Raw genomic sequence first — 144,179 nt, forward strand, 5'->3', positions numbered from 1 at the left:
ACCTTTAGATATTTAAGTTCCTCTTAAAACTGCAAAGTATAAATGTACTTGGAATCACGGAGATGTTTGTTTATGTTACTAAAAAGAAAACTGTAAATTTGCAATTCAGTTCTGCTGATTAAATTACTATTTAATTAGAACTTCTTGCAGTCAGTATACAGGCATATGGATGCGGTATAAACATTGGTATTTATTTTTCAAGGCTGGAAAAAGAGTGGAGGTGTTAGATTTCAGTTGTCATTTTATAGTGCAGATGTGATATATTCTGCTTTTTTGTCAAATGATCCCACTGCATGTAAATACAAATGCATATTGATTCCCAAGGTGCTGCTTATAGCTGGCAGATATCCCAAATGCAGATTGTCAACTATGAATCAGGAAGAGAGGGTGCACCATAATGCAAAACTGTATAGCAGGTATGTGGTAAAAGGATTTTATGCTTCGTTCATTTGTTCTAGGTGATTGAATAGGATAGTGTTAAAATTAAACTCCCACTCATAGGGCTTCTTCACACTATGAGCTTTTTCGGAGGTTTTTTTTAAGTGCTGACGATTTTAGAAATCGCTCCAAAATCTTTTGTGCAATGATTCCCTATGACAGTGTTCACATGAGAGTGTTTCGATTTTATTAAAATCGCAAATGCGCTACATGTACCATTTTCGGAGCGTTTTGGCTCAATGGAAGGAACAGGGAAATCACAAAGTGCTTGAAAAAGCTCTTTGTATTGCGATTTCCTGAGCGCTTTGATGAATAAATACATTGGGCTTGATTCACTAAGACAAATAGCATGCCTTATCCGAGTTAACACGCCTTATCAGAGATAACACGCCTTATCCAAGTTAACATGCCTTATCAGAGATAACACACCTTATCAAATTTAACACACCTTATCAGAGTAGCATAGCGAGCACTACGAACTTATGTCTGCTAATTGGCAATGACGAGAGCTCCACTCATCCTTCCCCGAGCCTCTGTGGGTTGGTAGCGCTCGCTATGCTACTCTGATAAGGCATGTTAACTTTGATAAGGCATGCTAACTTGGATAAGGCGTGTTATCTCTGATAAGGTGTGTAAACTCGGATAAGGCATGCTATTTTTCTTAGTGAATCAAGCCCATTGTATTTATTCATTTCCAGGTTGAAGAGTTCACTTCCTGACTGATGTCAGGAAGTGAAAAAACAATTGCTTCGCAAAAGCGCTTAGAAAAGCGCTTGTAAAAGCACTTTTGTAATCTGAAATCGCTCACCACATAAATTGCCAGCTTTTGCGATAGCGCTGGCGATTTATAATGTGAACAAGGCCTTAGGGCTATTCACACTACAAGAGCTTTTCTAAGTTGATTGTGATTTTAAAAGCTCTTGCTAATGTTATCCTATGTGTGTGTGCACACTGGAGCGATGTGATTTTGTAAAAATCCGCCATAGCATTACATTAGCAATTGCTTTTCAAAAGCACTAGGACTTAAAGGATACCTGAAGTGACATGTGACATGATGAGATAGACATGTGTATGTACAGTGCCTAGCACATAAATAACTATGCTGTGTTCCTTTTTTTCATTCTCTGCCTGAAAGAGTTAAATATTAGGTATGTAGGTGGCTGACTCAGTCCTGACTCAGACAGGAAGTGACTACAGTGTGACCCTCTCTGATAAGGGATGGGATTATATGATGCCCTGACATCTCATGTAATTTGCATGGGATTAAAATGTAGTGAAGGCCCATGATGACAGCATCATCTGTACACCTATTAGGCCAATAGGTAAACTGATGGGGGTCCAACAGTATATCTCTTGTTGGGTTTGAGATATGGAGGTATGACCCTGGGAAAGTCTTCTTGATCTCTGATGTCAAAGATACTGGTCTGTAGTACTTGGCTTTCCAGGAACAGGCAGAAGGTGGCACTTTTAAGCCATGGAGACTGTAAAAAATTGGTTAAAAATTCTTGTAAACACCAGTGTTAGTTGGTTTGATTAGCATTTCAAGAAGAGAGTAGAAACAGAACCTGCTCCCTTGACAATTTATGTTGTGCATTTTGAAGGGAGAGCAGAGCATTAGACAATACCTTAGTATAAAAGAATAGCATAGACAAGGCCTCTTGAAAGGAGTTTGGGAAAGTGCATTCAAGACCTTAAAGGGACTCCGAGCAGTGCAGAAACTATGGAAAGATGCACATCATTTTAAAGCTCTCATTCTACTCTTTCCAATGATATATAAACCGCCACCCTACGCCTTTTAGTTTTCGCTATTTTCGCGATTGAAATTGCCGCGGCCGCGATTTCGATCGCGAAAATAGAGAAAACTAAAAGGCGTAGGGCAACGATTTAGGTGTCGTCAGAAAGAGGAGAAAGAGAGCTTTCAAATGATATCCATCAAGCCATAGTTATATTGTATTACACAGGGCGACTTTTTGTCAAAGTCAGCAGCTGCATTCAGCAGAATGGAGCTGCTGACACTGGGGAAAGTGTCGTCCTGTGTAATACAATATAACTATGGCTTGATGGATATCATTTTAAAGCTCTCTTTCTCCTCTTTCTGACGACACCTAAATCGTTGCCCTACACCTTTTAGTTTTCTCTATTTTCGCGATCGAAATCGCGGCCGCGGCAATTTCAATCGCGAAAATAGCGAAAACTAAAAGACGTAGGGTGGTGCTTTATATATCATTGGAAAGAGGAGAAAGAGAGCTTTAAAATGATATGCATCTTTCCATAGTCTCTGCACTGCTCGGAGTCCCTTTAATGAGTTCAATTATCTCTGCTAGAGTAGAAATTATCCTTTAGAAATATAACCATGCTTACTTCCCACTCTTTACTCTGAACTCTTTTTTCATTTACACCAGGGAGAAATCTAGTAAATGGAAATCCAGTGTGCCACCTACTGAAATAACGTGTGAGTTAACGTCATTGCAATAACCCTTCTCCTTTCTAAAATAACATATGTCTACAGGGAAAGGTAAAAAAACTAAAAACCCAGGTTATTTGAATTTATGACAAACACGTTAGAAAGATTGTACTATACCAGCAATTGTTATACTAAAATAAAAGGAAACACCATTTAAAACATATACAGTATAGTGTATATATAGTGCAATGCTGATTGGAGGGGAGGGTGGGAGTTGGTGTGAAGAACCATATGTATGTATTATGTTAAATTGTATGTTGCCTAACCAAGATGTTGTACTGCATATCTTTCCTTTGTTCTATAACTTTACAACACACTAAATTCTAATTTAGAGAGTACATATACAGTGGGTTGCAAAAGTATTCGGCCCCCTTGAAGTTTTCCACATTTTGTCACATTACTGCCACAAACATGCATCAATTTTATTGGAATTTCACGTGAAAGGCCAATACAAAGTAGTGTACATCTGAGAAGTGGATCGAAAATCATACATCATTCCAAATATTTTTTACAAATAAATAACTGCAAAGTGGGGTGTGCGTAATTATTCGGCCCCCTGAGTCAATACTTTGTAGAATCACCTTTTGCTGCAATTACAGCTGCCAGTCTTTTAGGGTATGTCTCTACCAGCTTTGCACATCTAGATACTGAAATCCTTGCCCATTCTTCTTTGCAAAACAGCTCCTGCTCAGTCAGATTAGATGGACAGCGTTTGTGAACAGCAGTTTTCAGATCTTGCCACAGATTCTTGATTGGATTTAGATCTGGACTTTGACTGGGCCATTCTAACACATAGATATGTTTTGTTTTAAACCATTCCATTGTTGCCCTGGCTTTATGTTTAGGGTCGTTGTCCTGCTGGAAGGTGAACCTCTGCCCCAGTCTCAAGTCTTTTGCAGTCTCCAAGAGGTTTTCTTCCAAGATTGCCCTGTATTTGGCTCCATCCATCTTCCCATCAACTTTGACCAGCTTCCCTGTCCCTGCTGAAAAGAAGCACCCCCGAACATGATGCTGCCACCACCATATTTGACAGTAGGGTTGGTGTGTTCAGAGTGATGTGCAGTGTTAGTTTTCCGCCACACATAGTGTTTTGCATTTTGGCCAAAAAGTTCCATTTTGGTCTCATCTGACCAGAGCACCTTCTTCCACATGGTTGCTGTGTCCCCCACATGGCTTGTGGCAAACTGCAAATGGGATTTCTTATGCTTTCTGTTAACAATTCCTTTCTTCTTGCCACTCTTTCATAAAGGCCAACTTTGTACAGTGCATGACTAATAGTTGTCCTATGGACAGAGTCTCCCACCTGAGCTGTAGATCTCTGCAGCTCGTCCAGAGTCACCATGGGCCTCTTGACTGCATTTCTGATCAGCGCTCTCCTTGTTCTGCCTGTGAGTTTAGGTGGATAGCCTTGTCTTGGTAGGTTTACAGTTGTGCCATACTCCTTCCATTTCTGAATGATCGCTTGAACACTGAACAGTGCTCCGTGGGATGTTCAAGGCTTTGGAAATCTTTTTGTAGCCTAAGCCTGCTTTAAATTTCTCAATAACTTGATCCCTGACCTGTCTTGTGTGTTCTTTGGACTTCACGGTGTTGTTGCTCCCAATATTCTCTTAGACAACCTCTGAGGCCCTCACACAGCAGCTGTATTTGTACTGACATTAGATTACACACAGGTGCACTCTATTTAGTCATTAGCACTCATCAAGCAATGTCTATAGGCAACAGACTGCACTCAGATCAAAGGGGGCCGAATAATTATGCACACACCACTTTGCAGTTATTTATTTGTAAAAAAATGTTTGGAATTATGTATGATTTTCGTTCCACTTCTCATGTGTACACCACTTTGTATTGGTCTTTCATGTGGAATTCCAATAAAATTGATTCATGTTTGTGGCAGTGATGTGACAAAATGTGGAAAACTTCAAGGGGGCCGAATACGTTTGCAACCCACTGTATATATACACACATATATATATATATATATATATATATATATACAGAGAGAGAGAGAGAGAGAGAGAGAGAGAGAGAGAGAGAGAGAGAGAGAGAGAGAGACTATACCACCTAAAACCACAGGTGAGAGTCTGGGTAAAGATATTCAACAGCATTATCACCACAATCCTGCTCTATAGCAGTGAGGTATGGGGCCCGGTCACCTATCCTGACCAATCAAAATGGGACTCTGTCCCAACAGAAATCTTCCATCTAGAGATCTGCAAGTATCTTCTCCAAGTCCATCGCAGTATTTCGAACTCAGCTTGCCGGGCAGAGCTAGGCAGATTCCAACTATGGCTGACTATCCAGCAGAGGGTGCTCTCATACTGGGCGCATATACAGAGAAGCAGCCCCAGCACTTACCACCATAATGGGGGGGTGAGGCCATACCATGCACTTTGAAACAAAGCGTCAGCAGCCAGCCCAGCCAAGACCACCAACACAGGCTGACAAAAGCCCAAACAAAGGGGACGATAGAAAGCTGCAAGGACCGATACCTAGAGGAATGGAGAAGTGACATAAAGAAATCCCAGAAACTCACCATCTACCAATCACTGCAGAGACAGTACAGAATGGCCCCGTATCTGGAGAGGCTACATCACCACAAAGACAGACAGACCTTGAGCCTGTACCGTCTGAGCGCCCACAACCTCGAGATACAGACAGGGTGACACAGACAGACATGGAAGCCCCGGGAGGAAAGACTGTGCAGGCAATGTGACCAGCGGGTCCTGGAAGATGAGGCCCACTTCCTGCTACACTGCAGCAAATATACACCGTTGAGGATCGCACACTTCTAGAGACTCTCCGCCCACATTCCAGATTTCACCTTCACAGATGAGGAAACTCTACATCCTACTGGGGGAAGAGGAAAAAACTGTGCAAATAGCAGCCCGATATATCACTGCCTGCCACCAACTGAGAGGAACATGATACCACGTGGACTGTATAACCCCATACTCCCCTCCCCTATGGACCGTACATCTATACCCCCCCCCCCCCCATGAACTATATATCTCATCCCCCCATACTATCCCTTACATCCTCCACACTCCTATGGACTGTATACATATATCCTTCCCTTACTCCCTAAGTCCTGGGGCTCTGCGCGCGCATCTCCTGCTTGGGGGGCGGAGCTCCGCCCCGCCTTCAGTCTCTGCGCGGCTATTGCCGCTCGGGAGACTGTTAGACGGCGTGATCGCCGTCTATTAACATGGTGCAGCCCTGCGATCAGCAGCAGCGCTGCACTGGGGACAGCCGTGTGACACGGTTGTCCCCCTGGTGGACAAGAGAGAGATCGGCTCTCATAGGCAGAAGCCTATGACAGCCGATCGCCATAATTAGCTGGCTGTGGGGAGGGAGGGAGGGAGGGAGGGAGTTAGGGTATTTAAAGAAACAGGGTTTAAAAAAAAAGCCAACAATAATATTTATGAAAAAAAAAATAAACATGGGGAAAGCGATCAGAACCCACAAACAGAGAGCTCTGTTGGTGGGGAGAAAAGGGGGGGAAATCACTTGTGTGCTGTGTTGTGCGGCCCTGCAGCTTGGCCTTAAAGCTGCAGTGGCCAATTTTACTAAAAATGGCCTGGTCACTAGGGGGGTTTAGCACTGCAGTCCTCAAGAGGTTAAGGTGCACAAGTTTAAATAGCGCAAGTAACAGGAGTTTACTCACGCTATTTTTCTTAGTGCACCAACAAGTTCTTTGCACAGCCCAGTGCATTGACCATATGATATGAGACACTAGATCAGTGGTCCTCAAACTAAGGCCCGCGGGCTGAATGTGGTTCCCCTGATGGTTTTTTACTGGCCCTCCACACACAAAATGTATTACTTATAGATGTGGCAGCAGTGCTGGCACCACATTTCCACATGGAAGCCAGCAAGAAGTCATTTGCTGGCTTCCAATCCAATTCCACATTAGGTCGCACTGCTGTCCAATTGTATGTCAGGTTGTCACCTGGCTATGCTTCACTGTCTGGTGCGCAAAAACATTGTGGTAGTGGTGGTGGGTGGTTAGAGGTAATGTAAAAGCAGTATGTGCCCGCGCGTGTGTAGGGGTGGATAATTTGCAGTCCTTGCACTTAGTTGGGGAAAGAGGGTTGTTTTGGGGGACTTTTGAAAATATGTATTTTGAACACTGATTGCTTTGCGTGTAGGGGAGGGTGTTTCAGGTGCTGTTTACACTACCTAGGTTCAATGTAATGTTTTTCTACACCATTTTATGTACACTCCGGCCCCCCAGCAGTCTGAAGTAAGTTGACCTGGCCCTTGACTAAAATAGTTTGGGGACCCCTGCACTAGATTCTAATTGTATTTGAGAATATGAAGCTGTTGTGGTAATTGTAGACTTAATGCAGTGAAAAGATCTCTGCTTATTATAGCAGAACCTTTCTTTACAATGTAGAATTGATTGAAATGTAACAATCACTGGCAGACAACCAAGCACAGCAATAGGGTCTGTTAGATAACTCACCAGCTTCAAAGTAAGCAAAGTAAGCATTGAATTTGCAAGGTACCAGTAGTAGATTTCTCTAGGTAGTAAAGAAACAGCAGAACCTGTATCAAGCAACAGGGCAGTAGAATACTGATTAGTAGTGGCAACAGAAACAGTCCTTTGCTCCAGGGTGAAGTGCGCATGGGCGACCCGGCCGTTCGCTCTCCCCTGTCCTGCTCCTGTCACCGGGAGTGAGACAGGGGAGCGCACTCGGCTGGACTGCGCCTGTGCCGACTGGCCCTGACTGGATGACTTACTGGAACCAATTGCGAGAGGATGGCGTGGGAGCGATAAGCCTAGAGGGGGTTTGAGGAAGCCCCAGGTATGTATATTTTGTATATAGGTCCTCATCTCAGGTACACTTTAAAGGACAACTTATCTGAGGTGGATATGAAGGCTGCCATATTTAATTCCTTTTAAACAATGCTAATTGCCTGGTTGTCCTGCTGATCCTCTGCCTCTAATACTTCTAGTCATAGACTCTGAAGAAGCACTTAAGTTTGACTGTATTTGTCACATGCTTGTTTCAGCTGTTATGCAGACTCTACTGATGCATGAAAGATCAGCAGGCTGCCAGGCAACTGGTATTGGTTCAAAGGAAATTAATATGGCAGCCTTCATATCAGGTCTGTTGTCCTTTGACAGAGACACATCCTGGGAGGCAAGGGCACTGGAGTGCACAGTAAAGTGACCCTTACTTCTAATAGCGCTCTAGGCACAGGCCTGGACTGGCTGTGCCTGGAAACAGTACTGCTGCTTTTTTATGATCAATGACCTAATTTACATTTTTTTTTCTAATTAGGGAGTCAGGTTTACTGAACATGTGTTAAACTACGTGTGTTTTCAAATAATGGAAACATTGACAAAGATTTAACTTGACAAATATATCACTGTTTGAAAATTTCTAAAATTACAATTATACAACAGAATATTCTCTCTGTGTCGTTAAAGAGTATCCAAAATATCAAGTAGAAAGGCTTTATATGTTATCACTTGGTAGAGGTAATTAAATTGTGAACTTTGACAGGAACAAAAGAGCCAATTAATTTCCTAATAGTTCATGATTGCTGAAGACTTTAGAGTTCAAAAATGATTTCATAAAAGGCAGCTAGCTCATATGATTCATATAAAAATAGGATGACACTTAAAAAGTCATCCTCTTTCATTCAGGAATGTACAAGGCTATGAGACATTTTGCTATAACATTTTTTTAACTCACCAATGTACAGTATATGTACACTTTAGTTCTGGTTCTCAAGAGGTTCTTATAATTAAATACTATAATCAATAAACAGTACCGTATATACACTCGCATATAAGCCGGCCCGCATATAAGCCGACCCCCCCACTTTTACCTAAAAAACCGGGAAAAAATGATTGACCCCCATATAAGCCGGGGGTAGGAAATGCTGGCCGCCTTATTCCCCTAGTGTGTCCCAATATAGCTAGTAAAGTGCCCAGTATGAGTAGTTAGTGCCCCAGTATAGCTAGTATAGTGCCCAGTATAGGTAGTATAGTGCCCAGTATAGCTAGTATAGTGCCCAGTATAGGTGGTAAAGTGCCCAGTATTGGTAGGTAGTGCCCCAGTATAGCTAGTATAGTGCCCAGTATAGCTAGTATAGTGCCCAGTATAGGTAGGTAGTGCCCCAGTATAGCTAGTATAGTGCCCAGTATAGCTAGTAAAGTGCCCAGTATAGCTAGTATAGTGCCCAGTATAGGTAGGTAGTGCCCCAGTATACCTAGTATAGTGCCCAGTATAGCTAGTGAAGTGCCCCAGTATAGCTAGTATAGTGCCTAGTATAGCTAGTAAAGTGCCCCAGAATAGTTAGTATAGTGCCCAGTATAGCTAGTATAGTGCCCAGTATAGGTAAGTAGTGCCCCAGTATAGCTAGTATAGTGCCCAGTACAGCTAGTGAAGTGCCCCAATATAGCTAGTATAGTGCCCAGTATAGCTAGTAAAGTGCCCCAATATAGCTAGTATAGTGCCCAGTATAGCTAGTATAGTGCCCAGTATAGGTAGGTAGTGCCCCAGTATAGCTAGTATAGTGCCCAGTATAGCTAGTGAAGTGCCCCAGTATAGCTAGTATAGTGCCCAGTATAGCTAGTATAGTGTCCAGTATAGGTAGGTAGTGCCCCAGTATAGCTAGTATAGTGCCCAGTATAGCTAGTGAAGTGCCCCAGTATAGCTAGTATAGTGCCCAGTATAGCTAGTATAGTGCCTAGTATAGCTAGTGAAGTGCCCCAGTATAGCTAGTATAGTGCCCAGTATAGCTAGTATAGTGCCCAGTATAGCTAGTATAGTGCCCAGTATAGCTAGTAAAGTGCCCCAGTATAGCTAGTAAAGTGCCCAGTATAGGTAGGTAGTGCCCAGTATCATAACCCTCCGCGGCCGCCGCTTTTACCTTAGCCGGCGCCGCTTCTTCTATTCCCCTCTCCTGCTCGCTTCATAATTCACAGCAGCGCTCTTCACGGCTGCTGTCTGTGATGAATCAGGAAGCAGAGAGCGCGGCTTCCTGTAGTGGCGATGTGTATCGCTGTTGCTATGGGAACCGCTCTCCACCTCATCAATAGCAGCGGCGGCCGCGGGGGAGGGGGGGACGCTGGGGTATGGGGAACCACATGGCTCGCATACAAGCCGACCCCCCAACTTTTGACTCACTTTTGGGGGTTAAAATCTCGGCTTGTGTGCGAGTATTACGTACGGTAATTCTGTACACATGGGCTTCATACCCATTACATTATAGCATAGGAAGGACTCCATTTACTGGTACTTGTAAAATTTTGTTGGGGCAAAGAAATGGCTGAATAAAACAGACAATAAAGAAAAAATTGAAATATATTAAAGTGCGATTGGTTCAGGAAAAATAAATCATTTTTCTTATACATGTGTACATGCTGTACATTTTGTTTGCTTGAAATTCTAACTTTATCTTAGCAATTTCAGTAAAGTTTTCTTTAGTGCCTAAGAAAGCGTGCAAATTATGGAGGAATATTGGTATATTAATGTTAATATGAACATATCTCACTGCTATCCAGTCTTGATATTTATTATATGTTTTCTGGTTAGACATATTTAATCTCTTTATATAATTTACCTGTGTCCCTGCGTCCTGCTTTGTCCCTGTGTCAATGCTTTTTTGCACTGTGCATGGGGGGACGCAGAGACACTGAAGTCTTGCAGGGGAGGAGGAGCCAGAAGGGGCAGGGGTGTGCATGTGCGCAGCGGGCATATGTGGGCGCAACGGGCGTGTGCGGGCACGCGCGTGGTGGGCGCACACATGCTTGCGGCAGGCACTTGCGCGCTAATATGAGCAGTGACAGACCTAGCCCGTTTTTAAATGAGCTAAGATCACTAGTACTGTTATAAGTTCCTTTGTAATTTATTTACTGTTTGCATTTTTGTTTTGTTAAAGCACTATCAGTTATGTTTATTTATTATTTCAAACTTAACCTCCTCTCGACCACTTAACGACAATGGGTGGTGGGAGGGTGGAGCCGCCAGGACCGCCTAATGCCAATTGCCGTCAAGTCCTGGAGGGGGAATTAACAGGGAATGCACACGTGTGCTCCCTGCCGAGTTACACATCCCTGATCAGCCTGCCAGCCGCAATCGGAGCTGGCAGGCTGTTAGCAAAAAAACCCCTAACATTTGTACATCGCTGCGATTTAGCGCAGCGTTGTACAGGAGACAGCCTTGTCACTTAACTGTCCCCTGGAGTAGCTCACAATGTAATTCATCTCATAGGCTGATGCCTATGAGAGGGTAGTATAGTGTAAGGATCGCAATCAGGGCCAATTTAGAGTGGAGGGAGGGAGAGGGGGAAAAAATATATATATATAATATAGATATAATTTAAAAAAAATTATTTAAAAGGAAAATAGCAGCAGCAATCAGAGACCACCCAAAAAATCCTCCATTAGTGGCAAGAAAATGAGGTCAAATTAATTTGGGTGTTAAGTTGTATGGCTGTGCAATAAACCATTAAAGTGGCGAGGTGCTGAATTGTAAAAAAATCGCCTGGTCACTAGGGGGGTGGGGGTATAAACCTGTGGTCCTCAAGCGGTTAAATGCCGATTCCGCTTTACTTTGGTTCTGGTATGGATTTGAATGATGCTTTAAAGTGGACCTGAACTCTTGCACAGGACAGAAGGAAAAATAGAGAAATGCACCCTGAATGTATTTAGGGAGTTTAGCCTGTTTAATTTCCCCTCATTGGTGCCTAATCACAAGTTGTAATTTGATCTCTCCCCTGTGTCACCTGAGTGCCACGGTAGGTAAGGAAGATAAGTTAATTTGAAAGCACAGGATATTAACAGTATGCCTGCTTCCATGAAAGCAAGCAGTAGAAACAGCGTAGATTTATTGCAGGATTTGTATCAGCTGTAACAAAGAAATGTTTTTCTTTAAAGGTTATTATGCTGTTGTGAATCTGTTCGAGCAGAGAGGAAGTTCTGAATTCAAGTCCACTTTAATCAACATGGCAGACTTGTGGCATGCTGTCTATCTGGGAATTATATATTCTATCTGGGATTTATATATTCTTAATATGATATATTAAGAATATTGTTTTTATTAGCAGCCTTATAGTAGCACAAGTTTACATAAAATCTGCTATAATATTATTAGTAGCAACACTAAAAGTATGTTGTTGAGTCATGATGGTTTTACTGTAGCAAAACAGATGGTTGTTGTGACCAACTAGTACTTGCAGTGCTGTTAGCTCTCAACCCATACAACATTCTGTCATGCATCTCATATTTTTGTATTTGGTTCTTGTGTGTTTGCGATATATCAAGATCTAACTTACCAGTATAGTAGTTCTGTAGTTTGTAATTTGTTACTCCTGTCAGATATGACATTGGCCTTAAAATAGCCAATGAATGCATTTACATGCAATGCTGACCACCTTAAGCTGCCCATACACCTAACGATTTTGCTGCCGATATACAGCAGATTCGATCACTGTGATCGAATCTGCTGTGAAATCGATGCGCAAACGCTGACAGAACGATCGATTTCCATCCAAAATCAATCGTTCCCACTGATTCCCGTCGATCTGTCCGTGCAGAACTTTTCCCTCAGTCGCCGGCGGGAGTGCGCCGATAGCGGCGTTCGATTGCCTGATGACCTACGCTAGCGGCAATACATTACCTGCTCCGGCCGGCGCGAGTCCCCCTCTGTCCCTGCAGCTTCTTTTCCACCTTGGGTTCCGGACCGGCTCCTGCTTTATTGAACTTCCTGTCCCGGCAGGAAGTTTAAACAGTAGAGCGCCCTCTACTGTTTAAATTTCCCTCGGACAGGAAGTTCAGTGAAGACAAGCCAGCCGAACCGGAGACCAGCGCGGAGAAAAAGCTACAGGGACAGAGGGGGACTCGCGCCGGCCGGAGCAGGTAATGTATGCAGGCGGGCGGGGGCAGCGGCAGCACCACCACCACCACAGATTGTGAACGGTTTCAGGCTGAAATCACAATCTGTTTGCAGTAAAGGTAGCCATACGATCTATCTGTTGCTCGAATCTGATGGCAAATCGACCAGTGTATGGCTACCTTAACAGTGTCAATGAAATTAAGCAACATGTCCAGATTTTTGGAAGACTTTCAGGACAAACAGGCATGAGGTAATGTCTGCAACAAGAGAACAAATATTTATCTACTAAACAGATTGGATGCAAATTGAAAGTTAGCCAAACATGGGTGAAGGTTCTGCTTATTTTACTTAGAAGTAAAAAATTGATTTATGGCTATTACCAGCACATGTACATTCATTAATGTATACATGGTCCTTTTGCAATCATTTTCCATTTAAAGACATCAGAAGATGCAGCAGACATTGTAAAATTTGAAAAAAGTTAAAAGACTGAGGCTAGGAACACACAAGTCAGAAACGCTATCTTTGCCGAAACCGCTAGCGTTTTTGCCGCTTATAAATGTCTATGGGCTGCATGTAAAAATGTATGTACATGCGTATTATAGTGTGCATTTTTGAAAATGCATAACTTGCTGCATAATTTTCAAGGATTGTAACGTAATTGCCACCGCACCAATGGTAGGTAGATGTGCAGAAATCTCCTTTGGAGTCACAAGTCACTGTAGATCAATCCATACGATTTTGCACCATCTAAAAGGTTCTTTATTAGGCATCCATTAAAATTTACAACATCTTAAAATTTCCACATGTGGGCATGTGAGCAATGATGACACACAGGCGTTTCGGGCCGTATTAGGTCCTTCTTCAAATCATGACAGGCCCACACTGAAGTCTCAGGTCTAAAAACACTCTATAAGAAGCCCATAAGTGGACCACATAGGGAACTACTCATTATCATATATACATATTCATGAATGAGCTTTCCACCAATCAGGGTTTATGCCATGATGAAATTACATAAACATCAACTGCAGTTAATATCAAGATGTGTAGACGGCGTATATATAAATGTATATAAATATGGGACACTCACAAACTTATTTCCCATGTAAAACACGAGAAAATAGAAATGAAAATCGGCTCGTCGTGTCCCCTCTGGCATTAACCAATCACCTGTATCCCTACAACGTCCGCCTCAGGACTGCAAATTCCATCTGCCAATCGCTAGGGAGCCCTTAGGCTGCAACTCCCTGTCACAGGAAGCCCTAGTGGTCAGACCGCAAATGGCCTTCCAAATGGTGCCAGCGCACGGATCGTGCGAACTCTGGTCGCAGTCAATGCGCAGGAACCGTTGGGAATTTGCCGCAGACAAACCAGGAGGGAGCCTGTGAGGTACGGTAATTACAACTTACACACGATTCCAGGGTATAACTGCCACCACCACTGATATGGGCCAGTGGACCCGACTGCCTGACTGATCCTGCGAAAAAAACGGTTAAAACACGCTGTATTCTGTCTAGCCAACAACGAACAATAGTAGCGTCTCTTCAGAGACTTGGGATCAGTTCTGTGTGTGCTGAATAATAGGGTAGCTAGAACAACAACTGACAATAGCGTCGGTTTATTGAAAGCAATATAAATAATTAATATATATACAGACAATTATTAAAATCAACAATTATTAAAACTGTAATAGCCAGTATGAAATAAAAGGGAGAAAATACTTGGATTTGTGGAAATATGTCCGTTCTGGGAAAACTTGTAGAGTTCCTTTTGTTCAGTTCCAGCAAAGTTTAAAATCCAAGCAATATGGAAGATGTCCTTTGTTCAGTTTCAGCAAAGATTGCCGATCAAGATGGCCACTAGCCATGTGTCCTTCGTTTCAGCTTAGACAAGATGGCCGCCAACCATGTGTCCTCTGGCTGGCAATGTGCTTTCATTAAGGTGGAATTTGGAGGACTGAATAGCCCGGGCAGCTCATGTACTTTTAAAGGAGCTGCTTTCAGAGGCTGGCTTCCAGAGTCGGCCCCCAGGCCGGACTATGGTAATCACATCTGGGCAGGGGCTTCCACAATCCCCATAATCCTGACATTTCTCTAGACCGACCTACGCGGCCAGCACACAAATAATAATTACATATTCTCGATCCCCAGAACCTACCGATTAATATGATACCTTGGATGCGGGTGTTAGGGCGTATGGTTACCGAGGGGTCCATAACTCCTTAACCGAACGGGCCATCACAATGAATTTCATATCAGCACGATGGCCAGATTTTTTCCGAATAAGACTTTATGAATTTTATAGCTGTGCGATATACGGTCTCCATTTAATAGGTAAGAAACCCTATCCCCCAGGTTTTCCTATCTGTCTGGTCGGTGCCGTTCTGGCTGCTTTGTCATGGCCCCCTGGAGAGCCAGTTTCCTTTCTCTTTTCATGGGGCCATCTGGCTGTGGGGGAAAAGGAGCTGGTCCCTGCAGGGAATCCAGCCACGTGCGACATTCCTGAGGGGAATGCTTTGCTTACAGGGGAACAGGTCTCTGGATTAAAAACCACAAAAGTGTCGTTTTCTGATCGCTTGCACGACTGCACAGATCCGACAGGGAGCGGTCAGGAAAGCGACTGTGGATTCTCTAGATTCACCTGCGTTTCTCACGGCTATTCCGTGACACCCCCCTATCTAGCCAATCATGGATAACGCCAGTCATATTGCAATGCTATATGTAAAACCGCCTCATGAGACGTGTAAGCGTCTCTATCCAATAGAAAAGGCACTGGCAGAGTCCGCATAGCCCTAAAGGCAAAGGCAACCGCCCCTTGGAGATGACCAAGCGTCTACTAGCCAATCAGCTTAGCGCCGACAACGTCCGCGCTAGAGCAGGCATCCAGGACACACGTGACCGGAGTTCCCCGTGTCACGTGTATCCCTGCACTAATAGGCAGCTTGCCTACAACGTCCGATGCAGGGCCGTACAACTTAGCACACAAGTGATTCCCCACTCCCCCTTCCTGCTCACCAATAGAGCTTTCTGTTGGTGGGCTATGATTGCTCCCCCAATGTTTGTTTATTTTTATACAAATATTATTTTGTTTATTTTTTAAATAAATTGTTCTATTTCTTTTATAATTTATTTTACCAACCTCCCTCCCTCCATCCCTCCCCTAGCCAGCCTATGACAGCGATCGGCTGTCATAGGCTTCTGCCAATGAGAGCTGATTGCTCTCCTGTGTCCCAGGGGGACAGCCATGTCACGCGGCTGTCCCCAGTACATCGCTGCCGTAGATCGCAGCGCTGTACAGACTAAATAGATGCCGATTTCACTATTTAATAGTCTCTTAGCAACGATCGCCGCTGGGAGACTGATGACGGAGCTCCAAGCAGAGATGTGCGCACATCGGTGTGCGCAATCTCTTGCAAATCCCTGCCCCAAGACTTTACACCGGTCGGTGTTAGGCAGTCCTGGGGCTGCCGCCACGGTAACGCCCATCGGCGTAACGTGGTCAGATAGTAGTTAAATGACACAAATTTAATCTATATAAAACACCTCAAATGTATCACCTAACTGAGATTTTGGCTGTTTCACCTTTGTCAGGGGCATATATTTTCACTGTTCCACTTATATATGTTTATATGACCCATCCAACTCCACCTCCTCCTTTGTCAAATAAAATTAAAATCTCCTTTTATGCATATAACCAATAAAATATAAGACAACACACATACTGTATCTAAGCATAAAAATGTTAATGTCTGTTGATGTCTAAACAAAACCCCACAAAAAAACCCCACAAAACTTCTCAATGAACCTACAGGCAAGGTTTGCCTGAGAGGCAAAATGCAGACACACCTTTTAAAAAGTCAGCTGGGAAATGCTTCCCTCCGATAAAGAACAATAAAGTAGTTAACAGAAATGACTTTAAGGTAAACTGAAATTATCCGTTCTCCCGTAGTCAGCTGCATGTGTGGCCCTGGCCGTGCGCAATCTTAGTTCTTCCCCTTTTACCAGGAGTGTTCTGCGCATGCATAGTTACAGTCCTCATGAACTGCACATGTGCAGAATGCTCCCAGCCACAGCTTTGCGAAGGAGGTTGCGAGTGGCCAGCGCATGTGAAATGGCGCATGACTGGGCTAGTTGGGGAATTTACTGGCACATACTGCGTGGGAATGGAGGAGGAGGAGGGTGAGGAAGCCCATGGCCTACAAGGGACTGGAAGCCCCAGGCAAGTTGAATGCTTGCACCTGTTTCATCTCAGGTGCACTTTAAAGGAAACATCCTGGCTGTACAAAAAAACAAACTCCACTTACCGGGGGCTTCCTCCAGCTCCTGGCAGTCGTTCTGTGCCCTCGCCGCAGCTCCTCTTACTCCCGGTGTCCTGCGCTGAAAAAGGCCGACCTCGTCCGGGTCAGCTTCATGTGCGCTCCACGGCACGGGTCACATGGTGTACGTGATGTCATTGGGTCTCGTCATGTACACCATGTGACCCACGCCGTGGAGCGCACATGAAGCCGACCCGGCTTCTTCAGCGCAAGACACCGGGAGTAAGAGGAGCTGCGGCGAGGGCACAGAACAACTGCCAGGGGCTAGAGGAAGCCCCCGGTAAGTGGAGGTTTTTTTTTGTACAGCTTGGATGTTTCCTTTAAAGGTTACCAAGAGTAAGGAGTTCAAATAATCAATAATTTTTTTTTTTGTAAAATGTCATAAGATTGTACATTTGGCTGTAGATTAGAATAGATTACCTGGCATTGTTGATAACCGTGCTTAAATATGGTTAAAAATCATTAATTAAAAATAATTAATTTCCTTATTAGTAACAAATAATATTGAGATTGTTTACTTGTACTGTATATCAGAAAATTGAAAACATGCAAGCATATTTACATACTATATATACACACACACACACACACACACACACACGCACACACACACACACACACACACACACACACACACACACACACACACACACACACACACACACACACACACACACACACACACACACACACACACACACACACACACATACACACACCTCCTCCTTGTGAGGAATTGCCACCTACCCCACAGCACAACTTCTATAATGAACACCATAAAAAATGGAAAAGTCCTGTATGAAAGTCTATGAGAGTATATAACATGATACATGTGGCTTTGGCTTTTGACAACATTAGTTCCCGCCTTCTAACAGTTTTTCCCAATGTAACCGCTCACAACATAAAACTATTCCGCCTCTATATCATCAAAGTTTTACCCTACCTCCTGTGGTGATATATTGAGGTGTTGATGATATTAGGGAGTACAGGAATATATCTCTGTCATTTTTCTGTCTGCTATATCTCACATGTGTATTCTGCTTTGAAGCGATGGTCATCTGGCTGTACTACATTTGCATCTAAAGAGGACTTCAGTGAATAGAGCTTGGGTAATCAGACAATGGCAGAAGTGAAATGTTGAAGTCATTGACACTTGAAATGTTTACACTCCTGTTGAGGAAGGCTGCTAAAGCATTGTCAAGAACTCTAGCCAGGAAGAGCCTCCTGTGTGTTAAACACTATTTCGTTATGAGGAAATTAAATTATTGGTGGAGGTGCAAACTATATCCTAATCTTTGATCAGCTAGGAAATACGGTCAACAATGGGGTTGTCACCTGTAACTTGGACTAGGGAAATCTTTTTATGTATGTGGGCTATAGTACATTTTTCACATGTGGATGTTAGATCTCTGGAAATCCCATTATGACTGAGGATGTAATTAAATCTAGTCCCCCCATCCACACAGGCTTACAGCCTCGAGGTGAATATTTTATTATAAAAACCAGGGGACGGATACCTCAAATCAGTCCCCTCCTGACGGTAGCTGCGGCTGGTCACCTGGCCCAAGCTAGTGGACTCCTGGTCTAACCAGAATTGTGTCCGTCCACAAAAGTTCAAGGTTCTTCTATCTGGATCCCTGTATTTTGGTAAGCAAATTGCTTGGTGTGTATTTTTGTAACTTTTACTTTTGTAACTTTTTATTTTGGGTTTTTTGTTATCTTTTGTATATATTCTGTTCTGCATTGTTCCACTTTTTTCCCTGGAATATTAAATTATTATTTAATAAGCCTGACTTCTTCTGTACTAAACTAACACTCATAGCCTAGAAGAGACTGAAGTGTAACCGTGTATAAGTTTCATGCCTAATTGTACGCTTGAGCAACACTACCGTATAAGATTGTAATTGCATTGTGTGTATGAGGCATTTCTGCGCTCGACAGCCGAGTGGGAAGTCTAACAGTATCGTTCGGAACGACTGTTAGTGGTTTTGCTGCACGACAGTGTAACTTGCATTACAAATCAGTGCCTGATTGTGCTGTGTTACTGCACAACTGTACTGTGTGTGTGGGTGCGTACCGTTCCCGTATTCGGCCTAAGCGCAAAGCTGACCCGAATACGAAGACGCAGAGTGCGCATTGAGCCCTCGACAGCTGAGTGGACGTGTCTAGCAACGGCTAGTGGTGGCAGTGGGAAGTGTTTGAGGGGTCCCAGCCTGGTTTGTAGCTTAAATAAGGCTGTTCCCCGCTTAATCTGGTCAAACCCGCAGTCGGGAACCGTATACGCAGGCGTGCCGCGGGCCATTTCCTGACATAATTGGCTGGCAGTGGTGGGATCGTTTAGTACATTAGTACGCAGTTTAGCTCGCTATTCTGATTACTAAAGGCTGGAAGCTTGCTAGAAGCATCTAGCCTACAGAAGTCTACTCAGTGCAGAATCTATATACGTTTTTTTTGTTCAAAGATACACACTTGGTATTTTGCTTTCCCTCCCCCCCCCCTTTTTTCTTTTTCTTTTTTGCAACACGATGGCTCAGAAAGCATCCAGCTATGCAAGGCAAAACAAAGAGATACTACTCAACCTGTGTGAGCACAAAGGCATCGAGATGGTGAGCGGCCAGACTAAGGAGCAGTTAGTTCGTGCGCTCGAGGAGTATGATGAGGCAGAGCGAGCCCGTGCTTCAACGTCAGCGGATGCAGCTCACGACACGCCAGAGGAGGAATCGCTCCCGCCACAGAATACGAGTAGAGACGATGTCCTGGATGATCCACCGAACACGGAGATGACATCTCTGGAAGCCGACCTACAGATACTAGGTTCGGCTGAGCCCGAACTGCGCCTAAAGCTGATTCTGGAACATCGGCAAGCAGAGAGGGAAATACAACAAGCCCAGAGGGAACAAGCTGCCCAGCGACTCCAGGCCGAGAGGGAAAGAGTTGCACAGCGACACCAGCTGGAGCTGGCTAAACTTCAGCAGCAGAACCGGTCTGCTGGAACCGCAGAGCGCGAAGGTGAGCAAGTCCACAGAATCCCCCTGGATAAGTTCCCCGCTATGGACAAGGACTCTGACATAGACACTTTCCTACAGGGGTTTGAAAGGACTTGTCGGCAGTATGGGGTGCCCCGTGAGCAGTGGGCAAGATACCTCACACCAGGGCTGAGAGGCAAGGCCCTGGAGGCATTTGTGAGTCTCCCCCAGGAGGAGGAAACAGACTTTGAGGCAATTAAGAAAGCCATCATTGCGCGATACCACCTCACGCCAGAGGTGTATCGGAAACATTTCAGGACAGTGCAGCGAGGTCCTAATGACAGCTACCTGGATCACGCTTGCAACCTGCGCACTGCCTTCCAGCAGTGGTTAAAAGGACTGTCAGTCAAAACCTTGGATGCCCTGCAGGAGCTGATGATAAAAGACCAGTTCCTACACACCTGTCCTGTTGAGGTCCGGCTGTTTGTGCTGGATCGAGAACCAAAGACAGTGGATGAGGCTGCGGAAATGGCCGATTCCTACACCGCCCATAGAGCACCTGAGTCCCAGAGGACTACTACGCCCAGCTGGAGGGGAGAACAGAGTGCTAAACCTGTGTCACCCAGCACCCAGAGGAGGCAAGCACCGCTGTCTCCTGGATTCAGGCAACCAACCACTGACACTCAGAAATGCTTTGTATGTGACAGGGTGGGTCATATCAGCACGACTTGCCCAGAGAGGAAGAGGGTGGCCCCAAAATCCAGTGAGGCCTCAAACCCCAGTGAAGTCCCAACGGCTTTGTGTGCTACCAGGAATGCCACTGGCTATGCAGAGAATCTGCAGCTTGTCACGGTTGGGGGTACAGTTGCCACTGGGCTGAGAGACACTGGAGCAGAAGTAACTCTCATACATCCCCAGCTTGTGAACCCGGAGCAGTACATACCTGGGAAAATGATTGCTGTCCGAGGAATTGGGGGTGTCACCCCAGCCATACCCACTGCCTTGGTTCACCTGGATTGGGGGGCCGGCAGCGGATTGAAAGAAGTTGGGGTAACTGACAAAATCCCCACCAACGTTTTGCTGGGTACTGACCTGGGACGGTTAGTGGCCCGGTATGAGCCTACTCCAAACCCCAGGGAGCCTGCATCCCCAGCAGAAGTTCAGGACTCTTTCAAGGTACTGTTTGATAACGCAGTGCAAGTGGGGAGTGCTGGTGAGGCCCCAGGGGCTACGGACTGTATACTAGGAGCCAGCCCTAGTGATTCTCCAGTGCCTAGGCCTGGAGTGGGACATGTTGATCCGGAGAATGCAGAAACTGATGATGTCCTTTATGACGCACGGACTATCGAGGCGATCGATGCAAGAACTGTTGATGCTACTTGTGAAGTGCTGGGTAGCACTGGGTATAATGCAGCAGATAATGTTGATGTGGAATGTAATGTTCTAAATGTCAATATGTGTAAGATGGATAATGCTGATGTCCAATGTGTTGTGCTACATAATGCTGTGTGTCAGGTGGACACTCCGTCGGCTGCAGGAGTAACCAGCCGGGCTCGCTGGGCTGCAGCAGATGGATTGCCCACTGAAGGGGCAGACGGCACCAGGTCAGGTCTTTCCCCTTCAGATGTTTTTAAGACCAAAGGTGATGTGGTTTATGATATGTGTAATGTGGGCACTCCCTCAGATGCCGTGGTAACCCGCAGCGCTAGCGGGTCTACAGCACAGGGACTGTCCACCGAAGTGGCAAATGTTGCTGGGTCAGCCACATCCAATTCGGAACCTGGCCCTGAGGGCCCAGGAGCCTCTCCGTCTGCAGCCTTCCTGGAATGCGTGACAGGCAGCACTGAGCTCTCTGGGGCTGTTCGATTTGACAGCAGCCTGGAACAGCTCAGGGGTCTGGCCAGCAGGTCACCGGCTGGGAGGGGCGGGCTGAGAGGGTCCCGGGAAGTTATTCCCTCTGAGCTGTCCGAAGTGGAGGAGGCAGACCGGCAGATAATCGTTCCCCAAAGGGACAGAGAGATAGCTCCTGCCACTATAGAGAAAGTGCGTGTAGCGACGGTTGGAACCATTCCCCAGCTGCAGCACTGTCTCTATGGTCGCGAATTCACGGTTGTCACCGACTCGCATTCCCCTGGTTGGTTACGTCAGGTTGCCAAGGGCAACAACACATTGCAGCAACCTGACCTAGCTTTCCATTCGTATAGCTTGGAGCTAACTGACAGGTGGGGAACCCTCCTGAGGATACTAAAGGGTTACCCCACCCGGCCAGGCCGTCAATGTAGGCTTTGGCAGGATGATTCGTTAGAATCACCTACCAGCGCCATCTGGAAGGGGATCAATCATCGGAATGCTGATGGGCTGTCCTGTCAAGCAGAACCAACAATGTAGGTGCTGGCAGGATAATCTGGGAAGACCATCTGCCTTGCTCCATTCTAAAGAGGGGAGGTGTGGTGATATATTGAGGTGCTGATGATATTAGGGAGTACAGGAACATATCTCTGTCATTTTTCTGTCTGCTATATCTCACATGTGTATTCTGCTTTGAAGCGATGGTCATCTGGCTGTACTACATTTGCATCTAAAGAGGACTTCAGTGAATAGAGCTTGGGTAATCAGACAATGGCAGTAGTGAAGTGTTGAAGTCATTGACACTTGAAACGTTTACACTCCTGTTGAGGAAGGCTGCTAAAGCATTGTCAAGAACTCTAGCCAGGAAGAGCCTCCTGTGTATTAAACACTATTTCGTTATGAGGAAATTAAATTATTGGTGGAGGTGCAAACTATATCCTTATCTTTGATCAGCTAGGAAATACGGTCAACAATGGGGTTGTCACCTGTAACTTGGGCTAGGGAAATCTTTTCATGTATGTGGGCTATAGTACATTTTTCACATGTGGATGTTAGATCTCTGGAAATCCCATTATGACTGAAGATGTAATTAAATCTAGCCCCCCCCCCCCCCCCCCGTCCACACAGGCTTACAGCCTCGAGGCGAATATTTCATTATAAAAACCAGGGGACGGATACCTCAAATCAGTCCCCTCCTGACGGTAGCTGCGGTTGGTCTCCTGGCCCAAGCTAGTGGACTCCTAGTCTAACCAGAATTGTGTCCGTCCACAAAAGTCCAAGGTTCTTCTATCTGGATCCCTGTATTTTGGTAAGCAAATTGCTTGGTGTGTATTTTTGTAACTTTTACTTTTGTAACTTTTTATTTTGTTTTTTTGTAATCTTTTGTATATATTCTGTTCTGCATTGTTCCACTTTTTTCCCTGGAATATTAAATTATTATTTAATAAGCCTGACTTCTGCTGTACTAAACTAACACTCATAGCCTAGAAGAGACTGAAGTGTAACCGTGTATAAGTTTCATGCCTAATTGTAGGTCAGTCCACAGTGGAGTCGGCACCATCAGATGTATTAAAGCTCTTTATTTAAAGCAGCATGATGAGCAATCTGTAACAGCGACAGCCCTGCTGTTTCGATCTATGCGACCTTTCTCAAGCCGTTCAGCATCACATCTACTGACATCTAAAATCATTCCTCCTTATATACTCCAACCACCTTAAAAACACCAATCAATTCAAAAGATCCTTCAGCCAATCAGGATTCACAAAGGTGTCCCACGGACCTGATGGAGAACTACAGCACCTAACATGCTAATCTAGTACCTCCCACAGCGCTGTCACATAAGCCCTTCTATCTAACAGACCTCCCCCCTTCTGCACATAAAATGCCCGGGACCTTCCTCATTACTTAAACATACATCTGTATAGTGGGCTTCCTTACCCAATCACCATGTCGCAAGGAGCAGTCGTGTGGTCTCCGCCCCCAGCCGCCTCTCCTTCCGTCTGTCTCGCCGCGGTGTAAGCATGTATCTATAGTCATGTGACTAACCAGTCACATGACTTCCGACATCATCGTCAAGTGAGCGTGTAATAAACACACCCCCATCTCCATAGCGACGTTTGTATGCGTAGCTCCGGCATCTATGCCAACAAAACCACGCATCATACTCACTAAGCTTCGCTATCATGCTTGCTCATATATAGATAGGCGGCTATGAGGGAAAGACTCACCAACTGCCCCCCGCTGCACGGTAGTGGTACTACACCTTCGCTTGGGATATTAACTTCTTTATGGGACAACCAATGTGAACCTCCGGCTTCTGGATCTCCCGATAATGTGCAACTGCAAAATATAAATACAATATTATTTACAATCCCATGTATTCACAAGTAAATCAACAGCAAGACTTTTTTTCATCAAACCCCTTATATACACGGTATCAGGTCATATTCCTTATTTAATCCCCCCCTCCCCAAAGTACCCAATCTGCGTATCCATCCCGCTTCCTTAATCAGTAACGTTTTATTTCTATCACCTCTTCTCATATTAAAGGGGACATGATCTATAACTTGTACTCTCAATTGTGCCACTGAGTGACCAAATTGTTTAAAATGTAAGGAGACCGCTTGATCCTCATCCCCTCCCCGTATTGCTGTTTTATGCGACGAGATCCTATCTTTTAGTGGTTGGGTCGTTTTTCCCACATAACCCAACCCACATGGGCACTTAATTAAATATACCACATATGTTGATTCGCAGTTGTAATTGCCCTCTATATAGAATTTACGTCCACTAGAGGGGTGAGTAAAGCAATCTCCCTTTGAAACCTGACTGCACATGTGGCAATTAAGACAGGGGTATGTACCCTTCCTATAGTTTCTTATTTTTGGCTGTTCATAAGTTTGTACTACGTTATCCTTTATTGATGGTGGACGTTTAAAGGACATTAGTGGTGGTTGTCTGAACTCCTCAATATGAGGGAAAGCATTTTGCAATATTTTCCAATGTTTTTTAATTGCTATCCCTATTTGTGGGCTTAGACTATTAAAGGTTGTAACAAATGGAATTCTTGGACCTCTAGGCCCCCCATTTCTCCGCCTCCTTTTTCCTAAGTAAATCTCCCTTGGATAGCCTCTCTTCCGAAATCTTTCCTGCATCTGTTCTATCCTCGTTGTACGCTTCTCAGGGTCCACCACCAACCTCTCCACTCTCATAATCTGGCTACTAGGAATACTATCCTTAACATGTTTAGGGTGAAAACTATCATATTCCAAAATTGAATTTCGATCTGTAGGTTTGGTGTACAGGTCCGTGAGCAACCTATCACCAGACCTGTACACCAAAGTATCCAAAAAGGATATTTCGTCCAATGCCACATGCGCAGTCAGTCCAATACATGGACATTTTGTTTTCAACTCAGCTATAAAATCATCTAGGGTCGAACGCGGCCCCGCCCACACGCAAAATATGTCATCAATAAATCTAAGCCAACATTTCGCATACTTTTTAAATATGGCACTGTTATATACAAATGCCTCTTCATATTGGCCCAAAAACAAATTTGCGTAGGACGGAGCCACGTTCGACCCCATCGCCGTCCCACGGCGTTGTACATAGAATTGTCCCTCAAAAAGGAAGTAGTTATCCCGCAGGATGATCTGCAAGAGTGAGACCACAAATTTCCTTTGGGGATCAGAGAGATCTGTGTAAACCATAAGGTACCACTCCACAGCCTCCACACCTCCATCATGTGGGATGGAGGTGTAGAGGCTTTCTACATCTAATGTCACCAACAATGAGTCCGTTGTCAATGCAGATAAATCATTTAATCTCTCTATGAACATATTCGTATCTCTCAGATAGGAATCAATGGACCGAACCAATGGCTGTAAGAGTCTGTCCACAAATTGCGCAAGGGGTACAAAAACAGAATCCACCCCGGAGACTATAGGTCTACCGGGGGGAGCCTCTAAGCTTTTGTGAATCTTCGGTAAGGTGTACAGTATTGGAGTCCTGGGGCATGATTTAATCAGGAAACGAGAACACTCTTGATCGATAATTCCCCCTTCCAAAGCACCGTCCACTAGATTCTTGATCTTCTTTTGAATCGCAAAGAGTGGATCCACATTGACCTTTATATATATGTCCTCCTGGGATAGCTGTTGTAATATCTCCTGTCTATAGTAACTTGTGTCTAGGACCACCACTGCTCCACCTTTGTCAGCAGCCCGTATTGTAATCTGTTTGTTCTCTTGCAATGCTTTAAGTGCTTTTCTTTCCCCACTTGTTAAATTAGGTGTTTGAAAGAAATTTTTCTTTCCATATTCACTCTCCAATTTCTGTAATTCCATATTGACGTTACTAATGAACAACTCAATAGTTGGATGAGTGGGTGGGTTAAAGGAACTTTTATTCCTTAGGCCCAATGGTCTCAGGGTTAATTCCTGCTCCTCTCTAATTTCTCTAGATACAGGCCATGGTGGAATTGATGCGAAATATTGTTTTAACTTAATGTTCCTGAAGAAACGACACAAGTCCAGGTCCAACTTGAAAAAGTCCGGACCAACTGTAGGGCAGAATCCCAAGCCATGGTTCAATACACGAAACTCATCTTCAGATAGCACATGTTTTGACAAGTTGACTACTAATTGTGGTTCTTCTGTATTCGCTGGCGCAGGTTCATCTTGCCTGCTCCTACTCCATCTTTCTTGCCTTTGCTTTTTTTGTTGGTACCTCCTGCCTCCCCTCCTTCTGTGTCCCCTCCCGACATCGGGGAGGTATCCCTGGAGGATGGTAAAAAATCGGATGAAGATTCCCCACCAGCTGGTTGTCGGGGTCCTTTACCCCGCTTAGGATTAGGGTTACGTCCTCTCCTTTTATTACTGAAGCCTTCCTTTTGCCAGATATATACATATCCACTTGTGTAGTCCGATACATCACGTTGGTATTTAGATCTTTTAGTATCTTCAACACTTTTCCGGTAAACCTCCATTTTTTCTTTCAATCCATCACTATAATCCATTGCTGTGGCAGGTGATAACAGAGCTCTTAGTTCCTTATCTAGATCATGAATTTTTTCTTGAATTTTTGGGATTTCTTGCTGTATTCGATCTATCATATGCAGCATCGCGTCAAATGATGCAAGATTCCAAATGCGTTCCCACACATTGCAGAAATCTTTTTCCCTTGTAAACATCATAGGAGCAACTCTAGCTCGGATGGACCTTGGAATCTTTTTTTGTTGATAATACTCCACCAACGTGGCCACATGTAATTCATAATTGATTAGTGTCTTACTCCAAGACTCCAGATTCCTTTTAATCAGTTTTTCATCCGGTTTCTGTAGGAACGAATTCCCTTTGGTGGCTCGTCCCAAAATTCTTGCTGCATCATCACCAGTGAATCCAAAGGTTTCACTTGTATTATCTTTCTCCATCTCCATAGTGCTTTCCGCTCCTTGTGTACTCCAAGAACTTTTTCGGTATGAAGCTAGCACCCCGGAGAGAATTGGTTGATGTGCCCTAGACTCCCAATATCTCCACACTCCGATATTCCAGTTATCAGTCCACAGTGGAGTCGGCACCATCAGATGTATTAAAGCTCTTTATTTAAAGCAGCATGATGAGCAATCTGTAACAGCGACAGCCCTGCTGTTTCGGTCTATGCGACCTTTCTCAAGCCGTTCAGCATCACATCTACTGACATCTAAAATCATTCCTCCTTATATACTCCAACCACCTTAAAAACACCAATCAATTCAAAAGATCCTTCAGCCAATCAGGATTCACAAAGGTGTCCCACGGACCTGATGGAGAACTACAGCACCTAACATGCTAATCTAGTACCTCCCACAGCGCTGTCACATAAGCCCTTCTATCTAACAGACCTCCCCCCTTCTGCACATAAAGGAGGCGGAGAAATGGGGGGCCTAGAGGTCCAAGAATTCCATTTGTTACAACCTTTAATAGTCTAAGCCCACAAATAGGGATAGCAATTAAAAAACATTGGAAAATATTGCAAAATGCTTTCCCTCATATTGAGGAGTTCAGACAACCACCACTAATGTCCTTTAACCACTTGAGGACCCACCCTTTACCCCCCCTTAAGGACCAGCGCTGGTTTGATTGATCTGTGCTGGGTGGGCTCTGCAGCCCCCAGCACAGATCAGGGTGCAGACAGGGAGATCAGATTGCCCCCCTTTTTTCCCCCCTATGGGGATGATGTGCTGGGGGGGTCTGATCTCTCCTGCCTGCTGTGGGTGGCGGGGGGGGGCACCTCAAAGCCCCCCTCCGCGGCGAAATTCCCCCCTCCCTCTCCTACCTGCTCCCCCCCCTGAGATCCGGGCTGCACAGGACGCTATCCGTCCTGTGCAGCCAGTGACAGGACGTCCCCTGTCACATGGCGGCGATCCCCGGCCGCTGATTGGCCGGGGATCGCCGATCTGCCTTACGGCGCTGCTGCGCAGCAGCGCCGTACAAATGTAAACAAAGCGGATTATTTCCGCTTGTGTTTACATCTAGCCTGCGAGCCGCCATCGGCGGCCCGCAGGCTATTCACGGAGCCCCCCGCCGTGATTTGACAGGAAGCAGCCGCTCGTACGAGCGGCTGCTTCCTGATTAATTAGGCTGCAGCTGGCGACGCAGTACTGCGTCGCTGGTCCTGCAGCTGCCACTTTGCCGACGCACGTTATGAGTGTGCGGTCGGCAAGTGGTTAAACGTCCACCATCAATAAAGGATAAAGTAGTACAAACTTATGAACAGCCAAAAATAAGAAACTATAGGAAGGGTACATACCCCTGTCTTAATTGCCACATGTGCAGTCAGGTTTCAAAGGGAGATTGCTTTACTCACCCCTCTAGTGGACGTAAATTCTATATAGAGGGCAATTACAACTGCGAATCAACATATGTGGTATATTTAATTAAGTGCCCATGTGGGTTGGGTTATGTGGGAAAAACGACCCAACCACTAAAAGATAGGATCTCGTCGCATAAAACAGCAATACGGGGAGGGGATGAGGATCAAGCGGTCTCCTTACATTTTAAACAATTTGGTCACTCAGTGGCACAATTGAGAGTACAAGTTATAGATCATGTCCCCTTTAATATGAGAAGAGGTGATAGAAATAAAACGTTACTGATTAAGGAAGCGGGATGGATACGCAGATTGGGTACTTTGGGGAGGGGGGGATTAAATAAGGAATATGACCTGATACCGTGTATATAAGGGGTTTGATGAAAAAAAGTCTTGCTGTTGATTTACTTGTGAATACATGGGATTGTAAATAATATTGTATTTATATTTTGCAGTTGCACATTATCGGGAGATCCAGAAGCCGGAGGTTCACATTGGTTGTCCCATAAAGAAGTTAATATCCCAAGCGAAGGTGTAGTACCACTACCGTGCAGCGGGGGGCAGTTGGTGAGTCTTTCCCTCATAGCCGCCTATCTATATATGAGCAAGCATGATAGCGAAGCTTAGTGAGTATGATGCGTGGTTTTGTTGGCATAGATGCCGGAGCTACGCATACAAACGTCGCTATGGAGATGGGGGCGTGTTTATTACACGCTCACTTGACGATGATGTCGGAAGTCATGTGACTGGTTAGTCACATGACTATAGATACATGCTTACACCGCGGCGAGACGGACGGAAGGAGAGGCGGCTGGGGGCGGAGACCACACGACTGCTCCTTGCGACATGGTGATTGGGTAAGGAAGCCCACTATACAGATGTATGTTTAAGTAATGAGGAAGGTCCCGGGCATTTTATGTGCAGAAGGGGGGAGGTCTGTTAGATAGAAGGGCTTATGTGACAGCGCTGTGGGAGGTACTAGATTAGCATGTTAGGTGCTGTAGTTCTCCATCAGGTCCGTGGGACACCTTTGTGAATCCTGATTGGCTGAAGGATCTTTTGAATTGATTGGTGTTTTTAAGGTGGTTGGAGTATATAAGGAGGAATGATTTTAGATGTCAGTAGATGTGATGCTGAACGGCTTGAGAAAGGTCGCATAGACCGAAACAGCAGGGCTGTCGCTGTTACAGATTGCTCATCATGCTGCTTTAAATAAAGAGCTTTAATACATCTGATGGTGCCGACTCCACTGTGGACTGATAACTGGAATATCGGAGTGTGGAGATATTGGGAGTCTAGGGCACATCAACCAATTCTCTCCGGGGTGCTAGCTTCATACCGAAAAAGTTCATGCCTAATTGTACGCTTGAGCAACACTACCGTATGAGATTGTAATTGCATTGGGTGTATGAGGCACTTCTGCGCTCGACAGCCGAGTGGGAAGTCTAACAGTATCGTTCGGAACGACTGTTAGTGGTTTTGCTGCATGACAGTGTAACTTGCATTACAAATCAGTGCCGGATTGTGCTGTGTTACTGTACAACTGTACTGTGTGTGTGGGTGCGTGGCGTTCCCGTATTCGGCCTAAGCGCAAAGCTGACCCGAATACGAAAACGCAGAGAGCGCGTTGAGCCCTCGACAGGTGAGTGGACGTGTCTAGCAATGGCTAGTGGTGGCAGTGGGAAGTGTTTGAGGGGTCCCAGCCTAGTTTGTAGCTTAAATAAGGCTGTTCCCCGCTTAATCTGGTCAAACCCGCAGTCGGGAACCGTATACGCAGGCGTGCCGCGGGCCGGTTCCTGACACCTCCCACCTCCAACATCCCAAAATCCACTGTTCCACATCGTCCTAAAAAACAGCAAAATGATCTGTAACGATTGTGGAATTCTCTTCGTGGTCAGAGCACAGGACGCGCGCTGATACTGCGGAAATCCTCCACAAGCGTATAATTTGAGAGAACCCAGCAAAAGGTGCAACGCACCTGTAGAGGGAAATTCCTGTTGGCAGATGGAGCTGTGGAGTGCAGAGGAACAGATCCTCTGCCCTGCCACAGACGCCAGACAGGAATTGTACGAAGGGAAGAAACGCAGGGCAAGATAGCCCTTAAAGAGAGAGAGTAAAGCGACAGAGTGTATGTGTGTCCACCAATCTAGTCGCCACCCAGCGACGATGAACACACAACCATGAAGATCAGGTGAGAAGGCAATCGCAAGATATGGCGATTGCTAACAGCGACACAAGACCAAATAAGCACAGAGGAGGAATGTATGTATGTCCACCAATCTAGTCGCCAACCTGCGACGGTGGACACACAACAGAGGAAACCAAGTGAGAATGCAATCGCAAGAGAAGCGATTGCGAATGAGAATGAGCACAGGGACAGAATGTATGTGTGTGCACCAATCTAGCCGCCAACCCGCGACGGTGCACACACAACAGCAGAAACAAAGTAGGAACGCAATTGCGAGAGAGGCGATTGCCAGAGATGACACAAGGCTAAAGCAAGACAGGGTACGAGAGTAGCAAAGGCACAGCAAATCATACAATGAGAAGATAAGGAAAATAACAAACGCTAACTAAACGCGAACACCGCACTTATTCGCAACAGCGAACGCATTTACAGCGCGATCTCCGCACGTTAAGCACAACAGAGACAAGCACGCCTAACTAACCCCGCCACCCAAACATGAAACAGAGAACACAAGCGCTTGCTTAATGGTTACCTCACCGAGCTTACAGCAAGCGTTCGTATCAGACAAGACAGACAAACGGACGGGAAACAGGATAGGAAAGATCCACTGCTCTTTCCGCCAGAGCGAGTGCGATCCAAGTAAAGCAACAGAGCTTAGCAGGATCCACTGCTCTTTCCGCCAGAGCGAGTGCGATCCAAGTTCAGGGACAGGATAGGAAAGATCCAATGCTCTTTCCGCGAGAGCAAGTGAGATCCGGGTTCAGGGACAAGATCACAGATCAGAAGGATCCACAGCTTGGCTAGTGCGATCCAAGCAAGACAGGCGGATGAGATAGCAGGTGGCAACCGCTGCTCCAGCTATAATCCAAGAAAGCAGATCAGAAGGATCCACAGCCGCTACCGCTAGAGGCTGGTGCGATCCAAGTCAGACAGATGAAAAAGAAGGGGCTACCAGTAGCAACCGCTGCACTGGTTAGCATCCACAGACAGACAGGACGATTTCCTATCGACCACCGTTGGCGACAGGACAATCTCAGCAGAGAGGCAACATAGACAAAACAGATAAGCAGGCTAACTGCACAAGAGGAGCTGCCTAGTGCAGTCCCCAGAATTACTCTAAGATACCTATAACAATCCAACAGGGAAGGCTGACACTCCAGGAGTGTATTTAACAAACCGTTATGACCAGCAAAGCCTTCTGGTAGCAGAAGGCTTTTATACTGCCAGCCCTCAATGGAGACAACTGGGCAATTTGCATGTATGCAAATCCCTCAGCAAAGCAACTCTGAAAGTTGCAAGATGAAGCCAGGTCTCTTTTCCAGAGACCTGCATCTCTCAGACATAAGGAATGGTCAAACAGCTGTCTGCCTGTGCAGCCAGCTGAGCGGATCATTACATGATCTATGGAAGAAGACCAGCAACAAAATCTTCAACACTAAGAATCCTTGAAGTCAGTGGCAAAACCACTTATTGCTGTAAACATTATGTGACTTTTGAATATAAAATTATAAAACTAACTTGGGTTCTCTACATTGGTCTATAGAATGCAAAATCACTGCAATACAGAAACAACTCTAAACACACGATAAAGACAAAAGAAATACCGAGAGCCCAATATAGTGTAGTATGCAAAACAAGGGGTTGGAAATGAAAAGTGTAACGATCGGTGTCAGCACGCAGAGAGAATCTGATTATTGGTGATCTGCAGTATCACCAAGAATACAGATATAAACCTGATTATTGATGATCTGCAGAATCACCGATAATACAGATATATTGCTAACCTCTGGACACCTGGATAGTGGGAGTGTTTGGTGTAACGGTAGTACTTTGAGTATAGCACAGGAAATTAGAGACAGTATGGGCAATACTGCTCTAGAGATAAGGAAACCTTCCAGTAGCCTGAGACTCCCCAAGGGGCGGAGTCAGGCTGGAAGAAGGAAGGTTCAGAGAGTGAGTGACAATAAAGACCAATGTCACTGAGTGATCTGGAGACTATCTTTTAATAGTAGAGATAGCTCTCGAGGTCGGGCAAGCCAGGTCGGCAACACACGTTCAGATAAGGTACATAGACAGAAGGCTGATTTGGTATCCAAGGCAAGCAGGGTTTGGCAACAGAGTATCAGATGTGTGAGGTACCGAATCAGAGATCAGAGGAGTAGTCAGGAAAGCAATAAGTCATAACAGATATCAAACAATGCCTAGTCTGGGTGTGAGGTCCTTGGTCTCTACACCCTGGAACTGGTCTAAGCATAAACAGATTGATAACACAGGTTCCCTAGTCTGGGTGTGAGGTCCGTGGTCTCTACACCCTGGAACTGGTCTAAGCATAAACAGATTGATAACACAGGTTCCCTAGTCTGGGTGTGAGGTCCGTGGTCTCTACACCCTGGAACTGGTCTAAGCATAAACAGATTGATAACACAGGTTCCCTAGTCTGGGTGTGAGGTCCGTGGTCTCTACACCCTGGAACTGGTCTAAGCATAAACAGATTGATAACACAGGTTCCCTAGTCTGGGTGTGAGGTCCGTGGTCTCTACACCCTGGAACTGGTCTAAGCATAAACAGATTGATAACACAGGTTCCCTAGTCTGGGTGTGAGGTCCGTGGTCTCTACACCCTGGAACTGGTCTAAGCATAAACAGAATACAATACAAGTAATCTGGCTCAGTGTGAATTCCCAGGTCCACCTGGTTCAAACACACTGCAGGATCTGACTAAGGTCTGAGTGCTTCCACGTAGTGTTCGCAACGGCAGACAACTTGCGACTGGCCAGCAGCAACTATGTATAGTGTAGCGCTCTCTGGCGCCACCCCTAAGTGATGGACCAATAGAAACTTGCTTTGGCGTCAGCTGACCAGCCCGGTCAGCTGGTCCCCTCTTGGCCGTCACATGTTCAGATAAGGTACATAGACAGAAGGCTGATTTGGTATCCAAGGCAAGCAGGGTTTGGCAACAGAGTATCAGATGTGTGAGGTACCGAATCAGAGATCAGAGGAGTAGTCAGGAAAGCAATAAGTCATAACAGATATCAAACAATGCCTAGTCTGGGTGTGAGGTCCTTGGTCTCTACACCCTGGAACTGGTCTAAGCATAAACAGATTGATAACACAGGTTCCCTAGTCTGGGTGTGAGGTCCGTGGTCTCTACACCCTGGAACTGGTCTAAGCATAAACAGATTGATAACACAGGTTCCCTAGTCTGGGTGTGAGGTCCGTGGTCTCTACACCCTGGAACTGGTCTAAGCATAAACAGATTGATAACACAGGTTCCCTAGTCTGGGTGTGAGGTCCGTGGTCTCTACACCCTGGAACTGGTCTAAGCATAAACAGATTGATAACACAGGTTCCCTAGTCTGGGTGTGAGGTCCGTGGTCTCTACACCCTGGAACTGGTCTAAGCATAAACAGAATACAATACAAGTAATCTGGCTCAGTGTGAATTCCCAGGTCCACCTGGTTCAAACACACTGCAGGATCTGACTAAGGTCTGAGTGCTTCCACGTAGTGTTCGCAACGGCAGACAACTTGCGACTGGCCAGCAGCAACTATGTATAGTGTAGCGCTCTCTGGCGCCACCCCTAAGTGATGGACCAATAGAAACTTGCTTTGGCGTCAGCTGACCAGCCCGGTCAGCTGGTCCCCTCTTGGCCGTCATAAAAGTTCTGCCTCTCAGCGCCCGCGCGCATATTCCTAAACCTGTGTGAACTAACAGACTCAGCCACACCAGACGCACGCTGCTGCCTGCAAACCGCCGCGCTGGAAGCGGAACCAGCCGCCTTGCTGTCAGTACATGCGGCGGCTTTTCCGCGTTCTGCCAGGTTACCAGACGCAAGCCTCCGAGTGCAAACCGCCGCGTAGGACACGGAATCAGCCGCCTTGCTGTCAGAACGTGCGGCGGCTTTTCCGCGTTTTCTCACAGTACCCCCCCTGAGGAGTGGACTCCGGACAACTCCTACCCGGCTTTCCAGGATGTAAGTTATGGAACTCCCTTTTCAAGTCCTTTGCGTGCATACGACAGTCTGGCACCCAAGTTCTTTCCTCTATGCCATACCCCTTCCAGTGGACTAAATACTGCACTGAGTTCTGCACAAGCCGTGAGTCTAAGATCTTCTCAACTTCCTACTCGGGTTGATCATCTACCAACACAGGGGGGGGGGAGTGGAATCCACGTGCACTGGCGGCTTGAGTAAGGACACATGGAATGATCTCACACCTCGCATGCTGGTGGGGAGATCAATGGCATAAGTGACATTATTGATTTTCCTGGTCACTGGAAAAGGACCCACAAATCTGGGACCTAACTTGGGCGACAGTTGCTTCAGAGCCAAATGTCGTGTGGACACCCAGACCAAGTCTCCTGGACGGAATTCCCACTCTACGGAACGTCTCTTGTTTTTTCTGACTCTGAAAAGCCTTCCCCAGGTTCTTCCTGACTATTCCCCAAATTTGTTTCAATGACTTTTGCCAATCCTCCAGGGCTGGAAACGGAGTAGAAGCCACTGGTAATGGGGTGAACTTAGGTAACCTTCCTGTCACCACCTGAAATGGAGAAAATCCTGAGGAAGAGCTTTTCAGATTGTTGTGTGCAAATTCTGCAAACGGCAAGAATTTGACCCAGTTGGTTTGCGCATCTGCAACATAACACCTCAGAAACTGTTCTAGAGACTGATTGGTTCTCTCGATCTGGCCATTGGTCTGTGGGTGGTAGCCTGATGAAAAAGAAAGCTCCATGTCTAACTGATGGCAGAATGCCCTCCAACTTGGAAACAAATTGGACTCCCCGATCTGACACTATATTTTACGGAATACCATGCAGCCGGAAAATATGCAGGATGAAGAGATCGACCAATTCCTGGGCCGAGGGGAGTCCTTTCAAGGGGACAAAATGGGCCATCTTACTGAATCTATCGAGTACCACCCAGATGACCGTCATGCCCTCAGACCTGGGGAGCTCACCCACAAAATCCATGGACAGATGGGTCCATGGTTCACTCAGGACTGGCAAGGGCTGTAATGTCCCCACAGGTGCCTAAAGGGAGGGTTTGCTCCTTGCACACACTGCACATTCTCTCACATACTCCTTGCAGTCAGTTGCCAATGATGGCCACCAAGCACACCTATCAACAAGATCCTGCGTTCTGGTGGCCCCAGGAGGCCCAGCATTCTTGTGGGAATGGAACAGCTGCAATATCTGTAGACGAAAAGGCAGTGGTACAAACATGACCTCTTCAGGCTTCCCCTCTGGTACATCCTGTTGGAATGGACCCAATGTCTCTGCCCAGTCCCTCCAGGTCTCAGTAGCTGCCAGGACCACTTTCTGCGGGAGAATGGTTTCTGGGTCTGAGGGCTGTGCTGTCTCTGGCTCGAAACATCTGGATAAGGCATCTGCCTTGATGTTTTTACTACCAGGGGTATACGTGATTACAAATCTGAATCTCGAGAAAAACAATGACCACCGGGCCTGTCAGGGGCTAAGTCTCTTAGCACCCTCAATGTATTCCAGATTCTTGTGGTCAGTGTAAACGGTAATAGTATGTTCTGCCCCTTCTAGCCAATGGCACCATTCCTCAAAGGCCAACTTGATGGCTAGAAGTTCCCTATTGCCTATATCGTAGTTTTTCTTTGCGGGTGAAAATCTACGGGAAAAATAGGCACAAGGGTGCAATTTTCCCTGCAACCCAGAACACTGAGACAGCACAGCCCGTACCCCTACCTCTGAGGCATCTACCTCCACGATAAATGGAAAGGTGATGTCAACGTGTCTCAATATGGGTGCAGAACAGAACAATTTCTTCAGAGTGGAGAAAGCAGCATGGGCCTCAGGGGACCAGTGGTGAGTATCTGCCCCTTTTTTGGTGAGACTGGTGAGAGGTGAGATCACCGTAGAGTATACCTTTATGAACCTCCTATAGTAGTTGGCGAACCCCAAGAACCTCTGGAGAGCCTTCAGTCCTAAAGGTTGGGGCCACTCCAAGACAGCTGAGACTTTAGCAGGGTCCATAGAGAGACCAGAGGTTGAAATTATGTACCCCAGAAAGGCGACGGAGGTCACCTCGAAAATGCACTTCTCCAACTTAGCATACAGCATGTTTTGTCTTAACTTCCGTAATACAAATTTAACCTGATCCCTGTGTTCTGAGAGGTTAGACGAGAAAATTAGTATGTCATCTAAATATACCAAGACAAATTTGCCTAAAATCTCTCTGAAAACCTCATTGATCAGTTCCTGAAAGATGGCCGGGGCATTACACAACCCGAAGGGCATCACCAGGTACTCGTAATGCCCATCAGGTGTGTTAAAGGCCGTCTTCCATTCATCAGCGTCCCTGATCCGCACAAGGTTGTATGCACCCCTTAAATCCAACTTCGAGAAAATTTTAGCATCGGTGACCTGAGTGAATAAATCGTCTATCAAGGGCAAAGGATAACGATTTTTTTACTGTAATTTTATTTAAGCCCCGATAATCAATGCATGGACGGAGGCCTCCATCCTTCTTTTTCACAAAAAAAAAACCTGCCCCTGCTGGTGACCGAGAGGGACGAATAAAACCTTTAGCTACGTTTTCTCGGATGTATTCTCGCATGGCTAATTTCTCTGGCCCAGATAAATTATAGAGATGACCTCTAGGGGGCATACAACCAGACCTGAGATCAATGGGGCAATCGAAAGGACGGTGTGGAGGAAGTTTATCTGCTGACTTAGGACAAAACACATCCGCAAATTCTGAATACTGATCTGGCAAACCCTCCATGTGAATCTTGGTTTTCCCTAAGGTTACCTTCGCTAGACAATGATGATAACAATGGGTAGACCAGCTCATTAGCTGACCTGTAGCCCAATTGATCTGAGGCGAGTGAAGTTGTAACCATGGCATGCCAAGAATGATCGTGGAGGTTGTCATTCGTAACACCAGGAATTTTAAACTTTCTTTATGTAACACCCCTATTGTGACCCTTAACACTGGGGTCTGAGACAAAGGGTGGTTACTCTGCAGAGGGGAATCATCCACTGCAGTGACCCGAATCTGTTGTTTTAATGGGGAGATCGGGATCCCCAATTTCTTAGCCAATTCATAATCCATGAAATTGGCTGCTGAGCCAGAATCAATGAAGGCTTCAGTGATCTCTGTCTTATCCTTCCAAAATATAGTACAAGGGAGGAGCAAACGTTTATCGTCTGGAGGCAAAGACTGCTTGGGACAACTCTGCACTATATGACCCACCTCTGCACAGTATAAACAGAGCTGCTCTGTTTTCCTGCGCTTCTGCTCTACCCAGGACAATTTCGAGCGCCCAATCTGCATTGGTTCTGGTGGAGGTGAAGCGGGTGGAGATGAACCAGGTTGAGGCGCGGCGTAGGAAACTAATCTCATATCGTTCCTACTCCGAGTCTGTCTTTGATAACGTAAGCGACGGTCAATCCTGATGGCCGATGAAATGGCCTCATCAACAGACTTCGGCTCAGGATGACCCAGCATAAGATCAGAAACTGCGTCTGACAAGCCTGACAAAAAGCAGTCTAGCAGAGCGAATGAGTCCCATCTAGCTGACACAGCCCATTTCCTGAACTCTGCAGCATAGTTCTCTACCGCAGGGCTTTTCAATCTTTTCACTTATTGTACCACTTTTATCACCTGAAAATTTAGAAGTACCACCTGTGCGCCTGCGCAGTAGAGCGGACCTGATCAGGCTCAGCTGTTTCCACCAGAATCAAAGCGGAGAGCTGCTACTGCATATGCGGGTATGCTGACAAGGAGATCTTTGGGCGTCCTTTCACTGGATCCCCTCTACTGTGGAGGAAGGGGGAAGCCTCTTTGGCCTCCGAGGTCCTCGCTGTGCTACCCTGCAGAATAGTTCAGACCTCAGATCAGCAGTAACCCGACTGTCACTGTCACTGAGCACCGATTGCCTGGCTGTCTCTTCGCCACTGATCTGAGGTCTGAAGTATGCTGTAGGGCAGCACAGCGAGTAGCGAGCGAGGGGGAGCTGCACTTTGTGGAAGCAAGATGGGAACATGACAAGTGGCAGACAAACCTGGTGTGTACCACCTGGCCAACAGCAAAGTACCACTTGTGGTACGCGTACCACAGGTTGAAAAGTCCTGCTCTACCGGACCCTTGCCCTGCCGCAGTGTCTTGAGCTTCCACTCAGCGGTAGAGGCAATGTCCGGATCATCATAAATTATAGCCATAGCTTTAAAGAATTCTTCCACCGAAGTTAGGGCGGATGCCCTGTCTGGAGATTATATGCCCAAGTCTGGGAATCCCCTGACAACAAGGTCCTAATAAAGGTTACTCTCTGGGCCATGGTTCTAGATGAATTAGGCCTTAACTCAAAGTATGATAACACTCTATTTCTAAAATTCTGAAAGTCAGATCTATGGCCAGAAAACTTTTCAGGTGCAGGCATACGTATGTCTGTGCTAGGAGGAGATCGCAGTGAGTTTATAGCTGATTGAAGTTCCTGAATAGCCCCAAATAGCTGGTTGATCTGGCTCTGTTGGTTCAAAACTGCCCCGGAAAGATTGTTTACCACGGCGGTCAGAACTTCAACATGACTATACAGTGCGTCCATTTGGGTTTGGTCTGCCGTTCTGTAACGATCGGTGTCAGCACGCAGAGAGAATCTGATTATTGGTGATCTGCAGTATCACCAAGAATACAGATATATACCTCATTATTGATGATCTGCAGAATCACCAATAATACAGATATATTGCTAACCTCTGGACACCTGGATAGTGGGAGTGTTTGGTGTAACGGTAGTACTTTGAGTATAGCACAGGAAATTAGAGACAGTATGGGCAATACTGCTCTAGAGATAAGGAAAACTTCCAGTAGCCTGAGACTCCCCAAGGGGCGGAGTCAGGCTGAAAGAAGGAAGGTTCAGAGAGTGAGTGACAATAAAGACCAATGTCACTGAGTGATCTGGAGACTATCTCTTAATAGTAGAGATAGCTCTCGAGGTCGGGCAAGCCAGGTCGGCAACACACGGTCAGATAAGGTACATAGACAGAAGGCTGATTTGGTATCCAAGGCAAGCAGGGTTTGGCAACAGAGTATCAGATGTGTGAGGTACCGAATCAGAGATCAGAGGAGTAGTCAGGAAAGCAATAAGTCATAACAGATATCAAACAATGCCTAGTCTGGGTGTGAGGTCCTTGGTCTCTACACCCTGGAACTAGTCTGATGTATAACAAAATGGTAACACAAGTTCCCTAGTCTGGGTGTGAGGTCCGTGGTCTCTACACCCTGGAACTAGTCTGATGTATAACAGATTGATAACACAGGTTCCTTAGTCTGGGTGTGAGGTCCGTGGTCTCTACACCCTGGAACTGGGCTAAGCATAAACAGATTGATAACACAGGTTCCCTAGTATGGGTGTGAGGTCCGTGGTCTCTACACCCTGGAACTGGTCTAAGCATAAACAGAATACAATACAAGTAATCTGGCTCAGTGTGAATTCCCAGGTCCACCTGGTTAAAACACACTGCAGGATCTGACTAAGGTCTGAGTGCTTCCACGTAGTGTTCGCAACGGCAGACAACTTGCGACTGGTCAGCAGCAACTATGTATAGTGTAGCGCTCTCTGGCGCCACCCCTAAGTGATGGACCAATAGAAACTTGCTCTGGCGTCAGCTGACCAGCCCGGTCAGCTGGTCCCCTCTTGGCGGTCATAAAAGTTCTGCCTCTCAGCGCACGCGCGCGTATTCCTAGACCTGTGTGAACTAACAGACTCAGCCACACCAGACGCACGCTGCTGCGTGCAAACCGCCGCGCTGGACGTGGAACCAGCCGCCTTGCTGTCAGTACATGTGGCGGCTTTTCCGCGTTCTGCCAGGTTACCAGACGCACGCCTCCACGTGCAAACCGCCGCGTAGGACGCGGAATCAGCCGCCTTGCTGTCAGAACGTGCAGCGGCTTTTCCGCGTTTTCTCACAAAAAGTATATAATGTATATACTCACAAACATGGGTTACCGCCTAGGTAACCACTGTATAGGCAGGTGAGGAGATTAGACCTGCCCTCACTCAGGATTAAAAGTCGCTCTCTGTAGATAAGGAAAAATGGGGATCAACCCCTCCACCAGGGGTGGATATTGATAATGTAAGAGTGAACAGTGAACAGAGGCACCAGCAGGATAAAAGGTTCTAAAAGGCTTAAAATCCCTCAGATGGTGGTGGTGGACTCGCCTCCCCGAAGCAGACAAGGTACCGTCAGTTTTATGACAACAGGTTTATTAATATACTCCAAAACAAACAGTGCAACGCGTTTCACAGGTATGTTCCCGCTTCCTCAGGCAATAAGCAGATAGGAGTACAAAGTATAGTCTCAAGGTCACGAATAGCGCCTCTGAAACACAATGACTAAAAAAAGGCATGCGTGCACTTACACAAACTCACATGTATTACAAACATACAAAAGTGTATGCACAACAGCCATACACAAACAAAAAATATACCTAAACACACAAATGTTCACATCACAGACACATACACATGAAGACACAGATGTGCATAATAAAACACGTACACAACAGACAGACTAGCATACATGTGAAGAGGCACAAACACACAACTAGAAACACACACAAACAGCTAAATAGAGTATAGGTCATATAAAGAGGCATTATAGCTGCCCCGTTATGTACAAAAAGATTCGTACCACACACATTTTTATAACAGTTTTTAATGTCTCCTTTCCATCACTACACTATCTCAGTGTGGTATGGAATATTTCATCAGAGACTTTGTACTGGTGAGAAATGTGGATAAATAATCTAGCAGAACTGTATTGCTAATGTGTAGTAGTAAATATAGAATTAATAGGAAAGGGGAGGTTATATATTTATCGATTATTTATGGGTTCTGTGATTTGTCGACAGATGTAAATGACTACTTTTCAACTGATTTTTTTTCTGGCCACAAAAGGAAAAAAATCAGATGCGCATTTAAAATGTTTCATACAAATGGACAGAACAATCAATACTGCTTCCCACAGGTCCAAAATGGTAAATAAATTGTATACAATGTGGTGTGTACCTTTTTCTGCTGCACTTCCTGCCCAAATAGTTTCATTACCTAGCAACATAGTGAATTATGTTTTTTTTTTACAATAAAGGAACATACCTTGGGTGAGGAGTTAGCACATTGGTGATGATAATGAATGTTCATAGAACTCTCCATACTCCCTGGCTGTGAGCTCGATAAAAAGAATGAAAGCTATCAAGGAGTCAAAAGAAGCCGCTCTAGGAGTCATTGTAATGGGGAGAGATTAAAGAAGACACATAAGATACATTTCATCTGCTTGCAAACTCTATCTATGAACTGAAAATGTCTCTTTCAATAGCACATGCTATCAGCTTTATTTTGTTGGGAATTATGTTGTGCCTTCATCCTGTGAAACAGAATTCAGATTTGCACCTGTGTCCAGTTTGTACCTGTTATGATCAAGATAATCAAACAAGTGACAGCGCTCCAGGCTGTAACTGAAATGAAAACCAACAGAGGCATGCAGAGCCCCACAGGGGCTAAATACATTCCTTGAATGCAAATCAGATGCAAATTATGTACTAATTCCTAAGGTAAAAATTTGAATGCAGATTAAAGCACATGAATGCAGCTAGCCAAAAAGAATACTTACGTTAATTTTGTACAGCAGGAGATATTGGCAGCGCTTCCAGACAGAGGCTGTACCCGAATTAGCTACCTGCAAAGATGTGCAGAGCTCCAGAATATGGACAAAATTACACAACTTGTATTCAAAACAGGTACAGCAAAGGAGTGTGTAAGCTTTAGTATAAATAATATGTGCACATATGATTCCCTACTAGACTTCCCCACAGAGATGATGGGCCCTCACGGGAAAGACCTACCACTAGTCTACCAATAAAAACATAATTTTAAAAAAGCTAGCCAATTCGGGTAAAGCCTTCAAAGATGTCTCTTTGAAGAAATGTGTACACCATTTATGACTAGCAGCACTAGTAAAAAAAGATTTATTGTTAGACTAGCACTAGGTCTTCCCTGTGAGGGCCAGTCATCGCCGTGGCTAATTCGAGTACAGCCTCTGTCTGGAAGCGCTGCCAATGTCTACTGCTGTACATGATCAAGATAATGCCTTGTGTAAATCCTAAATTTGACTCATCTATCACATAGCCTTCAGATTACTCTAGAGGAAAAAGCCTCCCTTGCCCCATTAGGATGTTAAGCCATACAGGTAAAGCAGATTGGTCAATCCCATTTACCTCTCTGTAGCCGTAGAAAGGTGAACCCACAGGTAAGACATTGTACTATCTTATCTTTGGGTCTTTCACTCCGCAATGTGGTGTGTACCTTTTTCTGCCGCACTTTCAGCCCAAATAGATTTATTACCTAGCAACAAAGTGAATTATGTTTATTTTTTTTTTTTTTTTTATTATATTCATGTTGTTTACTTTCTTTTAGTAAATATATTATTGGCAATTTCTTATGTTTTCAAACATTAAATATAAAATAATTAAGTGGCTTTTTACTGAACTGAGCAAAACCCTATTCTCCTAATTACTTCTCTTTACCCAGATGCTAACCTGTCAATTACTACAGTGAACTGTTAGAATTTTTGTCAGGTTGAAAAATGCAAATCAAGAGGGGAATCTGTCCTAGTAGCCCTGCTGAAAGATGAGAGGTTGTTGAGTGTTGAAAGGTGGCATTTCTGAAATTTTTGTAAGTACTTTAACCTGCTGGGGACCGGCTGCCTAACCTCCCTTAAAGAGACTCCGTAACAAAAATTTTAGCAGTATTTCTCATATTCTACAAGTTCCTAATGCTGTTACATTGTGCTCTGGCTTACTGCAGCACTTTCTACTTGCACGGTCTTTGTAATAAATCAACTTATCTTTCCCATGTCGGACTTGTCGGCTGTGTCTGGAAGGCTGCCAACTCTTCAGTAATGTGAACAAGTTAACTCCTTCCAAGCCCCTCCAGTGCTCCTGTGATTACTCCTCACAGACAATGTCCCTGCTCTCACTGTCAGCTTGTCTATCTGTGAGGCTGATAAACACAGACTGATAAACTGAACAAAGAATAGCTGGCTGATGAGGAAGCTGCCTGTCAGGCTGACACGAGTGCAGACCTGAGACTACAGGCTCTAAAGACACAGCTTGTCATGCTTCATTGACACAGAGCTCTTTCAAAACTTGCACATAACCTCTGGAGACTGAATTCAATGTGTAACCCACTGAATTCTCTGTGTACTCAATGTGTATTAACTGAGTTCACTGCTCTGCTGATGTACTTCCTGTTTTGGTGGCCATCTTTTCTGTTTACAAAACAGTTTATAAAACAGTTTTTTTACCCTCTTTAATGCAGCGGAGAGCAGCAAAAATAATACAGAGGGGGCTAGGAGATGACCCCAAACAGGCAGGGATGTTTGTTTATACTTAATTTTGTGAATACAGATTCTCTTTAAAGGGACTCCGAGCTCATCTAAAAAATAAAAGTTGTACTTACCCGGGGCTTTTTCCAGCCCAGTGCTGGTTGGGAGGTCCCACGACGGCGTCCTGGCTCCTCTCCTACTCCCCGCTCCGGAATGGCTGACCGGCCGCAGCCCGGACGACACTCGCCCGAGTGTCGGGCTGCTCCTTCCGCGTATGACGCGGCTGACGTCACACGCCGGCCGCCTCGCGTCATCACGGCGGCCGGCGTGGCAGTACCGCGCATGCGCGATTAAAGCGTGCATGCGCGGTACTGCCACGCCGGCCGCCGTGATGACGCGAGGCGGCCGGTGTGTGACGTCAGCCGCGTCATACGAGGAAGGAGCAGCCCGACACTCGGGCGAGTGTCGCCCGGGCTGCGGCCGGTCAGCCATTCCGGAGCGGGGAGTAGGAGAGGAGCCAGGACGCCGTCGTGGGACCTCCTGACCAGCACTGGGCTGGAAAAAGCCCCGGGTGAGTACAACTTTTATTTTTTAGATGAGCTCGGAGTCCCTTTAAGGACCAGAGCATTTTACCTGTGGGGGGTCTCATTTGGGGGGTCAGGCAGCTGGATTCCCAGTATAGATAGCTAGGCATTATGTCCTCAGTATAGCCTGGTGTCCCCCGTATTGCAAGCAGCCTTTACTCACATCCCTGGGTCCTGCAATGAGCAGCTCTAGCCCCCTCCGTTCTGGCTGGCATGCTCGCTCGCACTGATTCTCCTTTCCCTCCTACCCCAGCTGCTCACTAGTGATCACTACGATGTGTCCTTCTTAATTTTACTACCCCAGCAATTACACCCTTCTCATGGACTAACTCGTACTTGTTTTGCCGGGTCTCTGTAAACAGCATTTTATACCCTGATTGTATGTATAACCTTGTGCTATGTTGTATAACCGTTTGCTAGCTCTCTGTCTGTCATCCCTTGTTGCAATGTATGTATCCCTATTTATTGTCCAGCGCTGCGTAATATGTACGTAATATGTATACGTACGTCTGCACTTAATCTGATAAAGGGTACCCTACGTGGCCCTGAAACAATTGTCATGTTGTGCATACAATAAAACTGCTTGGAACTTTGAACTGGTGTGCCAGCCGACCTTGAATTGCTTACATACAAGAATAGAGAGCAGTGGTAATAACTATACATGGAAACCGAGCATTCATTACAAGCTATAAATATCACTCTTCTGCTACTTACTCAATACCAGTAGGAGTACAGCAGAATGTCCAATCTTTTGCATATATATGCTTTACTTCTAGATGAGCAGCAGACCCAGTAAATTATAAATATATCAGAGTTGAAATCAGTTTTGGAGTGTAGATTTACCACTTTGGACCAACCTTTTCTGTAGTAGTACTGTAGTAGATAAAAGTAGATCGAAACAGCTACCAATGTTAGTTTTGTTCCAAATGATGCAGCACAAAGCTATGTAGATATTAAATCCCTGCTGCTCTTGTTTGCATTTCCTGATTCGTTTTAATGAAAATTTTGGACAGAACTGATTGACTTAGGCCCTAGTTTTTGACTGATTTTTGTTTCATTTGATTGGTTTATCAAACTGACCATCTAGTCAATTTGAAATCATTGCACAGTGAAAGGCTGTGTGATAAAGATGGCTTTATGTTATTCTGTACCTATACTGATGAGAAAAAGGCTACAGTATGTGCTGATATATATAGGAAAAATGTGGTTCTAAAATGTTCAAAATGTTTATTATGTGTTTCCTTTCTTCTCACATGTTCCCCTACATTTGTTAATACTGTGCAAATCTTATCAGCACTTTAGCAAACACGGAGGGGCTGGGCTCACATAATTAATGTGTTAATTTAAATAATGGCAATGCCATGTCAGTATGCTGTAACAGAGCTAAAATCAGTTAATGCAAATATGATTTATTAGTGATCAAAAGCTTACACTAATAATTTTAATTATACATTAAGCAAACCTAAACTGAAAACAAATATATGATATAATTCATTGTATGTGTAGTGTACCTCTCTCTCTGCCTGAAGTAACTATAAATGTTAATAACACTCCCATAACTTCAGTTCCCAAAGCACGGTGCTTGGGGGTAATATTCGACTCTTCTGTCTCTTTTATTCCTCATCTTAACTCCATAACCAGCTCCTGCCATCTCCAACTCAAAAATATATCTCGCATCCGTCCCTTTTTCACTCAAGACCCAACCAAAATGTTAATACATGCTCTTATAATTTCTCGTCTGGACTACTGCAACGTACTACTTTGTGGACTACCTTCTAACAAACTGGCCACGCTCAAGTCGGTACTGAACTCAGCTGCTCGTCTCATTCATCTTTCTTCTCGATCTTCCTCTGCTGACCCTCTCTGTCAAGCTCTTCACTGGCTGCCAATTAACCAGAGGATCCAGTTCAAACTCCTAACCCTAATCTACAAAGCTCTCCACAATCTCTCTCCCCGGTACATATCCTCACTAATTTCCAGATACAAACCCAATCGCAATCTCAGATCTGCATACAATCTTCTGTTGTCCTCCTCTAGAATCACCTCCTCACATTCACGCTTACAAGATTTTGCCACGCTTCACCCCTTCTCTGGAATCCCCTCCCACAACACATCCGTCACTCGCCAACCTTTGTTACTTTTAAACGCTCTCTAAAAACTCATTTGTTCCGACAAGCATATGCGCTACCCTAGGCCACTTCCTTTTGTCCTAAGATCAAATTGCACTCCTACTAGGTATCCTAAAACACACTGCCTTTATATATTTTATCTTATACTACCCCTCCTCTTGTTTCCCCCATTCCCTTTAGATTGTAAGCTTGCAAGGGCAGGGCTCTCTCCCCCTTTTGTGTCTTGGAAATCATAATACATTTCATTCATCATGTTACTTTTATCACTGTCATTACCACTTCTGTATTTTGTATTCTGTATGCTGTATCATTTTTTGTATGTAGTCACTAATTATGTATCTTGTATATTAGTGTACACCATTGTCTGTATTATGTACCCCATGTTTGTTTCTTACTTTGTACAGCGCCACAGAATATGTTGGCGCTTTATAAATCAATAATAATAATAATAATAGTGTATACCGGTAGTACTTATGTAAACAGAACTTTCCTAGTGTCTTCTTCAATTTCTCTATTTTACTCTAAGCAAGTGACAGTTTCTTTCATCATTTGTTTATTATGATGCTTTTACGTCATCTGTGTAAGAGGACATTATGGTTCTTAAAAGTCAATTCAGCTATTTTGTATTGTGTTTATTGTGCAATAAACTTTTTGGGGAGGTAAACTAAAATATACTCATGCAGTTACAAAACAAAGGAATGTTTTCTCTTTGTGAACTTTTCAGCAATCCCTTGATATCAGCAGTATTTCCTCAGCCAAACAGAAATGATTTGGATTCTTTTTGCTTTTCATGATGGACTATGGCTGCATTCAACTCGCTCATTTGCATAGATAAATGCACTGTCCTTATTAGCCCTTGCAATAAAAAAAGGGATTCAGACAAGTCTTTAGCAGTACTGATACTATATACTGTATGTACCCATGTTTATCTCATCGTGCCAGTGCCACATATCAGTTCAATTACACTTTAAGTATAGTATACTAATACTTTGCTATAAACCTGAATAAAGTGTTGGTGTTGATTTACTATGGTAAGAGAACAGTAGAGGATACTGAAGAAAAGTGATCCATCTAATCCCTGACTTATTATATTTGCACCCGGAAGTTCAAAATTTGGCACATATGTGTACTTTGAATGGATCAATCGTTTGTTATCGTTCGGTACAAATGACTAACAGCAGTTATCGTCCGAACTCATCCGCCAGGATGAATTGGTCTGCATGGATGATAACCGCTGTCTCTTTCGAATCCTGGCTAGGGTCAGTACCTATTCAGTAAGGAGTTCAAGGCAAGACTCCCTAACACTGCGGGGTGGCCTCTTGAGCGTGCCCTTGTGGCTGCAGCTCTTGAGTGCTTTGAGTCCGCCAGGAGAAAAGCGCTATATAAATGTTCGGATTATTATTATTCTGATTATTATTTACCTTGTTGGGGCAGTTTTTTTGAACGATTTTTATCAGCCAGCCTGTCACTCATCCTTTGTTTCTGATGACCACAGTCTAGCATGTGTACAGAGCTTGAAGCCAGTTGCGTGTGGTCCGGTATTAGTTGTGGAGAGAATCCGAAGACATAACAACAAAATTTGTTTAGGTGATACCTTTAATGACTAACTGTACAAGATTCCTTTGCAAGATTTCGAAACTTTAATTTTCGTCTTCAGGCATGTTCTGAACTGGATTAGAACCATACCATACTGGTTCCGATCCAGTTCTGAAACATGCCTGAAGAATGTAAAGTTTCAAAAGCTTGCAAAGGAATCTTGTACAGTTACTCATTAAAGGTATTATCTAAACAACTTTTGTTGCTATGTCTTCGGATACAGGGCTTGCGAGATCTGTCAGTAAGGTTCTCCATCACTAAGGGGTCTTACACTAACAGGTCTGTCACTGAGAGGTCTGTCACTAAGAAGTCTCACACTGAGGGGTGCATGTCCTGAAGTCCATGCACTATGTCACACAGCGAGAGAGCTCCCGCCCATATACTGCTAACTCTATCTATCTATATATATATATATATATATACACAGCCAGCAATTGATGTGACATGTTTCAGACTCACAAATATTGTAATTTATTTCGATTTTTTATTGTGTATTGTACAAGTTCTTCGTTTTTGAATTTGCTCCTCCCAGCTGCTCCTTTTACTGCCTGATGAAGCGGGTTGTAGCCCATGAAACAATTTTTGGAGTAACTTTAGTAAAGAAATTATTTTCACAGGATTTTTGACTGTTGATTAAAAACAAAACTGCAAATACCTTGATATTTATCATGACTTGGAGGTGTCTTAACCTCCTTGGCGGTAAATCCGAGTTAAGGTCAGGGCGGAAAACCGCAGCTCAGAGCGGTAATCCCGACCTCTGCTTGGGGCAGCCACCAGAGGCTTTATGCAGAGCAATGCACGCAGTGGGAACGTTTCTAAATACCTCCCAGGAATCCCGACGTCAGACGCCATTCTTCTTCCTCACCTCCGGGGCTCTGCTTCCTCCTGGTGAGATCGCCGGCTGTCGTCATGACAACAGCCGGCAATTACACTTTAGAGTTGCAGCGCCACCCGGAGGATGGAGACATGACTGTAGCGCTGGAGTCAGGGAGGTGAGTGATTGCTGGGGCTGTGCAGATCTCCCTGGCAGCATGATTTTTTTCCAGGTTTTAGGGTCTGAAAGGGTGCAAAAAATTGTACTACTTTTAGACCCTAAAATCTGGAAAGAATCATACCACCAAGGGAGTTAATCAGCCAGGTTCCCAAATAGTGAAAAAGGCAGCCTGGCAGTTTAAATTACAGGACGAGACCACCTTGCCATCAGATGATCTCAAGCTCAACATCAAAAATAAAGGTATGTGGAAGTGTCTAGTACTGAACGATCTGTGCACAGGCTGTTTTTGAAGCCAACATCCTCTTTTGCTGCATCTGTTTTGAATGCAAAATGTGTAAGTTGCCCATCTTTGGGCTTTGCACATCTATGCAGCTGGTCAATTTGGGTGCAGCTTATATTTGAAAGTGCTGCCATTTTCTCCTGTTGTACAAAAATGTAAGTCTACTTGTGGCTAGCTGCATTCATGTGTATCCGTTTGCATTCAATTTAGTTACATTAGGGACTAGTGCATAGTTTGCATCTGATTTGCATTCAAGGTGTGTATAAGTATCTAGAGATGGCCCGAATGGTTCAACGGAGAACTTGTTCGCGCGAGCTGGTTTGAGTTTGCGGTGAACTGCGAACACTTTGCGAGTTCGACCCACCCCCTATACTACTTCATTGGACTAAACTTTGACCCTCTACATCACAGTCAGCAGACACATGGCAGCCAATCGGGCTGCACTCCCTCCTGAAGCCCCCCCCCCCTTATAAAAGGCAGCAGCGTCAGCCATGTTCTCACTCTGTGTGATGCTGTATTATTTAGAGAAGGGAGAGACATTGGAGAAATAGGGAAAGCGATAGTTAGGAGGTCTGCTAGCCGGCTCCTTGCTGATATTTGTTGCTGAAAACACTTAGCGAGTTCGACCCGCCCCCTATACTACATCATTGGACTAAACTTTGACCCTCTACATCACAGTCAGCAGACACATGGCAGCCAATCGGGCTGCACTCCCTCCTGAAGCCCCCCCCCCCCCTTATAAAAGGCAGCAGCGTCAGCCATGTTCTCACTCTGTGTGATGCTGTATTATTTAGAGAAGGGAGAGACATTGGAGAAATAGGGAAAGCGATAGTTAGAAGGTCTGCTAGCCTGCTCCTTGCTGATATTTGTTGCTGAAAAGCACCCCAAAACAGCTCTTTTGAGAGCTAATGTTCTTCTGATGTGTTTTTTGTGTTTGTGTGTGCCACTGACACTGCATATACAGCCCTGTCTGTCGCAGCTGGCCCTTGCTAATTGCTGTACTGTGCCAGGCCCAGCACATTCAGTGCATACCTTTCACTCCCTCTGTGTGACTGCACTCTGTATTATAAAATACCACCACCAGTCAGTACATACCTTTTCCCTGCACCTGTGTGACTGTACAATTGTATTATAGCAGCAGTCACTGCATACCTTTTCCCTGCACCTGTGTGACTGCACAATTGTAGTATAGCAGCAGTCAGTGCATACCTTTTGCATACCTTTTCAGTGCACCTGTGTAACTGCACATTGTATTATACCACCAGCAGTCACTGCATACCTTTTCACTGCACCTGTGTGACTGCACATTGTATACCAGCAGTCACTGCATACCTTTTCACTGCACCTGTGTGACTGCACAATTGTATTATAGCGGCAGTCAGTGCATACCTTTTTACTGCACCTGTGTAACTGTATTATACCACCAGCAGTCAGGTCAGAAAAGTGTTCAGTACCTCACCTTTATCAATATGAATGAGGCATGGATCCCGGAGGGCTACTGCCTGCCCGAACACTAAGTCAGTCCCCACACACAGCATCTCTGCCTGTACGCCGTGTGACTGCCTGCCCCAAGACTAAGTCAGTCCCCACACAGCATCTCTGCCTGCAGGCCGCTTGACTGCCTTCTCCACCGTAACCAACAGGGTCCAGGACTCCAGGTGGATTCCTGAATTTTTATGGCCGCTGCTGCTAGCAGTGGCTGCTACCAAACATAATAATAATTTTTCTGGTGGGTGTACATGCCTATTTTTTCTGGCTGCACTGTGGCTGCAACAACAAAACCCATGTACATGCGTCAATTCCCCTTCGTCATCGTTACCTTGCCGCGGTGAAGGGGCTTGCGTATCACAATGAAGCAATGACCTATATGAGTGTTTTTTTGGGGGGGTACACCTAAGGTAATAAGGTCGTTGCTTCATTGTAGACAGACCAAATTCGATCTGCTGGACAGTCACTGTTGTTCTGTCATTCAGCTACCTCAGCCCGACCATATGGGCTTGAAAACCGCCATCGCCTGCACTCTCGCCACCAGTCCAGCATGGCCATCACTACACAAACAGGTGTTTGTGGTATGTTACACAGTGAGTTTGGTCTGTCAGTGTGAAGCAGTACACTACTTACACTAACTGCTGATCCATGTATACACATGCAAGATGTTTTCAAGCACTTTAGGCTTCCAATTTAGCAATGCAATATGATTTCTGCTTTTTAGGGATTATAACCCTGCTGTGCGTCAAATTCGTAATTTTCCCTGAGACTTTTGGCATGTATCCCACTCCGCCATGCCCCCCTCCAGGTGTTAGACCCCTTGAAACATCTTTTCCATCATTTTTGTGGCCAGAAACAGCGTCTGTAGTTTTTAAAGTTCGCCTGCCCATTGAAGTCTATTGCGGTTCGAAAAGTTTGCAGGTTCGCAAACTTTTTCGGAAGTTCGAGTTCGAGGTTCGTGAACCGAAAATTGGAGGTTTGAGCCATCTCTATAAGTATCTAGTGGAGCGCTGCACACTTCTGTCGGCTTCATTTTATTTGCAGCTTAGGAGCGCTGCCTATTTCTTGCTGTTCTTTGGAAAAAAAATAAGGTATCTAGGCAATTGTTTAAAAAATCACTCATTTATGAGATGTTCAAGAAGTAGGGGTAATACAAATCATTTGTGAAATTTAACTTAGTAAATGGTGACTTTTCCCCTTTAAACACACTCCTGCAGTTCTCGTAAGAAAACTGTATTGTTTTAAATGTTAATAACTCATTTGAAACTATTTTGCACACAAGTGTTTATATAAGCAATCTGGCAAGCTCCCTTCTGGATTTAAATCAGGACATCTCCGCCCAAACCATCCCACTCCCATATTCACTATGACTCACAGTTGATTACTTTAATATATACTTTAATTAGGCCTACTTGCATAGCAACTGGAGACCAATGTAGAAATGCTGAAAGGAAAAAATAAAAGCTCTCTAAACACAAGTAATTAACTACAGTTAAAATGGACATGTCTGAGAAATGATAAGAAGTATTTCATGCTCCTTGCAGTTGAATTTCATTTGCTCTCATAGGTCATATATAAAATGTATGTAAATCTTCTCTACAGGTAAGATCCAGACGTATTCATAAACGTATACAGAAAAGGTCTAGAAATTAATTAAATTAGAACTGTAATCATAGAAAGCAACCACAGCCATCAAGTCACTGTAATAAAATGTTTAAAGTGTCTGACATACTTCCCTGCACCATCGGAGGTGAGGGGCAGTAGATAAACACAAATCAGCTAACCTACATGTGGCTTAGCCACATTAACTTGATCACCTCAACAGCTCAGGACTTCATGTAGAGGTGATTACGGTAAGCACTGTACTATTTCTGCAATCACTAAGTTTTTAAAACTTGAAAGGGCTATGAGGTGGATTCACAAAGCTTTTCTGATGAATTTTCTCACCTTACTTATTAACTCACAATTTATCTCTTCTTAAATGACTTAACTCATGATTAATCTCTTCTTATCTAACTGAACTCATGATTTATCTCTCCTTAAATGACTTAAGGCTTGTACAAACATCCAACAAAGCACACGGCTAAGCTAATGACATGACCAACTGCACAACAACCCATTGACATGACCTGTATTACCACAAGGCCAAACCAACTAAAAGACCAACTCATTTACATACTGAGCATGCAAGCGGAAAGGTGGACTGCACAATATGGCCACATTGGACGAAAGTTGGGCATAATAGTTACACATGTATACGAGCCTTTAACTCATGGTTTATCTCTCCTTATTTGACTTAACTCATGGTTTATCTCTCCTTACCTCATACACAATTCACTTTTTCTCCTGAGTTTTCTCCCAGGAGATAATTTTCCATCTTCTCTTTTCAGCACTTTTCAGTTGAAAAAGTACCGGGTAAAAAAAGTATTATCAAAATTATGTTAAGGATTTTCTTGCTTGCTGGTGGTTCGAAAGGCATTTCATTCACTAGTGGCCCATATGCAATTCACCTTTTCTCCTGAGTTTTCTTCTAGGCGATACTTTCAAACTTGTCATTAAAATGCCCTTTAAACCACCAGAAAAAAAAAAGTACACAAAATAATTTTGATAGTACATTGTCACCTACCTTTTTTGCACTTTTTCTATTGAAAAATTATTTTAAACCAAAGATGAAACATTATTTCCTAGGAGAAAACTCAGGAGAAAAAGTTAATTACATAGGGTCATCGCTTTATCTCATGAATTACAGTATCTCCTTATTATTATCCTTAGAACAGTGGGCAGCATGGGGAAGATGTAAACACTTGGTTTGACCATACCTCCCAACTTTTTGAGATAAAAAAGATGGACACCTTTAGAACATTCCTCTTTTACACTGCCAGTAGCATCCACAACACGTTTATAGTCTTACAGAAGTCTTTGAAACAAATTACCCAAGAGAAATTTGACAAATGGGTCTAGTCAAGTTGACATTCTAAAATATGTAGAAGTGATCCCCTTACGTGTCCCCTTTTAAGATGCAAGTCTTATTTATGGTTAAACAGGGACCTTAAAGGGGATGAACTATAGACAAAACCTTGTCATCAACCTCAATAGGTAAATATTTACCCAAATCATTCAATAACCAATTAAAACATCAGTTTATTATACATCTTTTTAAAAAAATATTCACATAAATACAAATACACAGTATTCACATAGCCATTACAGCAAAGTCATGTTTAAACAGTTTACAAACATTATGCATAGTTCCCAATTAGGGTACCATGAAACGGGAAATTGCCCCTTATATCATGTCCACCACTATATAAGTATCATGGAAATCCTCTTTGGGACAAATCTATCCATATATTTAACAGTTTATGTACAGCCGAGGTAAACAATCAATTTTCTCGTTTCGTGAAACATTGGACTATATAATATTCACTTCTTCAGGAGTAATGAATTTCCCGGCTAAATTATATTGCGTAATTGGCTTAAAGAGACTCCGTAACAAAAATTGCATCTTGTTTTTTATTATCCTACAAGTTCCAAAAGCTATTCTAATGTGTTCTGGCTTACTGCAGCACTTTGTACTATCACAGTCTCTGTAATAAATCAACTTATCTCTTTCTTGTCAGACTTGTCAGGCCTGTGTCTGGAAGGCTGCCAAGTTCTTCAGTGTTGTGGTTCTGCTATGAACTCCCCCTTCCAGGCCCCTGTATGCACACTGCCTGTGTGTTATTTAGATTAGAGCAGCTTCTCTCTTCTCTCTTATATTTTACAAGCTGGATAAATCGTCCTCTGAGCTGGCTGGGCTTTCACATAGTGAGGAATTACAGACAAGGGCAAAGCTGTTTGCAGGAAGAAACGAGCAGCCTGAAACTTCAGTGCATGAGAACAGGGGGAAAGAAACACACAAATGATCTCTTGAGATTCAAAAGGAAGGCTGTATACAGCCTGATTGTGTATGGATGTATTTTCTATGTGTGGACATACTGTACATCAACCTACTTCCTGTTTTGGTGGCCATTTTGTTTGTTTATAAACAAACTTTTTAAAACTGTTTTTAACCACTTTTAATGCGGCGGGGAGCGGCGAAATTGTGACAGAGGGTAATAGGAGATGTCCCCTAATGCACTGGTATGTTTACTTTTGAGTGATTTTAACAATACAGATTCTCTTTAAAGAGACACTGAAGCGAAAAAAAAATTATGATATTATGATTTGTATGTGTAGTACAGCTAAGAAATAAAAAATTAAGATCAGATACATCAGTCTAATTGTTTCCAGTACAGGAAGAGTTAAGAAACTCCAGTTGTTATCTCTATGCAAAAAAGCCATTAATCTCTACGACTAAGTTAGTCGTGGAGAGGGCTGTTATCTGACTTTTATTATCTCAACTGTAAGTGAACTGTTTTCTTTTTATCTGCTAGAGGAGAAGTCATTACTTCACAGACTGCTCTGAAAGAATCATTTTGAATGCTGAGTGTTGTGTAATCTGCACATAGTAGAGAATGATGCAATGTTAGAAAAAACACTATATACCTGAAAATAAAAGTATGAGAATATTTTCTTTGCTGCTAATCTTCTAGTAATTATTCATAGTACACAACCAATTCATTATATCATATTTTTTTTTTCGCTTCAGTGTCTCTTTAAATCAATCAAAATCTCAGGGAAAAGGTATGCTTCATAGCAAGATTCAACTAACTGCAGTTATGTCAAATTAGAAGTACATGAAGAACCCACAGTACGTAACTTCTTTATGATGATTCAAGTAGGCCAATGTTTGCTGTCAGCTGTCAGCATGACAGCATGGAGTCTGAGGATATGGCTCAGTGTGCGTTCCCACAGAAGTCAAGAGCAAAACTTTTTTTTTTAAACACATCGGTCGTTTCTATCATGCCTACTTTTCCTTTATATTAGCATAAGTTTTACATCCGTTTAGAGGATTAGAATAACGTGTAGAGTCACTTAAAGACATTTTAGCAAAGGAATACATATATTTCTATAGACTTGTACTTCAGTCCTGAAAGAGGGGCATATGGTGAGGTAAGCAGTATTTGGTTCCCAAAAAAGGTCTGTCTCTTAAAAAATGTTTGTGCATGCATGTGCAAGATCTTCTCACTTGCTTTCTATTTTATGCAATATACTGTACGTATGGATGGTAAGTTTTGACTGGTAAGACTGTACATGCATTGATGCACAGTACACTCAAATAATAAATCCATGCACTACAGCATATTGCTGCTTTTTGAATCTGCACTTTGGTTAGATAAGTAAAATATACTTGAACTCATTTACTTGAACAACAAACAAACAAGATGGCGCCGGACTCGGACGCCTCGGCCACAGGGCTCCGGCCTTTTTTGCTATTTTAAGGGCCTTTTTCTCTCTCCACTCACCTCGGTGCTTCACCTCTTGCTGAGGTAGGAGGTGGAGGATATGGGCACTGCCAGTCTGGCTCTGCATCAGCCACGGATCGCAGGTCGGCGAGAGGATCAGCTGTTCGGGGGCCCACGTGCAGTGCGCAGGCATGGAGAGGCAGCACAGAGCTCTGCTGATCTGCTGCCGCTGCCCCCGGGCCATCAGCGCAACCACCTGCGCTGACCCCATCACAGCATTGAAGCCTGGAAACCAGGAATCTAGGATGGCTCCCAGCGTAAGGCCCCCGTCCCCCTCACGTTCCAGCCACGGAGGACGATGCCGTCACTGGCCACCCTGCTGGTCGAGAGAGCTCAGCTTCACACGCTGGTTGCAGGCCGACAGCTGAACAGCTCGTGCTCTGGCTCTGTCATCGCTGCCCGACTGCTGCCCTGAGCCAGCCCCCTCCAGCCACCGCCATGACTAGGGAAGGCACCCCATCGACCAGCTACCTCCGGAGCTGCATCAGCTGAGGCCACCACCCACGTGGTTCAGACCTCCCCATCAGGACAACACCACCGCCGCTACCAGGGTAGTCAGGGAGCCAGCCACCTCAAGCACACGCAGGGACACTAACCAGCCAGGTGACACTGCAATCCCAAGGGGTCTCCCAAGGAACCTCCTGCCCTCCACCACCGGATCCCCCCCCCCCCCGCTCAAAATGCCACCAGGCCGCAGCTGGGGGATGGATTTGTGCAGCCATGGGATCCTCCAGCCACACCATCAACCAGCTGGACAGCAGGTCTCTCTGAACTCTGTCTCTCTCTAGCGTAACAATCCTTCTTCTCCTCATTCTCTCTCTCTCTCTTTATTCCTTTCTCTCTCCCTTTCTTCCTTCTTTTCTCTCCTTCTCTATGTACTGTCGGACATTACGGGGGCATCCGAGTTGCTACGGAGTTGTTAAGCGCCGCCAAGGAGGCAGGCAGCTCCGCTCACACAGCACTAGGACCCCTCCAGTTTTTGTTGCTTTGTATATGCTTGTATATGCCTTGTTGCCTTGTATATGCCTACTCTTGTATACTACGCTGCATGTGTTATGCCTCTCAAGTGGATATCTACTGCATGTCTGACACTGTACCGTACCATCACCGACCCTGTATGTGCCAAAAATAATTTGGCGAAATAAATGATTCTGATTCTGAAAGGGGGTAATTATTTGCTCTCTTTCTCTCTCTCATCCCCTTCACCTAACAGGGCAGGCAAAAATCTCAAATATTACTGCTACCCCCCCCCCCTTGGGATGTGAGGTAGTGTAGAGTCTGATGTCAGTCAGCACTGGGCACTGGTGCTTTGCATAGGTTGGAAGATACAGGCTGTTTAGCTGCATCATTTATTAATGCGCATTGTTGCTTCACATTTCAAACATTCTTCATGTGATTGATGAAAAATAGCTATTGTAAGACGCTTTTATCGTTAACCAGATCATTAAGGCACTCCAGTTCAATTAGTGCTCAAATAAAAACCTTTACCAGTAATACTGGCCGAGTTCTTCAGGAGAGATAAGACCAACACTGCCTCTCCTTTTTAAGCTATTTTTAAGAATTTTAGACATACCGGACACCTCCATAACAGTGTTTTTGTCAGTTGTACACCTTAGTTGGGGGGTCATAGTTTTTTAGCAGATGCTAAAGAACTTCAAGAAGCACAGCCAACCTATTCCTGCACAGGAGATCCAGAAAAAACAAGCATAGTTGGTTATTTTCCCATAGGCTTTGACGGTGGTTGCACATATTGCTCTTGTGTTTCTTTAGACAATCCTGGTGTTTCTGCAGACACCAGAATCAAGATCTCTCGCACTGCAAAATAAGTCTTGTGCTTTCTAAAGAAAAATAAAAAAATGCTATAACCAGAGTCATCCATTATGATTTACATAAAACAATTTGAGCATCACAGGTTTGAGCAATGTTAAAAAAGTTCCCTTTTACTAAATCTTGGATCCATGCTGGACCCAATCACTTGAAATCTTGGATAATTGTGCCATTTATTTCTCCAACATCTCTGCTGTAATCATGTTATTGCTAGTTATTTGGTTCTAATAAAAAATATTTTTGAAATAAAAAAAAGTTCCCTTTTAACTCTTTAGAGAACAGTTTAGGAGAAGCCAAGGCCACCTGGTAAATCCAAACTGTAATTTAATTTTCTCTTGGTTTACAGGTACAGATACTTTTGATGGGTATAGGTACATTCACACATTTTGGAAAGGGAAAAGAGATGTTAATTTTATATATGTTTATGTAACGAATGTGGAATCGTCTCCGTGGTCAGCACATCAGACGTGCGCTGACGCGGCGGATTTCCTCCACAAGCGTATAATTGAGGACACCCAGGCTAGGTGCTATGCACCCGCAGAGGGCAATTTCCACCGGCAGATGGCGCTGTGGAGTGCAGGCGAACACAGCCGCTGCACAGCCACAGATGCCAAATGGGAATTGTACAGATCCAGGACAAGGTACAATCAGGCAGGGCTGGATAGCCCACAGGGAACAGAGCAAAAGGACAGAACCAATGTGTGCCCACCAAACTAGTCGCCACCCAGCAACGGCGAACACACAATGACGGAAACGAAGTAGGAAACGCAATCGCAAGAATGGCGATTGCCAATAGCGACACAAGACTGAGCAGGACAGAGCACCAGGGTAGCAAAGGCACAGCAAATCATACAAAGAGAAAGATAAGGAAAATAACAAACGCTAGCTGAACGCGAACACCACACTCATTCGCAACAGTGCACGCGTTCGTGCGCGGTCTCCGCGTGTTACGCACAACAGAGACAAGCACGCCTAACTAACCAAAGACAGACAAACACGAAACAGAGAACGCGAGCGCTTGCTTAACGGTTACCTCACCGAGCCTACAGCAAGCGTTCGTATCAGACAAGACAGACAAACGTGAAACAGGAACTGGGCAGAAAGGATCCACCGCTCTTCCGTCAGAGCAAGTGTGATCCAAGCAGAAACACAGATCAGAAAGATCCACAGCCGCTACCGCTAGCGGTTAGTGCGATCCAGGAAGACAGATCAGAAGGATCCACAGCACCAGCTCCAGAGACTAGAGCGATCCAGGAAGACAGAACAGAAGAATTCACAGCACTAGCTCAAGGCGAGTGCGATCCAGGTTGACTGAACAGAAGGATCCACAGCACTAGCGCAAGGCGAGTGCGATCCAGGGAAGACAGATCAGAAGGATCCACAGCACTAGCGCAAGGCGAGTGCGATCCAGGGAAGACAGATCAGAAGGGGCTACCAGTAACAACCGCTGTTCCGGTTAGCACCCAGACACACAGAACGACTTCCTATCGACCACCGCTGGGACAGGACAGTCGCAACAGACAAACAAACAGATAAGCAATCCTAACGGCACTAAAGAAACTGCCTAGTGCAGTCCCCAGAATTACTCTAAGATAACTTCAACAAGAAGTAGCATGGCTGACACTCTCTAGGAGTGTTTACTACTAACCCTGAAGGAATGACCAGCAAAGGACTGTGGGTAATCCCAACCTTTATACTACCAGTCATCACAGGAGGCAGGTAGGGGATTTGCATAACGAATGTATGCAAATTCCTCAGCAGCAAGCTGCAATACTGACAAAAAGTCTCTCTTAAAGAGACCTGCAGAATGCAGACCTGAACAGTGGTCAAAAAGCTGCCTGTCTGCACAGGCAGCTGAGCAGATTCTCACAGTTTACCAAAGGTTAACATTCATTTTCTTTAACCACTTCAGCCTACAGGGTTGAAATTTTTTTTTGCATCTGAGCAACTTTCACCTCCCATTCACTTGCCAATAACTTTATCACTACTCGGCACAATGAATGGATCTATATCTTGTTTTTTCCGCCACCAATTAGGCTTTCTGTGGGTGATACATTTTGCTGAAAATTAATTTATTCTAAATCAATTTTAACAGGAATATTAAGAAAGAAATGGAAAAAATTATTATTTCTCAGCTTTTGGTCATTATAGTTTGATATTCATACATGCTACCATAATTAAAACCCATGTACTTTATTTGCCAATTTCTCCTGCTTATTACATCATTTAAATTATGTCCCTATCACAATGTATGGCGCCGATATTTTATTTGGAAGTAAAGGTGCATTTTTCAATTTGCGTCCATCACTATTTACAAGCCCATCATTTTTAAAAAATATATTAATACACTCCTTTCACATGCATATTTATAAAGTTCAGACCTTTAGGTAACTATTTATGTTTTTTTTGTTTTTTTTTTATTGTAAAACATTTTTTTTTTACTTAAAAATTGTATGTGGGTAATGTTTGGTGTGGGAGGTAAACAGTTTTTTTTTTATGTAAAAAAGTGTATTTGTTTAACCACATGAGGACCCACCCTTTACCCCCCCCTTAAGGACCAGCGTTACTTTTTGTGATCTGTGCTGGGTGGGCTCTGCAGCCCCCAGCACAGATCAGGGTGCAGGCAGAGCGACCAGATCGCCCCCCTTTTTTCCCCATTAGGGGGATGATGTGCTGGGGGGGTCTGATCCCTCCTGCCTGCTGGGTGTTGCGGGGGGGGCACCTCAAAGTCCCCCTCCGCGGCTAAATTCCTCCCCTCCCTCTCCTACCTGCTCCCCCCCCGGAGATCCGCGCTGCACAGGACGCTATCCGTCCTGTGCAGCCAGTGACAGGACGTCCCCTGTCACATGGCGGCGATCCCCGGCCGCTGATTGGCCCGGGATCGCCGATCTGCCTTACGGCGCTGCTGCGCAGCAGCGCCGTACAATGTAAACAAAGCGGATTATTTCCGCTTGTGTTTACATTTAGCCTGCGAGCCGCCATCGGCGGCCCGCAGGCTATTCACGGAGCCCCCCGCCGTGAATTGACAGGAAGCAGCCGCTCGCGCGAGCGGCTGCTTCCTGATTAATCAGCCTGCAGCTGGCGACGCAGTACTGCGTCGCTGGTCCTGCAGCTGCCACTTTGCCGACGCACGGTATAAGCGTGCGGTCGGCAAGTGGTTAATGTAAAATGTATGTGGGTATAGATTTACTATTTGGCCACAAGATGGCCACAGTCAAATAGTCCTGGGAGCGATCGAGCTCGTTTCCAGGAAGAAGATAGAAGCAGGGGAACTTTTTGGAACCAGAAAAGCTGCAGCGTCTGGAGAGACGCTGTCAGCTTTTCTCCGGGGGGATGCGATCGGTGAAAGGGATCTATAATCCCTTTCACTGAGCTAACGGCTGGTGGCGGGAGCGCGCACGGGGGAGGGGGGCGGGCGCAAAATTTTGTCCAGTTAGGCTGAAGTGGTTAAATGTTGCATTTTTACTACTATTCTGGTTTGTAGTGTCTAGAGTGGTGATATGGAAGGGAAAAGAGAGTTTTGTAAATACGATGACCCCTGTTTCCATAGTCTTGTTTCACTGACATAAACACTTACTGGCCCTTTTGTTAGGTACACATTGCTAGTACCATGTTGGAGAACTGCCTTAATTCTTCATGACAGTTTTAACAAGGTGTTGGAAACATTCCTTAGACATTTTGGTCCATATTGACATGACATGATTACGCAGTTGCTGCAGATATGTCAGACGCACATCCATGATGTGAATCTGATGTTCCACTGCATATTAAATGTGCTCTATTGAATGGAGGTCTGGTGACTGTGGAGGTCATAAGAGTTCAAGAAAGAAGTTTGATATGATGGGAGCTTTGTGACATGGTACAGTACTCTTCTAAACATAGTCATTGGAAGAGGGGTAGACTGTGGTCATAAATTGAACAGGTGTACCTAATAAAGTGGCAATTGAGTGTACATGTCTGTTATTGCGCCTTTATCTTTTAATAAGCAAGGGCGACTAATCTGGTAGTAGATCAAGGCCTCACACTGCTTTAGCATAACTTATAGTAGAGTGGGATGGGGCATGAACACTGAATAAGAGTAGACATCAATAACTGGAACTGAATTGGTTGTATTATACCTGTACAAGAAACACATTAGCATTGGAGAATTCATAGAAGGTTTCTGCACAGCTGGGGTTTGATGCATGAACCAGTGTTTTACTGTCACAACTGGTTTTATGTACACATTACCACACCATCTTTAAAAGCTAATCCTTTGCCTTTAAGGAGAGGCACCATTTACTTATTAAAGGCGCTACGCCCCCGGTCGTAACCACCCTGCCTTCGCAACGCGTGCACACATTCGCAATGCGCAAGCCCACGACACGCACGCCCATGTGCATTCACATGTCTGCGCATGCCCGTCCCCCTCCGCTGTCCAAAGTTCGTCCCTGTGCTGCGTATGCACGCCAGGCACAACACGTGGACACAGGAGAACGCAGGACAGGAAGATTATTACAGGTAATCCCCGGTTAACGAACGAGATAGGGACTGTAGGTTCGTTCTTAACCTGAATCTGTTCTTAAGTCAGAACATTGTGCTATCTCTGTCCCCTGTACCTCCTCTGTGCCCCCCTGTGCCTCCAGTGTCCCCCTCTGTGTCACCTCTGCCATCTGTACCTGCTTATATAAGTTTAAAAGCCATTTTTTCTTTGAATTGATTTTCTCAAAAACTACAAGTCCAATTTGAAAACATTTTTTTTTGCCTTGTTCCCATGGAAATACAAAGATACGAGGTCGGCACTCCACTGGCGAAAATAAACTTGCGTTTATTGATAAAGTTGCAAACACGACATGTTTCGGGGTCACCCCCTTCCTCAAGTGTACATACAACCTTGACACACAGTCTTCTAATATACTACCACCACTAAAGTGCACCACACCCTACTCTCCAGGACACACCCTCTGGTCAGCTGACCAAAGTGATGTCATACGGGTTAACCCCGCAGGATCAATCCAGAACAATTACTTACTGGGCACTACACATATAATGTCTAAAATCACAAACACTGGTCCACATGACAGCCCGGGGGCCCCAGGTCTCTCTCACTCGCTGGGGCCCCCAAACCACCATGCGACACCTAGAGGGAAGTGTGGACAAGCCCTGGACCTCTCACCTCCAGGGAACTCACCCCACCACCTCTAAACTGAATGCCAACTGCAACAAACACAATTGCTAACTTCCAGCTAGAGCAATATCCTGCCTCTATCTGGCCAGCAGATGCCAGTCAGCCAATCAGGTGTACTGTCATACACCCTTTGCCTGCTGTACCAAATCTAGCAGGAATTACATAAATTAGCATTCAGGTGGGAGGCTTTGGTTGGACGCAATCGTGAATTGCATCGTTTACAGGGACGCCCCGTGTAGGCACATCTCCCACACGGTCCCCTCCCTAACCACTCACCTGTCAATCGCATCCTAGAAGCTGCAAAAATTAAATTTAAAATCACAAACACTGGTCCACATGACAGCCCGGGGGCCCCAGGTCTGTCATGTGGACCAGTGTTTGTGATTTCAAATTTAATTTTTGCAGCTTCTAGGATGCGGTTGACAGGTGAGTGGTTAGGGAGGGGACCGTGAGGGAGATGTGCCTACACGGGGCGTCCCTGTAAACGATGCAATTCACGATTGCATTCAACCAAAGCCTCCCTGAATGCTAATTTATGTAATTCCTGCTAGATTTGGTACAGCAGGCAAAGGGTGTATGACAGTACACCTGATTGGCTGACTGGCGTCTGCTGGCCAGATAGAGGCAGGATATTGCTCTAGCTGGAAGTTAGCAATTGTGTTTGTTGCAGTTGACATATAATGTCTACCGAGGTAAACATGAGCAAAGCATACATAAGCCTAAGCAAAAGTACAGTAGTATGGGCCATATTAGTCAATTTTTTGTCATTTATGCAACGACTAAAAGACTGTTTGATAAAACAGAGAAACCGAGAGCCCAATATAGTGTAGTATGTATTGGATCAGGGAGAATTAGTGTGGAGTAAGTATTATACTTACAAACATGGGTTACCGTTTAGGCAACCACTATATAGGCAGGTGGGGAGATTAGACCTGTCCCCACTCAGGATTAAGATGTCGCTCTCTGAAGAAGGAAAGGAGGGTTTGTCACCCTTCCAACCACCAAGGGTGGATATCTTGACAAGTAGATGTACAGAGGCGCCAAAAGGATAAAATATGCTAAAATGTTTAAAATATTCGGGTGGCGGCGGTGGACCGGCCACTCAGAAATAGACTCGATGCTGTCATTTAAGATAAAGACAATTTATTCACATACTCCATGAACAGAACCGTAATGCGTTTCACGGGTATATTCCCGCTTCCTCAGGCAATAAACAGATAGGAGTACACAGTACAGTCTCAAGGTCACGAATACACAGAGGTCAAGGTCACAGAGGCGCTATTCGTGACCTTGAGACTGTACTGTGTACTCCTATCTGTTTATTGCCTGAGGAAGCGGGAATATACCCGTGAAACGCGTTGCGGTTCTGTTCATGGAGTATGTGAATAAATTGTCTTTATCTTAAATGACAGCATCGAGTCTATTTCTTAGTGGCCGGTCCACCGCCGCCACCCGAATATTTTAAACATTTTAGCATATTTAGACTGTTTAATATTGTTCCCATGGAAACACAGAATCCATGCCGTCTGTATCGGCAGGTCATTTGTAAGTCGGGGGTTCGTAAGGCGGGAACTACCGGTATATAGGATTTATTGCATTGCGGATTCAAAATTGTTTACGCATGTAAAAATATTGCTCTTAAATTCATGTGTGAGCAGTTTATATTCTTACATTAACTAGTGTAAAATGATACTCATGTGTTACTGGGATAGCACAAAACTTTACACATATAATTAGCTAAGGCATGAAATAATGCACAGATTAACACACAATGGGCTTGATTCACTAAACTGTGCTAACTGATATCACGGCCACGCTAACATTTTGCGTGCATTATAACGCTCTTAACAGTTTTCATGCACAATCGTGAAAATTCACGATTGCGTGCGAAAAACATTACGTGCGTTATAACGCGTGCAAAAACAGTAGCGCGCCCGTGATATCAGTTATCACGGTTTAGTGAATCAAGCCCAATAAAAGATATGATTTTAGTTTTGTGAAATTAGATTTTGCATGACCTTGCACAGTGATAATAGTGCATGATTGATAGTTTACACATTTTTATTGATTCATCGTTGCTATGGTATCTTCACTCAAGAAAATGGGTCAGCACCATCAATAACCAAAAACTAATCAATTGTATTGTTATATTTGAGCAAAGTATCTAACAAAGAGCCTAATTACAATCTAGAATCTGTGCAGAACGGTATAGATATATAAACCAGATTAGACCAAGTAAACCTCAAAACACTGCACCAGACAATTAGGTAAAAAATATTCCATCTTTATTGAACAATCAATTAAAAACAAATAAAAACAAAAGTATGCGGGAGGAAGGCATATATATAATCAATAACCTCAAATACTATAAATAATCAGGGGGATGGGGTTCCCCAGAGGGAATAATAAAGTGCACTGTGTCACCAATCATGCAAATTATACACAAACAGTAGAAAATGAGGTAATGGTGGAAAAGGTTCTAGATTCTAAGAAGGAGACAAAGTCCCAAAGTGCAGTGCTGGCTATAAGAATAACAAGTGGAGAAAGTGCCACAAAGTTGATAAAGTGAAAGATGGTCCCACGGGGACAGTCTCCCCGTGATGCCTTCGCGATTCGCCGTTTAATCGGCTTCCTCAGAGCTAATGAATCATTTAGCACAGCTCGTTTAAATAGGGAAAGATGCGGTGAGCCGGGTAGAGGGGGCGGAATACCGTCATACAACGTGGCCACGCTGTAGCCGCTCCTGCGCTGCGTTGCCTAGCTGTCGGCTCCCTAACTATGGTGGCCAAAACAGGCCAAAAGGAATACGAAGGTGCATCTTAGGGAATATTGAGCGCCATCTAGTGTCTAAATAGGAAATTTACTGTATAGGGAATGGCTATTATATGCCCTATGAATCCTGGCTGTGCATAGATTAAACAAAAAAGGAAAAAAATATTTATTTTTACAGGATGTAAAAATAGTACATCCACTAAAGCAAGGAGAGATAGACAGAACCTGGAAATGAATATAAGGCTAAACAAGAATATCAAATGAAGAAAAATAATAAACTTATGAACTGCAAAAAGAGGAAAATAAAAACCAGTACAGAGATCAATATACAAACTGCATATATCGTATTATTAACAATCATCATATAAACCGGGAAATATGCAGCTCTCACAATTGCGTAAAGAGATTCACAAATATGGAAGCCAGAAAGGAGTAAAAAATGTTTTTCGTACATCTCAATTATTTTCATCAGGGCCCAATAATGTTTATACAGGTTACAAGGGGTGTCCACCCAGTATTTTCTCTGGGTCCAAAGAAGTACAGACACAAAAGACAGACTCGAATCATGGATCCGCAGCATCCCGGTCCAATAACCTAATAATTCACAGACAGTTTTACCAGTTACTATATTTACCAGTATTTCAGAAAACCACATTCAAGATCAAACTCATTATTAGTAAATCACTGAGTAATTATATCCAGCTATATAGGATCACATAGACTTGCCCTACTCACTGAGGCAAAAAATATGGAGGAGGGAGGACGCAGAGATCTGCCCTACTCACAAAGGCTATCCTCTGCAAAGACAGTACATATGTGCATGTATAAATGTCTGACCACATGCTATCCATTAGGGGTAGGCCCTACTCACAAAGGCTACCACGAAAATAGGAGAGGAAACAAAGCGGGTGTGTGGATTAACACAGTTAGCTCACAAGATGTGCAACAAGATGGAAAGGTGGTACAGAATATATATTGTGCTCGGGACACTCATAAAAGTCGAAAGAGTGATGCATACAAAGAACATAAGGAAAACACACAGTTGGTGTGCATGCTCACACTAGGTAGGGTGTGGGCTACTCACCATGCCCACAACCCCCCCACAAATCTCAGGTGTAATTACTGTAAAAAACCAATAAAGGTAAAATCCTCATTAAGACCTACCGGTTGTAGTGAACCCATGTCAAAGATCCATCTTGTTTCATTTCTTAGTAATGCTTGAGTGATATCTCCACCCCTAGGGGAGGAAAGTACTTTTTGTAAACCCACAATTGACTAGCCCATGGTGTTACCACCATGAGCTTCAAGGGCATGTTCTGCCACCGGAGTGAGGTTCTTACCATCTTTCATGTCCCTTGCTGCCAAACGAATCGTCAACCTGTCAAAAACCTGAGCGGTTCTTGCCTTTTTCATGATTGCTAACTCAGTAAAGGACCAGCCATTAAAGTGTTGCTATCATATACATCCGGCATAGTGGGGTCTGAACCCTCTATAACAGTAATTATAGATTGACGGTATACCTTGAAATGAATCAGAGCACTCAGTATATGATTTTATATAAAAAATTGTATTTGCTTATCATACAGCATATATACAAAATATGAACAGTTCCAAGTAGTGTTTCCTTATAACAGTATTCCATCTTATCAAGGCTTTATAGCCAAACGATCATCAATCTTCTAAGTACATTCAAAAAAGAATATAACAGTTGCGATATGTAGAATAAGATCAAAAGTAGTCTCACCTGTATCAATAGCTGTGTATCTAGTAGCTGTGTAAAACTTGTAGTAATCTTCTTAAAGAAATAGCATAAAAAATAGCTTCTAAAAAAACTTCTTGTTAACATCTTAACAAAACTTAATGCTGAAAAATTAATAAAGTAAATCACCAGAATATTAAGCATATTACCCATTCTCTGTCATCTCTTCAGCATCTAGAACCACTTGTGGGAAGGTAGCTTCTGCCTGATGTGTCTTCTCAGGAGATGGTTGGGCTTCTGCAAACTATGAGCTTTCAGGCCCTACTTTTATAGGGGTTGGAGGCAATATGGCTGCCTAATGTGGATCTTCCCTGGATCCCAGGTTCTGATTGGCTAAAGCTTCCGTGCGTCAAACCCTATCTATGTTTTGAATACCTAAATCACAATATTATTGTTTATAAATTCTTAATTACCTTATCTTGTGGGAATTTACGTAGGTTTGCAATGTTTACACATTCTAATCAGATCATTTCTGACGCAGTTAATTAAAAATGGACGTCACCAGCCATCTTGTCTGCTGGCTGCCCCAGACATTGAGACTAAACAATGTCATTTATGATAATTAGTTTTTGGAATGTGTCTGTACTTTCCCAGGTCAGGTTGACCCTATACACAGACCTATAAGAGCCTTCAGCAATTTAAGGCTTATTGAAGCATACAGGGCTTCTAATATACTTATTTAAATATAAAGCTTATTATATAATTCTTCTTAAAACAATTGATGAAGAAATAAATATCTAATTTCAACCGGCAGAGGTCAGCATTTAATAACAAATAACAATCTATTAATAATGTTGATTTTATAAAACTATGAAACCGCTAGGTGGCATCATTGAATATATAATTACTGCAGTAATGTGAGTTTAACTTGCTTCTCTGTCTTCACACAGAAGCCTCTTTAAATGTCAAGGCCACGCACTAACATAAACAATAATGCTCTGGCTTTTTGTAACCAGTACGTCTATTATCTGCCAGCTTGCAAGTTAAAATAATCTCATAAGCTTTACAGCCTGGAATATGCTATGTCACAGAGCAATATAAAGTACTCTAACTTTTCACTTTACAATGAAATTTTGCATAGGACATTAAAACTTAACACATATACATATGACATATTTTCCTGCATAAATAAAACTGCTAGAATTCTGACAGACCAGTGCTTTTGAATACCAGTTTTGAGCATATTCTTGGTCTGTCCCACATATACCCTTCTGCAGGGACAAAGCAACATATAGATGATACCTGTACTCTGACAGTCAATGAATTGTCTTAACTGAATGGTCCTCCCCGTCTTGGGGCTAGTCACTGCCTTTGTGGTATTCATAAATGGACAAATGTTACATTTCCCACAGGGATAACTTTCTGTTACTGGATTCGTAGTGTGTCTTTTCTGTCTTTGAAAGTGGCTCCTACACAATAAGTCCCTCAAATTTGATGCCCTCTTAGCTGTAATGCCAGGTTGAGCAGGCAAAAACTGGGCAATAGCTCTATCTGTTGTGAGAATTGGCCAATGTCTTCTGATGATATTCTGGAGATCGTTCCAACTGTTATTGTAAGGTGTACACAATCGTACAATGTTGTCACTTTGTTTCCTGTTTGGGTAAAGAAGTTCATCTCTTTTTGTGTCCCTGGCTCTCACAAAAGCCCTATCTACCACTGTTTTTGGATATCCCCGTCAATAAAATGTTTTTTCAAGTCCTTAGCCTGAGTCTCAAAGTTAGTGTCAGTAGAACAGTTTCTCTTCAATCGAAGGAACTGACCTGTGGGATTGTTATTCCGTAGGGATCTCGTGTGAAACGACGAGTAGTGAAGGAGGCTGTTGACAGCTGTTTCTTCATGGTATAATGTGCTGCCAATATGGCCATCCTTTGTGAAGAACAAATGAGGATCAAGAAGTTGGTCGATATTTGTGAAATAGAAGATGTCAAAAAAATATTCAAGAAGTTGTTATTTAGGTCCCGTATAAACTGTATCCCAATTCCTCCGAGCCCTTCCATAGGATTAATATGTCATATATGAAACAATACCACCCCACAATATGGGGGTGGTATCGTTCCATCTGTTGTCCCCACACTAGCTGTCTCTCCCACCATCCTAAGAATACATTTGCAATAGATGGGGCACACTTAGCTCCCATGAAAATTCCATGGGTCTTTAGGAACCACTTACCATTAAATGTAAAGTAGTTATGGGAGAGAACAAACTCCATCAAGTTCAATAAAAATTCATTGAAGTCACTTCTAGAGATGGGGGTGGTGGACAAGAAAAATTGAATAGCCTCACGAGCATCACTATGGTCTATATTTGTGTACAATTATTCCACATCACAGGTGATGAAGAAGGAACCTAGGGACTCAGAAATGCCATTAAGTTTGCTAATCAGGTCTAGTGAATCCCTAACATAGGAGTCCAATGCTGTGACATGCGGTTGTATGAAAAAGTCCAAAAAGGCACAGCTTTTTTCAATTAAGCTGCCTATACCGGCCACAATGGGTCTCCCCGGTGGCTTAATTTTATTCTTATGGACTTTAGGAAGTAATTAAAAAGTCGGTGCCATGGGCTTACTCACCGTCAGATATTGTTTTTCACTAGTTGATATCAGGCCATCCTCTTTAGCCATATCCAATAAATCGTCGAGTTTTTTCTTGAAAACATCTGTGGGATTGCTTCTCAGAGTCCTGTGCAGGGGCATTAGGAAACATTCTACTATGTTCATAAGCATTCCGTGAGCCCAAATTAGAGTCCTCTGGTTGTCTTCGTCTATTTTGCTTTATCTTATTTCTCTTATACTTTTGTCCCTTCCCGTTGCCCCTATGTTTCCAAAAAAAGGCTTTTCCTGTGTCATAGTCTGTCCTATCACTGATAAGCTTATTTTTTTTTGGTCCAACCATTCTTGACTCAGTTGCAAACAGATATTGCTAAAGTTGAAAAAAACACCATTGTTAATAAGAAAAATAAGCTTTGAGTAGGACATTAATCTTATCCTTATTTTTAGGCAATAGCTCCCTGTCATGTTTCAAAAGCATATTTATGATGATAATGGAACACTTGCCCAATCCTTTCTCCCAATCTTCCTTTTCTTGGGCAGTCACTTCCTAAGATTGTTTTTTTTTTTTACAGTAATTACACCTGAGATTTGTGTGTGTGTGTGTGTGTGTGTGTGTGTGGGGGGGGGTTGTGGGCATGGTGAGTAGCCCACACCCTACCTAGTGTGAGCATGCACACCAACTGTGTGTTTTCCTTATGTTCTTTGTATGCATCACTCTTTCGACTTTTATGAGTGTCCTGAGCACAATATATATTCTGTACCACCTTTTCATCTTGTTGCACGTCTTGTGAGCTAACTGTGTTAGTCCACACACCCGCTTTGTTTCCTCCCCTATTTTCCTGGTAGCCTTTGTAAGTAGGGCCTACCCCTAATTGGATAGCATGTGGTCGGACATTTATACATGCACATATGTACTGTCTTTGCAGAGGATAGCCTTTGTGAGTAAGGCAGATCTATGCGTCCTTCCTCCTCCACATTTTTTGCCTCTGTGAATAGGGCAAGTCTATGTGATCCTATATGGCTGGATCTAATTACTCAGTGATTTACAGGGGTGTTGCTAGGATTCTAAAAGATCTGGGGCACTTTTGGGCACTCCAGATGGAAAATGGGTGTGATCCCGCACCAGAATGTGGGTGTGGTCATGGGTGGAGCCAAATTTACATGAATTTAACTTTGATATAAATAGATCTGCCCTTAAAAAAATGCAGCATATCAGATAAATAGGCAGTGTCACTTAAACTAGGCAGAGTTACCTGGCTTCTGTGCTGGCTGGTCTGGCTTTCTGCTGAGCAGGCTGGCCTGCCGCCAGGTTGTCTGGCAGTTCCCCCATAGCATTCCCTGGCCTTCTAGTGGACCCCTCCCATGCTCCCACAGGCCTCCCATGGAGGCACCACAACTCTCAGCATGGCCCAATAGAAGAACCATAATTCCCTGCATGCCCCCAAAAAGGCATAACAGCACCCAGCATGGAACCACAGCACCCAGTATGCCCACATAGAAGCACCAAAACACCCAGCATACCCCAATTAATGCTCCCAGCATGCCCGCCATTAAGGCACCACAGCTGACTCTGCCTGGGGGACATCCAGGGCAACCCAGAAGAGATCCAGGGCACGTGCCACTGATCTTTGGGGCTAGCAACGCCCCTGGAGATTTACTAATAATGAGTTTGATCTTGAATGTGGTTTTCTGAAATACTGGTACATATAGCAACTGGTAAAACTGTCTGTAAATTATTAGGTTATTGGACCGGGATGCTGCGGATCCATGATTCGGGTCTGTCTTTTGTGTCTGGACTTCTTTGGACCCGGAGAAAATACTAGATGGACACCCCTCGTAACCTATATACACATTATTGGGCTCTGATGAAAATAATTGAGATGTACTAAAACATTTTTTTTAGCCCTTTCTAGCTTCCATATTTGTGAATCTCTTTATGCAATTGTGAGAGCTGCATATTTCCCAGTTTATATGATGATTGTTAATAATACGATATTTGCAGTTTGAATATTGATCTCTGTACTGGTTTTTATTTTCCTGTTTTTGCAGTTCATAAGTTTATTATTTTTCTTCATTTGATATTCTTGTTTAGCCTTACATTAATTTCCAGGTTCTGTCTATCTCTCCTTGCTGTGGTGGATGTACTATTTTTACCTCCTGTAAAAATAAATGTTTCTTTCCTTCTTTTTTGTTTAATCTATGCACAGCCAGGATTAATAGGGCATTTAATAGCCATTCCCTATACAGTAAATTTCCTATTTAGACACTAGATGGCACTCAATATTCCCTAAGATGCACCTTCGTATTCCTTTTGGCCTGTTTTGGCCACCATAGTTAGGGAGCCGACAGCATGACTACGTTGCTAGGCAACGCAGTGCGGATGCGGCTACAGCGTGGCCACGCTGTATGACGGTTTTCAGCCCCCTCTGTAGCTCACTCGCTTTTATACATTGTTATTAGACCACTGTCCTCACATGGTTTTTTTTACTCTCCTTGGTTTCTACACTATACCTTGGCATTGCTATATATTCCCTTGTTATGATTGGTATTTTTGTAATTACAATTGTTCTCAAATGTATGATTGTTCATCATTTTACACGCCTGTTTGTGTATAATTTGCACGATTGGTCACACAGTGCACTTTATTATTCCCTCTGGGGAACCCCCTCCCCTTGATTATTTATAGTATTTGAGGTTATTGATTATATCTATGCCTTCCTCCCGCACACTTTTGTTTTTAATTGTTTTTAATTGATTGTTCAATAAAGATGGAATATTTTTTGCCTAATTGTCTGGTGCGGTGTTTTGAGGTTTACTTGGTCTAATCTGGCTATGGTATCTTCAACCTGTGTGCACTGCCCCATGTGTTTTTTCAAATTCTCTTCACATATTAAGCAATATTTATCTACAGGCTTTTAGGGGCGGAAAATCCCATACTGATGCTTTAAAGTAAACCTGAGACCAGGGCCGGTTCAAGTAACAATTGGGCCCTAGGGCAAAATTAGCCTGGGGCCCACAACAGACACCCCCCAACCAAAACGTGTCATTAGAGGCCCTTTGTTGCAGCAAAATTTCCCTCCTGGGCCCCTGAGCTGGCTGCTGACCCTCCCCCAATCACCTCCCAACTTAACAGACTCTGCAGAGTCCCTGGGGAGCAACAGTTAAGATGGGGAGGGACACCTTGGGGACCCCTACAGGCTCTGGGGCAATTGCCCATTTTTTCCTATGGTAGCTCCGGCGCTGCCTGAGACAACCTATACTCCCCTCTGTTGTGCCGCAGTGGAGTCTGCAATCCAGCCAGGTTGTGGGCCACTGCACATGCATAGTCCCAGCCGTGTGCACCCTCCAATAGTGCGCCCATGCTGGAAGCATTCTGAACAAGGACTGGTACATTGTTAACAAACTGCAGTAGTCTTCCACTGGACAGAGACCGAGATGCTGACTGACTACAGGGGGCTGTAAGAAGCCCCAGATAAGTATAAATCTTTGTAATATGTTTGTCTCAGGTACATTTAAGCAGATTCTAGAACAGCGCTGGGCAATCTACGGCCCACGTGCGCTGTAAATTCGGTCCGCCACCCTCTCTCCCTCCCTGCAAAATCGCAAGCAGAAGGAAACAGAGGGTTAACACTCACCTAATTGTTCCTGCTTCCGGTCTTCATGGCCACAGGGAGTCATGTGACACGCCGTCAAGAAGTTCCATACGCTGGCACGTTCTAACGGTGTGTCCTGTGACGCTGTGTGGCTAGGGAGATCTGATGCAGGAAGCGGCGATTAAGTGAGAGTTAACCCTCTGTTTCCTTCCACTCACGACTCTGCAAGGAGGAGGGAAGGTATTTTAGAAATGTGGCCCACGCTTCACAGTGTGCGGCCGGGCTTTACAAACTTTGCCTAGCCCTGTTGACAAATCAATTTGTAATAGATGCCTTAGAACTAATACTAAATTACAATTGTTTCCAATTTGATGGAGTCTACTACAGACAGATCAGGGGCACGTCTATGGGGGCAGCGTGTGCCCCAGCCTATGCATGCCTGCATTTAGGCCTGTGGGAACATCAAGTGGTCTATCATGATGAGGGCTATCGGGCACACGCTGCCCTATGGCTTCGCTATATTGATGACGTGCTCCTGGTCTGGACTGGTTCCAGGGAAGAACTCGACCTCTGTCTGGCCAGACTTAATAACAATGACAGAAATATTACATTAACACATACAGTCAGTGAAAAGTCCCTATTTTTCTTGGACTTAAAACTAGAAATGCAGAATGGGAGTTTAGTGAGTTCTACCTTTCGAAAGCCAACAGCAGGTAATAGCCTGCTGCATGCAGCTAGCCATCATCCCCCATCCCTTATTAGAGGTATACCTTACGGCCAATTTATACGCCTTCGCCGAAACTGCTCTACTGATGAGCTGTTCCGGAATGAGGCGAGAGAGATGTACAACAGGTTTCGAGAGAGGGGATACTCCCACCGCCTACTTAGGCGAGCACTTAATAAAGCATGGAATGTCAGTAGAAGCTCTTTGCTATCTAGATCTGAGGTCATAGCAAATGAAGAAGACGATGGGGACCAACAAGTCAGGATAGTTTCGAAATATGGCTCTCATTGGGAAAAATTACGCCAAACCTTGACAAAAAATTGGGGGATCCTTACCTCCTCCCCAGAAATAGCACAAATTGTCGGGCCTAGACCACTACTTACCGCAAGACGTGCACAAAATCTAAAAGATAAATTGGTACATAGTGAATATATAAGAGACAACTTGACATGGCTTAATAAAATGATCCCCAATGGGACCTTTAGATGTGGAAAATGCAAGATGTGCCCATTTATTAGTAGACAAGACAATAAAACATTTACAGATAGTTCTGAAGCAAAAACATTTGAAATAAGATCTCATATAAACTGTCAAACTAAAAGGGTGATATATATGATAGAATGTCCTTGCAAACTAAAATACATAGGCAAAACAAAACGAATGATGAAAGAGAGAGTCCTAGAACATTTACGCCTCATAGAAGATGGAGATGAGGAAAAAAGTTATCTGGCAGCACACTATGCTGAAGTACATGGAGGCAGCCTTGAAGGCACGCCAGGAGGGGGGATTACGATGACTTGCTGTACTGTAAGGAGGCCATGTGGATATATAAGCTTGATACGCTGTATCCGCATGGCCTCAACAGAGAGCTAGACTTGAGAGCCTTTCTTTGTATGCAGGCCTATAACTGACACTATGTGGTCCCCATGGTCCTCAAAAGGTGTAGATGCCTAAAAAACGGGACGAATGAATAAGTGTTGAATGACCTAGGATAGGGTGCCCATCTGTCTTAATACACTGTTAAAAAAGCTCCACAATTGAACAAAAATGTGCATCTATATGCATATACCGGTATAGAATTTAGTTCCCATAGTTGTTTTGTCAAATCTATGCGTCATCTGACATTCACATGCAGATCTGAATACAAACAATTCAGCCTTAGGAATTTGGACGCATCATGGACACCTTATGCTAGATGCTTATACTGCATATTTGCTGCTTTATAACGTATCAATGGAAGGCTTGCAAAATTGAAGTGCCCCATAGATTAAAATAATGCACTGACATCTAGTGGAAACTTTATAAACTACCTAACTTCAAAAAATCCCCCTGGACCTATCAGGAGAAGGAGGGGAGGCGACTGGGTGGAGCTAAAAGCGGAGCACTGAGAGGAGTGACGTACACCCTGAGAAAACGCCCTTAGAGGCGTGAAATGCGTAGGTGAGCGAAGCTACGTCACGCCTGGCCAGACCCCACAACCACGCACACTATACTGGAGAGGTCCCGGCAACCGATCTACTAAAAACGCCGGAAAAACCTACTAAGGAGGGCGGTAAACGCGGAAGCCTGGGGATATAGCATGCAGAAACGCTAGCTGATCAAAGGACCGCGCAACACCGCATAATGGCGAATATCTAGATGGAGGTTTGTCGGCTACTATCTTCAGACGCACCTATAAAGATGTGGTAACTATACAGCAAGACAACTTGGTGAGATACATATATATTATCATAACAGCGCTTGGAAAACTATATGACTGGACATGCATGGAGACACGCAGCCTGCTGTCTATATGACTAACTCTGCTTCCAGTAATCATACTAACTGCTACATACGCAATCTGCAGGACTCAATCTAAGTTTGTTGCTAACCTTTCCCATTATACTGCATAAGCATTACAACGTGGACTATGCTCATGGGCAAGCACTTAAAGAATTGATTTATCAGATGCAATGGTGGTACCACTAGCACTTAGCAAGGTTGCGTGATAACTGTGTGTGAGTTGTGTGAATTTCTATTGCGAACTGGCCAGTTATGTGTTTATAGTGGCTCCTGCCACTTGCTCTTTGTTTTTATCTATTTGGTTTTTAAAATGATCGCTTAATAAAATGTTTATACCTTTTTGCATATACATGTGATACCAATATTCTCTATTTACAATTCTTGAGACTGGTTGTGTACAAGATTGCAGTGTTATATTTATATATAGGCGTATATTGCATAGTGGAATATATTATATTTGTTATATCCACAGCACACAGCCCCTAGTGCCTGCAAGCATACAGACTCTGAGGTTTTGTCACCTCAAAAAATTGATAGTACTGTTCTAAAACATACACTTTATATTACTTTCATCAACCAAAAACAAGGCTTCACACAGTATAGCCATAGAAAATCATGCACCATTTTCTTATACAGAAAATAGAATCACACTGTATACCTACTTTCATTGTCAGCTCCTATATATAAATAAGAAATTAACAGCCAATGTAACATTACAATTAGACTGGGGTTATACAAGGCTGCGTTCTATTACATTTTTTGCTCATACGTACCATGGGTTGACTCATGAAATAAATAATAAAAAAACTGGGTATCCTCAGGTCACTTACTGATACACTCAAACTACGTGGATAACAATAAGATGCTCAAGAAAAGTCTGCAAAGCTAAATGACACAGTAAGAAAACAAGGACTTAACATTAATTAAGTTAGCATTAGGTCAAACAAAAGAAATAAAACGAAACAGTATGCCATTAAATCTATCACTACTGAGAATAAAAATGTGCAAAAGGTTCAATAATCTATCTGCCTTGGTAGCCTAGTAACAGTTAATACACAGAGGAAATGCTAGGTATCTAATTAACAAAGCAAAACAAGTTTTTGGTATTTTGTATGTTGAAAAGTATATAGAAAACAAAAGAATTTATTAAAGTACCATCTTTGCCAGTTTTACTTTATGGCAGTTTTTCTTCATGTAAGTGAATGCAGGAAAGTGTAAACCAAATCAATATACTGTATATCCAAACCTTTCAAAGGTTTAGGACAGGCCTGGATTTAGGTCACAGGAGCCTATAGGCACAGATGTTCTGGTACCCTAGACTTTGCCCTCCATGAACCTACAAACCCCCAACGAGCCGCACCACATGTGTGCTGGCTGGCCCAGCTGTCACTTCTCCCTTACTTCCCTTGCCTGTCATAGGTAGCTACAGGTGCCCCTTAGTATTAGGTAGCCAGAGGTACCCTCAGTATTAAGTTGCATAGGGAAGGAGGGAGGAAGGCACTCCAGGAGCAGAGTGCGCCAACTTTTCTATCATCAGGCGCCTGTAGCCACGTGCCTACAGTGCCTTATGGTAAATCCGGCTCTGGCTTAGGAAATTTAAAAATATCCTTTTCAGAGAATCAAATTGTACAGTTTTGATTACTGTGGTAGGTGCACTGGAAATTGTTAGAACCTGTTTGTAGAATATACTTAGAAAAACAACCAAAATAGGTTTTATTAACCTACAGATAGAATTAGATGGCGTGGCTATCTGAGAAAGACCTGGAAAAGAAAAATTGAATGGGGATGAAGAATTGTGGTGTTACTACAACCACAGGCATAAATAATGTACAGCCCAAGGGAAGTTTTCTTTAACTTTTAAAATAATTGACATTTTTTTTCCTATTCATCCATGCAGAATGTTTGTTAACATTTGAGGGACCTCTTGCATGCACAGCCTCTTTCAAACAACAACCAGAGTATATCTTTGGGGTTTAGACCTGGATTTTATCTTGGCTGTTCCAGAGACCCACTTTGTGTGCTTTTTCATGAAATACTGGTTCCTTTTATTATCAAAAAATACCTTTGCCAATTGGCACCAACCAGTTACACCTCCGATATGTCTGGTTGTTTTTTGCGTACATTAGGCTATGACTTTTATGATGGGGTTGCAGGTCAGGCTTTTCTCCTGAAGTCTCTCCAAGCAGATCTGGTTTGTGCAAGCAAACCTGCACTTTTTAAAAGTTTTATTGGTATTCCAGATGCTTCCCTAACACTCATAGTTTCCATTCTGTGTGCAAAAAAACTAACAAAAACTAACAGTATTTTTGATGTACAATAACAGGACTGTATGGGACATCAGCATGACCTAAATCTATGAACAGTAACAGCTTGTGATATTTTACTGCACACAGATTATGACTACACACAAGCCCACACCGAAGATGTAAAACTCTTGTGCTGTCATATCTCTGAACAACGGTGTGTCATGGGCACTGAGTAGCAACACAGTATTATATTAAAGAAGGCAGATTGTATTTATAGAATAGGCTGCATTAAGGTTTTTACTTTGTTTGTTGAATAATACAGTGGTGACTCAAAGCCAAGGCACATGCCACCCACCAATTAGTCACTTATGCCTTTTCTATACATCTGAATACTCGCTCCTGAACATCTTGTTCAAGTGTTTCTATAAAATAGCCAAGTGAAAACGGCAAATGCCTTTCTGATATGCAAGCAAGCAGCACCGCACTGTAAGTAGATTTATTTTAAGTACTACTAAAAGATAAGTTATAGAAATATTCTTTGACAGCTAAAATTGATGTGTGTTTGTTGGTTTCATCTGTCTTGTAAATATTGTACACTCTGGGCTTTATTAGTGTAATTTGTAACCAGACTGACAAGTGTTTTGTAAATGCGCAATATGCCGCGGTATGTTACCACAACATGTATTTTTCATATGAAGGCAATATGGCACATGGTAATTGATTTAGAAACGAGCAAGGGGGAAAAAAAAGCCTTTTCTGCCAAGATAAAACTATCAGTTACACACATGTTTATAGCTTGGCTGCAATTTAAATGCAGCAGGAAAATCTTATTTCACATTTAAATAACAACGATTATCTGCTCAGGCAAACAGATAACATGCAAATGCTAAAAATAAGAAATGAAAATATTGTTAACGATTAGCTCATGCCAGAACCTTGTGCGCATTTTTCATAGAGTCAAAGGAAACCTGAAGCCACAGATACAGTATATACGGATAGTGCCATAGCCGGCTTATACATATCTGTACCATAACAAATATGCCAGGTCAGGGCAGCACTGGCTGCATGGTTGTTACAGATGTGTGACCCGGACAGTACTGAAGTCATAAAATCACTAAGAGTGCCAGGGAGCTGGCATAATTAAAGGTTAATAATAAAAATGATAGCCTTTATAGTCCTCTCAACACATCTGTCAAATCGCACTGAAAAATATCAAAAACATTTAAAACACTATACATATTTTTACTCCTTTATCTTGGCTGTACAGTATTGGGAATGAAGTGAAATGCAGAACATTTTTGTTGTGAATAAGATATCATTTATTGTGAATAAGATATCATTTTGAGTAGATGACTAAACAGAAGTAATGGTGTTGGGACATTTACAAAGCATGCTGAATTCTGACCACTGGGAATGGTGCAATGCTCGTCTGTTAAACAGCATCTGTGGCTGCTGCACCAATGCATTTACTGGATGAAGGCATGCATTTTCAACATATTCTCTAAAATTTCTGCTAGTAAAAATGTTTATAAGACATTGTCACAATGTTATTTGTATTTGTTTTTTTCTTTGATTGAAGTTTTTTTTTTCTTTAAATTCTAACAAAAATAACAGAAAAAAGCTAGTTCCCTTACGAACATTCTTAACCCTTTGGTGCACAAGCAAACTGGTATTTCCTATTTCAAAGCCCACCAGTATAATCCTACGTCCCCTAAGCAAAACTGACCTACATGGTTCAAAACACTGAATTTCCTCCTCCTCTTTACAGAGCAAACTGGTCCAGTATCTTGTCCAATTTTATGGAGTGACTCATTCCCACTTTATAATAATAAAATAATTCTAACATTTGTATAGCGCTTTCTTCCCGATGGACTCAGCGCTCAACAGCTGCCGCCAATAAGGACACGCTTAAGATGCCGCCCTGAAGTGTTAGGAAGTCTTGCCTAATGACTCCTTACTGAAGTGTTTGATTAAGGTTAGAATAGGTCATAGTAATATATGGGTAAAGATCATTGGCATTTTACTATCTGAATTAATTAGTAGAATATTTTAATTTTACCAATAATCTACTAGTGGCTATTGCCGGTGTCCTTCTTGCCGCAGGCCCCTTGTCAATGTATGTGAATCTGGAACTTCCCTTTAATAATAAGTGTTCCCAGATTTCTACCCCTCTCAGCTAAATAGGTAAATGGGGTCATATGTGATCCCCTTCCTCTTTATAACAAGTGGTTAGAAGTAAAGCTTTGTTTAAGGGAAACCTGCAGTAAGACAGATATGGAGGCTAACATATTTATTTAAATTTAAACACTAATAGTCGCCTGGCTGTCCTGCTGATCTTCTGACTTCTCACTTTTGCCATAAACCCTGCACAAGCATGCAGATCAGATGTTTCTGACAAAAATCTGTCAAGATTAGCTGCATGCCTGTTTAAGGTGTGTGATTCAAACATTCCTGATGCCAGAATGATCAGCAGGGCTGCCAGGCATCTGGTATTGTTTAACCACTTGCCGACCGCCTACTTCATATTGGCGGCGGCAAAGTGGCAGCCCCAGGACCACGTAACGCAGATTGGCGTCAGGTCCTGGGGCACTCTCTGGCCGGGGATCGCGCGCTGGTATGCGCGCGCATCCACCGGCAATAGGCTCCGCCCACCCGCGACGTCAACCCGCCGGCCAATCGGAAGCGCCGGCGGGTTGTTAACCCGACGATCCCCGGATAGGAAGCGTATAATACGCTTTGTAATGTTTACAAAGTGTATTATACAGGCTGCCTCCTGCCCTGGTGGTCCCAGTGTCCGAGGGACCACCAGGGCAGGCTGCAGCCACCCTAGTCTGCACCCAAACACACTGATCTGCCCCCCCCTGCCCCCTGATCGCCCACAGTACCCCTCAGACCCCCCCCTGCCCACCCCCCAGACCACCATTTGCACACAATCACCCCCCTAATCACCCATCAATCACTCCCTGTCACTATCTGTCAACGCTATTTTTTTTTTAGTCCCTAAACTGCCCCCTGCTCCCTCCTGATCACCCCCCCACCCCTCAGATTCTCCCCAGACCCCCCCAGACCCTCCCCCCCCCCTGTGTACTGTATGCATCTATCCCCCCTGATCACCTGTCAATCACCCGTCAATCACCCATCAATCACCCGTCAATCACCCGTCAATCACCCCCTGTCACTGCCACCCATCAATCAGCCCCTAACCTGCCCCTTGCGGGCAATCTGATCACCCACCCACACCAATAGATCGCCCGCAGATCCGACATCAGATCACCTCCCAAATCCATCGTTTACATCTATTCTCTCCTCTAAACACCCACTAATTACCCATCAATCACCCATCAATCACCCCCTATCACCACCTGTCACTGTTACCCATCAGATTAGACCCTTGCGGGCACCCAATCGCCCGCCCACACGCTCAGATTGCCCTCAACCCCCCCCCCCCCCCTTATCGATTCGCCAGTGCATTATTTACATCCGTTCTTCCCTGTAATAACCCACTGATCACCTGTCAATCACCCCCTGTCACTGCCACCCATCAATCACCCCCTGTCACTGCCACCCATCAATCAGCCCCTAACCTGCCCCTTGCGGGCAATCTGATCACCCACCCACACCAATAAATCGCCCGCAGATCCGACATCAGATCACTTCCCAAATCCATCGTTTACATCTATTCTCTCCTCTAAACACCCACTAATTACCCATCAATCACCCATCAATCACCCCCTATCACCACCTGTCACTGTTACCCATCAGATTAGACCCTTGCGGGCACCCAATCGCCCGCCCACACGCTCAGATTGCCCTCAACCCCCCCCTTATCGATTCGCCAGTGCATTATTTACATCCGTTCTTCCCTGTACTAACCCACTGATCACCTGTCAATCACCCCCTGTCACTGCCACCCATCAATCACCCCCTGTCACTGCCACCCATCAATCAGCCCCTAACCTGCCCCTTGCGGGCAATCTGATCACCCACCCACACCAATAGATCGCCCGCAGATCCGACATCAGATCACCTCCCAAATCCATCGTTTACATCTATTCTCTCCTCTAAACACCCACTAATTACCCATCAATCACCCCCTATCACCACCTGTCACTGTTACCTATCAGATTAGACCCTAATCTGCCCCTTGCGGGCACCCAATCACCCGCCCACACGCTCAGATTGCCCTCAGACCCCCCCCTTATCAATTCGCCAGTGCAATATTTACATCTGTTATTCCCTGTAATAACCCACTGATCACCTGTCAATCACCCATCAATCACCCCCTGTCACTGCCACCCATCAATCACCCCCTGTCACTGCCACCCATCAATCAGCCCCTAACCTGCCCCTTGCGGGCAATCTGATCACCCACCCACACCAATAGATCGCCCGCAGATCCGACATCAGATCACCTCCCAAGTGCAGTGTTTACATCTCTTCTCTCCTCTAAACACCCACTAATTACCCATCAATCACCCCCTATCACCACCTGTCACTGTTACCCATCAGATTAGACCCTAATCTGCCCCTTGCGGGCACCCAATCACCCGCCCACACCTCAGAATGCCCTCAGACCCCAGCCCTGATCACCTCGCTAGTGCATTGCTTGCATCTATTTCCCCCCTCTAATCACAACTTGAGACACCCATAAATCACCTCCTGTCACCCCCTAGCACACCTACCCATCAGATCAGGCCCTAATTTGCCCCGTGTGGGCCCTGATCACTCGGCCAAACCCTCAGATCCCCCTCAGACCCCCTTCCGATCACCTCCCCAGTGCATTGATTGCATCTATTTTCCCCTCTAACCGCCCCCTGAGACACCCATCAATCACCTCCTGTCACCCCCCTAGCACTCCTATCCATCAGGCCCAATTCATCCTGTCATCTAAGAGGCCACCCTGCTTATGACCGTTTCCACAAAATTTGCCCCCTCATAGACCACCTGTCATCAAAATTTGCAGATGCTTATACCCCTGAACAGTCATTTTGAGAAATTTGGTTTCCAGACTACTCACAGTTTTGGGCCCGTAAAATGCCAGGGCAGTATAGGAACCCCACAAGTGACCCCATTTTAGAAAGAAGACACCCCAAGGTATTCTGTTAGGTGTATGATGAGTTCATAGAAGATTTTATTTTTTGTCAAAAGTTAGCGGAAATTGGATTTTTATTGTTTTTTTCACAAAGTGTCATTTTTCACTAACTTGTGACAAAAAATAAAATCTTCTATGAACTCACCATACCCCTAACGGAATACCTTGGGGTGTCGTCTTTCTAAAATGGGGTCACTTGTGGGGTTCCTATACTGCCCTGGCATTTTAGGGGCCCTAAACCGTAGGGAGTAGTCTAGAAAACAAATGCCTCAAAATGACCTGTGAATAGGACGTTGGGCCCCTTAGCGCACCTAGGCTGCAAAAAAGTGTCACACATGTAGTATCGCCATACTCAGGAGAAGTAGTATAATGTGTTTTGTGGTGTATTTTTACACATACCCATGCTGGGTGGGAGAAATCTCTCTGTAAATGGACAATTGTGTGTAAAAAAAATCAAAAATGTGTCATTTACAGAGATATTTCTCCCACCCAGCATGGTTATATGTAAAAATACACCACAAAACACATTATACTACTTCTTCTGAGTACGGTGATACCACATGTGTGACACTTTTTTGCAGCCTAACTGTGCTAAGGGGCCCAACGTCCTATGAGTACCTTTAGGATTTCACAGGTCATTTTGAGACATTTGGGTTCAAGACTACTCCTCACGGTTTAGGGCCCCTAAAATGCCAGGGCAGTATTGGAACCCCACAAATGACCCCATTCTAGAAAGAAGACACCCCAAGGTATTCCGTTAGGAGTATGGTGAGTTCATAGAAGATTTTATTTTTTGTCACAAGTTAGCGGAAATTGATATGTATTGTTTTTTTTTTCACAAAGTGTCATTTTCCGCTAACTTGTGACAAAAAAAAAATCTTCTATGAACTCACCATACCCCTAACGGAATACCTTGGGGTGTCTTCTTTCTAAAATGGGGTCACTTGTGAGGTTCCTATACTGCCCTGGCATTTTAGGGGCCCTAAACCGTGAGGAGTAGTCTAGAATCCAAATGCCTCAAAATGACCTGTGAATAGGACATTAGGCCCCTTAGCGCACCTAGGTTGCAAAAAAGTGTCACACATGTGGTATCGCCGTACTCAGAAGAAGTAGTATAATGTGTTTTGAGGTGTATTTTTATACATACCCATGCTGGGTGGGAGAAATCTCTCTGTAAATGGACAATTGTGTGTAAAAAAAAATCAAATAATTGTCATTTACAGAGATATTTCTCCCACCTAGCATCTGTATGTGTAAAAATACACCCCAAAACACATTATACTACTTCTCCTGAGTACGGCGGTACCACATGTGTGGCACTTTTTTGCACCCTAAGTGCGCTAAGGGGCCCAAAGTCCAATGAGTACCTTTAGGATTTCACAGGTCATTTTGCAACATTTGGTTTCAAGACTACTCCTCACGGTTTAGGGCCCCTAAAATGCCAGGGCAGTATAGGAACCCCACAAATGACCCCATTTTAGAAAGAAGACACCCCAAGGTATTCCGTTAGGAGTATGGTGAGTTCATAGAAGATTTTATTTTTGTCACAAGTTAGCAGAAAATGACACTTTGTGAAAAAAAACAATTCAAATTAATTTCCGCTAACTTGTGACAAAAAAAAAAAATCTTCTATGAACTCACCATCCTCCTAATGGAATACCTTGGGGTGTCTTCTTTCTAAAATGGGGTAATTTGTGGGATTCCTATACTGTCCTGGCATTTTAGGGGCCCTAAACCGTGAGGAGCAGTCTTGAAACGAAATTTCTCAAAATGACCTGTGAAATCCTAAAGGTACTCATTGGACTTTGGGCCCCTTAGCGCAGTTAGGGTGCAAAAAAGTGCCACACATGTGGTATCGCCGTACTCAGGAGAAGTAGTATAATGTGTTTTGGGGTGTTTTCCACATACCCATGCTGAGTGGGAGAAATATCTCTATAAATTGACAATTGTGTGTAAAAAAAATAAAACAATTGTCATTTACGGAGATATTTCTCCCACCCAGCATGGGTATGTGTAAAAATACACCCCAAAACACATTATACTACTTCTCCTGAGTACGGCAATACCACATGTGTGGCACTTTTTTGCAGCCTAACTGCGCTAAGGGGCCCAAAGTCCAATGAGCATCTTTAGGCTTTACAGGGGTGCTTACAATTAGGCACCCCCAAAATGCCAGGACAGTGAACACACCCCACAAATGACCCCATTTTGGAAAGTAGACACTTCAAGGTATTCAGAGAGTAGCATAGTGAGTCCGTGGCAGATTTCATTTTTTTTTGTTGCAAGTTAGAAGAAATGGAAACTTTTTTTTTTTTTTGTTACAAAGTGTCATTTTCCGCTAACTTGTGACAAAAAATAAAATCTTCTATGAACTCACCATGCCTCTCACTGAATACTTTGGGATGTCTTCTTTCCAAAATGGGGTCATTTGGGGGGGATTTGTACTATCCTGGAATTTTAGCCCCTCATGAAACCTGACAGGTGCGCAGAAAAGTCAGAGATGCTTGAAAATAGGAAAATTCACTTTTGGCACCATAGTTTGTAAACGCTATAACTTTTACCCAATCCAATAAATATACACTGAATGTTTGTTTTTTTATCAAAGACATGTAGCAGAATAACTTTCGCGCTCAAATGTATAGGAAATTTTACTTTATTTGAAAAATGTCAGCACAGAAAGTTAAAAAAGTCATTTTTTTGACAAAATTCATGTCTTTTTTGATGAATATAATAAAAAGTAAAACTCGCAGCAGCAATCAAATAGCACCGAAAGAAAGCTGTATTAGTGACAAGAAAAGGAGGTAAAATTCATTTAGGTGGTAGGTTGTATGACTGAGCAATAAACCGTGAAAGCTGCAGTGGTCCGAATGGAAAAAAAGGCTCTGGTCCTTAAGGGGTTTTATGACTGCAGTCCTTAAGTGGTTAAAGAGTAACTGTTAGCCCCCAAATTGAAATTTAAAACACTATTGCAATGTTTTCTTTATTATATAAGTGAGCCAAAAAGCCAATGCACACGTTAAAAAGCAATCTAATTTTGTTACTATCTAACCTTTTCCCCCAGCTCCGGGCGCAAGCCGCATATCAGATACTGTAGCATGCAGAGCATGCCTATGTCTGGCCGACCCCCCTCCCCCCCCCCAGGACCAGGTGCCAATATATTCTCCCCACCGCAGCTGACCGCTCTGACACGGAGATAGAGCGGCAGCACTTCCAGCACCGTCACCGCAGAGCAGCCGCCGCCGAGTCACATGTGAGAGAATCACATGTGAGAGATGCACGGCGCTGGCTGCTCTGCGGTGCTGCTCTGGAAGTGCTGCCGCTCTGTCTCCGTGTCAGAGCGGTCAGCTGCGGTGGGGAGAATATATTGGCACCTGGTCCTGGGGGGGGGAGGGGGGTCGGCCAGACATAGGCATGCTCTGCATGCTATAGTATCTGATATGCGGCTTGCGTCCGGAGCTGGGGGAAAAGGTTAGATAGTAACAAAATTAGATTGATTTTTAACTTGTGCATTGGCTTTTTGGCTCACTTATATAATAAATAAAACATTGCAATAGTGTTTTAAATTTAAATTTGGGGGCTAACAGTTACTCTTTAAGAGAAAATAAATATGGCACACTCCGTAAACCTCCCGCTTCAGTTTCTCTTTAAAATGGATATATTAATATTTTTTAAAAATCCTTTCACTTCTTTTTTTTCTGTATACTTCTTTGTGTGATTCTTTCTTCTTTTGTATAGTTCTATCTTCTTCCACAATCTTCTTTTGTAGGCTGAATTCTTCTTACATCATCTTCTGTACACTTTTTTTCTTTTTCTTTTTCTTTGCTCTGCTGTTCTATTCTTCTGTACTTTTTCCTTCTATCATCTTTAATTGCAGCCACAGTGTGCCATCCATTATTGCTGTTCCAGGCCAGCATGTCCTTCTCTCTCAATCCTAAAGGCATTTTGTGACAATTGGCTCCTTTTTATACATTCCAGCTCCATTGATGTACACTAAAATGTGACTGGTTTTGCATTGCATGTTGGTGAAATGTCATAAACAGGGGCTGTAACCTCCTTTCACTACCCCGCTCACAAAAAAAATTATATTTTTACAAATTGAAAACAACAGTCTTAATGTGTACCACTAGAAAGTGCCGGCGATTTTGTCATGAAATAGTGCAGAAGTGGTACCAATGGGACCAGTACAGTCAATACAACTGTAGCAGTCAGCATCTTTGTTACAGCCCTCCCACAGTGTATCCGAGGTGGCATGTGACATGATGAGATAAAAGTGTGTATGTACAGTGCAAATCATATTAATAACTATGCTGTGTTTCCATTTTTTTCCATTTTCTACCTAAAAGAGTTAACCTTCAGGCATGCAAGTGACAGTTTCTCTCTTGTTGGACTCTTAATGCATAACCCTCACTTATAAGGAATTACAGCCATAAAACTCTTTCCTAGAAGAGAAGAGCTTCTGACTACAGGGGATAGACGAAAGATGTCAATAGATTATACATTTTACCTCTGGAACACTTAATAGACTGATAATAAAACACGAAATACATCTACATTGTACATTTTTAAATATGTTTATATATAAAATAAACCATGGGATATCTAAAAAAAGTCATTTTTAGGAGTAGGAGGATAGATACAATTGTTTAACTCATCAATTTATTTCCATCTTGGGTTACCAGCTACGTATTATATGCTCCTATTAGGTACGTCAGGACTGGATTTACCATAAGGCACTGTAGGCATGTGCCTACATGTGCCTGATAATAGAAAGGTGGCTCACTGCCCTCCCATAGTGCCTCCTTCCCTTTGCAGAGCCCTGAATGAGAGGTTACTCACGAGGCTCTCAGCATTTCACTGATGAGATCTCCCTTCAGTCAGGGGCACCTCTAGCTACCTAATACCTGGAGGCATCTCTAGCTACCTAGCATTAGGTAACCAGAGGTAAGGCACCTGTAGCTATCTACACTGGGTAGAGGAAGTAAGGGAGAAGGGACAGTGGGTCAGCCAGCATACTTGTGGTGCGGTTCGGCAAGGGTTTGTAGGTTCATGGAGAGTGGAGTCTAGGGTGCCAGGACATCTGTGCCTGAGGTAAGTGCTGCAATAAAGGTGATCATTATATAAAGGTGCTTATGTGCTCATAAACATCTTTTATAATGAAGGGGTTAGGCTTCAGAGGTAAAGAAAATTCTTAATTGCAACCCAGGTGAAAAGGACTTTGTGAATGATGAATGATGGACCAGTAGAAAGTTAACAGTAAGTGTAGGATGCTACATGATGCATAAAAGGAACCAGGGGAGGGTTAGCAGAAAGTTATAGATGGGTAACCAGTAGCAGAAGAATAGAAAGTAAGGAATGGGGATGACAGTCAACAGAATGGTAAATTAGTCATGTAAATTAGTTGCAATTTAATTTAAATTGCAGATTGCAAGACTAGTGGCGGAGGACCATAAAGAGATGGTGAACATTGAAGAGGGAACAATCAGAAATTAGAAAGAGAAAGTAGTAAGTGATCAGGATAAGCAAAAAAAGTATGGTATCTGAGAGATGGGGAACTCAGGGGAGGGGCTTAATGTATGTAAGGGAAACCAGTAAAAGTGGAGCAGTGAATGAGGTGAGGCAGTAAGAGCCTCTAAGAACAATCACAGCTCTATTTTTAGACAAACACATTGAACTGTCACACAGTGCTGCTAAGAGATTGCATCAGCTACAATGCTTCTAACCATGTCCATCAGGGTCAGTTTATTACAGAAGTTACCATCAGGTTTACTCAGTGCTATATGGTCACACACTCACAGTACATTTCATTTGTGGAAATGTTCTGACTTCTGGTTACCTTATCCCGAAGATCTGAGGTTGTGACGAGCAGTCAGTGTACAGAACAATCTGTTGACTAGAAACCGTCACCTAATTGTATTCATTTTATTGTAGGGTTTATTGCAGGGTCTCTTTTTCATGGTATAATGTTCTTGACAATAATCTGAAAAATACAAAAGAACAATTGAGAGCCCCAAATAGTGTAGTATGTTAGTGCAATAAGATTTATCTTATATTGGATGAAAAAGGAGGCACTTTTGCTTTCTTTGAACCACAAAACGGTTGCTCCTGTCTATTGCTTAATGAAGCGGGTTAATGCCTGTGAAATGTATTGCGTATGATTAAAGAATTAATTTTCTACTGGATATTGACTGTTTGAGTCCTTTTGGGGAGGTACACCATTACCTCCCTTTTTAAACAGTTTTTTTTTTACTTATTTTACTGTAATTTGGCACCTCTGTTCAAAAAACAATCAAATATTGACAATTATCTGGTGGGCTGCCAATAAACTCCAATGCACTAGGAGCGTGGGTAGGGTGAATACACATCAGGACATGCACTTTACTGCTGCCATTCACACTGCTGGTTGAGCAGGTGTCACAAGGTAAATGTACCCTATCCACGCTCCTAGGTGCATTGGAGGTTTTTGGCAGCTTGCCAAATTATTGACAAGAACATTACACCTTGAAGAAGAGACCCTGCACGGTCTCAGAACATGTTTGTAGACCCTATATTTTATTTATTTGCATGGTAGACTTTTAAGCTGCATATATGAACAAAATAACAAACTGTGTTCACAGATATTGGTGTTCAGAAGCGTTTTTAAACCTATACGAAAATATCCCCCACAGAATGGCTGTTTATAATTCTGTACCACATGAGGTCCGAAAGAACATATTCAATACTATCTGCAATTTTACATTGAGAAACATTATTTTTAAGTTGTAGCACTATTTACCCATGCAGTGTTTCACAGAGTGGTGTACTCCTCCCCACTTTTACTTCTAAGAGACTCCACCTTTTAAAAAATGTTACATACCTGTTTCCAATTATCCTCGTTTTTTTTTTATTTCATCATTTTTATAGCATTACACAACTTTTTCAATCTTCTGTGACCTTGCCCTAACATTTTTGAAATGTGTTTCTTACATCAATTTAAAATATGCAATTATATATAACATTTCCTAGTTTCAATATATGATATATTGTGTTTCGGTTAAATATAGGATTCAAATCATTTGCAAATCACAGGCTTCTTTTTTTTAATTTACATTTTATATACAGTAGCATAGAGCATAACAGTAGGCTACAAAAGTAAGATAAAGCTAAGTTATCACAGCATTCTATAATAACTGTGGTGTCACATTTTGGATGCACTATATAAATTCATTATAATGATAATAATGGCCCTAGGCTGTCTCTACAACGTTTTATGACAGTATTAATCACAATTCATTATATGTTATGTACAAACACTACTGCATCTTTTGTTTACAAATTCTATTTTTGTATCCTTGAAATCATTACTTACATTTACATCTGCCACACATTATTGTATATCAGAATTCACCACTGCTCAAATAGATTTGCTACAACACAGGTAGAGACAGGTAGACACACAGGTAGAGTCATAGAGGCGCTCCCTGCTTGCAAATCGCTAGTATTGAGACACTTTTGTTATATGATCTGTGACTCTACTTGAACAGGTAGAGTCATAGAGGCGCTCCCTGCTTGCAAATCGCTAGTAGAGATGGGCCGAACGGTTCGCCGGCGAACGGTTCCCGGCGAACTTCGGTGGTTCGCGTTCGCCTCCCGCAGGCGAACGTTTCCGGAAGTTCGGTTCGCCCCACAATGCACTATGAGGGTCAACTTTGACCCTCTACATCACAGTCAGCAGGCCCAGTGTAGCCAATTAGGCTACACTAGCCCCTGGAGCCCCACCCCCCTTATATAAGGCAGGCAGCGGCGGCCATTACGGCCACTCGTGTGCATGCATTAGAGAGAGTAGGGCGAGCTGCTGTCTGTCTCTCATAGGGAAAGATTAGTTAGGCTTAGCTTTTCCTGGCAGCATACCTGTTCAGTGATCCTGCCACTGTATACCTGTTCTGTGAACCCACCCACCACTGCATACCTGTTCAGTGATCCTGCCACTGCATACCTGTTCTGTGAACCCACCCACCACTGCATACCTGTTCAGTGATCCTGCCACTGCATACCTGTTCTGTGAACCCACCCACCACTGCATACCTGTTCAGTGATCCTGCCACTGCATACCTGTTCTGTGAACCCACCCACCACTGCATACCTGTTCAGTGATCCTGCCACTGCATACCTGTTCTGTGAACCCACCCACCACTGCATACCTGTTCAGTGATCCTGCCACTGCATACCTGTTCTGTGAACCCACCCACCACTGCATACCTGTTCAGTGATCCTGCCACTGCATACCTGTTCTGTGAACCCACCCACCACTGCATACCTGTTCAGTGATCCTGCCACTGCATACTTGTTCTGTGAACCCACCACTGCATACCTGTTCTGTGAACCCACCACTGCATACCTGTTCTGTGAACCCACCCACCACTGCATACCTGTTCAGTGATCCTGCCACTGCATACCTGTTCTGTGAACCCACCACTGCATACCTGTTCTGTGAACCCACCACTGCATACCTGTTCTGTTCAGTGGACCCGCCACTGCATACCTGTTCTGTTCAGTGGACCTGCCACTGTATACCTGTTTAGTGAACCCGCCACTGCATACCTGTTCTGTTCAGTGAACCCGCCACTGTATACCTGTTCTGTTCAGTGAACCCGCCACTGCATACCTGTTCTGTTCAGTGAACCCGCCACTGTATACCTGTTCTGTTCAGTGAACCCGCCACTGCATACCTGTTCTGTTCAGTGAACAGTTTGGTGTGTCAGTGTGAAGCAGTACCTTAATTACACTACCTGATTGATGTATACACATGCAAGATGTTTTAAAGCACTTTAGGCCTGTCATTTAGCATTCAATATGGATTTCTGCCCTTAAAACGCTGCTTTGCGTCAAATCCAGATTTTTCCTGGGGACTTTTGGCGTGTATCCCACTCCGCCATGCCCCCCTCCAGGTGTTAGACCCCTTGAAACATCTTTTCCATCACTTTTGTGGCCAGCATAATTATTTTTTTTTTCAAAGTTCGCATCCCCATTGAAGTCTATTGCGGTTCGCGAACTTTAACGCGAACCGAACCTTCCGCGGAAGTTCGCGAACCTAAAATCGGAGGTTCGGCCCATCTCTAATCGCTAGTATTGAGACACTTTTGTTATATGATCTGAGGAAGCGGACTGTGATCCGCAAAATGCTTTAGCATTCAAGTGTCTGGTTTCTATAAAAAAAAATTATTACTTTATTTGGGCTACCCCCTTCTTTTAGAGGTAAGCCTATTTATGTATGTTTTATCCAGCTTACATTATCCATTCCACACATCACATCTTGGGGCGCCTCCTCCCTCCCAGTAATATCCCACACCAACCCCTTCTGCTTGGGGTGTTGGCCGTGTATGTTGGTTCCTCGGAACCCTTACACCCCTTTTTATTTTTCCTGGAGAGCGACCTACATTGACTAAGACTAAAGAACCCGAGTGAAGATGGGCTTTCCTCACCAGCCTTTACACTGTGGTTGCTGGTCTTGCAACCTATTCTTGGAAATATTCTGCACATAATGTCATTTTTTGTCTCCTTTGGAAGGTCCTTAGACTCCATTGGTACCACACCCTCTACAACACAGGTAGTCTCATTACCCCTTTCACCCCGCCCCCCCAGCAAGCAGATCACCATACATCCCCCTGCAGCACCGCATATTGCCCCCCCCCCCCTCCCCTCCGAATCCGAGGTTTATGGGGCCCTACTCCTCATCCCTTACCCTGTGCAGGGGCAGAGTGAGCACAGCAGAGAGCTGTTTAAAAATATTTACCTGCTCTTCTTCTCATCCATACCATGTCATGTAATCAGGAGCCAGAGGGGGCAGCATAGAGCAAGTGGCTACTAAGAGCAGGAGGAGACAAGATGAGAGCAGGTAAATATATTTACACAGCCCTCTGCTGCACTATTCTGCATGTGAGTGGGGAGAGGAAGGAGGTTTGGGCCCCCACAGCCCTGGGTTCTCCCTATCCTCTATAGCGTAGCAGGGACATGTGTCTCAGTGTAGCTGGGTCCGTGCTTTTTGCTACTGCGCATGTGCGCAGCACAGACCCAGCCTCACACAGGGAGGATGAGAAGGACGCAGCCAGGCGGGCATGCGGGCGGCCGGGTGTGCGCACGAGCTGGCGTGCGACGGCGTGATGGGCAGGAGCGCGCATGTGCGCGGCAGGCGCACAGAGACAGACCTAGCCCGTTTTTAAATGGGCTAAGGTCACTAGTAAGAAATATAATTGCATATGTGAACTTATTATACCTTAACCACTTGCCGACCGCGCTTTCATAACGCGCGTTGGCAAAGTGGCAGCTGCAGGACCAGCGACGCACATCTGCGTCGCCGGCTGCAGGGTAATTTATCAGGAAACAGCCACTCGCGCGAGCGGCTGCTTCCTGTCAATTCACGGCGGGGGGCTCCGTGAATAGCCTGCGGGCTGCTGATCGCAGCTCGCAGGCTAAATGTAAACACAAGCAGAAATAATCCGCTTTGTTTACATTTGTACAATGCTGCTAACAGTAGCAGCGTTGTACTAGATCAGCGATCCCCGGCCAATCAGCGGCCGGGGATCGCTGTCACATGACAGGCAGGAGCCTGTTAGAGGCTGCACAGGACAGATCCGTTCCTGTGCAGCCTCCGATCTCCGGGGCAGGGAGGGAGGAGAGGGAGAGGGGGAATCCTGCGGTGGAGGGGGCTTTGAGGTTCCCCCCCCCACAAGCCACACGCAGGCAGGAGCGATCAGACCCCCCCAGCACATCATCTCCCTAGTGGGGAAAATAGGGGGGCGATCTGGTCGCTCTGCCTGTTGTTTGATCTGTGCTGGGGGCTGTAGAGCCCACCCAGCACAGATCAGTGAAATCAGCGCTGGTCCTTAAGGGGGGGGTAAAGGCTGAGTCCTGAAGTGGTTAAAGGTATGCTTATAGGTCCTACGATGGGTCTCTCTGGTACTTGTTTTGTGGATAAACCGGTTATCCCCCATGGTGTAACGTTTCTCTATGATGATGTATACATATGTTGTTGTATGATCCAAGTTACAGTTATGGATTCCAGCTCAGTTCCCTCCTCTCTCCCCTATGTCTATTTTAGCTAGGGGCGATAGCAATCCCAGGAATCCTTTATGTATAGTGTCTTTTAAATTGTTCATGTATGTGTATCTATTGTATGTGATGTGAAATACACTTGAGTCTGCCCTCTCTGCACCTTGGGTGATTGCCCTTTAAGAGAATCATATTTACCTGTTTTTGTGTGGTGGGAAAGGGAGTGGTCTCTTGGTACTTAAGGACTCACTTGTAATGGTCATATGAGTTACGACTAAGGATCCGGTGGGGTTGGAAACGCGTCAGCTTGCATGCTGCCATAGTTTTTGCTAATTTTTCTACTGATGATTTAATAAATAAACATTGATTTATATCGTATGGAAGGAGTGCAGAGGGTTTTTTTTCTACCTCAATTGCATATGGTCTCCAGGAATGATCTAGGAAAAAAGGCTAGACATCATAGACTAAGCTAAATATCAGTGGGATGGTGGAGTTACATGACAATATATATATATATATATTTGTTTTTAAGGCTGAAACCAAGATAGTTAACGTAAAATTTGATATCATGAATAATGCTCTACGTTCTATGGTATGTCATTACAGAGTTTTACCAAGCTGTTGTGCACAGGGTTGACACCACAAACAAAATCCCAGAGGCCCTCTAGGTAACAGGTCTTGCAGCAGAAATCAGCTATGATTAAAAAAAGTAATAGTGGTAAGAAGTAGTAATGTTATGAGCAAAATTGTTAATTCAAGATGCAGATTGAGTTACTTTTTGATGTACACTTTACGGATATGCTTGCATTAAGATAATTTTTTATTTATTTATTTAAAACAATGTGCTGTGCCTGTACTTCGGAATTAAATACATATCACAGAAACAGCAAAATATAATTTAAAATGCAGTCCTTAGAATAGCATTAGCCAAAACACAAAGGCTGCTAGCAACATATTAATACAAATGACCTCTTACCTTGGACTGTGAAAAACATGGAATACAGTCTTGTTATAGTAAACTCTGACAGCAAAAGAACTTTGGGAGAAAATAAATAATCTGCTCCAGCATTAAGCTTCATCAAGGTTAAGAAAGGACACTTTTCATGTGCCGCAAGTTTCCAGAAATAACTGGCCTCTGTGATTCAGAGTTGTTTGTGATAGGTGCAGAGCATGCTTATTTCTGAAAGTCTGGCGCACAGGAAAAATTATAGAAACCAGCAAAAACTTGCTAGCTTTAGGGATATGGAAAACTGACACTGATAAGTTAAACATTAAAAGATTGAGTTTGACCTTGGTGTTGCCATCCAAGGTCAAACTCAATCCTGCAGGTAATACTGCAAGGCCTCAATCCTGTAAAAACATGTCGCCATGTAATAGGCGAGTGATGTGTTCTGAGTCTATTTCGGTGGAACTGTAATGACATATAGTAAAATGTAGTAGATGATTCAGGACCCACTTTTAAATTGGTTATCCTGGTTTCAGCATCAGAAACACTTACTATATTTCTGTATGTTGATTTGTAACGCTGCCCTCCCAGTGATGTTTAGCCTAGGCTATGATATAACACTGAATTCTGTCTTAGTGCACTCTGGGAGGCCAGGTGTTGTTTCTGCTCACTTCACAACAAAAAACAAACAAAAATCCCAGTTATGCATCTTGCCAGAAGTAAATTTAAATGTAAATCAGGGTGAGGAAAAATGTTACAATGGATAAACATTGACTAAATAATGTATAAATTAGTACTGTGTCAAATAAACAATTGTGTTTATTGAGCCATAGCAGTCAAAACTCCAGTCCTCGAAGGCCACATCCATGCCAGTGTTTAGGCCAGACTAAGGAATAAAGAAATGTTTTACTTGATGAATCACATCTTTCCATCAAGTAATTTGAGCTGTGCCACAAATGTGTGAGAACCCTGGCCCTTGAGGACTGGCGTTTGACATCCCTGTATTAAGCTATAAATAGTAACGTTTCTCTTGAAGGAGGGAGGACAGCACTGGGAATGGCAGAGCTGTTTCCATGACCAGGGCAGTTTCTAGGCTAAATTGCACCCAGGGCAAGGGTGTAAAAATTGTGCCTCCCCCCCATGGAGCCAAGTATAGGTGCTCGCAGTATAGGTTAGCCAAGTCTAGTTGCACCCAGTATAGGTAGCCAGCTTTAGGTCCCCCCAGTATAGGTAGCCAGCTATAGGTCCCCCCAGTATAGGTACCAGGCATAGGTGCCCCAGTATAGGTAGCCAGCTATAGGTCCCCCCAGTATAGGTACCAGGCATAGGTGCCCCAGTATAAGTAGCCAGCTATAGGTCCCCCCAGTATAGGTACAGTGGCTAGGCATAGGTGCCCCTGTACAGGTAGCCAGTATAATTGGCTCCAGTATAGGTTAGCCAGGCAGGTGCCTCCAGTATAAGTAGCCAGTATAGTTGCCCCCAATATAGGTTAGATAGACAGGTGCCACCGGTATAGGTTAGATAGGTAGGTGCCCCCAGTATAGGTTAGCTAGGTTGGTGCCTCCAATATAGGTAGCCAGTATAGTTGCCACCAGTATACTGTAGCTTAGATAAATAGGCACACCCAGTAAAGTTTAGCTAGGTAGGTGCCCCCAGTATAGGTTAGATAGGTAGGTGCCACCAGTATAGGTTAGATAGGTAGGTGCCCACAGTATAGGTTAGATAGGTAGGTGCTTCCAGTATAGGCTAGATAGGTAGGAGCCCCCAGCATAGGTTAGATAGGTAGGTGCCCTCCCATAATGGAGAGCGGAGTCAGCCGCAGGGAAGGCTCCCCCCCCTCCACTGCAGAGTTAGCACAGGGAAGCCTTGTATAGAGCAACTCACCTCCCTGCCGTTCCAATCACAGATCACTTGCTGCTGGTCTCTGCATATCCGCCGATACAGCCGCTCTACTTCCTGAATAGCGGTAGCGGCTATCAGCAGCTATGCATTGCATTTTATTGCATAGCTGCTGTATTTATGTATTAAATCTATCTAGTGATCACTTATCAGCTCTTTTAGCACAGCTAGTATATATATATATATATACATACACAGTGGGATGCAAAAGTTTGGGCAACCTTGTTAATTGTCATGATTTTCCTGTATTAATCGTTGGTTGTTAAGATAAAAATGTCAGTTAAATATATCATACAGGAGACACACACAGTGATATTTGAGTAGTGAAATTAAGTTTATTGGATTCACAGAAAGTGAGCAATAATTGTTTAAATAAAATTAGGCAGGTGCATAAATGTGGGCACTCTTGTCATTTTATTGATTCCAAAACCTTTAGAACTAATTATTGCAACTCAAATTGGCTTGGTAAGCTCAGTGACCCCTGACCTATATACACAGGTGAATCCAATTATGAGAAAGAGTATTTAAGGGGGTCAATTGTAAGTTTCTTTCCTCTTTTAATTTTCTCTGAAGAGTAGCAACATGGGGTTCTCACAACAACTCTCAAATGACCTGAAGGCAAAGATTGTTCACCTTCACAGTTTAGGGGAAGGATACAGAAAGCTGTCTCAGAGATTTCAGCTGTCTGTTTCCACAGTTAGGAACATATTGAGGAAATGAAAGACTACAGGCTCAGTTCAAGTTAAGGCTCAAAGTAGCAGACCAAGAAAAATCTCAAATAGACAGAACCTACAAATGGTGAGAACAGTCAGAGTCAACCCACAGACCAGCACCAAAGGCCTACAACATCATCTTGCTACTGATGGAATCACTGTGCATCGTTCAACCATTCGGCGCACTTTACACAAGAAGATGCTGTATGCGAGAGTGATGCAGAGGAAGCCTTTTCTCCGCCCACAGCACAAACAGAGCCACTTGAGGTATGCTAAAGCACATTTGGACAAGCCAGCTTCATTTTGGAATAAGGTGCTGTGGACTGATGAAATTAAAATTGAGTTATTTGGGCATAAAGAGGAAAAAGAACACAGCATTCCAAGAAAAACACATGCCACCTTCAGTAAAATATGGTGGTGTTTCCATCATGCTGTGGGGCTGTGTTGGCAGTGCAGGGACTGGGAATCTTGTCAAAGTTGAGGAACACATGGATTACACTAAGTATCAGCAGATTCTGAAGGTCAATGTCCGGGAATCAGTGACAAAGCTGATGCTACGCTGGGGCTGGATCTTTCAACAAGACAACCACCCTAAACACTGCTCAAAATCCACTAAGGCATTCATTCAGAGGAACAAGTACAATGTTCTGGAATGGCCATCTCAGTCCCCAGACCTGAATATGATTGAAAATCTGTGGTGTGAGTTGAAGAGAGCTGTCCATGCCCGGAAGCCATCAAACCTGAATGAACTAGAGATGTTTTGTAAAGAGAAATGGTCCAAAATACCTTCAACCAGAATCCAGACTCTCATTGGTACCTACAGGAAGCGTTTAGTGGCTGTAATTTCTGCAAAAGGAGGACCTACTAAATTTTGATTTTATTTCTTTTTTGTGTTGCCCAAATTTATGCTCCTGCCTAATTTTGTTTAAACAATTATTGCACACTTTCTGTAAATCCAATACACTTAATTTTACTTCTCAAATATCACTGTGTGTGTCTCCTCCATGATATAATTAAATGACATTTTTTATCGTAACAACCAACAATTTATACAGGAAAATCATGACGACTAACAAGGTTGCCCAAACTTTCACATCCCACTGTATATATATAATAATAATAATAATAATAATAATTGCAGTATTTGTATAGCGCCTTTCTCCTGTCGGACTCAAAGCGCTTGCGAGGCAGCCACTAGAGCGCACTCAGTAGGCAGTAGCAGTGTTAAGGAGACTTGCCCAAGAAACTCCTTACTGAAATAGGTCCTGGCTTACTGAACAGGCAGAGCCGAGATTTAAACCCAGGTCTCCTGTGTCAGAGGCAGAGCCCTTAACCATTACACTATCCAGCCACTGTAGTGATAGTGTAGTGATATATATATATATATATATATATATATATTATACTATACATTATACACAGTATATTAATTGTAGCAGACAAAAGAATGTAAACAAAAGATTATGTTATCACCTCTTCGGATGCGGTAGCAAGCTTTCCATTGAAGAAGAAAGAGCTGTGTTTAACTGTTTGAATGCTGTTCTGCTTGAATTTTTTTTTGTGGAAGGAGATTTTATGCTGTAAATAATCTTTTAAAGCAAAGGAGAAATGCTGAGTTTCATACCACTTTAAATTTAAATTATTTTGTTTTTTATTATGGGATGTTGCAAGTCCTTTAAGTTTTGGAACATTCACATTTTGACTTACAGAAAATGTCATAATATACATTGTTGGTGCGATACGTCTGTGCCAGAAACACTACTTTTTTAAGAATAATGTTAAGATGATTTGATGAGTCACTCATATTACTGTCTTCTATTTGAGGTATAGTATTCTATAAGTGTTTACTCCTATGGAGTCCTAGACCTTGCAAATGAAATTACTTAATATAACTTATATTTTGCCTCTTAGACGTGACAACTAAGCCATTTATTCTATCAGCAGCAATTACAGCTCCATGAGTGAGATGATTGCTAAAGAAAGAAAGCAGACAAACTTGCTGCATTTAACTGATGAAATTGTAGCCAATTATTATTTCTGAATTTATAAATGGCATAATACATATGCTAACTACTATGATTTTTATATAAAAAAAAGTGATTAAAACCGTACATTATCCAGATGGATGTTTGCCATGGTAAATTAGCTGGTGACGCACACTGTACTGCATACGTTAGCAACAGTTATATGGGGGAAAAACGTCTCCTAATATGTGGATTCGTACTGACCCAAGATGTGAATGTAATTGATTGAGCAAATCAGAGTCAGCTGCCCATCAGATAGTTAATAAAGGGCATACTTAGTCTTTGATTGGCTCAAAGAGGAACTTTACTGAATAAAATGACTTATAGTCTACGAGAATGATTTAAATCTCTGGAGAAGAGGGACACACACCCTCTTCATTTTTCTCAGCATGTGCTGTTGCCCAGTTATTGAGAAAACATGCTCACTCACGCATGGCTGCAGCATAAAAAAATGTGAACATCCTGTCCACTATGCAGTCCAAAGCAGCATGCACTCAGTTGCCAAGTTTTAATTCATTTCAGTTGCGCCAGTTGTGGACCTTGGAGTGTAGAAAAGTGCAGTTGTCCATATCCTACTCGACAGGGCTATGCTAAGCTTGACAACCCCTTTAGCTTAAAAGGACCCTGAGCTGTTCTTAAAATCCAAATTGGTCCGGTATTCTGGCTTCTTCCAAGCAAGTCACCCGTGCGCGCTCCTGAAGTGCGCCCGCCACGTCATCAAGCCAGGTGTAGTCAGCCTCCTGCACATGCGCAGTACAGTGTTTAGAGAACCACACATGTGCAGGAGGCTGACGGCGCCCAGCGTAATGACGTGGTGGTCGTGCTTCGGGAGTGCACACGGGTGACTTGATTGGAAGTCACCGGAGTACCGGACCGGACAGCAGGACTACAAAATAGGCCAGGAAGATGCTGGGGGAGCTTGTGGGCTACGGGGGACTGGAGGAGGACCCAGGTAAGTCCCAATTTTGATTTTAAGAACAGCTCAGGGTCCCTTTAATTAATCAGTCCCAATGGGCCAAAAGCGGATAAACTGTATAGGATGGAGTTATTCAGACACAGCATTTTTTCTCCCATTGGCCACTATTCAGTTCACTTTTTCTCCTAAGTTTTCTCCTAGGAGATAATTTATCTCATTTTTAACCACTTCACCACTGAGGGGTTTTACCCCCTGACCACCAGAGCAATTTTCACCTTTCAGCGCTCCTTCCATTCATTCGTCTATAACTTTATTATTACTTATCCCAATGAAATGAACTATATCTTGTTTTTTTCGCCACCAATTAGGCTTTCTTTAGGTGGGACATTATGCCAAGAATTATTTTATTCTAAATGTGTTTTAATGGGGAAATAGGAAAAAATGTGGGAAAAAATTATTATTTTTCAGTTTTCGGCTATTATAGTTTTTAAATAAAGCATGCTACTGTAATTAAAACCCATGAAATGTATTAACCCATTTGTCCCGGTTATAAAACCATTTAAATTATGTCCCTATCACAATGTTTGGCGACAATATTTTATTTGGAAATAAAGGTGCATTTTTTTCAGTTTTGCATCCATCCCTAATTACAAGCCCATAGTTTATAAAGTAACAGTGTTGTACCCTCCTGATATAAATATTTAAAAAGTTCAGTCCCTAAGGTAACTATTTATGTTTTTTTTTTTATTGTATTTTTTTTTTTTTATAATTACAAAAAAAAATAAAAATTGGGGAGTGTGGGAGGTAATGAGTTAATTTATTGTGTAAATGTAATGTTTGTATATGTAAAATGCTTTTAGGGTGTAGTTTACTATTTGGCCACAAGATGGCCACAGAGTGTTTGTTTACATGCGACCTGTAAGCGTCCGGAAGGACGCTTACAGGAAGCAGTAGGAGGCTGGGAGACGCACAATGATCTCGCTGTTTCTGAAAGAAGCAGCAGATCATTGCGGGGGCTAGATCAACGAACGGGAATGGATTTTCCCGTTCATTGATCTCCGGGCGAGCGGGCGGCGGCGTGCACGAGCGGCGGGTGCGCGCGCACGAGCGGCGGGAGCGCGGACAGCGGCGGTAGCGCGGAAGGTACGGATTTCTCCGTCCCTGGTTTTTTAGGAGGGAAAAAAGGGGCGGAGAAATTCGTACAGCTGGGGGTAAAGTGGTTAAAATAACTTTTCAGAACTTTGTAATAGGAAACTTACCAAAAAGTAGGTGAAAAGGTACTATCAAAATTATTTTGAATATTATCTAGCTTGCTGCTAGTTTAAAAGGAATTTTGTTGATAACGTATGAAAATACTACCTAGGAGAAAACTCAGGGGAAAAAGTTAATTGTATATGAGCCATTTTCTCCACTTTAAATAGCTATATTTTCCTCCCATGGAAATTCAAAGTAGATAATCCTTTTAAGCAGATTTGTCCTTGTATTTACAAGCTAAATAAGTCTTCTAAGGCATCTCACAAAGTATGCAGTGGTGGGAAGGGATGAAATGCCTCCCAAATATTTTGCAAGATGATCTGAACAATATTAAAGATAGCATTTCCACTGATAATTGTTAATTAACAAAACACACTGAATTATTATAAGCAATCAGGCATTGGTTGTTCTTCAATAAAGTAAAACATCTTAGACTGGAATGAGCTAATAAACAAAATCATATCTAGATTGAAAACTTTTACTTTTTCATAAAATAATATGGTAAAATAAACAAAGCTGTCCGACATTCAAAATTCTCAATGTCCGTAATTTTCAAGTGTGTGCAGACATAACTAATGTGTGTACTGTAACTGCAATTTTCTTTGCAAATATGATTCTCTGTTGTGTTTATGCATTTGTTGTTTGTATGTAGAGGTGTGCTGTGTGCGTAGAGCTATTCATTTATTATTTTTTTAACCCATCTTTTACTGTTCAGTTTATTTCACTTTATTATCGGCACCAGTAGGCAGGCATGTCACTGTATGCAATACTGTACATTTCAGACTGCTAGATAGGTAGGCACACTTAATGCCTTTAACAAGAAGGCCCTACTATGAAGCCACCTGAATCATTTGATCCGGGCAGCAAAATCTAGGTGGTGTTGCCAGCAACATCTTAATATGCAAAGTGACCACACTGGAACACAAATTGCCTGGTCCATTGCTAGGTCGTCTCTTTTTTAGCAAGGCAGAAGCCTGTCACTGTGCTTTCTTTGCTTCCGACTCTAACTGACTAAAATACAGTCAAGGTTTGGAGATGTCAGAGATGAAAGGAAATTCAAGTAAGCATAGCCTGATATAAATGAGTGTACTGTTATAGTTGATATACTACTACATACATATGGCACAGGCATCGAAAGGTGTATGGTTCAAAAACTAAAGAAAATCCAATTGCTTGTGCATGTTTTGTGCAGAGGATTCTTGTTTGGAAGGAAAAATGTGCCTGAATGTGATAGACTCCTATATAGTAGAGATGGCATTTGGAATATGACATTGTTAAAACATAAAGTACTCAGTTTAGTGTTCATACATTAATAATCATATGGCCCATCTAATAGTAAGGGGAACCTCTCACTTCTTTTAGGCCTTGTTCACATCTAAAATCGAAATCGCTGACGCCAGCTTTTGCGATTTTGTGTGTGATGTTTTTTTAGCGCCTCCCGGCGTTTACCTGCGCGTTGTGATTTTTTTTATAAAGCGCTTTTCTTAGCACACGTTTATTAGGGAAGTGTTTGTTTAAAGGGTTTAAACATTTATGGTTATTTGTACTGAATAATTATCCCAAGGTAATTTTCCCTCAGTAATATTCCATGAAATAGGAGTGAACTCTACTGAATAGTTGCAGATTTTGAATAAGAAATAATGTATTTGAAGTCTTTGACCCAAAAAAGGGACACCATAACAACTACCTAATAGCCTAATCAATCAATAGCCTAATCAATCTGCAATATACTATCTACTGCAGTTTTGGGAAATTCATGATTTTCCTTAGGTGCCCTGTAAAATGAGTACCATATCCACTCAAATATACATACTGTAAAAGCACATCCACACAGGAGGGAGTGCATAGTCAATAAAAATTAACAAAATGATAGGATACCGCAACCAAGATATTTACAAATAATATAAGTTCCTTCTGGTAACCTAACCATTACATGGTTGCATCACCTCAGATGAAACTAGGGAAAGAGCATTAGTGCTGGTAGTTGTGGGGAGAAGTAGGGGTAGGGTCAGAACGAGGGATACTTCAAGGAAGAACATTTTGCTGTAGTGAATTGCAATACAGTAGAATCTCCGTATAGTAAATTCTGATGTTGTAAACCTCTGGCCATAGTAAACTCAGTCTCCAGATCCCGACCATGTATGACTATACTATGTATGACAAATCCTGATAAAGTAAACTTCTTCTTGTTTCACACTTGTTTCAAACTTTTAAAATTGCTTAGGAGGCAGTGGTGGACTTACCCCACGCAAGCAGACACAAAAACTGTGTATTCAAAACAATCAAATTTATTGGTACACTCCAGGGGTTTTTACAACGCATTTCGCAGGTATATTCCCGCTTCCTCAGGCAATAAAAAATAGGAGTACACACAAAACAGTCTCAAGGTTTACGATAAGCACCGATAAGCGCCTTTGTCAGAGGCGCTTATCGTGACCTTGAGACTGTACTGTGTGTACTCCTATTTTTTATTGCCTGAGGAAGTGGTAATATACCTGAGAAACGCGTTGCAAAAACCCCTGGAGTGTACCAATAAATTTGATTGTTTTGAATACACAGTTTTTGTGTCTGCTTGCGGGGGTAAGTCCACCACTGCCTCCTAAGCAATTTGCAGGGGGGGGGGGGGGTTAATATAGTAAACTCCTGATAAAGTAAACTACTCTCCTCAGTCTGTTGGAGTTTACTATAAAGGGAATAATTATACTGCAGTAGATAACAGACAGGAGGCCATATGCAATCCACTTTTTCATCTGAGTTTTCTCCTAGGAGATATTTTTGATCATCTATTCAAAATAACATTCCAGTACTTTTAAACTAAAAAAGTACAAAAAAAAGTTAAAGAAAAAATTGCTATCAAAATTATTTTGAGTATTTTTCTTGCTTTCTGGTGGCTTAAAAGGTATTTTATTGACAAGGTTAAAAATACCACCTAGGAGAAAACTCAAGAGAAAAAGTTAATTGTATATGCTGTTCCTTTGAGGAGGTTACATTTCCAGAAGGGAATGATCCAGAAACATAAACCCACAATAGAAAAATGTTTTAACTGACGAACTGGAAACATTTGGACTCAATGAGTAATTTAGCTTAAAATGTCACTTGTTATTATATTAGTTGCTTCTTCTCACCATTCTGCTTGTTATTATTAGCTATTAAGTATGTGCCTCCCACCTTCCATACTGGGTATGATGGTGTATATATGTAAGTCATGATGATGTTCATATGACAAATCTCCTGATTTGCATAGGAAAGGTGACTGTAAAGGAAAGCACTGCACTGACCCCCACCCCCACCTCCCACCACCAGTGCCCTTGCGCGCACACATAACACGCACTAACCATTATCCTGCGCTTGCAGGACTTAATGTTATATTTTTAAACCTTCGTAAATTTTATTTTACATTTTTCTGGCAGGGGAATAAAACTACTAATACCTATGGCTAGCCACAGATGTCTCGATAAAATGATAATGCCTTCTTGTAGGTATACCTGCCCACTGTGTGTTATTCAGGAGATGCATCACTTGTTATTTGTATAGTAACCTTTCCAGAAGCAGTGCAGAGCTGGCAGGCATAGAAGGGTGCAAATATGACTCAGAGTGGTGTGGTGCATAAATAGTCATTAACATACACATAATTAGTTACCCTATTTGACAAACACATTGAGAGACTGCGCACTTTATCATTATGTTACAATGTGATCAGAAGCAAGAGTACTAGAGTCGGAAATCATTTCTAACAGCTTCGTAATCACTAGAAAATGAACAGTAAATGTCGACAAAGTCAAATACCTTTGTTTGTAATCACTTGCTTATGCTGTGTCAATAACTACATTTATTATTCTATACTTCATGTGAAATAAAATAAAAGAAATGCATTTTGGCATGTGATTCTTTTACCATTTCTTGAGATTTAGCTTGCTAAGTGCTGTACAAAGGTGCTGTACTTTCTACTTACCTCCTACTTCTTAAAATGCCAAAAAAACAGCTAGAGCTTTACACTTAAAAAAAAGAGAGGATATCTGTCATGCAGGAAAATGCTACGTTTAGAAGTCATTGACATTTCCATACCTAGAGTACCTACCCTGAAAAATATTTAAGAAAAAACAACAACAAAAAACCCATGAAGCTGTAGTGGATTGTACGCGTGAAAAATCCTGTTCCAACAAACATCCATCATAGCTCTGTGCTAAAACCAGGAGTTAGTGGAATTTTTACAGTTGTAACCCCCTTGCCCCATGCATGCATAATAGAGGTCAGCATAGTATCTTCTTGGCTGCCTTCCAGTTGACTTTGGTGCCCATCCTAGCTAGAGGACAGGTACATCAAGCCCTTCCACCCTTTTTTGTTCCGAATTTATACTGAGGATATTTTAGCACATCAGTACGTCCACACCACCGGGTCCAGATCTGTATGTAACAACCTATGAGTGTGGTGTATGTCCACAGTGCAGCTGTATATATGGTGCACATAGATGATTGCCCAACCACTGGCTAGTCCAAGCACCAGAGTACAGCTGGTGGAGTTAATATGTTAACTACTATTATGGTTGTATTTTGGAGGAAACCAGAAACTTCACCTTTATAAGTATCTAAACATTAATTGAAAGTTTGATGTAACATAAATCATTGCTACTGTTCCTCTTCTAATTCAGGTAAAAGTGAAATTCTCCCTGCATCATGGTTATTCAATTCCAGAAAGTCTGAACCTAAACATTGTGATATTCACAGGAAGATTTGTCAATGGCTGTCTTCTACAAATGGACTTGGAAGCCACGAAATCTCCCACCCAAGGCCTTTGAAGCAAACCTGAAGTGAAAAAAAATGTATGATACAATGAATTGGTTGTGTAGTACGGATAAAGAATAGAACATTAGTAGCAAAAGAGTCTCATATTTTTATTTTCAGTTATATAGTTTTTTTTTTATAACATTGCATCATTCTGTCATATTTGCAGTTTACAAACCACACTATTTTAAACTATAAAACATGTTCTTATACCTAAGCCTTTGACAAAACTCTCAACTGCAAAATCGGTGCTCTGAATTTGAAATGATGCAAGATCGATAAATGGCACCAGGTGCAGAAACTCAGCAGCAGAGGGAACACTTGGCCTAAAGGATGATCTTGCACTTGAAGCTTGCAAAAGAGTTGCTGAACAAGCATGCTGAAACTTGGAAAGGAGGTTCAGTGCAGCTGGAGGGTGGTGAGTGGTGACCAACAGATGCATCCAACTGTACATAGGCAATGTGGACTACCTGACTTTTATCAAAGGAACAAGATTTTGATTTTAGATGCCTTCCATAGCCCCTAGAGGATTCCAGTGATTAGCTGTAGCTTTCTTCCAGTGTGCCTAAAATACAGATCCCTCTCTGATTAACATCATCTATCAGTTCCACAAACTGCACATCAATTTTTAATAGATTTCAGCACAATGGCAGTACACAGGAAGGAGTGTGTCGGCTGGATATGTGAGTGTGACTTCGCTCCGATGCACTAATACTCAGCACGGGCACCAAGGAGAACAGTATTAGCAGAGGGCACCTGAGGATACTGCTTCCCCCCCCCTTCCCCCACACACACACACACCACCAATTTTGACCACCACAAGACCCATCCTGTCCATAATGTCAGTTAATTTAGGCCACAAATTAATCTTAATTATGATGCAGTGGTTGGGGTATCCATCCACAGCAGATTTGTTCACAGTGATGTAGTGTATGGGCACCTTTTGGAGTCTTTACCTATGATGGAGTACACGTTTATAAAATTAAGAGCACCTTCTCTGCTATGTCTGACATTTGTTTTGTCACTGGTCTAGCCACCAATCACAGTGCTAGCCTAACTAAATCCTGGCATAGGCATTTTCCTTTTAACTCATCTCCCTCACTATCCCATAAATATATAGCATTATCCTAAAATTAAAAAAATATATATATTATTTTTACAGTTTAAAGTGAAATAAAGTAAACAATGTTGCCAAATACATATTTTTTGAGAATCCGTTATCATTACAACAATACCATAATTTAAGACTTATAATAAATGGGATAAATACCTGAATACATTTTGTGATTTTTCATCTACAATAGTACATTTTACTTTTAAACTATGATAGGTGAAAACTGAGAAAGAATGATTTTTTTTTAATTTGTTCTTTTTTCCTTTATAATGCACAGAGAATAAAATCATTATTGCATTAAAATAGCTTGTCTAAGAAAAAAATGATAAAAAACCCCTCACGACCTTCCATAAAGCATATTCACATACACAATAGTCATATTTCTACATTAAAAAATATATAGCTAGGTACAAATGAGCCAACATTGCCAATTATCTCACAGTAGAATATTTCACAACAAATCTAATACTATCTAAATATGGACCTGGGGAATCTGATCTCTGTTGGAGATGCCAATGAGATACAAGCACCTACATACACTTGTGGTGGACATGCCCCCAACATCATTGCATTCTGGGAATCAGTGTTTTCCCTACATGAACACCTATACTGCAGAAAACTCTTGTTCAAACCAGAGATCACCCTTGTAGCTCTAATCCCTGACAAAATATCACAACTTTTCATACAAAATTAAGATACAATTTTATTACAAAAAAAAATCTAATTTTATTATATGAGAGAAACAATTTACCCAGATTATGATCACATGTTAAATAATAAAATTAATTAAACAATAAATAATAACAAAAGTATAACCAGCTGATAAAAACAGGAGTGAGTACATGCGTTCCAAATACAAATCATTGCAACGTCCACCAGGAGAAAACACCCACCTACCACACCCTGTTCCCACTACCCAAAACAATGACTTCCAAATCCCACCCCTCCCCCCATACCCCTTAAAAGTGCAATGTCCCAGCAATTCCAGGGTTGAAAAACTCCTACTGCACTAATTAATTGTAGCATACGTAACTGGGCCAATATACCTATCCCCCACCACCCCCACCATCACCACCACCCTCTTTCTAACCTCCAATTCTACTAAGAAATCAACAGTATACTCCTCAGCTTTGTAAGTAGAAAAAGCAGTATAAAATATAGTAAACAATTATCTCCCCATGCAGAAAAAGGCATATGCATAGTAAGAGATGACACCAGACCTTTGCTTTAGCATAGTATATGTCAATGTCCATAAAAAGTGGTAAGAGCATGACCCTAAAATGTGCAGAAACCTGCATTGTCATAAATGCACTGCTAGCAATCAAAGCTATCACACACCCTCTACAGGACTAAAGTGGTAATTGTTCAGGCTTTGTATTACAATGCAAAAAGGAAGCAAAAAGAACAAAAGAGGACCCAGAGACACACCATTTTTCTGCGGTTGGTGACCTCCAACCCAGACATGCTACATTGCGCATGCCCAGTATGCCTGCTTGGGCGGCTTGCGACTGCGCTGCATGGCAACTCCATATGACATAAACGTGCACGTGGTCATACTGTACATGTGCAGTGTAGTATGTCTGGTCGGAGGTCACCGGCCGTGCAGAAAGTTCCCGGCCCACGAGAGCACGACGAGTGCGCATTCACAGCTTGGGCAAGCTTTTGGGACGAATTGCAGGTGACAGGAGCCACCTGGGAGCCACCGAGGGACGAGCGGCCTCAAGGGGGCTTAAGGTAGCCCCAGGTAAGTATGGTACCTGAGATGCTTTTTGTCTTAGGTACACTGTAAGAAATCAAAAAAATCCCTAAAATTATTAGTGCAAAAAAAACCCCTGCTTACTGAAGGATAACAAACATTTTTATTGTTTGCGCTTATTCTCCTTCCCTTAGGAAATCAGAAAAGGTTCAGTTTGATTCAAGTCCTCTTCTTGGCACAATGGTGTCAATACATCAAAGGCCGTACAATAAAGAAAAAGTCAGGAAAATACTGCATTCGGTATTTTAGCCTTTTTTGCTAATTCATTCATATTTTCACAGGTGCGGTAGAAGTTCAGTAATTTACTGAAGCCCAATTCACAAAGTAACAGCAAAGCAGTGTGAGTTGTCTGTGTTGTTACATGCTGTTCTCTGTGCAGAGACAGCATTACAATAGTAAGAAGCATCCCCACATCCCTTTAACAACCACAATAACAATAACATTTCTATAGCGCCTTTCTCCCATTCCCATAGGACTCAAAGAGCTTAGACTCTCTCAGATTCAGTAGTTGGTAGTAGGATGAAGTATTCACACAACAAAACTTATATTTCTGAAAATGCCCAACTGAACAAGTAGGCTTTGAGTCTGGATTTAAACACGTCACGAGATGGAGCTGTCCTGATCTGCTGAGGTGAGGAGTTCCATAACGTAGGAGCAGCATGACAGAAGACTCTGGGACCAAAAGTTTTCAGATGGATGTACTGTACATGTTTGTTATACTGTCTCTGCTCACTCTAAATCTGTCTATTAGTCTTTCTTAATATTTTATTTAGTTGCCACAGCTTAGATGATTTTCCCACTAGCTACTCTGCATCTTCAAACAGGAACCTAAGGGGTTAAACGGCCGAATGGCCACAGGCCTATTTTGTAGGCTTCGGATGCAATCACAGGAACTTGGAGGAGACAGGTTGTTCCTATTTGCTCTCTGCTCCTGTCAATCATGGGGATATCCACACAGAAGACAATCGAACATGGTTTTCGACAGAGGAGAGCAGCCGGTAAATATGGAGTAGGTTACTGTGTTTAAAGGGACTCCGAGCAGTGCAGAAACTATGGAAAGGTGCATATCATTTTAAAGCTCTCTTTCTCCTCTTTCCAATGATATATAAACCGCCGCCCTACGCCTTTTAGTTTTCGCTATTTTCGAGATTGAAATTGCTGCGGCCGCGATTTCGATCGCGAAAATAGAGAAAACTAAAAGGCGTAGGGTGACGATTTAGGGGTCGTCAGAAAGAGGAGAAAGAGAGCTTTAAAATGATATCCATCTTTCCATAGTTACATTGTATTACACAGGGCGACTTTTTCTCAAAGTCAGCAGCTCCATTCAGCAGAAAAAGTCGCCCTGTGTAATACAATGTAACTATGGAAAGATGGATATCATTTTAAAGTTATCTTTCTCCTCTTTCTGACGACACCTAAATCGTCGCCCTACACCTTTTAGTTTTCTCTATTTTCGCGATCGAAATCCCGGCCGCGGCAAATTCAATCGCGAAAATAGCAAAAACTAAAAAGTATAGGGCAGCGGTTTATATATCATTGGAAAGAGGAGAAAGAGAGCTTTCAAATGGTATGCATCTTCCCATAGTTTCTGCACTGCTCGGAGTCCCTTTAACCGCATGCTCTGATCTTCATGAATTGATATTTGCTGACATGTGTTGGAGGTGTTTACCGCAAGTCGGTAATTTACCTCACTGCTCGGTAATTTCTGCTTGCCATGCGGTAACAACTTTGATGAATTGACATTTTACTAAATGCTCTGTAAACTCAGTTGTTTTTAGCATTACCGAATGCGGTAGTGCTTGATGAATTGACGCCAATGCTGTCTTTTTTTCTTTACACAACTGTTCTATCTCTAATTATTGAGTCTGGGATGTAAGAATGGAAAATTGCATGGTGCCTGTCCTAAATGCTTTCATCTGAAAAATGAGATAAAAAAAAATAGAGTAAGTACTTAGCAGTTACCATTTTACCATGCTAAAAATTTGTGCTATGCTTTTTTTCTTTCTCGATTTCTGTAATCTGTTCATACTCTAATATTGTGTTGCTCTAACAAGGAAATCAGGCATTTATCATTTATCAGGCATATGTAGTTATTGGTGAAATAATCATAAGCAGTTGGCTTCTAGCTTCTGCATCTGAGACAGATGAGATGTGTTTGAAATCTACTAATATGTTTGAGCTTGCATTCGCTTCACTCAATTGTCTATATTTTGCTCTGTTAACCTCTACCAGTTCCTTGTACTCATTTAGCAAAGAATTCTTCCCCCCACCTTGCCCTATTATAGGATTTGGCATAATATTTCACTTAAAGCTGGGGACAGTAACCCTGTTCCACCTTTTCCTCTCCCAGGTTCCGGGATTCCATAAGAACTGTGAGGATCAACCATAGTTATTTTTTTCCTTATTAGTGTGGGGAGGCAGACTTTCAGATTTTTTATCTATTATTCACTCCCTGCAATTTGGGGAACTCATTTATTATCAGAGAGCATTTCGTACATGACTTGCATGCTTGCCTGGTCCTAAAGAAGTGGGTATTGCCCTACAAAATGTGTCAATCAATTTAACTTAAACTACTGTATATACTCGAGTATAAGCCGACCCAAGTGCTGTTTGTTTGCAGTATATGTGTGTGTGTGTGTGTGTGTGTGTGTGTGTAGTATGTGTGCATGTACACTGTTTTTGCTGTGTGTGTGTGTGTGTGTGTGCGCACAGTGTCTGTATATGTATATATATGTACAGTGTGTGTACAATGTTTGAATGTGTATGCATGTACAGTGTGTATTTGTGTGTGTGTGCATTATTTGTGCACTGGGTACTTATAGTGTGGTTGCATGCTGAACTCACTTTGTGTACAGTGTGTGTGTGTGTGTGTGTGTGTGTGTGTGTGTGTGTGTGTGTGTGTGTGTGTGTGTGTGTGTGTGTGTGTGTGTTTGTGCGTGTGTGTACAGTGTGTGTGTGTGTGTGTGTGTGTGTGTGTACAGTGTGTGTACAGTGTGTGTGTGTGTGTGTGTGTGTGTGTACAGTGGCTTGCAAGAGTATTCGGCCCCCTTGAAGTTTTCCACATTTTGTCACATTACTGCCACAAACATGAAACAATTTTATTGGAATTCCATGTGAAAGACCAATACAAAGTGGTGTACACGTGAGAAGTGGAACGAAAATCATACATGATTCCAAACATTTTTTACAAATAAATAACTGCAAAGTGGGGTGTGCGTAATTATTCAGCCCCCTTTGGTCTGAGTGCAGTCAGTTGCCCATAGACATTGCCTGATGAGTGCTAATGACTAAATAGAGTGCACCTGTGTGTAATCTAATGTCAGTACAAATACAGCTGCTCTGTGATGGCCTCAGAGGTTGTCTAAGAGAATATTGGAAGCAACAACACCATGAAGTCCAAAGAACACACCAGACAGGTCAGGGATCAAGTTATTGAGAAATTTAAAGCAGGCTTAGGCTGCAAAAAGATTTCCAAAGCCTTGAACATCCCACAGAGCACTGTTCAAGTGATCATTCAGAAATGGAAGGAGTATGGTACAACTGTAAACCTACCAAGACAAGGCCGTCCACCTAAACTCACATGCCGAACAAGGAGATCAGAAATGCAGTCAAGAGGCCCATGGTGACTCTGGACGAGCTGCAGATATCTACAGCTCAGGTGGGGAAATCTGTCGATAGGACAACTAGCACAAAGTTGGCCTTTATGGAAGAGTGGCAAGAAGAAAGCCATTGTTAACAGAAAAGCATAAGACGTCCCATTTGCAGTTTGCCACAAGCCATGTGGGGGACACAGCAAACATGTGGAAGAAGGTGCTCTGGTCAGATGAGACCAAAATGGAACTTTTTGGCCAAAATGCAAAACGCTATGTGTGGCAGAAAACTAACACTGCACATCACTCTGAACACACCATCCCCACTGTCAAATATGGTGGTGGCAGCATCATGCTCTGGGGGTGCTTCTCTTCAGCAGGAGACTTGAGACTGGGGCGGAAGTTCACCTTCCAGCAGGACAACGACCCTAAATATAACGCCAGGGCAACAATGGAATGGTTTAAAACAAAACATATCCATGTGTTAGAATGGTCCAGTCAAAGTCCAGATCTAAATCCAATCGAGAATCTGTGGCAAGATCTGAAAACTGCTGTTCACAAACGCTGTCCATCTAATCTGACTGAGCTGGAGCTGTTTTGCAAAGAAGAATGGGCAAGGATTACAGTCTCTAGATGTGCAAAGCTGGTAGAGACATACCCTAAAAGACTGGCAGCTGTAATTGCAGCAAAAGGTGGTTCTACAAAGTATTGACTCAGGGGGCTGAATAATTACGCACACCCCACTTTGCAGTTATTGATTTGTAAAAAATGTTTGGAATCATGTATGATTTTCGATCCAATTCTCACATGTACACCACTTTGTATTAGTCTTTCACAGGGAATTCCAATCAAATTGATTCATGTTTGTGGCAGTAATGTGACAAAATGTGGAAAACTTCAAGGGGGCCGAATACTTTTGCAAGCCACTGTATCTATCAATCTATCTATCTATCTATCTATCTATCTATCTATCTATCTATCTATCTATCTATCTACTGAGCAGGGCACATGCAAGTTGCTATACAAATACTGATGTGTTTTCCTTATTGGCATGTGTGTACATCACATTCCACCCCAGCCCCTAATTATTAATTTTTTTGTCCCCTTCATGTTATATTATGTGCACATTATAATGCTGTGCAATGCAATGCCTCACAGTGGAACTAGCAATAGGGTGAGACGTCACCCGCAGCTATACAGTATACACCTGTCCCAGCCGATGAGACACCATCTTGGCGACATACGGAGCAGTGGAAGGTATTTGGTGAGACCGTTTATGTTATACACATTTGCACTAAGGCAAACCGGATGGATATCGTCCTGGCGTGACGCAGCAGAGAGTAAGATTAATGGATTAATACCATTCCTTCACGACTGTAGTAATACAAAGAAGTCATGGCTGAATAGGTACACAAGAGATATGGATCTAGAAATGTGGAATGTGATCACAATTTAATAGTACGCAGAAGGAACTTTGCTTCTTGTATGGAACAATTTTTGCCACGATTTTTTCTACGTCTGTAGGCCACAGACAGGGTTATTATGGTGTATCACACCATTTAGATATACAGGGCTCATTATCCCTTATAGGGATTTTAATATAACAATGTTTTAGCATGTTGTTATAAAAGTTATATTTTATTGCAGAAGCCCATGTTGTCATTATAGAGTACTTGAATTGCATCCCAGCAATATTATTGTATAAACTTGGTTAGTGGGTTATTCAAGTTTTTGATCACTTTACCTTCATTAATAATACAACCAGCAATACACATGATTTTTAAAATGTATTTTATACTGTACATTTATTTGGTTTGCAGCAAAGCAGCAATAATTCTGTTCACATGAATATATAATTTTTTGGATAGTTGTTATACTTCACAGCAAGTTTACAATTTGATTTTTAACCTAAATTTGTGTCTAACTAAAACTTGTGGATTCAAATAAAGTTTACTACAAATACTAACTTTTTGTGGTGCATCCTGTTTTTTAGAACTACCAGTAAGGTCTTGGTTAGTACATGATGGTTCTGATTGCACACATACAGTAGGTACTCCTGTGTCTTTTGTACTCTTTAGAGCTGGTTGGTGGTATCAGATTTTTGAACACATTGAACATGTGACTACATGTTTATATGCATCATATTTCCACTATATTTTTGTTGTTTTGTGTGAGTTTATGGATTAGCTCTAATAAAGTATATTATTTTAATTCAATTACTCAGTACCCTGTCTGTATAAAAAGTCAAAATTGTATGGGTTCTTTTTAAAGTTGTCTGTATTCATAAGAGATTAATTAATATACAGTACAACATATCTACAGAATGAATTAGATGTTCATTGGATTGAGATACATAACAACACATATATATTCACGGTCAAATCGGTTGGTCAAGTAAAGAAACTATATGACTCAAATCTTTCAGTATTTAAGTACCGTATTTTTTTTTTTTTTTAATAGGTGGGTTACTGGCCTAAAACCCAAAAGGTCAGAAGACCTGGAGTCAGGAGTGTACTAAGATTTTTAATTTTTTGTTTACATCATGAAAAATCAAAATTGGCTTTGAGTAATTTAACCAAATGTGAAAGTACAAAGAGGTGTCCGAATGCTCAAACTGCTTGCAGTCAGTACCAGGGAGGCAACCAGTCAGCACCTGGACCCAGTGAGGGGCAACCTGGACCCTGTGAAGCCTTTGTCAAAAGCTTTGTCGTTGTGCTGTTTTGTGGCTATGATACTACCAATACATTGAGCTATAATTGCTGAATCCAGGTAGAGACCCAATCGCTTCCTTTCTTGGCTAGACTAACCAAATGGTCAAGCAAATTTGTAGCTGGCATGGACCTGGACTTCCAAGAACTGACCATTAAACCCTGCTCCCCTTTCCCCAAACTCCCCAATCATCTCAAAAAGCATTGGCAATGAGGTGTCTGGTTGAGACAGAAATAGTAAAACTGATATCTGTATAAAAATACATTTTATACTAACACTCACCTTTTACATATACATGGATATTGGGATTTGTTGAGTAGCAGCTGTCAGTGGTTCCATGATCAGGGTGATCAGCAGAGGCATACTTAATGTCGTACTTTTAGTATTTGTGTTTCATCTCAAAGGGAATATAATTAAGCTAATTTATTCATAATCAAAACAACAGAATCTTCTAGCAAATTATTTTCCTCATTTTGGACATGAACTGTAAAGTCATGATAACTGTTCTGGCTTTCACAGGACAAATTTTGTTGTAGTAGGAGGAAGGCATCTGCTATAGTAAATTTTTCAGGAATTAAGCAAACATTGTGGGTGCAGTTACATTTTACAATGCAAAGTAGGTTGGTAAAGGAAATATGTTATCACAGTTTGGTATTTTTCAAAAATCCTTAAGGAGGCAAGGCTTGGTTTACTAAAATTGGTGAACACATGCAAGAGAATCGGGACTGGCTTTTTAAAATGTGCAGGTTGCAGGATCAGTTATGTTCATCAGTGTTTTCTACTGTTCTCCTATCTTAGTAAATCATCTACACTGTGTGCCCTATGGAGACTGATAAGAATCCGAGTTTCTACAACATCATTTTATCACTCCATCTGTGTAAGTTTGATTGCCTCTTTAAGTTGCTCAGTTTGGTATCACTGTGTCATGTTGAGAGCTGTGTTTTAATAAAATACCGGTTTCCATTAAAGTATCTGAAAAAGAGAGAAGAACTGAGCTTGGACAGTATAACAATGGTCTAACAATGTGGTATCCAGGCTGGCAAAAGCTCAACACTGGAAAAACAATATCATTAAAGAGGAACTGTAGTGAAAACCACATAATTAATACATTTGCTTATTTTTTTTACAATATTACTGGTACTTTATAAAGTGTTTAGTCAGTGTTTGCTATTGTTCAATATTTCCTCACCCTGATCTACAATCTGAAATTTATTTATCACAGGTGATTTAGTTAAAAGTGAGCCTGAAGTGTAAATAAAAGAAAAAAAAAACAGATACTCACCTAAGGAAAGCTAAGGCTCTGGGTCCTACAGAGCCTTCACGTTCCTCATAGGGGCCCCGCGTTCAAGTGCTGGATCCCCCGTTAGCAGTCTCCGACCGATGGTTTCAGAGACTACTCATCAGCCGCTGTGGGAGGCTTTGGCAAATCTCTGGGAGCCCCAGTGCTCCCTGAAGACAGGCCGATCCATACTGCACATCCGTGAGTGCACTTGAAAGAGTGCTAGCGCATGCGCTAGATGGATCGGCGCATCTTCGGGAGCACTCTGGCTCCCGAACACTGCCGAAGCCTCTCACAGTGGTGGTAGTGAGCAGTCTCCGACCCATTGGGAATCCAGGGCTGGAACACGAGGACCGTAGGAGGAATGGGAAGGCTCTATAGGACCCAGAGCCTTCCATCTCCTTAGATGAGTATCTGCTTTTTGTTTTGTTTTTTATTTAGACTTCAGACTCCCTTTTAAAAAAAACCTCTCCCTAGCCCACTTAAAGGGAACCAGAGAGGTACGTGATAAAAAAAGAAGCTTTTATACATACCTGGGGCTTCTTCCAGCCCCATAAGCCTGGATCACTCCCACGCCGCCATCCTCCGCTTCCTGGATCGGCGGTACTGGGTCCTGTCACTTCCGGCGGACGCGGCCAATTGTCCGCATCACAGCGGCTCCCTCCTTACCCGTACGCATGAGGCTGCGCAGTAGGCAGCCTCATGCGTACATACATGGAGGGAGCCTGGTGTGATGCGGACTATTGGCCACGTCAGCCGGCCGACTGGCGGCCATGACGGGATCCGGTACCGGCGGATCCAGGCAGCAGAGGACGGCGGCGTGGGAGCGATCCGTGCGTATGGGGCTGGAGGAAGCCCCAGGTATGTATAAAAACTTTTTTTCTGGGGCCTCTGGTTCCCTTTAATAGACCTTGGGGCCATATGGAATTCACTTTTTCTCCTATGTTTTCTCCTAGGTGATATTGTCACACCTTGTCTTAAAATGCCCTTTAAACCACCAGCAAACAAGAAAATACTCAAAATAATTGTGATAGTACCTTTACACCAGCTTTTAGGTATTTTTTAAAAAGGGACCCTGAGCTGTACTTAAAATCAATATCGGGACTTACTTGGAGCTTCCTCCGGCCGGCCCCCCGTAGCCGCGAGGTCCCCTGGCATCTTCCTGGCCTCTTCCGTGGTCCGGCTGTCTGGTCCGGTAAACCGGCGACTTCCAAGTAAGTCGCCTGAGCGTGCTCCCGAAGTGCACCCGCTGCCTCATCATGCCGGGTGCTGTCAGCCTGCTGCGCATGTGTGGTACAGTGTTTGAAAACCGCGCATGCGTGGGAGGCTGATGGCTCCTAGCGTGATGACGCAGCGGGCACTCTTCGGGAGCGGGTGACTTGCTTGGAAGTCGCCAGTGTACCGTATCAGACAGCGGGACCACGGAAGAGGCCAGGAAGATGCCCGGGGGACCTCTCAGGGTACGGGGGCTGGAGGAAGCCCCAGGTAAGTCCCAATTTCAATTTTAAGTACAGCTCAGGATCCCTTTAAAAAGTTATTTTAAAGAGAATATGAAAATGATCTCCTAGGAGATAACGCAGAAGAAAAAGTTAACTGCATATGGACCATGATCTCAGCGTTAGTTACTAATGCTTACATTCAGTTTACTGCAGATGCAGGATGGCGGCTATGTCAGTGGAAATATATTTGAATGTTTGAATGCGTTATCTAACTCTAAATACCTTCCCACGAGACCCCTGACCATAATCCTGTAAAAATTCATGATGTCATGAGTCCCAAGACCCAAAACACCATCATCTGGTTATGTTTAATTTCTAGGTGGGCTTTGAATCCATATTATGCATGTGTGTTGAGGAAAAGGGGGCATATAGATATGTTTATCTTTAATACTCAATCTGTAGCACGCTGAATCTATGCCATAACTGCATAACTAGAAAACTGAGAAAATTGAGAGCTTTCAGTAACTTTCAAATACTGTATATTGCATTTAAAAGATGAAATGTATTTTACCGTACTTACCAATGGCTTTACATCATTAAACATTTTGTAGCTTCTGTAGAGCAGCAATCTAGTGATCTGTCGTTGCTCATCACTTCACAGGAATTGTGTATGTAAAATGTTCTGTATCTGACATTTACTGTGTATAATTGTATTTGTGTTTATATGTACGTACACGTACACGTTTATATGTACACGCGTAGATGCGGCTCCGATGTTCCTTATCAATCGGCTCGATTGATAAGATCCGACAGGACGGATCTCCGCACCGCCAATTCCCTGCTCGCTCCCCGTGAGGGGACAATGGCAGGGAATCGAGCGGAAGATAAGCGGTGCCGGCGGGGACCAGCGGGGAATCTAAACCGGCACACGCGCAGCGAGCGGGGGCGCGGCGGGCTTGTGCAGGGAAGCGGAAGAGGCGATCCACCGGCTAATCGAGCCGCCGGATCGGAACCGCATCTACGCGTGTAGATGCGGCTTTAGACTTATGTGAATTGGAATGTTTGTTTGTGATTGTTTCAAGTGATAGCCGGATGGCTGCATACATGTCCCTCGTCCCCAGTCTCCAAAGTGCAGAACATGCCTATCAGCAGAGCCTAGCATGCAAACTGCTAAAGTAGATGGATCATGCTTTTTGATTTGCCCTTCTATTACTTTTGACTGCTTCATTTGCATATATAAAACACTGGTCTATCAGCCCTCGCAGTAAAAAAATAAAATAAAACATGAACACAGACAAAGTCTGATTTACATTTATCTCATCATGTAACATGTCAGTTCAGGTATGCAATCCTGGCTCGACAAGCCTGACAAGGCTTGATATATTTACCTTCCCTGGCTCCAGCGGGTAGCGTTGTTGTGGCTCTCAGCACGGAGATAGACGGAAATAGGCGATCTTTGTTGGTTCCGCTCTACTACGCAGGTGCAGGAGACTGGCGCCTGCTCAGTAGAGCGCACCGACAGCAATCGGCTATTTCCGCCTAACTCCGAGTGGAGAGCTGATACTGCACCTGCGCTGGAGCCGGGAAAGTAAATATTTACATCCCCACCATTCGGGAGCTTTATCGCTGCCGCCACGGGACACAGGAGGACGGGGGGAGCCTTGATAGGAACCCGGAGGCTTCCCCCACCCGAGGTGAGTACCCCCCAGGGGAACTTTTTTTTAGTTACAGGTTTTCTTTACAGGTCAAACAAACCCTGGCACCAACATATTATACACACACAGACATTACAGTGAATAGGAGCAGGTTAACTGCACTCTGTGAGTTAAAAGTTTAAATATAATTTTGCCTTCTTAACCATTTCAGCCGCCCAGACGTGAAGCTCACGTCCGGGCAGCTGCTAGCATGCCCTCCCTCGCTTCCCACGCGCGATCGCGGGCGTGCCCCCGTGTCTCCGTGGTGTTCCCCGGTAGCCCTGGGATCAGTGAAAGGGAACATGGTTCCCGATCACCGATCCCTGTCCCCCGCAGAAAAACCGAAGCGCTCACCCGTGAGGCTTCAGTTCTTCTGCCCAGACAAATTTCCGCATCCCCCTTGTACTTCCGCTTAGCGAGAAGTACAAGGAGGGAAACCAAAAATGAAGGTGGCCAACTACATCTACACATTTTTTTACATTACAATCTACACATTTAACAACATCAAAAATTTACTGTTTATGTCCCACACCAAAATATTACCCAAATAAAATTTGAATTTAAAATGGTAAAAAAAAAAAAAAATACAATTAAAAAAAAAAAAAAAAGACATAAATAGTTACCTAAGGGTCTAAACTTTGTATGCATTTGAAGGCGGTATACTACAAACATTTTTTAAATTATAAGCTTGTAAATAGTGATGGACGCAAAACGAAAACAATGCACCTTTTAATTCCAAATAAAATATTGGTGCCATACATTGTGATAGGGACAAAATTTAAATGGTATAATAACCGAGACATACGGGCAAATAAAAAACATAGGTTTTTATTATGGTAGCGTGGATTATTTTAAAGCTATAATGGCCGAAAACTGAGAAATAATGAATTTTTTTCTTATTAATCCTGTTAAAATGCATTTATAAATAAATAATTCTTAGCAAAAATGTACCACCCAAAGAAAGCCTAATTAGTGGTGGAAAAAACAAGATATAGATCAATAAATTGTAATAAGTAGTGATAAAGTTATTAGTGAATGAATGGGAGGTGAAAATTGCTCTGATGCGTAAGGTGAAAAATCCCCGCGGGCTGAAATGGTTAAAACAAGGTATATGAAATAATTCAGCTTTAAGTGAGCAAATGTGGTTTCCCATTATGCATCATTCCAGAATATGCAAATCATCTCTTCATACCCAGAACTGCTAGTGTATAGTATATTGTGTATGGTGAACCTACAGTTTATACATTTTACAGAGTCACATCAATTCAACATGCACACAGTTGTATTGTTCTTCCTGGACCTCAAGTCATGTAGCTTTTGCAGTTACCAAGCAGCTGCACAGGAGGTGAGCAACCTTTTAGGTGGGAATCTAAGATTATTTTTTTAGCTTATTTGTTTAAGTATTTTATATAGCGCCAAAATATTATGCAGCGCTGTACAAAATATATTGTCTTGTCACTAATTGTCCTTCAGAGGGGCTCACAATCTAGTCCCTACCAAAGTCATATGTCTATGTATGTATCATGTAGTGCATGTATAATAGTCTAGGGCCAATTTAGAGGGAAGCCAATTAACTTATCTGTATGTTTTTGGGATGTGGGAGGAAACCAGAGTACCCAGAGAAAACCCACACAGACACAGGGAGAACATACAAACTCCTTGCAGTTGTTGACCTGGCTGGGATTCGAACCGGGGGACCTAGCAGTGCAAGGCGAGAGCACTAACCACTACACCACCGTGCTGCCCACTTGGTTGTTGTGTAGTGCAAACAAATGGTGGTATTTAGAAACAATAATTGTGCCAGAGGTTGATAAGTAATTCATGTATGGCCACCAAGAGAGTATGAGTAAGATTACAGGATAAATGCATGACTAAAGCTAAACACATACTTCGGCTGGGAAATCTAAAGTCAGTACAGGTGTCCCAGGATGTTGCTGCTCTTTAGGGATGATCATTGAGATGCAAATACTTCAGAGTTTATGCAAATTTATGTAATTTTCTTAATGTAAATATATGCAGCTTGAAAATGGACCAATCAAGTCCCACCCAGGTTTAAAATGATTGGTCCATTTTCAGGCTGCCTATATTTGCATAAAAATGTACATGCATTTGCATAAACTCAGAAATATTTGCATCTCATTGATCATCCCTACTGTTCTCCTATTCCACAATTTGCCTCGATCAATTTTTAATTCTGAGAGAATTTCAAAGGAATTGGCCACATTGTGTCTCTCCCCTCCACCCCTCATCATAGAGCAGTAAATGCTGCTTGGCTGGGATACAACCCTCGTTCAAAAACTACTATTAAAAACAATCATCACAAATCATTTCAGGCAACAAAAGTATCAGCTGTATACTAGGCTTTAATGGGTCTAGAAGTATGCAGAATATACTGCTATAGTGGAATTCTAGATTCCAGGTGCATTCATGTACTATAAATAAAGAGTTTTCTCAAGAGAAGACTGTGCAGCTGCATTGAGACCCAAAATAATAAAATGATCATATGCTTTGAAAAAAGGGATACATGTCCCTACCCAATTGTACAGATTAGACATTAGGGTTAGTCAATGAGAAGCCCCGGGCCGCCCACGAGGCGGGGTGAGGCAGGTTCCTCAGGCGGCGGAAGTTGGGGGGCGCCCCACCTCTGTGCCAACTGCTCCCCCCTCCTTGCTGCTACCCCCTCCAGGCTACCTATAATGGGGGGGGGGGCAATTATACTACCTATGGGGTGGGCGGCAACCTCACAAGTTTGCCTCAAACGGCAAAAAGTATAGAACCGCCCCTGTCAATGAGATGCAAATTATTTTGAATTGATGCAGAATTAGGCAAATTTATGCCACCTGAAAATGGACCAATTGAATCCTGCCTATGAGGAATTAAATTTGTACCTTTTACAAGTTCCATAGATTTACATACAAAATTTGCAAAATATTGCACCAACTCGAAAGTATGTGCTAACAGTAAAATGTGTGAAGTGGATAACAGTCCTTTCAAGCTGTTTCTGTTTTGAAAGTGCATCTGTTTCTGACAATTTTGCTGGCCTATGCTGATAGAAAGCAATTATGTAACAAAATTAAGGTTTTTCAGGTATGTTTGGGCAGAACTACCAGCACAGCAGTCACACACCCATGTCTATGAAAGCCCTCAAAAGACATTTTGCATTCATTTAAAAATATGTTTACACTAAGAATCAAGTTGAAAGTGTGGGGAGGTTATTTAAGGAAATAAACATCTACCCGCATAGAGAGGAAAGTACATACCTCATCAGCCAGAAGGACTGGAGGTGGAAGAGTTGTCATGAAAACAGAAACCCTCTACATGTCTGCAGATGGAGGTTGCTAGAACTGCATATATTTTTATTATCCCCCTTTTACCTAGGTGAATGAAGAAGACAATCTTATTTGCATTCCTGATTGTAGTAGCTGTCTTTGCAAGACTCCAGAATGATCAGCGGGAAGGGTTACATGACACACCGAGGCCTGGGACCCAAAAGTACCTTTTCTAAGCACTTGCGATTTGAAAAGCTCTTTCTATTGTAATGCTATGGGGATTTTAAAAAAATCACATCCCTCAAATGGGATCACACACATTATATTAACAAGAGCTTTTCAAATCACAAGCGCTTAAAAAAGCGCTGCAAGTGAGTTCCAGGCTTGACAGCTGCTTAGCGCTGCAAGTGGGTTCCAGGCTTGACAGCTACTTAGCAATGAAAAGCAGAAGTAATTTCTTGGAAACAAAATAACATACATAAAGCTCATCAGTGTTAAGGTGCTCATTAACGGTACAATTTCCCTTCAGATTTTCTCTTTCGACGTGATTTGAACGATCAAAATTAATCAGAATGCAAATATCTATTGTTCCCATTAACTGAATGATTTAAGAAGGTTTTACATATCAATTTAATTATAAAATCCAACGTTCGGATCAATATTTTTTCCTTTTCCAATCAACCAAAGAACCGTTTCACATTTGTGCCACACACGGTGCAATTTTCTATACAATTCCATCATAAAAATGACGTTGAAAAATCGAATCTGAAGGAAAAATTGTAGCATTATTGGCCATCTTTAGAACTGATCCCTGGCTGCCAATCAAATCAAATATCCTGCTCAGACACAAACCAAGAAGAATTGATCTGCCTACTACCCGGAGTCTGTCTTATTCAGCTCTTCTGACATATATGCTGATATTGCATTTTCCTTCCCTTCCTTGGCCCTATTAGAAGTTATTGTGGGGGTTTGGACAGACTGTGGACAATCTTTATTTTGTACTGCTAAGAGGTTTCATGGACCTGGAAGGCAAACATGGTGATTCTGAGACAAGGTACTTGTCACAAACCTCAACGGAGGAACAGGGTTTGACCACAGTTTTCAGTAATACAGACGCTAAGACCAGGAAATAAGGTGCAAATAAGGATTTATTATGACCAGATAGTGCATACGACTGGAAATGCAAATATGATGCAACCACATGCACAGCACGCTATATACAGACAACCCGGGAATGTATTGACAAATATATACAACGCAAATATGATGCATACACACCATAACAGAACAATCACCATACAAAGATAATCAATGTGCAATACACCAAGGACCCAATCTATCTAACTAACTAAATATATACAGGAAATATATATACACAGGATCAGTATATATATATATATATATATATATATATATATATATATATATACACACACACAACCAATCGCAGTACAAAAGGGAGAAGGCAGAAATCACGGTCAGAACATAATACAGATTCAACAACAAATCAATCGCAGTACAAAGGAGCAGGCAAGAATCTGGGTCAGACAGAATATACATAGTTCAGAAACAGGAAGGCAAATAAAGATTTCAGGGCAAGGAACAGTAACCGGAAACAGGATGTCCAGAAGCTCAGTCCTGGAAGCACAAAGTTCTGGCACTGGCTGGAGCAGGAGGCAGTCCTTAAAGTGTGCCAAAATTGAAAAAAATAGAAAGTTTTGAACATACCTGGGACTTCCTCCAGCCCCATCCTCTCAGAGCGCTCGCATGCCGCCGTCCCCCACTGTCTGCAGCTTCGGGAACCAGGTCCCGTCACTTCAGCCAGTCTACACCGGAGAAGTGCGCCCTCTAAGTATCTCTCCAGCGGCTGCTGGAGAGATACGCAAACAGTGCACTTCTCTTACGTCAGACTGGCTCCGACTGACGGTAATAACGGTACCCGGTTCCCGAAGCTGCGGGCAGCGGATGACTGCAGCGTGGGAGCGATCCGAGAGGATGGGGCTAGAGGAAGCCCCAGGTATGTATAAAACTTTTTTATTTTTAACAGCTGAGTCCCTTTAAATAGCCCATGTGATAATGCATGTGGTGAATTACAGAAAATCAGGGCTGCTCACAGTCCACAGAGCCCTGTGCTGGTGGCACAAAGAAAGTCCCAGCGGTCCATGTAAATACTGCCACCAGCAGGCAGGAGAAGATCTTGCATGGTCCAAACAGCACTAATGCCCACTTGCTAGACATAGGTTAGTATTCTGTCTACACCACCAAGTGCTTAGTAAAGAAATGGAGTCACCACAAGTGCCAAGAGGTATGGTTATAAAAAGGAGTGTATACTGCTGGGCACTTACTCCATAAATGATTGTATGTAGCTTAATTAGCAGAAAGAACTTTAATGTAGAACTACATACAATGCATTTTATCAGTCTCGCCCACTTTCTTAGGTAAAGGTGCCTATTAGTCATGTGCACAGTAAGAACTTGCTCTAAACTCCACATCCTATCATTCACTCATTACCGTATATACTTACAATAAATATTATGCAATAAAAGTACAAATACTCATTTTCATAAATTGCATCAGATTCTAAGTTACTAAAAAAAACAAAAACATACCACTGTGTATTCATACAGACGGTACATTCCTGAAGAGAAAATAAATAAAGAATAGAAAAAAATGTAAAAAATACAGTATATAATGTAAAAACTATGATAAACAAATCCAACAAGGTACTTGGAAAAATTTCCAGTGAGCACTGGCTGGATAGTGCACAGGTTAAAGGCACCGCCTCTGACATGGGAGACCAGGGTTTGAATCCTGGCTAGGGTCAGTACCTATTCCGTAAGGAGTACAAGGTGAGACTCACACCGCAGGGTGGCCTCTTGAGCACATCCCAGTGGCTGCAGCTTTTGAGCACTTTGAGTCCAACAGGAGAAAAGCGCTATACAAAAGTTTGGATTATTATTCGGATTATTATCATGTCCTTTCATATAAGAGATTTATATTCATTAATCAATTGTATAATTTAAAGAGTGTAAGGAAGAAGACTAGGCATCGTTCTACTTCTCTTATTCAAGGTAAAGAGCATTAGCCACTTATAATATTATTATCACTTTATTTTCAATTCAGGTTTAATGTAATGGATGTCTGTCGTGTGTTATTACCGGTGTCATACGTTACACAGTTTTCTTATTTTGTGTGCCTTCTTATGTGCCAAAGCAGGCACAACCTTAAGACAAGAAAAGATTGTCACATGTAGAAAAGGTTTCTGGGTACCCCGTAACAATGATTTAGCCATTGAAATCATTATTCATGTTTATGTCAATGTAGCCTATTAACAGGAACAGATTGCTGTATCACTTCTTCATGTGTGAGGAAACAATACCAATAAAACGGGTTTTGAAACTTATCTGCTCATATCTTTCTCAGATCAACTCAGTCTGCATCTACTTGTTGATTGCACAATCCAACCAAGATGGCTGTAGAGTTAACTGTTGTCATATCTCAATTTATATGTTTTAGGAATATTAATCTAATTTTGATCATTATCTATACAGAATGTTTTTTTTTACTCAGGGATGTCAATAAGATTATCTTATCATGATCTAGTGTGTATAAACTACAAAGTGCAACTGCACGTAGAATGAAGCATTCAGCATAAACAGCATTTAGTATGCAAGATAAACATATGTTATGGAAATATGTTCCTTCAGCTACCAATGGAGTCTTGTGAGCATTATCAGGATCAAACAGTAGTTTCTGTATTACGCTTGCCAAAAGGACACACCTGAGCTTTGAAATTATAGTTGTGATCTATTCAGAATTAGCCAATAAAAGGTGTTACTTGGATGTACATTATAGTAAATAAATAACAGTCATTGGGCTTGATTCATGTTAATTGTGATAGTAGCGGCTGTTAAGGTGCCCATACATCTGGCGACTTTGGCGGCCGATCGACCAACCAATTCGATTATTATCGAATTGGTTGACAATCGGTGCCGCCAAGTGTAAGCCCTGGTGCAAGATGTAGGGCCGAAGTTGGTTGCTCGGGTGAGTGGCCGATTTCATAACGAGAGCTGAAACGACGAAACCCCGCTGCCGTAATGTATAAATGTGCCCCACCATGTGTGCATTATACATTACCTGTCCCGTGTCAGCCTCTGCGCGGTGTCCGTAACCTCCGGGTGGCCTCTGTACACGCCACTTGTGCATAGGGTCTAACATTGGTGCATAGCGTCTGATGTCAGACGCTGTGCACCAGTGGCATTTACGGAGATCCGACCGGAGGTTACGGACACTGTGCGGAGGCTGACACAGGACAGGTAATGTATAAATGCACACACTGGGGGGGAGGGCATATTTATACATTGGAGGCAGCGGCAGGGTGGACGTGGAAGGCACAGCCAATTCCCTTAAGATTTCATGCTGAATTCGGACGGGAATCGGCCTGCAGTATATGGGCAGGTTTGATGAACAGACAAATTTATCTCTAATCAGATTCGATTAGAGATAAATTTGTCTCTTTGTCGAATCTGCTCATAATCTTCTGATGAATGGGCACCTTTAGTGAAATATCGCAGTATCAATACTTCACAGGATCGCTTTCATTGAAAGTTATTGCTAAGGAAGCAATGCGCGTAACTAAGGGAAGGGGGGGACATTTTACATCAGGGAGGACAGCGCGGGCGGTTTCATCGCAATTGTCACTCGCCCGTCATTACTGCAGCTTGCCTATTCCAGCGTGCCAATTCCAGCAAGAACGAATGTCCTTTCTCAATGGGCAGGTGAGCAATAGTTGGCAACTGGAGCAGATAGCAAGCGGCGATGTCCCCCACGGACATTCGTCCGAAACGCCACGTCTGGGTAAATTAGGTGTTTGTGCCTCACTCTCTCTGTCACGTTCTTTTGGACGTTTTTGCTCCTCGTATGCATATATTTGGAAATTGCTTTAGGGCAAATGCCAGCACTGTAAATTGAATATACAGCAGCTCTTTTTTGTATACACCACGATGCCTGTATTCTCTTCTGAGCCTCTTTATTACATGCTGTATGTCATACATTAGCTGGACGATGTTGCACCTATGTTGTTGTATATCTTTTGTATTTGTATAGCACTTTGTTCGCTGACCCATGTGTTCAATACATTTGCATTGAATCCATGGTGTGCGTGTTTTATATCTATTATTCGTGGGGTCAGGAGGATCCCCATTGGTCTGTTAATAGACCATAGGGGAAACTTGGAGCCAAAATTTAAAGATACTTTTGCTTTAGCTATACAGAGTCTAGCTAGAGCTGTGTGCTATGCTTCGGGGAGCAGCACTGTGTGTCGTTGGTTTTGTGCGAAGATCTTCAATTAATGTAACGAAAATCACAAGATGAGAGGATATTGGTGTGGGAATATTTTTTTAAAGGTACAGGTAAGTATTTCTGGTTAATTAAGATTAATAAAGGACTTTTCGCGTGGTTGTGTTTTTATTTCATTTAACCCTTTGTGGAAACGGGTAAGGGGTACTCATATACCCTATATTAATTTCTCCTTGGAGGGGGGCAGGCATCTGGGGTCCCCTTTCTCAAGGGGTCCTCAGGGAGTTGATGCCCCCACCGCACCAGTGGTGGGGCAGAGCCCCTTGTCCATGGATTGGACAAGGGCTCTGGGGGGGGGGGGGGGAAGCTTGGCCACCCCTCTCTCCTGGAGGCCCCCCATGCCATGGACCATGCTGGCTGGTATAGCTCAGGGTGCGAAGCCCCACTCGGCTGGGGCTCCACATTCTGGATATCTCAGCCTTCATGGGGGATAAGGGTTAAAAAGACTCAGTAGGGGGGACCTCACAACATTTTTTTTTTAATTTCCCACCCTCTGAACATTTAATTTTTTTTTTTTTTTTTTAAATAGGAAAAGATGCCAGGGATCTTTATACAGCCATATTGCGGCTGTATATGGATCCTTAGCCAAAGCGTTGCAGCTCCGGAGGGGTTTCCAGGGGGTTCGTACGCACTGCGAACTGACCCCCTGGAAACCCCGTCATGAAATTAATTGCTCTTTCTTTTGATATATGTAAATTTACACTACTGTTAGGTTTGCTACATTAACTGTCATTTACCGCATTTAAATGTATACTATTTTCCTTTGAAACTACAAAATCGATTTTCTCAAAAACTATAAGGTCTTTTTGAAAAAAAATGTCACCTTGTTCCCACTGTTTTTCTTAACATAACCTGCAAATTTGTTGTTTCTAGCATGTAAGGGAGCTTTGCTATTAACCGCTAAATTCGGTGGGTTTTTAATCATGAATACAGACTCATGATCTCAAGTAACTCGTGATGACGAGTCGGGTAACAAGTGCGATCACGAGTGCAGTCGTGTTCGAGAGCTGATAACGGATGCTGATCACGAACTCATGATTGCAAAAAACAGCTTGTGATCACAAGTTACTCGTGATCACGAACTCGTGATGAGCACCACTGCCTATGTGCACTTCAAGCAGCAGAGTTCTCCAGTGCTGCAAAGGTACAGACTTGTCACATAGCTCTATCTTAGCCCTTGCAGTCTGAATAGCATAATAATACTGAGTAGGAGATAGGAAGTCGAGAATCAAGCGTTGGCACTGCTGTGTGCTAGTGGAGGATAGCAACTATACCACTCGGGGTAGGCTGGTCAGCCTGGAGACCGAGCTTAGCGTGCTCTGACCACAAGATACAATGTTGCAGTGGAAGACAAAGCAATTGAAGTCGGCACTGCAAGCAATCCAGTTTATTCAGTATAACATAATCAGCAACATAATAAAGTGCTGTCCAGTGCAACAAGAAACGTACCAGTCCCGGTAGGCAGTCAGTGGGAGATGGGTGGTGGGTGGGCACAGCTGCCTGACAGCATTTCTGCGCGAAACGGCCATTAGGCAGCTGTGCCCAGCACCCATCTCCCAGTGACTGCCCACCGGGACCAGTATGTGCACCTTACGTTTCTTGTTGCACTGATTGTCGCTTTTTATACTGAATAAACTGGATTGCTTGCCGTGCCGACTTTCATTGCTTTGTCTTCCCCTACAATCAGGGCCGAATTTACCATAAGGCACTGTAGGCACATGCCTACAGGTGCCTGATGATGGAAAGGTGGCTCACTCCTCTCCCCGAGCGCCTTTCTCCCTCCTTACCTATGCAGAGTCTTGAGCAGAGTGTAAATGAGTGGTTGCTCACCCTACTCTCGACATTCTACTGATGATGAGATCTCCCTTCATTCGCAGGCACCTCTAGCTTCTTAATACTGAGGAAAGATCTGGCTACCTAATACTAAGGGACACCTGACATGCAGGAGAAGAAGGGGAGAGGCGACAGCTGAGCTAGCCAGCACACTTATGGTGCGGTTTGGCGGAGGTTCATAGGTCTGTGGAGGGTAAAGTCTAAGGTGCCATCACATCTGTGCCTATAGGCTCCTGTGATGTAAATCCAGGCCTGACTACAATAATAATACTGAGCCAAACAGCAAGCCCACTTATAGAATGTACTATTAACACCTTCAGCTAGGCTGTTTCAGACAGGGCATTTTTTAGACATGAGCAAACCAGGCAAATGTCTGGGTTGACAACAGTTGGAGGGAGCACCAAAGACCTAATCTTAGCCCACTGTCATTTTTATAGCCAACAGCTAGTTCCATAAGGGATGGATAGTGAAATTAAATGCGTACTGCTGTGTGGATTGTTGCAACTCTGATTTGATTTCCAGGACAATATTCTAAACTGTACACACCCAGGCTGCGCACAAACAGAATAATGTTTATGAAGTGGATGCACACCCATCAAAACCCTTATTGGAAAGGTTTGCTATATGGATTCAGTGAGTTTGGACCAGTGAGGTGTATATGACCTGGTAATAATTTGTGTATCCTTTACAAACTTATTTTGAGAAACAACATTATTTCATTGTAAACTATCAATTCTTATTGGTGCCCACACAACTAGCAGGTTGTGATCCTTCTGTTCACTAGATTAGGTTAGAGAGACAAAAATTGCCTTGCCTGCGGCACCAAAATGGCCAGAAGCAGCCCTGGTTTCAGGTCACATAGACAGTTAAAAAAAAAAGGATTTCTACTTGCATAAACCTTGTTTAATATAGCCAAATGTAAAAATTGAGGGTTCTGGTTGATAAGCTAGCACTTGGCGTGTTTGGATGTGACTGGAAGTGGGTTTTACCTCAAAGAAAATAAATAAAAAATATATGACGTTTATGGTCACGAAACATTAGCACAAGCTTAGGCAAATAATAAAAACATGTTGTTTTTAGTAACATTCCCAATTCAGTTATAATCTCCTGCAGTTTCCCACAAAATAGTCGTTAATTAAGGACATGTTGACCGTATGAATAAGTGCATAAGCCAAGACTAAGCTCATAAATGCACCACTATTATGCCTTGCAAATTTCTAAAGTTGATCTACATTCAAAACAGTTGCCTTTTGATGTGGGATGGAGGTTTTAGAAGAAATGATGCAAAATGGAGAAACCAGTAGCTACAAAAATGCAGTTTTGCTTAGTTCAGATTAAAGGCTGTAAGTGTGTCTACAGTGGTTCTGGATGTACAACTACCGACTGGTGCTGAAAGATTTGCATGGTCCTATTAAATAAATCTTTACCTTGTTTTTAGATGTATGAAGGTAATGATGACGAGTTTAACCATTTCTGGACCGTACTGGTTGAAATCTATGTCCTGCTATGTCCTGCTGTGCAGCTGTGCAGCTCTGACAGGACGTAGATTTCAAAATTGCCACCGCGCGGCCCCACCGCACTGCCCTCGCCGCAGCCCACTCGCCCTGCCATCAGTATGATAGCGGAGCTCTTTAAGTCGGTCAGGAGCTGATTTCATTGGCTCCTGACCCCGTGATCACTGTGAGCAAATTCCATGAAATCGGCTCCTGATCGACGCACAGAGCTCTGCCATCATAGAGACTGCAGAGAGAGGGGCCGTTATGTGTCTGCAGAAAATTGCAATGCCATTGCCTTGCATTAGAACACGATTGTTGCAAATCACGTGTTAATTCTATTATGTGTGAAAGGGGCTTCAGACTCAAGGTAGTGTAGTGTAATTTATGTGAAAATCACAATTCCCCCCTGATCACAGTAAGCATACTGAAAGCTTCCATTTAACTCAATAATGTAATATTCTGTTTAGTCGAAAAGCTTTTGAGATAGAAAAAATAAAAATTACAAACAGTATAATTTTCTCACTTTTTTTTAATATCCTGCAAGGATATATTAGACACCATAGTAGATGAAAGCTTAAAATGTAGCATGTTTGGAAGAGCACCTCACTGTAAAGGGTCTGGTAAAGAGAACAAAAGTTGTTAGAATCACACATTGGGCCAATTCATTTTTTCTTCAAGTCTTCAAGTTTTCTCAAAGGTGATATTTTTACATCTTATCACAAATGTATTTTAAACCACCAGCAAGAAAGAAAATACACAAAATAAAAATACTCAAATAATTTTGACTGTATTTTTTACCCAACCTTTTGGTACTTTTTCAATTTCAGAGTGCTGAAAAGTTATTTTAACCACTTACCGGTAAGCCTTCAGTTGTTTTCACTTTATGCATCCGAGCAATGTTCACCTCCCATTCATTAGCCTAAAACTTTATCACTACTTATCACAATGAACTGATCTATAACTTGTTTTTTCCGCCATCAATTAGGCTTTCTTTGGGTGGTACATTTTGCTACAAGCTACTTTACTGTAAATGCATTTTAACAGGAATAAAAAAAAAAAACAGAAACAGTTCATTATTTCTCAGTTTTCGGCCATTATAGTTTTAAAATAACACATGCCTTCATAATTAAAACCCACATATTGTATTTGCCTAATAGTCCCGGGTATTACACCATTTAAATTATGTCCCTATCACAATGTATGGCGACAATATTTTGTTTGGAAATAAAAATGCATTTTTTCCGTTTTGCATCCATCACTATTTACAGGCTTATAATAAAAAAAAATTAAAATATTTCATCTTTACATGCATATTTAAAAAGTTTAGACCCTTAGGTAAATATTTACTTTTTTTTAATTGTAATGTTTTTTGTTTTTTTTTATTAAACATTTTATATGGGTATTTTTGGGAGGGTGGGATGTAAATTTTTTTATGTAAATATGTGTTTATTTTTAATTTTTTTACATGTAGTTGTAGTTTTACTATTTGGCCACAAGAAGCAGCCATGAGTTTGTTTACAATTACGTCACTCTAAGCGTAACATGTAGAGGGACATAAGAGGCAGAAAAAGCGAGGCTTCTGAGAGAAGCCGACGCTTTTTCTGCAGGGGAAAGGAATCAATGATCGGGCACGATGTCCTGATTCATTGATTACTGGGCTATCGATCCGCGGCCAGGAGCGCGGGTGCACATGCGTGATCGGGCGCGGGAGCACACATGGTCTTCTAGACGTAGCCTCTACGTCCAGAAGGCTTAAATGTTTAAACAATAATAAAAAATGATTTCCTGTGAGAAAACTGGAGGGGGAAAAGTGAATTGGTCATGCCTATAGAGAGAGCAAAGAAGTTAATAAAGGAAGATATGACATCTAGTAGAGGAAGCCAGAAATAACAGGATGAAGACTACAATTAAGAGTGTGTTATACTTACCAATTTTAACTACTAAGGACCACGCTATTTGAAATCTACACCCTGTTTTGATGGCTATCTGGCTGCCAAGGCATAGATTTCAACTCACCGCCGATGCGCGCATTCGCCATTTTTGTCACTCCCGCCAATCTCGCCGCTGAATCCCCACCGTCTCCTGCCACAGCTCACTCCCTCTGCATGTCTCTATGATGGCAGAGCCCTGTGAGCAGGTCAGGAGCCGATTTCATTGGCTCCTAACCCTGTCTATCAATGTAAGCAACTCCCATTGGCTTACATTGAAAGACAGGGTCAGGAGCCAATGAAAGCGGCTCCTGACCACCTCACAGGAACTCTGCCGTCATAGAGATGGCAGAGTGGGTGGCCCAGGTCCCCGATGTGCGGCGGTTGCGGCGGATATGTGCGGCGATTTGGCGGGATCTGTACTGTATCAGCGGTCTCTGGTCCTTAAAGAGGAACTTCAGCCTAAACAAACATACTGTCATTAAGTTACATTAGTTATGTTAATTAAAATAGAGAGGTAATATAATCTCTTACCCACCCTGATTTAACCGGTTCAGCGCCGCAGTGCCGAAAATCTCATGCATCCGAGCAACGTTCACCTCTCATTCATTCGCCTATAACTTTATTGCTACTTATCACAATGAATTGATCTATAGCTTGTTTTTTCCACCACCAATTAGGCTTTCTGTGGGTGATACATTTTGCTAAGAGCCACTTTACTGTAAATGCATTTTAACAGGAAGAATAAGAAAAAAACGGAAAAAATTCATTATTTCTCAGTTTTTGGCCATTATAGTTTGAAATTAATATACGCTACCGTAATTAAAACGCATGTATTTTATTTGCCCATCTGTCCCGGTTATTACACCATTTAAACGATGTCCCTATCACAATTTATGGTGCCGATATTTCATTTAGAAATAAAGGTGCATTTTTTCAATTTGCGTCCATCACTATTTATAAGCTTATAATTTTAAATAATATAATAACATATTCTCTTGACATGCATATTTAAAAAGTTCAGACCCTTGGGTAACTATTTATGTTGTTTTTTTTTTTTTTTTTATTTATTTATTTTTTTTTTAATAAAAAAAGTGTATGTGGGTAATTTTTGGTGTGGGAGGGAAACTGCTAATTTTAAATGTAAAATAATGGTTTTTTTTTAATCAAAAATGTATGTGGGTGCAGTTTACTATTTGGCCACAAGATGGCCACAGTGAAAAAAGTCCTAGATGCGAACCAGCTCGCATCTAGGAACTAAAATGCTGAGGAGTTGTTTCCTGGGGGCAGAAATACCGCGCTCTCTGGAGAGAAAGCGTCGGTATTTCTGCGGGGAAGTTAGATCGGTGAATGGGAATTATATTCCCATTCACTGATCGGGGGGCTAGCGGCGGGCAGCGGGAGCGTGCGCGGGGGCGCGCCCGATCGCGCGTACGAGCCGGCGGCAGCACCAGTGCCTATCTGGACGAGGAAGCTCATCCAGATAGGCCGAACTGGTTAAACGAACAGGCAAATGTTTGATTTCATAAGGGCAGCCATCTTTTTGGTTGAAAAGAGGTGACATGGAGCATGAGACACAGTTCCAACTGTCCTGTGTGCTGATCACCCCTCCCAGTTGCTAGGCAACATAAATAACAACATAGGAAATCCCATCATGCTTTGCACAGCATCAGGGAAAAACCGCCAAGCCTTTTCAGTTCTTCTGAGTAGATTTTTAGTCCGGAGGTTCACTTTAAGGGGCAGAGACCACTGGTACTTAAGTGGTTAAAGAGTACCTGTAGTGACATGTGACATGATGTGATAAACAAAGGTAAAAATAATACTAACCTTAGTAAGAAATTCTCTGAAGTCCCTTTCTGTTTTCTAATACAGCAAGGGTTTAAACCTTGAGTTGTTATCTATGCAAAATAGCTTGTTGAATTCAGCCCAGTTTCCTGAAAAGTAAATAAAGGCTAAAACAGCTGAAAAACTGTGACATAACGATTCTCATGAGGTTTAAGTGTGGGAAAGTTCAATGGGTCATTATTATACTTCTCTTTCAGCTTAAGAAGGCAGAGCATTTTAAATAGCAACTGCGACAGTCAGATACAATCTTAAAAATTAAGCTATTAAACTGAAAATAAAAAATATAAGACTAATTTCCATATTACTAATGTTCTAATAAAATTAATTATCTTATAAGTTTATTTTCACCTCAGGTTTACTTCAGTTCAGGTTCACTTCAAGTTCACAAGCCCAGAGGAGTAGTACAAAGGGTGAAATTTCTCTTTTCTAAGTAGTCTGTCTAAAACTCTGCAAAAATGATTTCCCTGTGAACAAGACTTTGTTTGAGCAAGTGTTTGTGTTTATGTCAGTGAATAAAGAGGACACAGTGGACAGTAGAATATTTATGCCTATTTATATTAGACATTTTTTCAACGTAATTGCCACTGCACCGATGGTGTGCTAGATGTGCTGGAATCACCTTTGGAGTCACAAGGATATTTGCAGACCACTCCATACGATTCGCACCATCTCAAAGGTTTATTTATTATATCTCATTAAAATAGTAGCATAACAGCTGATAAAAAGTCCATCTGTGGGTCTGTGCTATATGATATTTATATTAGACAGTACAGACATAGGATTATACTGGATGCCTCTGCTAAGTCTAAAGGTGATGAGACAAAATATAACAAATTCAATAAGCAAACTGCATACATTTTACTGTGAAACTTAAAGGGAGCCTGAACTGAGTAAAATTATTTAAATTAAACACATGATGCACCTGCAAATGAATATTACATACTTACCTCACCACCAGTTCCTCCCAGAAACTCACCATTTTCTTCGATTCTATCCAGTTCTGAGAAGATTTAGTCAGAACTGAAATATATCAGTCGCTGTCAGTTATAACTGAAAGGACAACTAATGAGCAAGTTTCCCTATGGCTCACGTGGGCAATTTTACAGTTTAACAGTGTGCTGACCAGGAAGCTGTTATGGGGTAATGCCCATTTTCAAAATGGAGGATGAGAATTCCATTGATCACAGTGGACAAACAACACTCAGGAGAAGAGAAAGAGATTGATGAGTAGACTACATGGTGTAACATGGAGGTAAGTATGACACGTGTATGTTTATTTTGACTTTTAGTTTTCAGTTCAGGTTTGCTTTAAGCACACAACAATTACCAAACTCACTTAATACTTTAATATACATATATATTTTCAAAGTAGAATTAATGCTTTCAAAATGCAATTCCTGTCAGAATACAATATATCCCATTAGGCAATATCATCAAAACAGAGAATGAAAAAAATACAGAATGAGATGTGCTGCCAAGGTAAGTCCCAAGAGCCAAGATTACCCCTGCCTGCTTCATGTATATAATTAGTAAAACAAGCTGTTATTTCAGTGACTAAGAGATTAGTACACTAACAGTCAGTTTGCCAAGGTATTCAAGTACTAAGTATAAAAAAACTGGATAGTTAATAGAATGAGAAGCACAACTTAAAGTTTAAAAACATGGTAAACATTTTTTGCATCTCCCTAGATATGTCCATCTATCCTAGCTAGTTGATTGACATTTGAAATCAATTAACGGTATTGTACAATGTATTTTATCAGTATATCCTGCATTTTTATATGCATGCTACAGCAGTTCATAAATGATCACAAATAGAACATAACTTTCAGTTGTATACATCTGGGAAAGAAGTAGTGATAGCAGAATATGTTATTTATATTATGTGTACAGTGTAATCAGGAAAAAAAGCGGTGTCTTGCCAAAATTGCAGTTGGGAAGTCTTACAGGACAACTGTAGCAAGAGGGATATGGAGGCTGCCATATTTATTTCCTTTTTAGCCATAGACCCTGAACAAGCATGCAGCAGATCAGGTGTTTCTGACATTATTGTCAAATCTGACAAGATTAGCTGTATGCTTGTTTCTGGTGTTATTCGGGCACTACTGCAGAAAAATAGATCAGCAGGTCTGCCAGGCAACTGGTATTGTTTAACAGGAAATAAATATGGCAGCCTCCATATTCTTTTCACTTCAGTTGTCCTTTAAATACTTTCATTGGAGTATTCAAGGTGATGTAATTATAAAGCAAGCTTTTTCAAAGTAAGCATGAAGTGAGAGACAGAAATATGGAGGCTGCCATATTTATTCCCTTAAAAATGTACTTGGTTTTCAGTTTTGGCTTCGGGGCTAGATTGGCAGCATAGTAATTCTCCCAAACTGGAGATCCAAAGTTCTATTCACTAGAATGGAGTAACAGAACAACTGCTAAGTAAAAGAAAATAGAGGTACATAGCCCATGGCCTTCAATTGTGGTCCCGTACTAACAGTGGCAACCTACGGAATACTTGCAAACTATCAAATAGGCCAAAAATGATGCCAAGAATAATGGACAGGAATTAGGCATATTAAAGCTAACAGTTTAATCCTGAGAGCTGTGACATGTTAGCCATGGCCTTTTAGCAGGGGAGGTGGAGGAGTACAGTGAGGAAGCCAGAAAGAGAGGCAGAGCGCTTCTCCTGCCTGCCATTGATTTCTATTACATAGTTGCACTGCTCTCAGCTAAGAAATTAAAGTTATTAAAGATGGTTAACTGTTTGAAATTAACTTTTAACCACTTTAGCCTACAGGACGTAGTTTCTACGTCCAAATATGCATGTTGGACATAGGAGCTACGTCCAAGAGAAAACAGAGCCAGTTCACAGGGCCGGAACCGCCGGGGTGCGCAGGCCGCCCGTTAGCCCAGAGATCAATAAATGAAAAAAGCAGTTCCCATTCGTTGATCTAAGTCCCTTAGAACGATCGCTGGCTTCTATGGAAAAGCTGCGATTGTTCTGTTACACATCCCCTCTTCACTTCCTGTAAGTACGCTTACAGGAAGCCAAAAATAAAATGACTATGGTCATCTTGTGGCCAAATAGTAAAACTACATCTACATACATTTTTATTAAAATGACTAGACATTTTTACATTTAAAATTAACGGTTTACCTTCCACACACACAAAAATATTTAACCTCTTCACCTCAAAGGGGTTTTCCTCTCAAAAAACCAGAGCAATTTTCACCCGTCAGCGCTCCTTCCACTCATTCACCTATAACTTTATTACTACTTATTACAGCGAAACAATCTATATCTTGGTTTTTTTTGCCACTGTATAGGCTTTCTTTGGGGGGTACTTTTTGCTAAGAATTATTTTCTTCTAACTCAGTTTTAATAAGAATAATAAGAAGAAAATTGAAAAAAAACATTATTTCTCAGTTTTCAGCCATTATATTTTCAAAATAAAACATGCTACCGTAATTAAAACCCACACATTTTATTTTCCTGTTTGTATCGGTTATTGCAACGTTTAAAATTTTTCCCTAGTACAATGTATGGCGCCAATATTTCATTTGGAAATAAAGGTGCATTTTTTAAGTTTTGCGTCTATCCCCAATTACAGGCCCATAATTTATAAAGTAATTGTAGTATACAGTTTTTGTATACATATTAAAAAAGTTCAGTCCCTAAGGTAACTATTTATGTATTTTTTTTTTATTTGTAATTTTTTTTTTTATTAAAAAAAATAAATAAATAAAACAATGGTAACTTGAGGGGAGTGTGGGAGGTCAGGGGTTAATAATAATAATAAAAAAAGGTAACTAGGGATAATAAACTGAAAAAAAAGGGGGATGTAATATTACAATTTGGCCACAAGATGTCCTCAGTAGTGACTTCAGCTCCGTACTGTTTGTACGGAAACGGAAGCACTACGCGCATGGGATTCATTTATGGCTGAGCCGTCTGTATAGACGGCTGCAGCCATTCACACGGGGAATTAGATAAATGAATTCAATTCAATTCAATTCACTTTATTGTCATTGTGTAACACAACGAAATTACTTTTCATGACAACCCCACGGTGCATATAGGGAACATAGTGATAGTAACAAGGAAGAGAAGAAATTATACAAGTATGCCAGGTATTACAGATGTTTAAACAATTTGTACACAGTGTTAATTATTTCAGAGAGGATTCAGAGTTTATCAAGTTTATGGCGGATTGGAAAAAGCTGTCTTTCAGTCTGTTTGTGTGTGTGCGGGTTGATCTAAAACGTTTACCTGATGGCAGGAGCTCAAACAAGGCATTTCCAGGGTGAGTGTTGTCTTTGATAATGTTTTTGGCCCTTCTCAAGCTGCGAGTATTATACAAAAGTTCCAGTGATGGTAGTTCAGTGCCAATAATGGCTTCTGTTGTTTTAACAACTCGCTGCAGGGCTTCTCTAGTAGCCTTCGTGCAGCTGTTGTACCAGGCCGTCATGCAATTGGTCAGAACGTTTTCTATAGTGCATCTGTAGAAATTAACCAGCAGCTTCTGTGGGAGGTTAGCGCTCCTTAGTTTTCTCAGAAAGTAGAGGCGTTGTTGTGCTTTGCCAGTTAGAGCTAAAGCATTGTCAGCCGAGGACAGGTTCTCTGCGATGGTGACTCCCAAAAATTTGAAGCTGGAAACTCTCTCCACAGTCTCTGCATTGATCATTAGCGGTAGGTGAGTAGTCTTTTTGGTGGTCCTAAAGTCCAAAATAATTTCTTTGGTCTTCTTTGTATTTAATAACAGATTGTTAATGTCGCACCATGCAGTCAGGTTCCTAACTTCTTCTCTGTATGCAGCTTCCTCATTGTCTGATACAGTGGCGTAGCTAGGGTGTTTGACACCCGGTGCGGATAATTCACAGACACCCCCCCCCCCCCAAAAAAAAGCGAAGCACGCAGCGGCAAAAAAATGGGTGTGGACATGACATGGGTGGGGGTAACTGTACGGCAGTGGGCTAATATAGGTAGCCAGAATAGTTTCCCCCAGCATAGGTTAGATAGGTAGGTGCCCCCAGTATAGGTTAGTTAGGTAGGTGCCTCCGATATAGGTAGCCAGTATAGTTGCCACCAGTATAGGCTAGGTAGGTAGGTGCCCCCAATACAGGTTACATAGGTAGGTGCCCCAGTATAGATTACATAGGTAGCTGCCCCCAGTATAGGTTAGATTGGTATGTGCCTCCAGTGTAGGTTAGATAGGTAGCTGCCCCCAGTATAGGTTAGATTAGGTAGGTGCCCCCCAGTATAGGTTAGATAGGTAGCTGCTGCCCAGTATAGGTTAGATTAGGTAGGTGCCCCCCAGTATAGGTTAGATAGGTAGCTGCTGCCCAGTATAGGTTAGATTAGGTAGGTGCCCCCCATTATAAATTAGATAGGTAGCTGCCCCCAGTATAAGTTAGATAGGTAGCTGCCCCCCAGTATAGGTTAGATAAGGTAGGTGCCCCCCCCAGTATAGGTTAGATAGGTAGCTGCTGCCCAGTATAGGTTAGATAGGTAGGTGCCCCCCATTATAGGTTAGATTAGGTAGGTTCCCCCAGTATAGGTTAGACAGGTAGCTGCCCCCCAGTATAGGTTAGATAGGTAGCTGCCCCCCAGTATAGGTTACATTAGGTAGGTTCCCCCAGTATAGGTTAGATAGGTAGCTGCCCCCCAGTATAGGTTAGATTAGGTAGGTTCCCCCAGTATAGGTTAGATAGGTAGGTGCCCCCCAGTATAGGTTAGATAGGTAGCTGCCCCCCAGTATAGGTTAGATAGGTAGCTGCCCCCCCCCAGTATAGGTTAGATTAGGTAGGTTCCCCCAGTATAGGTTAGATTAGGTAGGTGCCCCCCAGTATAGGTTAGATTAGGTAGGTGCCCCCAGTATAGGTTAGATTAGGTAGGTGTCCCCAGTATAGGTTAGATAGGTAGGTGCCCCCAGTATAGGTTAGATTAGGTAGGTGCCCCCCAGTATAGGTTAGATTAGGTAGGTGCCCCCCAGTATAGTTAGAAGTATGTACAGCGCTCACTCTGTGTGCTAACAATTCAAGAGCTATATCACAGTGTTTGCATCTACTGCTAAAAGACAGTCACAGCCAGTATATATAACCCAGAATATGACAGAAAATATGACAGAGAGTCTCTTAGACTTGAGAAACAGTTCAATAAGCAATCAACCATCAGTGTCCACACCCTGGGGTCGATGTGGTGCACTCCCAACACAGTCAACACAGTATATGCTTCCTGACGCTTCCGCAATGATTAGTATGCAGTAATACTCTCACCGATGTTTAGAGGCTGGTACTAGTGCTGCCAGCAATCAAGCTTGTTTGCAATACCCCGCAATTCCAGTTACCTTTTTCCAGATTCCTATGCTGACCCTTTATAGACCAGCTGTAGCGCTTGTGATGCCTGCTGCTGCTTGATGCACCCTCGTGTCTTGGCTGTATTCCTTAAAAACTCAGAAACGAAATGCTCCCATAGCATAATTCCATTTAATAAAATTGTAGACACGTAAAAATTACACTCACATTTTGTAAAAACGATATGCGCATATCTTAAAAAGGCTCCTCATCCAGAGCTGTACATCCGCGTCTCTGCTGCCGTTCCGCCTGAGGCCACGCCCTACCGGTTTCGTCACAAATGACTCATCAGGGGCTTGGCCTGGCGTTGGCAGGGAGACGCTATAAACAATGCGGTATGTAAATTACTTCCTGTATGTTGTAGCGCGTTTTACGCGCGCCGTGAGGCTAATGAACTTAGACATTTTCTATATAGTAGTATCCCACAGTGGGCAACATTAAACCTATATCTTCCTTACATAAAAGAAACCATATTCCACAAACTCAGTGGACGTGATGACCGAATGGATACTTCGTTTGAGTCTGTGTTCCACCCATCTAGTGACGTAATGCTTACTTAAGAACACAAACAGAGTAGATATCCTTAGGGACAAAGAGAAAGTATGTAGCAATGGTGAATATGATTTTGCCATCTGCTTAGACTACAATACACAACACAAGGAAGTTGAGCAAATTATAAAAAGATACTGGGGCCTATTAAGGAATGACC

This window comes from Hyperolius riggenbachi, chromosome 1 (assembly GCF_040937935.1).
Source record: "Hyperolius riggenbachi isolate aHypRig1 chromosome 1, aHypRig1.pri, whole genome shotgun sequence".
Classification (NCBI taxonomy): domain Eukaryota; kingdom Metazoa; phylum Chordata; class Amphibia; order Anura; family Hyperoliidae; genus Hyperolius; species Hyperolius riggenbachi.